The sequence below is a fragment of the Pteronotus mesoamericanus genome, unplaced genomic scaffold (genome assembly GCF_021234165.1).
Source record: "Pteronotus mesoamericanus isolate MK-2021 breed Mesoamerican mustached bat unplaced genomic scaffold, CSHL_Meso_final contig_2, whole genome shotgun sequence".
NCBI classification, from domain to species: Eukaryota; Metazoa; Chordata; class Mammalia; order Chiroptera; family Mormoopidae; genus Pteronotus; species Pteronotus mesoamericanus.
The window spans coordinates 12,136,044-12,280,222 of NW_026555084.1; the positions used below are offsets into that span (position 1 = coordinate 12,136,044).

At 48.2% G+C, this 144,179-nt stretch overlaps 1 protein-coding gene across 5 annotated transcripts; it reads right to left on the minus strand.

The window, feature by feature from the left end:
* Positions 1-1,198: 1,198 nt before the first annotated feature.
* LARP1 (La ribonucleoprotein 1, translational regulator) lies at positions 1,199-96,652 on the minus strand. 5 transcript variants are annotated; one of them, XM_054568132.1, is made up of 19 exons: positions 96,606-96,652; positions 22,303-22,364; positions 21,970-22,035; positions 20,853-21,027; positions 19,600-19,728; positions 19,319-19,525; positions 19,057-19,219; positions 18,065-18,209; positions 15,132-15,306; positions 14,863-15,032; positions 13,024-13,416; positions 12,278-12,401; positions 11,949-12,154; positions 11,422-11,528; positions 10,462-10,613; positions 7,524-7,668; positions 5,743-5,852; positions 5,451-5,578; positions 1,199-3,889 (listed from the first exon to the last, which is right to left on the minus strand). In XM_054568132.1, the coding sequence occupies exons 4-19, from the start codon at positions 20,974-20,976 to the stop codon at positions 3,680-3,682; spliced, it is 2,688 nt and encodes an 895-aa protein (XP_054424107.1). In that variant the 5' UTR covers positions 20,977-21,027; positions 21,970-22,035; positions 22,303-22,364; positions 96,606-96,652; the 3' UTR covers positions 1,199-3,679. The 5 variants fall into 5 exon arrangements, with proteins under 5 accessions (XP_054424107.1, XP_054424108.1, XP_054424105.1 ...); XM_054568133.1 differs by lacking the exon at positions 96,606-96,652 and adding an exon at positions 75,764-75,891; XM_054568130.1 differs by lacking the exon at positions 96,606-96,652 and adding an exon at positions 50,159-50,939.
* Between the last annotated feature and the right edge of the window lie 47,527 nt (positions 96,653-144,179).

Consider the following 144,179-nt stretch of genomic DNA (forward strand, 5'->3'; position numbering starts at 1 on the left):
TGTGAACACCAGACTGGCAGCTCTCACGACCGCTGAGAAATCCACTTGAATGCAGCAGCAGCCTTCGAGGCTGGGGGGCCTTGCCTTGGGCATAGCTCTGTAAAGGGTCCATGTGCAAGCCAGGGTTCTTCCCTGACGCCCAACAGCTGCACCCCAGATAGGAGACCAGCCAGAATTGTGCCTTTTCAAGTTTTTATTTTTATACATTTTTTGTATTAAAAAGAAAAGCATAATTACCACAAATTACAAAGGACTAAAGCAGACTAGAATAATGAATGAATCACTTCAGCCTGGAACGCAGATACTCTCAATAATATTAATGTTATAATACAAGCTCATTCAAGTATTTTACATTTTTTGTCCTTTTCAATGTGACATCCAAGTACATGGTAAAGATAACATACTATGAGCGTAAGGTGGAACCTTCTCCGCAAAGCCAGATGACAAGTTTTCCTCTCCAGTGAGAAATGGGCTATTAAGTTCCAATCTTCTCTGCCACCAACATGGCTAAAGGAGAGGGTGGGGTTGGGGCAAATCGAGGGACCCTCCACACAGGAGATACTTGGGGATTCCACTCAGGAGGGCACCAGATGGTCCAGACCACTCTACTCAGGCTTTTGGCAAAAAATCCCACCCCAACCCTACTCAGCTAGTCTTCTTTCTTGCCCCTCCTCCCCACTTCGAGGGCCTTCTAAGCAGCTTCCTTTTTCTAAAATCAATGACCAGGAAAAGGTAGGGGGAAAAGAGCTACAATCAGTCAACAAAACAAAACATTAACAACTTTGACATGGGGGCTCAGCACCTTGATCTGAGCCCCAGGGGTCCAGGCTGGGGCAGACCTGGCAGCGCCTCTCTACCGGTAGTGCAGCCGCTCCCTGGTGCAGGAGAGGGCGAGAGACCTGCCCCTTTGCAGGGCTGACGCACACAGGCCTTCTGGTGCTGGACGCCCAAAGGCTGTGTTGGCATGGCCCAACCCCGGCAGGCAGCAGGATGAAGAGGATTTGGGCAAGCTGTTGCTTTGTGTCTCAGATCTTGGAACCCAAAGAGAGGATGGTGGGTATGAAGTGGCAAGCCCCAACGGCCCCTGCCACTTCTGGCATGCTTGTCACAGATACATCGGTCCTAAATTCAAGTGTCTTCAGAAAGTGAAGATGTAAACTACTCTTTGCAACATCAATTCCTAACATGTTAAAAAAAAAAAAAAAAAAAAAAAAAAAGTCTCCTTTCTCCCCATCCTCAGCCTATGTTGAGATGAAGTCCTCACCTCCTCACCTCGAAGGGGCTTCCTCTTTCTGGGATGTCTGTAGGGAAGGTCAGGGAGGAGATGGCAGCGCCCTGGCCTGGGAATAAACTCTAGATCGGAACCACTTCTTCCCATACTCCCAAGGCTTACTTGTGCCCCCAAGCCCAGCAGAGGACAAACACTGAGGTTTCTGTGGTGCCGGATACAGTACAGGGCTGAGCGACCTGAAGGAAAGGGGGAATAAAGCAGGAGGAGGCGGGGGTACAGGAGTCCAGTGTCTGGTACAATGTGGGGCAGGCACCAGACCAGGCAGGGGAAGGCCTCAGATCCCACTGTCAGAACGGAGATCAGACACTCATCCTTGGCTTTTGAGACAACGGGGTCTCAAGAACTGAGATGGGCTTCCCACATACTAACCACTTGGAGGGCAGAGGTGGGAAGGGGGCAGGCCAAAAGCAATGAGGTGCCCAAGACAAGGAAAGCCCTTGCCAGTCTGGGATACTGTCTCCCACTCCCACCCTCTGGGCCCAGCAGAGGGAGCAAATGAAAAGGGCCAGGGGGAGCAGGCAACTGAGCAACACTGCCAGGGGCTTCTCAGCACGGCCTGGTCCCCACTGGGGGTGAACGTGTGGCCCTGCACGCACCTAACCCACGGCCCAGTCTGTGCGGGTCAGTCCTCCACCACTCTCCCCAGCTTCAAATGCTGGCCGGCTCCAACCATCCCACGGTCATTCACAGCCCAGTCCAGGCAGTGGCCGGAGAAGTCAGGTATACTCTATGTCCACATATACCTTCCTGCCACGGGGCTTCTCCAGCTGGCAGGGTTCTCCCCAGCCCCCAGCTCCTCCTCAGTTCCTCATCGCCAGGCAGGGTCAATCGGAGGGCGGGCAGAGATGGCTTGCAGAAGGGGGTACAAGATGGGGAGACCACACCAGACCCACAGGAGAATAGCATTTTTCTCCACCTTGCATGAGACAGAGCCTCCGTGAGGTCTCAAAGATCTTTCAGGGCAACACAAAAACACTTCCAAGCCTCAGCCTACCACATGTTCATCTCTTCCCCCCTTGAGATGGGGGAAGACGGTCAAGTTGAGGACAAGTGTCCCCCCGATCCAGGCCAATGCTCTTCTCCAACAGTCTGAAGCAAACTTGGCCGTGGGCTTCCAAGGGTAGGATGAAGAGTGTCACAGCAGGACAGGGCCTGGCGTGAAGCAACAGCAAGCAGAGTGAGGACACGACAGTGGCAGCAGTGTAGACACAGGACGTCAGCTTCAAACGATGCAACAGCAGGGATACTTGGGGCACGGCTCTCACCCGAGCCACCCCCAACTCTCTTGCCTCCAAGGCGCGAGGCACTGTACATGCAAATCAGTCCAGAGAAAGATCCTAGCCAATCCAGCCCAGGCACATCCAGAGAAGGTGGGAGCTTGTGTTGACTCCACTGAGGAAAACAGGCATTTGGGTATTTCAGATTCCCGCTCCACAATAAGGCAACTTTTAAAAAAAAAAATTATTTCCAAGAACAAAACAAAACAAAAAGAATTCCAAGGGTAGGAGAAAAACATCACTTTCTGTGGATTAGGTGGGGGTTTTCTGAAAAAAAAATTTTTTTTTTTTTTTTGGTCTTTTATGATTAGTTTTGTCCTTTTTTTGTTTGTTTTTCCTTCTTCCCCAAGGATGGAAAGGTCAGAGCAAAATAAAATAAATCCTCTTTCAATAGTCTTTTCTGGTATGAGCAGCGTCGCTCCGGGCTGGGGAACAAGGGCACGGGGAGAGCGGAGGGGGAGAGGCCGAGGCCCTCCCCGCCCTCCAGTTTCAGATCCTTTGGTTTCCTTCTCCCGGAGACGGCAGAAGGGCACAGTGGGGACAGCAGGGAGAGGACACGGTGATGCGAAGCCCCAGATGATAAAGGGGCCAGTGCTCGCGGGGCCCGAGGCGCTGCCAGAGCCTTCCATGGGACAGTGCCGGGCAACGGCGCCCACAGCGCCTTCTGCTGGGCTGCATAGTTGGCTTGAGAGGGAGCAGGAGGCTGTGGGGTGGGGACCAGGGTTGCGGCCTATCAGCCGTGGGCAGGGCTAGAGTGATTTTGGTAATCCAAATGAACTATCAATAATTTAAAACTTGATATATATATGTATATATATATGTATATATATATATATAAAATCTCCCCCCTTTCCCTCCCCCCTTAGAAGAAGCTAGGATGTGAAGAAGAGGCATAAAGAGAGGAGGGGGAAGGGGATATGCGGAGGCTCCTGCCCAGGGGTACCTCTGATAGCCCAAATGGTGTACACATCGCTACTCAGCACGAAGGCCCATCCTAATGAATCTAGGCCTGCTCCTTCTCTGTCCCTCTCCTGGGACTGGGAACCCCCATGGACACTTGCCCACCCCCACCCCCCCCCCACAAAAAAACCCCCACGGCTAAAGGTTTTTTTCACTTTCCCAAAGTCTGTGTGTCTGAGTGCTGGCTTGTCCATTTGGCATCTTCCCGGAGGGGCTGGCCGGCGGGTGGTGTCGGGGGTTGGCTGATCACGGTGGCGGGCCTGCTGGAAGACTGGGAGGGGCACCGCTTCCTGCCCTCACCGCTGCCACCTCCTGCTGCCACTGGGTGTCGCTTGTGATTGCCCTCTTCACCCATGGGGGGCTGTAACAGAGGAGGAAGTCAGGTGATTAGGGGGTACTACCCACACCTGCCCCCCCCCACTCTTTGCCAGGGCTGTCTAGGGAAACTCTTATTTCCTGCCTCAAAATGTTATGCAGATAAAGAACAGGCTTAACCCTAAAAACAAGTTACTAGTTTTACTAAGCATGTCCTCATGTGAGGACCAAGCACTTCGCTATTTTATGCACTTACTCATGGGGTCTACAACATCCTTGGTTGCAGACATATCATCGATATTGCAGATGAGGACACTGAAGCACAGAAAAGTAATTTGCCCAGGGTCCCACAGCTGGGAATTGGTGAAGACACAATAAGGACTGGGCCCATGTATTGCTGGAGCCCAGGCTTTTATCCACAGGAGTTTCTGTTCCCGTTATGGGAAGAGATCACTGCTCAGGAGGTAACACGTTGAATGTGGCATACAACAGGTTGAGACATCTCAGCTTACAAGGCCCAAAGGCTCCTGGGGCCTGCCTCATCCCCTCAAGGCCCTAAAAAGGACACTGATCTAAAAGTCAGACCACGGTTGATCCAATAGGCTGCACCACTACCAAAGGTCTTGAGACCTTAAGGAGATTTCCCTGCCTTTCTAGGAGCCAAAGCTGAGCCCATCTTCTCCCACTCTAACTGGCTTTCCTATTACAAAGTTCTCTGCACAGGTCCCCTCTCCAGCGCCCAAAGGACAGAGTGCTTAAGGAAGGAAAAAAACCTGCTCATCTTTATATTGGGAGACGTAGGCAGTGCGGCCATGGGCTTCGGTTTGCCTGTCGGTCCAGGCAGGATAACAGCAAACCTTGCCTACTTCACCGCTTTATAAAGATTGAGTGAGGACAATGTAAAGTGTCCAGTATGTAGTGAACATGCAGTCAATGGCAATTTTTGAAATAAAATGTAAACTACTATTGTTATTTACTTATAGTTGCCTTTTTTCTAAAAGGTTTCGAGGGAATAGTAGTACATCCCTACTACACCATAAACTCTTTGAAGGAAAAAGAATCTTTCACTCATCACTGGAGTACCTGAAGCATCTCCCAGACATTCCAATTAACTCCAACTACCCTCTTCCTTGAAAAACCCAGTAGCAATAACCCTGATCCACCGCTGGATGTCACTGTTGAGTTTCTACTCCAAAGAGTAGAGCAGGGGCGGGGGTGGAGAAAAAAATTGAACGTAACTTAAAAGTTTCTGGGGTTAGAACTGGCCTCTTCCAGTAAGACCAAAAACATTTCGCCTTGGGTATCCCTCCTTGCCACTAGGGCACATAGCAAGGAGGGCTGTGAGATAAAAAAGGGAAAGAGCACTGTGACAGCTTAGCCATTTCCACTAGGCGCAGGGAGGGAGAAGCAACCACTTAACCCTTACGATTAACTTTCACTGTCCACGTCTCACTCTGTATTTTACAAAGGAAAAAACCTGGCCCAAATTGGGGCGGGCAGTGTTCCCAGGCTAGTGGTGCAGCAGGGTCCAGAACCCAGGTTTCTTGATCCCTGGTCCAGCTTTCTTTCCAGGACAGCCAGGGTGAGAAAGAGAGACTTTTACTCACATCCACTCGGAAGTCTTCAAGACGTCGGAATTTGCCGAGGTATTCTTGAAGTTTGGGGTCAATGTCCAAATTTTTGGCTTTGGAATATTTCAAGAAGGCCCAGAATTTCTCTAGCCCATAGAGTTGCCCTGTAGGGAAAGAGGAGAGAGAGGTAGGGAGAAGCTGGACTGGTGAGGAGCAGCTGAGACTACAGTAGCTCAGAGGAGTAAGGTGCGACGTGACCCAGCAAGGTGTGGGGCGAGGGGGAGACCCAGATGACCAGGGCTCACAGGGTGCCAACTGGAGCTCTCACCTGCTTCATAGTCCTTCACTGTTTCCTCCTGAAAATCCTTGAATATGTCCAGCCGGAACTTCTTTTCCAGGCCATAACTGTAGTATCTAAAAAGGCACTCCAAACCGTATCTGCGGAACACAAGTCAGGGAAACCAGGACTCAGTTTCTCCATCTTAAAATGGGGAAACGAACCCACATATTAGATGAACTGCAAAAGAGCCTAACCACAATGGATTATCAAGGATATGACAAATTCTTCAAGAAGGCTAACGTAACAGTTAATGCTAGTGTAAGCTGCTCCAACATTAGATGTGTATCGTCTGCCAGGGGTCAGCAAACACTGGCCAAATGAAGGAGCAGCCCCTGACCACGCCATTTGCTTATTCCAGCGCATCTGTGAAAGGTCATTGGCTGCTTTCTGCTACAAGAGCAGAACTGAGTAGTTGCAGCTGAACTCACAAAGCATAAAATATTTATTGTCTGTCCCTTTACAGAAGAAGCTTGCCAATCTCTGGGATGAGCTCTCTGCAAAGTCATTTGACCATGCCAATTAGTAGGTCTGTTCATTTATAGGACTCAGAAATTTCACTTTGAGGAACACATTAGGGCAATAGCTAAAAATGCAGATTTAGATTTTACACATGTACTAAAACTGTTCACAGCAAAATTATTAAACAAAACCTAAATATTTGAGAATAGATAAGTGGTGAAGAAAAACATGGTAAGTCTGTTTAAGGGAATAATATAAGCTATTAAAAATTACAATGTAAATATTCACTGATGATACTGACAAATGCTTTGAAATATTATCAAGTGGAAAAGGCATGTATCAGTGTCATATGTAGTATTAGCCCATTTTTGTAAACATGTATAAATTTTACATCTACGTTTACACACAGTCTAGAAAGACATATATTCAAATATTAACACTGGCTATCTTTGGGAGTTGGAACTTTTCAAGTGATCTTATCTACATTTTCTAAATTTTCAGCCAAAAACACCTAACTTCTGTAAAAAAGGCAAAAAACTCAATTATTTTAACATCATGGAGAAATGCATCATTATCATGCTTTTAAATGATAAATAAGACACAAAAGGCATTCATAGGATGAGGTAAAAAAAAAAAAAACCCATGAAATATCACAGAGCTTTAATACGGGTTGTCTTTGGACTGAATGCTTAAGTTTCTGCACTTTTCAAATTGCTTAGAGAACACATTTTATTCTGGCAAAAAAGAGAAGAACATTTAAAAGGTTTTTTAATTAGTAAAATATTGATAACAACTTAGAAACATCAATCGGTTGCCTCCCACATGCGCCCTGACCAGGGACGGAACCTGCAAACTTCTGGGTGCAAGGGACAATGTTCCAACCAACTGAGGCCCCCGGTCAGGGCGAGCAAGATCTTTAAAATACAGCAGTTAAGTAAAAAAATCAAGAAGCAAAAGAACGTATGATAGAGGTTATCTTTTGTGTAAATAAAAGGGGTAGGGAGACCACACAGGTGTATGTCCTTGCTTACATGGGCAAAATATTTTCAGAAAAGGACCCACAAGATTCCAACAATACTGGTTAGAATCTGGGGAAATGAAATAGATGGCGGGAGACAGGGATAAGGAGACATTTCACTATATGATCTTCAAACTCTTTGAATCTTGAACCATGTGATTATATTACTCATTCAAAAACAATAAATTTTAAATAAAGTACATACACAAGCGATTTCCAGTTCCAGTTCTGGGAGCAGACCCTAATCACCTGCCAAGCGCCAGCTGGAGCCCCCCACCCTAATCCCACTCACCTGTAGCCTTCTTTGGCATCCTCCAGAGCCAGCTGCTTGAACTCCTCATACATCTTTTTGTTGAAGTGATCTCGGAGGAAGAAGGACCAAAATCGAAAGAGAGTATTCATCTCCTGAGACTGGCCAATGCCCAAGCGTTTCCGCTCTGAAGGGGAAGAAAGAAGGAAAGACATGTCAGGATCCAGTTGTCGGAGCTTCACAGGATCAACAGATCCTAGAGCTCAAGGACCTTGGTCCTTTCCCCAGCACTTTCCGATGCCCTTATTCATCACCTGTCCCTTCAGTCTTCCAGAAGATTCACTGAGCACAAGCTACTCTGCGTCAGGCCCTGCTGCTGAGCTCTGGGCCTATGCCTCAACAGAAGCAGGTGGCATGGGCTTCTGAACCAGGTCACCCTAGCCTAGCTCTTCACCTCACACAGTGCTGTGCTCAAGTGTAGTTAGGACAAAGGAAAGTCTGTACATGCCAACAAATTATATTCTTCATTATTCATTACTAATAATTATTTTAGGAGTCAGTATTAACAAGTACAAAGAGGAAACATTAAAAAACAGTATAAGCATCAAAGCACAAGAAAGTAAAAAAAATTGATAAATTTGATAAAAAATTTAAAATCTGTGCTTCAAAGGAGACTACCAACAAAGAAAAGACAACCTACATACAGTATGAGAAAAAATATTTGCGAATCATGCATATGGTAAGAAGTTTGTGTCAAGACTACATAAAAAACTCTTATAAGTTAAAAATAAAGACAGATAATCCAGTTAAAAAATAAGCAAAAGATTTTAATACATGTTTTTCCAAAGAATATACACATATAGCCAACATGGGAAAACGTTCAACATTATTAGCTATCAGGGAAATACAAATCAAAGCAATAATCTATCACTTCATACCTACTAGGATGGCTACAATACAGAGAGACAATAACAAGTTTTGGGAGGATGTGGAGAAATTGCTGCCACTTTAAAAAAATGTTTTATATATTGATTTTTTAGAGAGAGGGAGAGAAAAGAAACATAGATTTGCTGTTCTACTTATTTACATATTAATTGGTTGATTCTTGCATGTGCCCTGACCAGGGATTGAACCTGCAACCTTGGTGCATCAGGTCCATGCTCTAACCAGCTGAGCTACTCAGCCAGGACTGGTGCTGCTGCTTTTGAAAACAACCTCGCCATTCCCCAAAAGGTTAACATAGAGTGACCATACAACCCAACAACTCCATTCTTCCATCAAAGATAAATGAAAACCTATGTCCACTCAAAAACTTGCATAGGAATGTTCACAGCAACATTATTCATGATAAGACAAAAAGTGGAAACTCAAATGCCCATCAATTATGGATAAACAAAATGTAGTATATCCATAAAATGGAATGTTATTTGGCAATGAAAGGTAATGAAGTACTGATACATGCTACACCATAGATATGAACCTTGAAATGTGCTACTGGAGAAAAGCCAAGTCACAAAGAACCACGTATGATTCCATTAATTTGAAAAGTCCAGAAAAGGCAAATCGAGAGAGAGAGACAGAGACAGAGACAGAGACAGACTGAGACTGGTGTTTGTACAAGCCTGGGAGTTGGGGGCCAGGGAGAGTGCTAAGGAGTGACGGATAGGGGGCACTGGGTTTCTTTCTGTGGCAATGAAAATGTCCTAAATTGTTTCTGGTGACTGCATCGCACAGTTTAAATGGGCAAACTGTTTTGTACGGTATGGAAATTATATCTCAGTAAAGCTGTTATTGCACACACTCCTCCATGCAGAGGAAGAGGAAGTAAGATGAAGAACCAAGCACTAGCAGCCATGCTTTGCTGGATGAAAGGGGGTCGGGCGAGGTAGTGACTGGAAGTGAGTATAAGATCAGTTTTGAGCACCTTACAGCCAACCTGACAGAAACCTACAGTTAAAAGGCATTTCACTTTGTGATAAAAGGGAACACGTGAGAGCACCTAGAGAGGTTCTTCCTTAGACTACCGTCTAGAGCACGGGCCAGCAAACTTTCTCCTGTGAAGGGCCAAAGAGTAAATATTTTAGGCAATGCAAACCACGTATGGGTTCCCTCCACAACCCCTTAGAAATGTAAAGACTGTTCTTAGCTCAAGGTCTATAGACAAACAGGCTGCTGGCTGGATTGGCCCACACTATAGTTAACCTGTTGTAGAGAACACAGGCTGTCTCATGCATACATTTTGTGATGGACAGTGGACAGCAAAGGACAATGGCTGAGTTGGTAGTCTGGCCAGAAATAGGAACTCTTGATTTTTAAAATATCCTCACTCAAAGACATTTTTTCACTACTTTTAGAGAGAGGAGGGGCGAGAGAGAAGCATCGATTGGCCACCTCCTGTATGTGCCCATACTGGGGATCACATGTGCTTATACCAGTAATCGACGTCACCATTTCTCGGTTACGAGACAATGCTCCAAGCAACTGAGGCACACCAACCAGGGCCAACTCTTGAGACCCATTTTTAAATTTTATTTTTAATTTCAGAGAGAGGGGAAGGGAGGGAGAAAGAGGAAGACAAACATCGATGTGAGAGAGAAACATCGATCAGTTGCCTCCCATGCACACCCTGGCCAGGACCAAACCTGCAACCCAGGCATGTGCTACAATTGGGAATCAAACCGGTGACTTTTCAGTTTGCAAGATGATGCCCTACCAACTGAGCCAGACTGACAGGGCTTGGTATTTTCTTTAAATATCAATAGAGGAAGATCAAAGAACAGGAATGTTCTGAGTACCAGAGCCTGTTAGCCTCCTGTATCCCAAAACTACCTGGCCTGAGTCTACCTTCATTTTTATTTGCTACAAGGTCACACCAGCTCTTCTGAGGTCAGAGAAAACAGTTGCCTACTCCACCAGCAATTACACTCTAGACCTACGCAGTGGCCCCAGAGGCTCAGCCCCTTCCCCCTGTGCTTCTTACCATTAAGGCAGCGCCTACGGTACTTGTGGTAGACGTGTTGTGTGAAGCCATTTTCCTTGAGCAGCTCATGGGAAGGATGCTGGAACTTGGGCAGCGACTGAGGGGTACAGCCATAGCTGCCAACCGTAGGCGTCCCTTCTGAGGGGCTGGAGCTACAGAGGCCACAAAAGAGATAGTGTCACCAGGTTCCCTGGAGCAACTGACCATGAAGTCAGCAGGGGCCCCTCTAGTCTCTTCCATCAGCCAAGATCCAGCCTCTTACAGGGCGACAAACAAGGAGGCCCAGGTACCATGCCGGGCCTTTGACTTATATCCATGGGTCTGACTTGCTCTTTGCATCAACCTTCAGAGAGTTTTATGCAAAGGTCACTAACGTTGATAGAGATTGGAAGACATCCCACCCAGGTCATGGAGCTATTTAAAGGACACCACCTGTACAATGCCCAAATCTGAGCCCTTAACTACCGATTTATCCTGAGTTAACATTTACCTTTCCTGAATGAGCTAATATGGGTTAATCCATCTTTATTTTCCTTAAAACCATGCCTATTTTCAGTACGTACCAACTTGACAGGAAATAAAGAGTACACAGGTCAGGAATTCCCACACCTTGCTTTGGAGCAGGGAATACTGGGGCTATCTTACTAAAAATAAATAAAAAGGAATCTGGGTCCTACCCCCAGGAGGGCCCAGGAATCTGTTTTTATTCAACTTCCTGGCTATCCTGAAGCAGGCAGCACATACCCTCATTTGAAATCAACTCACGAATACCCTCTGAGAATCTGGTCCCATGGGGCTGCGACCCCACTGCTGTGGAAAGAGGCTCCCTCCCTCCAGGCCTCGGACGAAGCTCTCTAGCCTAGCCCTGGCTTTTCTGGATTTACACGAAGGTCGCATCGACCTCACGCCTGTCCTACCCACCCCACAGTCAGCCTGGTCTCCCCGCCCACAGCCCCGCACCTGATGGAAGCAGTCCGGGGCCTGTGCTCTCGGGAGTCCATCACCCAGCCCACATGACTCTCCAAGGGTGGGTTGGAACTGTGTCTTGTCTTCCTTTTCCGAGGCATCTGCAAAGGTCAGTCCAGGACTCATAATTTATTACACTCATATAACTGCGAGGAGCATCGAGCATTTTGTAGGAGTAAGATCCCCTCATACATGTCATCTCACAAGCTACAAATCATTTTTATATCTATTCTCTCACAATGTCCACATCTAAGGAGCTGATATGCCTACTCCACAAAGAAGTCGAGGCTTAGGAGCAAAGTGATTTGCCCAAGCACCTAAACCTGGCCAGTCCTCCTTAGGTCTCCTCATGGCTCCGTGGAATTACCACTCCCACGCCCAGGTGGGCTCACCAGACGAAGAATACAGAGCAGGTGGGAGACCCGGCAGTCTCTTGGTTTAGACAAGGCAAGAGGGAAGCAAAGCACAGAGATGCAGTGAAGCGGGCCCAGGCTCCTAGCAGCCCCGCAGGAGTGCCTCACCTTGGCATCTAGTGTCCGCCCTTCCTTCACCACTGGGTAAAACCGTGACGTCTGGCTGGAGTCTTTGAGCTGCGGTGTCCGGGGAGTGCGGGGGGTCCTGGCGTTGCGGTAGTTTGGCGACTCAGGGACAGTGGTTGGTAGAGAGCGGGCGATGGTGGAGGGCTCAGGAGCACCAAACAGCTTGTTGGCCAGGGCATCGGTGGGAACTGCAGAGGCAGAGCGGGGTCAGCACGCAGGGGAGGCTGTGACTGGTCTATCCTTGGAAGGCCCCCCACCAGAGGGCCCCAGACCCTCCATCCCAGGCCGGGGTCCCTGGTGCCACCCTTCACCTTGCTGGAATCGGGGTGGCCCTGGAGGGACCTCCTGGTTGGGGTCCACAGGGGGCTCAGGGGTTAGTGTGTCAAACTGCTCCCGGCTGATCATGTTGACTTTCTTGAAGTTCTCGACTTCTTGCTACAGAGGATACGAGATGGGTGAGGAAAGATGTCAGCAAGAGGACTGCCCTAGCCTGTTTAGGAATCAAGACCTGCAGGAAGCTGGAGAGGGCAGCTCCCACGTCCACATGCGTGGAATTCTGGTCCCCAGGCTCTGAGCCACCCCCTCGTCATTCCTCAACCCCAGTTACCTGGGCACAAGTGTGCTAACCTGGAAGGGTTAGTACTAGCCCAGCCCTCTCCGCAACAAGACAGATCAGGACTCCAGCTTCCCAGGAACTCTGTGCAGACTCCTCTCAAATCTCTTCCTGCTACTCTCTCTTCACCTCCACCTAACACACTGCTGCTTACTACACAGGCTCACCAAAGGCCTACCCACCACCACTCCATAAAAACCTACAACAGAGGTTTTGACTGTTTCCAAACAGCAATGATAGTTAAAAGACCTATCTTTTCTCCACTTTCCAAACAGAAAGCAAGTTCCTGAAAAGGCTTTTGAACTTTTATATATGTCTAAATACCTAAGAACAGAAAAGACAACCTGATCCTTTCGGTGCCCAAGGTCATGCAGCTAATTAGCCTTCTTCCCCATTTGTACAGGCACCCCAGGCCTTACCCTCACGGCTGTGTCCGAACCTTACCTTGATCTGGGAATACTCAGGTTCAAACTTTGCAGTCCACAGGTCCTGCTCATAGTAGAAGAGTCCATCGTTAATGACCTTGGCCAGCTCAGCGCTCATCTTGGCACGGGAGGTGTGGTTGCCTGTGCGGTCCCCCCCCGGGTGCCGGCGCATGTACGGTGGAGTCTGAGTGACAATGAGGATCTTGTTGACATCCCGGTCGTCAATCTCATAGTCAGAGTCTTCGTCAGACCAGGCGGTGAAGGTGTTCTTCCGTCCATCCATCTGCTCCATCTCCTCGTCAAACAGGAAATCCAGTTCCTCTTGCTCATCCTGATCCTTGGACGTCAGCTGCTGAGAGGGCAGCTGCTGAGGCAGGGAGGTCTGGTGGAGGAACCGGGGCTCCTCCGACTTCTAACACGGGGACAAACCATGGGGAAAGAGAATCACCAGAGTGTCCTCAGACCAGGTTCTGTAGCGGTCCTATGACAGAGGTCCCAGCCCCTCAACACCAGACTGTCACAACTGTGTCCTGATAATGCCAGTAAGTCACATGTGCCCTGGAGGCAACTCCATGGGGGAAAAACTGTCCCACAGGATTCCAGGTTTCTCTATATACAGCTCACATCAGAGTCACTCACAAACAATGAGATGACAAGCTCCCTACAGGTAGAAACTGTGTTCTCATTTCCCCTTATATCCTACACAGCACCTAGCCTGGGAGAGGACATGTAGCAGACAGGTTGAATCATCCATTTATCATCTACCCAGCATCTCCCTATAAAACTTCATGAGGCAAGGACCGCATCTACCTTGCTTTTATTCATATTCCTAGTCCCTACACTGGGACCCAGTGACAGCAGATTGTTCAACTATCTAATGAATGAGCAAGTATCCACTGGTACCAGGCCCTGTATGAAGAACCCTAAAAGCAGAATAATAAACAGGACAAAGCCTTTGAACTTAAGGAGCTCACAGTTTAGTGGGAGAAGTCAACCACCAACCAGCCAAGTGCAAGGTGGTACTGTAAAGATCGTAAACAGGGTTTGTACAAGTACAGAAGGAGGGGGGCACGTAACCAACATGGGTGGCAATGAGGACAGTCAGGGAAGACTGCCTAGAAGAAGTGACTACAGCAGTACAGTGGAAAAGTGGAGTACAGAATCCAAAATACCCGAAGCCCAAGGTCTTCTCTGAGGCCTTCTCACAAGCCCCAGACCCAAGAGGGTATGGAGAGTGGGAAGTTGGATGGAGCAGGTCTGCTCCTGCACAGGGGGCAGCGACTTCAGCTTGCACGTGAAACACTTCTCCGACAGTGAACTAAATCTGTCCTCTTCATACACTGATTTGCTATTTCTACAGCAGTCCAACCCCTCCTTCATCTTGAAGACAGAGAAACTGAGGCCTTGAGATAGTAAACAAGCATCCCAAAGTAACTGGCCACCAAAGACTGGAGACCTGTGTTCTAGTCTACAGGCTCCAAATGTACATCCAGGTTGTGAATCTGCTTCCTCTGCTCCCCTCTTTTGAGGGCCTGAGGGGTGCAATGAAAACAAATGCAGGGAAAACGCACTTAAAATGAAGTCCCAGGGATTTAGATGAGGCAAAAAGAACAGTCAAGCATCAAGCAACTCGGAACACTGATGCCAGAAGCTGCACGATCTCCTGCGAAAATCACCACTGACAATGGAAACAGGCCATATCAACCTCCTGCAGTCACCGGTGACCTCTGCTCACATGACCACACTGAGCCACCAGCTTGCCCAACAGTCCTGTAGAGCCCAGGGCTCAGGGATACCCCCCGCCAGCACTCCAGCCCGGGGCCCCTACAACCTAGGGCAAAGGACAGGCTTCACCCACCTTGAGTCGTGCTGGGGAGGGCCGAGGCCTCTTCTTCACCTCGATCCAGTTCTCCGAATCCAGGTCAGGCAGGCTGGCAGACAGGCCCTTGGGCAGTGTCTTTAGGTTGCTGACCTCCTCTGTTTTGGTTGGCACTGGGGTGACTGCACGAGGAGAGCCAGGCGCCGACTCTGAAGGGTGGAAAGGCGAGGTCCGTATCCCTCCCGTTCCTCCTCCTGGCTGGAGGACAAAGGCAAGGGGAGGCACCCGTATGCCCGCAGGGCACCTACCTGTCTCCTTCTGGTAGTGCTGGCGGGGTACAAACTCAGGGCAGTTGAGAAGCTGGGAGAAATCAGTCTGGGAATAATCCACTATTGGGGGACCGGGAAGAGGCCACTTCTCCGGCTCCTCCCGCCTGCGAACTTTCTCATCAACAATCTCCACCACCTTGCTGTCTTTTAGGGCCTGCAGGGGAGAAGGAGGGAGAGGAGGTAGAGGGGAGACTAAAAAAACCCTAAGATTTAGAAGGTGGTAGACGACTGGGCCCCTACCGAGTATCAGAACCACTTCCACAACTTGTAGTCAAGGGAGACATGCAAACTTGTAGGAGGCACGCACTTGAAAACCAGATTTGCCCTCTGACCCTGCCATTCTACATCCAGTAATCTGACCAGAGAACACTTGCATGAACAGGCAACAGTATGTATAGGATACACATAAAAGGCCATTCACAGCCATATTGTCTGTAATAGGAAAAAATGTGAAAACTTCCTTACTTGCCACCACATAAGCAATTTAAATAAATTACAGCACATCCACTCAGTAGAACATCATTTGGACATTAAAAAATAGCTTCACATGAGCTGAGGTGAAAAGGGCCACAAAACACAAGTCTAGGTGAGTATAAAATCTCATTGGTGTTTAAGTAAAAACATACAAATACACATTTTTCTAGGAACCACAGGTAAATTATAACAAGTGTTTGTCTCTAGGAAAAAGGTGAAGAGTAGCAAGGGGAAGAAAGTTTTCTTTTAAATAAAATCTTTTAAATAGACAAGGAAAACATTTCAACGTGTCGCTACATTCTCTGTTGGTGAGGCTGGGGAGAGGCACTCTCATACACTGCTGGTAAGAATGCACAAGGTCCAAACCCTGGAAAGAGAATATGGCGATAGCTAGCAAAATTACACACGCATTTGTCCTTTAGTTCAGCCACTCTTCATCTGGAAATTTACACCAAAGACACACTGGCAAAACCAGTGTGAATTATGAAAAAACATAAACTTAACTGTAAAAAGGATAGAGAGGTATCTTCCTATTACATACTACTACACTCCCAGATATATTAAATGAAAACATAAAACAGGTGGAGAAATACATGTGCTATATGTTACCATTTATCTAAGAAAGGGGAAAGAGACAAATACGTATAGAAACATAGAGACAAGGGGGAGAAAAGGTAGAAATGCGAGAATTTTAAGTCAGACTTCTATGAATATACTTTGCTGACTTGGAATCATGTAAATGTTTTATATAAATGTAAAATAACTTGAGAGCAAAATGAAACTAACATATCAAGTTAAAGATTTAACCATCCAAAAATTATTTTAAGTTGAAAATACAGTTTGACTCTACAAGTAGAAGGAAAAAAAAGTTTTAGTAGTTGTAGAACTATTAAGGCACAGTTATGACTCTGTAGTCCTGAATAGTAATAGGAAAATAACAGTATAACCTCATGATATACTAAAAACAAAACAAAACAAGAAACAAAACTACAAAAAACTTCCAGAAATAATTACCAATCAAGGAACAACCCTTTTACTCAAATATGTGTTAACTAGCTATAATATACCATTTCCCCAAAATAGAACAATTAGAGTGCCCCCCCCAAAATGGCCAATTCTAGATCTCGAGCAGGAAATGTACAAGATATATATGGGACAATCTGATTGAGCTTATTGACTGTAATGGACTGAAATAAACAAAATGTTTGAATTTGTAAGTTGATAATGATAAAAATTAAAAAAAAACCAAAAAACCAAAACTAAAAAAACAAGCCCAAACCTCACTGGCTACCTTTGAAAGTTATTAGGGATCAACTCCTAATTCTGAAAACTGGTTAATAAAGGTAAAGATCAAGCATTTATCGATCCTTCCTGTACAAACTATAGTTTATAGTTGATGAAGCAAAGATCGTCCTTAACGAGGGATTTCAACTAACAAATGAACATGGATTGACAGAATTAAGAGTATAACTATTTTGCAATCCCCAATGAAACAACAGGCAATGGTCATCAACAGAAGCTTTATCACAAGGGGAAGAATCAAATGATCTATCAAGTACTCTTGACAAGGAGGGGGGATAAAAACCCAGACCTCAATCTGACCAGGCCTTTAGATCACTAATTTACAAAAAAATCTGGAATACAGAACATGTTAAATGACACCACTGTGTCCTACAAGACAGACAACCCAGTTTATTCAAATAATGAATTACAAGAAAAAGGCGGGGGGAGTGGGGAGACCTAAGACAACACATGGGTCTCATTACTAAAAGAAAAAAGCATTTTTTAAAATCTTCACCTGAGGACATTTTTTCACTACTTTTAGAGAGAGGAGAAGAGAGACAAGAAGGGACAGAGAGCAACATCAATGCAAGAGAGAAGCATGATTGGCTGCTTCCCATATATACCTGGACCAGGGATTGATCCCACAACCCAGGTATGTGCCATGATCAAAAATTGAACATGCGACCCTTTTTTTATGGGACAATGCTCCAACCAAGTGAGTCACACTGGCCAGGGCCTAAAAGAAATTTTTTTTGACAAGTGGAGTGAATTTGCAACTGACCAAATATTAGATGATCTTAAGGAATTATTAATACTTTTACATTGGATAATAACATTGTAGTTATTTTTTTAAACAAGTAGAGATAGGTACTGGTTACCCGATACTTTCTTCAATGTGATCTGGGAGAGGAAACAGATTAGGGTAAGATGGAATTAAGACTGGCCACGAGTTGTAGCTGCTGAGACTGCATGATGAGTTCACTACACCATTGCCTGCTTTTGTAAATATCGTAAAATTTCCGTAATAAAAGGGGGGGAGAGAGACAGAGAGACAGAGAGACAGACAGAGACAGAGACTGGCTAAGCCTCTGCCCAAACTTCAGCTTCCTAAGTCAGGACCATTCTTTCCCCTGAACCCAGGGAGGGAGACATACCGCAAAGATGAGTGAAATGTCAGTGGTAAGGGCCTGCACTCGGTGGAAGGAAGCAATAAGAGTGATGGGAAGGAAACCGTCAGCATCCATCTTCCGTCGCAGGAAGAAGTCTCGCTCTAAATTGTCCACGCTGAAGTAGTATTCACTAGGTGGGGGGGAGAACAGGTGTAACTGCTGCATCATTTACAAATATGCCTTCTCTGTTCTCCTGCATGCCCCAGCGACCTCAGGAGCCTCTCTGAATGAACCCGTGTCCCTAGTGCACATACACTGGTTTTAAGGACTTAAAAAATGTTATCCACTTGTGGCTCTCTAACCTTGGGTGAAACCACTCCCTGTGCCCCTCAGACCCTTTGTAGGCCTGGCAAACTCCCTTTTTCGTCTGCTTCTATAACACTATCACATTCTACATGCCATGATTTATGTCCTTGTATGGCTCCCTCACTGGACTGAGAGATAATATATTGGAGTAGTTAGGAGCTAAGGTTTTGCAATCACACAGAAATGGAGTCAACTATGTGCTTTGTCACCTACTAGCTGAGACAATGGGCAAGGAACTGGGCCTATTTGCTCATTTATAAAATGGGGTTAAGACCCAGCTCAGAGGAATTAAGTTGATAACTGCAGGACTGAATAAACTGGAGAATGCCTGCCAAGCACTTAAGACTCACCAATAGTAAGAACTCATTAAAGGTTTGCTAGCATCCTGGCAATGCAGCCATTACTAACATAAGCACAGAAGAGGGCAAAGTCTAGACATTTGCTTTCCATTTTGTTAATGGCAACTCATAATTTCTTAAGGTAAATATGGTATTATTAATGCAATAAACAATAATTTTGTGAAAAATTAGTTTAAAAGATAAAAATTATCTTTCTTAGCTCCAGCCAGGGCAGCAACAGAAGGGTCTCTACAGCCCTACTCTGCCCAGCCGCCAAACTCAGGCAGCTGCCAAACCCCTACCCATCTCTCCAGAAGGTTCCTTCCCACTCACATCTGGCGCTTGATGTAGTCTTTGAGCAGCTCCTGGTCCACGCCGTAAAGCTCAGTGCTGCTGACATTGTCAAAGTAGTAGGTGATATTGTTCATATACTTGGGGGTTCGAGGCCCCTCTGCACCATCAAATTTTCGGTAGCCGAACTGGTAGTCAAAATGGGCTACAGGGAAAATGAGTGCCATGAGGGAGAGGCAATTCCCTGCCCACCGCCCCGCCGCACTCCCTGTGACATCCCGGAGCCCAAAGGGGCCTCACGTACTTCGAGTGCCACCCCGGCCGCGTCCCCGGCCACGACCACGCCCCCGTCCACGGCCGCGGAAGGAAGCCCGTGCCCCACCAGCCCCATCACTCTTCACACTCGATGTCTCATCCTGGTCAGGCCAGGCAGGCTCCGGTTTGGTTTCTGGTTGCCAGGCTGGGGTAGGGGGGGCCACAGGCACAGGCGCGTAGGGGGCAGGTTCAGGCCCTGTAGGCAGAGAGGGCACTGGGTCAGGCCTGAGGGACCCCATGCCCAGGCCCTCCCTAGTAGGTGGCGCGTACCTTTGATCTCCCCGCGGTTGGCAGGCGTGTGTCGTGGCTCTGGTGGGCGAGCAGGGCGTGAGACCAGTTTCTCTCTGGACACCTCAGGCTTCATGTCTATTTGCAATGGGACCCACTTGTGTTTGTTCCCTGGAGGACAGCAGGGGCACACGAGAAGGGCTTGAAGGAGGTCCTTCCCAGCCATCTCTTCCCGCAACACCTTCTTCCCCAGTTTGGAGCTTCAGGCCTGAATCACAGTCTGGTGACCTGGGGCAAATTCCTTTCCCATGCTGGACACCATTTTCATCTCTAAAATAAGGAAGTCATAGCCCCAGGTGATGTGGCTCAGTTGGTTGGAGCATCGTCCCATAAACTGAAAGGTTGTGGATTCGATTCCCAGTCTAGTTACGTGCCTGGTTGGGGCATGTGCAAGAGGCAACTGATCGAAGCATGTCCTCAGGTGGCGATAAATAAGTAAGTAAAATAAACAAGGAGGTCATTGACCTCAGGGTGACAGACACTACTGGGTGACTCTCAACATCGATCTGTCCCTTCTGGTCAGAGAAGCCCCTTCTGGAGCTAGAAACATGGCCGCCCAGAATCAGGACCGCACTCTCCAGGCTCCCTTCAGACTCCTGCCACAGCTCAGGCTATGAGAGCCGATGAAGGCAGGCAGTTCCAGGGGGAGTCCCTCAAAGGGAGCCATCCTCCCCATTTCCCTTCCTGCCAGCTGGGGTGAGAAGGTAAGAGCAGGCTGTCTTACGTGAGACGCACCAACACACCAAAGCAGGACAAAAGGCATCAAAGAGTGGCCATCCTGGGCCTGGTCTACTTACACTGAGTTGTCAGGTAGAGAAATAAACTTCGTCTTGTTTAAAACATTGTTACTCTGCATCCCTATTAGAGCGGCCGAACTTGTGCCCTAATCTTAGTTCCAGCCAGAGCCATGAGAATTCTTTTCTCTCAATGAAATCTTTCACAGGACAGCAATACATCAAGAAACACAAACAACACTCTGAGGCGGGGACCTAACCTGTCCTGCGCACTGCTAGGGCCCCGCTGCTCAGAACATGGTTTACCAAATGCTTGTTCAGTAAGAGAAGAATGTGACAGACGGATGGCTGAGGCGGAGCCTGCTGGCCCAGGGGCCTGCACCGGCCAGCCTCCGAAGGACTTCTCAGGGACCCCCCAAAATTCCTCTGCAGCCCCCACGCTCTGCCGTTTCACAGTGCTGCCCTGCTGCCTTCTCCCAAGCCCTGCTCCAAGTCACTCACCTTTCTTCTTCTGACCCCCTCGCTGGCAGTCCTCATCCCCATTCTTCTCCTCCCCTGATTCATCCGATTTGGTTTTCGGGCTCTCCTTACTATCGCTCCCCTCTCCTTTCTCCTGCTCCTTCATGTCCTTTTTGGGTGGCAGCTTGCGGGCAGGCTGAGACTTGTGGGACTGTGGCTGCAGCAGGAAGTAAAGTAACAGGTGTGGTGAGTCTGAGTCTCTTGGGATGGGACGGAAGGGAGCCTGTCACTAGAAAGACAAGGCAGAAGTAGCTGGCGCATGTGATAGCAGGTTGGGCTGACTGTATTCTAAAGGTCCTGTTTTCACGCCTGAGGTGTCTTCATTGGGAAGTGTGGTTAAACAGGCAGGAGGTGGGAGACAATCTGTCTCTCTGGCTTCTTCAAGTCTAAGTGAAAGAGACAACCTCCAGGATAGAGGGACTAGGGCTTGCAAAAGGCAAACGTTTACTCCCTGCAACAGGACCACATCCAGGTGGTCTGTGGGGGGTGGAGGAGATGCTGGTCCTCGGCCCGTCCACACCCACCCTATCTGCAAATTGAAGGCCAGTGGCCACAACCAGGAAGAGAACTAGACCGTCAACCTACAACAAAAGCACAGGGAAGGACGGGCCTGACCAGGAGCTCCTCCTCTGCCGGGACTAGGGGCAGCTATAAAGCTTCCTCAAGACATGAGGTCCAGGGGTACCTGGCCAATGACCACTCTCCCGCTTTTCACTCACTGGCAATCCAGGTATAGTGATGGGGAGAACACAGGTTCTGGAATAATGCAACACACCTGACTTCCAATCCCCAGTTGGCCCTCAAGGGCTAGTAATTAACCTCTGCCAGCCTTAGTGGCCTTGTCCTGTAAAAGGGGAATTATTAAAGGGCCTACCCTGGAGTCACTGGGAGGGCCAGATGGAATGATGAACAGACAGGACCTGGCACCCCCTGGCACACAGCCAGGGCTCAAATGACGACTTTTAGCTATTTCAGTGCTGCCCAAATTGTACCATCTATTCCTCTTAAGGTAAGATCTGACGCTTTGAAAGCTTGAGAAGCCAAAAATGTGTACATGTAGACAGAATTCCATCCTCCCCATCCCGCCCCTCAGACTCACCTGCACACTCTTATGGGCTATCTCTCCAGGTGTGGGCCAGTTGATTGCATCTCCAAAGTCACCAACCTGCAAGGCACATTCTGTGAGGGCTCTGGGGTGACCCTGCCTCTGCCATTCATCCCCTCACCCAAAACACAGCTCCATCAAGAGATCAGAGGCCAAAATCAGTCTGCCTACAGGGACCATCAACACGGGTGGGCCCAGAAGCAGCTCCCCTGCTACTTAGAGAGAATCCAGAACTACCTGACAGCTCAGAAGCACTCAACTAGAACAGGAAAGAGTTTGCCACCTCCAGGAAGTCCTCCCCTTGGGCTGCCCACTCCCATTCCTTACCTTGCTGCCTTTGCGCTGTTTAGGAACTGCTGCCCTCACCACCCTGGCTGGAGCAGAAGGTTCTGTGGGAACAAGAAGGGAGAGACGGTTATTCAGACCCTGTGGGAGAGGGCCACCACCAGCTCCTCACTCATCACCACTCCCCTCCACCAGGCAACCTGTGGGTTTCCAAAGGAGGCAGACGTGGCAGAGAGTTAAAGAACATGTGCTCAAGCGCCAGTAACAATTTTACCAGCCTTTCTGAAGAAATCATGACAGTGAGCTCATGGAAATAATCGGCAACCCAAACCCCAGGTACCTGGTTCTGAGGCTAGAGGGCTCCCACAGCTTTATTCTCTCTTGTGAAAAGGACTGAGGCCTGCAGAGGGTAAGTCTGCAGCAGACTGGGTCCATGCCAGAGCTGGCTCTCAGATTCCATAAAGGAGGGACCCAGAAGACCTGCTACGGTTCTAACATTCTAGAAGTCTGTGTATGAGTGAGCAGACCTGGGTTAGTGGTCAGAGGGAAGGCAAGATAAAAACCCTAACTGGGCAATCAAGAAGTCCAGGAACCTCCCCTAAACCCTCACACACAGAGGGCCGGCTTGGTCCTCAATGACCTGTGGTCAACAGCGGAGTTTGCCACTCAGGACAAAAATCTGTCTGTCTTGCAAGTTTCCAAAGAGAAAGTGAGATCCCCACCCATTTGATTCAATGGTTCTACTTGTAGGAATGTATCCTAATGATACAAATGAGACAAGTGTTTAGAGTACAAAGATGCACATCAAAGTGCTGTTTATAACGTCAAAACATTGAAAACAACTTACTGTATTTTGCCAAGTATAACGTGTACCTGTTTTTATGCCCATTATACATGGGATTATTATGCCCATGGCATATAGTCATTACACCCATGTATAATATGCATCCATATTTTTCCCTCAAAAATTTAGGCAAAACCCATGTGCATTATACATGGCAAAATATGGTACATGTCCAACAGCAGGGAACTGGCTCAAAGTTTACCAATTTTTATAGTCATTAGAAAAGATGATGATCTCTACTGATATGAAGGGATAAATAATAAATGAGAAAAATTACACTCCTACTTTTGTAAAACAAAAACGTGTATACATTTGCATCTACACAGAAACTCTGGAAGGACATATAACTAAGTAGCTATAGAGTTAAGCAGTATGTTTATAGTGATTTAATTTCATTTGGAATTCTTTAGCAGTTTCAAAAAAGACAGACAAAAGCTTTCAAAAAGAAAACAAAAGTACGTGTGTGTTAGTTAAGGAAGTAACTCTAAACAGGTCTGGTCCCCTCTACATCTACACTTGTTTTCTCACCATGGTTCTGAAAACTCAGAGTTTCTGAACCGCCCCCCCCCCGAGACCCACGGGACTCTGCTCACCCACTTTTCTCCTATCGCTTTGCTTCCACTGTTGGTCAGCCATGCCAGGGCAAGAGCTGCCCCCAGTCTCTGAGCAGAGAAATTTTCAAGGCTGGTCTCAAAAGGAACATTCTACTCATCGATCAGACCCACGTTCCCTTAATGAGAGAGAGTCCTTGCCTGACTCTTGGTTGTAAAGGTGCTGCATTCTTGGTTTCCACTCCATAACGGAGCCACTGGCCCCCAAGACACCCCACTTGCCTCCGAGGCACGAAGCCATGGAACCCAGTTCCACAGCATCCCCTATCCCCAGTGCTGGGCAGCAGAGAACCAGAAATCTCAGTCGCTACAGCATGAAACCCCGAGGGCCAGAGAGCTGCTTACTCCACACTGATTTTCTTGCTAATCCTGGGTTGGCCCAGAGAAGCCTAATGCCACCCAGTGCCCTGACTAGGCTGCTTCAAAGAAGGCTGCTGGCAGAGGCAGCCATTTCGTTATAGGCCCAGCGTCCTCGGTTACACCGGGGCTACTGTGGTCACCACTCCTCCCGGACCCATGCTCCCTGCATGCCGCCAGGACAAGCACAGGCGAGGGGCTGCCACACGTTCATTAACAAGTCGGAAAAGGGAGTCAGGTAGGTGGATGAATTATTCCTGAAGACTTCCTTGGAAAAGGCAAGGCAAAGTTTTTCAGGTCACTGTCTGTTTCTTCCAACAAAAACTCTTTTCAAAATTGGAAGAGTCAGATCCTATGATCACCCTGCCTGATATTTTGTTCACCAAGATCATAAAAGGACACTTGATCAAGTACTGAAAGGTCAGTCTCCAGTTAGGGGGAGAGCACCCCTGCCACTAACACACCCCACTGATTCCCTACTCCTACTCCAAATCCCAAGCTGACAAGGGGAATGCAGCCAGTCTGGACACACACAGAATATTTTTCAACTAGTCTTGTGTGAAATTTACTGAAACAGCCTCACTCCTAGCAAATGACCCTCTGTCCCAAGGACCCATAGTGGCCTGCTCTTGTTCTGCACCCAACTAGGGCCTTAAGCTGCCCCTATCCCAAGGAAGAACCAAGTCCCCCAAGAGACAGAAAAGTCCACTAGGGAGACAGAACTACTTCTGCCTTTAAAAATTTTCCTAGATCTGTTCAAATCCTGTGGGGCCCAGGGAAACTCAGGAAGGCTCAGATGAGCTGCTGTCAGGCCTGGCGGGAGGACGGAAAAAACGACTAGGCTTACTGACTTCAATTTCACATCCCTTTCAGAGTCCCCTCCCAGCCACCCACCGCCCTTTACCAGGCAACCACACACACATACACGCACACGCAAGTCCCCAGTATACATACAGGGCCTGGCATCTGAAACAACTCCCAGTGAAAACCAATTCTCTGCACAGGCACCAGCCCCCTCCTCCCACCTCTGAACTCTGAAACTTGCACCAATGGTGCCTGGCCCAAGCTCAGCTTGGGAAACACTCAAGTCACCACCCTGCATCTGCCTAAGAAACGGTTGTGAAATCTTAGGGCTGCAAAAAGGACCATGGCTCTAATGCTCCGTGTTTGCAGATGGGGTGAGGCTCCCCCAGGAAGAGCCAGGATGGGAGCTGGAAGTCTCAACTCCCTTTGCCCAGTGTCCTGTCAGCTCACCAGAAATCCCATATGTCTGCTGGTGGGATAATGGGCCCAACACCTGCCTAGCGCCTCCTGAGGGCACTTTCTTGATGTCTCCTGGTAAGCAGGGCTACTGACGGTATGGAGGGGTTCTCAGGTAGAGGGGGAGGGAGACGGCAGACAGAGGTTATCTGAATGCCTTCCTCCTTGACTAAGGCAAGTCAGGAGCCAATGGTTATTTGGAAAAGGAGAACCGCTGCTTTCTGCCCCGCAGGCCCATAAGCAGGAGCCGGCACTGACCCTAGTTCCAGGGGGTAGCACGCCAGAAATCTCCATGTGCGGTAGGAGGGGCACCAGCAGACTTTTCAGGATACTGTATCTGCGCAGCCAACTCACTATTTTTACTTAATACTACTGAGTGGTGGGAAGAAGGGAGTGAAACTAATGCAGCTAATGCAGGATGACAGGAAACAAAGGGCTGGGTGGAGAGATGTGGGCCAGGCAGAGAAGGATTAGTGAGTGGCGTGGTGGGAGCAGAGAGGGCAGCTTCCCAGGAAAGTGGGGTGGCTGACCACTAACCTCTGAGATTCTGTCTCTTTCCACCTCAACTCTCAAATGTGTGACACCTTTATTCTAACACTGACCAGGATAGAAGGACAGCCTGTTCTTAAGCACACAGACTGCTACGTGATGCACTTGGGTTGGAGTCCTTGCATACTCTGACCCTTGCAACTTCAGCTTCCTCGTCGGTAAAAGTGAAGTCTTAAGAATCTCACCAGGCCACTGTGACCGTTAAATGAACAGAGCACAGTTAAGAGTGCCTAACACACAGCAAATGCTAAATACAGTTGACTTTTTTTTTCCCTCCTCACCCAAGGACATTTTTTTCATTGCTTTTTAGAGAGTGAGAAAGGAAGAAAGAAACACTGATGGAAGAGAGAAGCATTGACTGGTTGCCTCTTCTACGCATCAGGACTGGGAATCGAACCCTCAACGTTTCGGTTACAGGATGACGCTCCAACCAACTGAGCCACACTGGCCAGGGCAATGCAGTTGACTCTTATAACAATGCAGGGGTTTGAGGCACTAATCTCTTGCAGTAGAAAATCCACATACAGCTTCTGAGTCCAAAACTTAGTCATCCCTTGGTGTCCACGGGGGACTGATTCCAGGACCCCCCACCCAAAATAAAATCCATGACTGCTCAAGTTCTTTATGTAAAATAGCATAAATCAATATGGAGAGCTGACCTTCTACATCTGCAGATCTAAACAGTACTGGTATTTATTGGGGGGGAAAAACATGTATAAGTGGACTCATGCATGCAGTTCAAACCCATGTTGTTCAAGGGTTTGTGAAATACTACAATTTAAATGCCCAAAGGAAGTGTAATATTTCCAAGCAATCCCTATCCTCATCAGTAAAGAAACCATAAAGTAATCTCTCAACATGAAAAGAATCAGTATGTGGGGGGAAAAACTCCTGGGGATCAATTAGTTCAATTCACTGCTTCAGATTACAAACGAGCCCCTCCCAAATCTGGCGCTTCTTCTGGACACTGCCCTCCAGAGACAGGCTGGGCTCTAGGACAGATTTCCCCAGGAAAAAGGAAAGAAAGAAGGAGAGCTCACCACCGGTCCCCAGGGACGCTCTGGCAGCAACCTCTGCCATGCTAGAGAGGAAGGAAGAGCACAGGAGGGCCCAGAGTCCCCTTTCAAGTTACAATGCAGTCACTCAATTTTTTCCTCAGCACAGAAGTGGAAGAGAACCTGGCAGTATTCTCTTCCAGCCTACAAAGGGCTAAACCCGCAAACACCTATAACAAAGCCAGATAACAAGCAAAATATTTTCTATATTGTCTTGTTCCGGAAAGATCCCTAATGCTGCCAACCTTCTGAAATAAAAGCTACCCACATGGGCCAGATTCAGGAACTCTAAGGAGCAAGATCTTGACTGACCAAGGGGAAACTAGTGAAGGGTTTTAGGGTCAGAGGCACATGGGCGAATCAAATGCATCAATCAGGTCGTGGTAAGAGGAGCTGGCAAGGGAGAGAGAAGCTGCAACTGGATTTGAGGGACCGACGTGGGTGAAAGGTGAGACGGGGCCGGGCTAAGGAGAACGTCTGTAAGACTGAGAGGGTGGCTAAGGACTAGATTTCAGGCCTTACTGCCAGGAGAATGGGCAAGGCCAAATGGTTATTTTGGGGCTGGCATCATCTCCTGGAGACTGGCATCTGAAAGGGTGCGTTTACCCTGATTGCAAACAGGTAACTCGTTTGGCTTTGCTGGAGTTCACGCTCCCCCTCCTGCTGCCCCGTCCCTGGCCATTTGGCAGGCCTCCCTGGAGGGAGCCCTGGGAGCCCTTGCCGGCCCAGGCAAAGAGCTCCTGCGAGCTCCTGCGAGGTGCTCCCACAGTCTTCCTCTAAGAGTCAGCTGCCTGGTTCCAAATCTAACCCCCACCCAACCTCCGGTGTGTGCTCCTTGAGGGCAGAACAGGCCCCTTTCACAGCGGTCATCCCCGTGCCTAGCTCAGGGCCTGGCAACAGAGCTAATGGTGAAAATGAATGGCAAGTTCACACACCCATCTCCACTAAGATTTTATACCAGACAAGAAAAGGCTTCACTTCCTAAGTGCTAATTCCTGAGGCTATGGCCTCAACTCAGCAGGGAGCTCTCCCCAGGCGGAAGAAGTGTCCTAGGTTAATGCTAGCTCCTGGGGGAACGCCGGCCCCAGGCCTGCCTTAACTCGGAGGCAACCGATTTCCCACTGTCAATGCTGGGCCGCAGTCCAGGCCCCGCTCATCAGGTCTGTCACCTTGGGGACACTACCTCCCGCCATCCCTGGGCCTCACCTTCCCCAATTGAACAAAAGATGGTAATATAAAGTCTAAAGATGGTAATATAAAGTCTAGAGGTATGAGGACAGAAAAGGCAGGATTTCGAACACTGAGATTTCTCATCAAAGCAGGAGAGATGCTAGCAACAAGCTGTGGTTGAGATAATATTAACAAGTGCAGATCGTATGTAGTGAGCACTTACCAGATGCTACGCAGTGTTCTAACAATGGTCTCATTTTACAAACAAGGAAACCAAGGCACGTGGTAGAAGGGTTTTTTTTGCCAAAATCATAGCCTGCAAGCAGAACAGGATCTGAAGCCAGGCAGTCTGACTCTAAAACCTGAGTTCTTAACCAAAAGAAGGGTCCAAGTTACCCCCTCAGAGTGGCCAACGGGGCAGGCACTCAATGGCAGGATGGCAGGGCTATCTTATCATTCCACACATTGGGGAAAAACAAGGCCCAGCGCAAAGAAACCTACTGTCACAGAGCAGGGCAGGTGACACTCTTAGGAGTGCGTGCCGGCAACCTGACAACCCCCTTCTCCTGGACCCAGAGAGAGGGCAAGGGAAACTGCCACCAAGCATACCCAGCTCAAGTCCCTACCTGTGGCACCCCCGGCGCTCTGGGGAGACAGAGCCACTGCTTCCAGCCCACCTGACAAGGATTCTGCCCCCACCTTGGCCTGGGCTGCAGCCCAGACCCTGAGTGAGGAAGCCAGTGGAACCACCTAAGGGGAGGGTGAAGCAGGCAGGAAAGGGAGCCTGGGTTACATCGCCCACTGGTGCCCATCCGTTTCAGGACAGCCTGGGGAGGGGTGGAGTCACAGAGGAGCTTGGAGACCACAGGTCTTCCATCCCTTCCCCAAGGACCCGAACACCCCTACGCAGGAACACTATACTATAGAGTAAAAGAAACACTGGCTTAACCCTCCTCACCTTGCTCGTCACTTCTCCAGGTGCAGTTGCTGTTGCCACCAGTCCTCAGAGGCCTCTCTCTGCCCAGCCCTCCCACTCCAAATTTCCCCCGACCTGCACATGCAACACAGAAGGGGACTGAGGGGTGCCCTTGGGGGGATGGGTGGGGGGGGGGGAGAGAGAGAGAGAGAGAGAGAGAGAGAGAGAAACCTTCCGAAGGTCAGACCGTTTCGAGACTCTGCTCACAGGACCAGCAGCCAGCCCAGGAGAGCAGTCTGTGCCCCCAAGCTTGGGAGGAGCGGCAGGGGCAGGGCTCTGATCACATGACGCCACCCAGCCGGGCCCAGACCGGCCCCAGTCAACTATCTTTAGCCCTTGGTTACCCAAGCAGCCTGGTGTCCACACTCTCCCTGCAAGCATGGGCCCTGCTGCGCTCACAGGGCTGTGACCCCCTCCATTGCTGTCCTGGTCCCTAAAGCCCTGCCCCAAAGCTGAAACATATCAGCAGGCAGTGAAGTCCCTGGCCTCCAACTACCAGCTCCACTGTCTGAGCAGCACACCTATTTGGTTCTATTTACAAGAGTCGTAATAATAACCACTTTTTAGTGGGTGGTGAAAGTGCCAAAAACTGGTCTAAGTTGCTTCCTATGTGTAATTTTACTTAACTGCCTCAAAAACACTATTCCAGTTGTCCAAAAAATGAAACTGAGGGAAGGGGCTTGCCCGAGGTCACACGGCGTCCATTCCATGTTACGTCACTCACGGATCTCAGCATAGATCCCTCCAGGAAGGCTCTCCCAGACTGCCCAATGAAAGTGTGTCCCAAATAACAACTCCAGTTCAATCGAGTGCTAATTCAGCCTATAATTTGGGGTCTTCAGAGCACTGACCACCCCCTGAAAGAGCTGCATCTGTGTGTATCCCAACCCATCAGACCAATCAATTGCTGAGCACATACTGTGTCCTTGCAAGGTGCCAAAACTCTTTCATAACAGCTCTGTTCTTTTTCACCACCCCCCTAGGAGGTAGGTGTGATGATGACTCACTCCCTGATTACAGATGAGGAAACTGAGGCTCAGAAGATAGGCTAAATGCCTTGCCCAGGGTCACTAGGCCAGTAGGTAACAGAGCTGGGATCAGAAACCCAGGCATAGCCTGCCTCCACCTCTGGGCTTGACCAGCCTGTACCACGCACTAGGCAGAGAACGACTGGGAGCCCCAAAGGTAGGCATCTTTTCTATCCCACCCACGGGCTCCTGGAACCCACTACTGCAGCCTCTGCATGGCAGGTCCACAGTAAATGTTTACTGAGTGGAGGACTATACATAGGTATAGGTGCTTCTCGAAGCACTTCCAAGAAAATTCTCTCCTGGAAAGAAAGGTTAATTACCGCTTGGCATGGCTGCCTCAACCCTCTTTGGAGCCCAAACCTGGTCCCTAGCCTCCTGAGTTGGAACCAGTGTGCCTCAATCTAAACACCAGGGGGCAGCTCTGGGAAGCAGAGGTCAGAGAAGGTGTGCAGCAGGCCAAACAGCACGGGGACTCAGGCTTAGGCTGCCAAGCCCCAGGCCGTACTATAAACCATAAGGCTGGCTGGGAAGCACAGGAGCCAGCTGAGGGGGCAGTGCCCCCTCAAGAGCAGGGGAGGCTCCATCGTCAAACACAGGCTTAGTGTTGCCAGAGCTTCTGCGTTTTCACGAAAAACAGAAAAAGAAAGTACCGTATTTTACTTGTAAAATGCACACCACACCCATGTTTTTTGCCCAAACTTTCGCGGGGCGGGGGGGGGGGGAGAATCAATTTTAGCATTTATTTTTAACATATTATGGTACAAGAAATTTTATGTGACAAATAATTACAAAACACAAGAGCAGACATTAGGGATTTTGGGCACTACCCATGTATAATATGCATCCTTATTTTTCCCTCGAAAATTTGGGCAAAAAGGCAAGCATCACACTTGGCAAAATACAGCAGATATCAAAGAGAACATTCCTGCTTTCTAGGCGCTTTAAGTAACCCACATTTTAAAAACGCTCCACACACCACATTCAGCCTGTGGGCCGGCCCCCTGGGCCAGAGGGCGGGGCAGGCATCAGGAGCCAGGGACCTGGGTTCGGAGCCACTCCCCTCGGGATGGTTCCCAGGCACAGGCAAGCGCAGCTGCCTGCCTGACCCATTAGCCTGATGTGGGAGGCTGCTGCCCTTAAAACTGGTTTTCCCCTGTCCCTAGTGGTCACCCACCGCCTCAGGTAACGCAAGCTCATTTTTACTGTCCTCAATGTAGGGCATCCTCTGCTGGAGGAAGCTTCTGGATCCCTCGGAAATGACTTTGGATTATTACTTTTGGACAGGAAACTGAGGCCCAGGAGGCATCCGGGTATGCCCAAAGTGACCTGTGAACTGCCATGGAGCTGGTGCTGAACATCAAGTTCCTGCCTCGAGATCCAGAGCTTTCCTCACAGGTAGGAAAGCCGACCCCCCTCCACAAAAATATGCTCTGTGCACCACTAAACCCTCGCACAGGGCGGGGACAGCGCCTCAGGGACCCAAGCATTAGAGGAACTGTCCCTCTGTTTTTACAAAAACCGACTTCTCACATGGGACAGAAAAGGAGAGGCGCTCAGGGTGCAGTGGATCCAGGAAACGGGGACCACTTCCACCCCGACCATGACTTCATCACACTTCTCCCAGAAAGGCCGAACCTGACCTCTCTCTGGGAGACATGGGGTAGGCAGGCCTGATCAGCCAGCTATCCAATGTGAGGCAGGTGGGGAGCCGGTTTTTGCTCCCTGAAATATAGGGCCCCTAACAGCTGCAGCCCTGCAAGCCAGGGACACTTGGTAACCATAAGCTCCACAGACACGGAAGGGGCTTGCTGGTGCCCCAGAAACAGATGGGGAGCTGGAGTTCTTGGGTAGAGACTAACTAGTTCCCCCAACCCAGTTCCCTCAGGCTGTCCTTGCTCCCCAGTAGCAGCTGATTCCCCGCTTGGTGAGCTCAGGCCAGCCCTGGAGGCCCCTTCGGCGCCCCATGCTATGTCCCAACAGACAAAGAACAGGTCCCTGGGACACCACGGATGTGGAGACGGGGCCCTTGAAGCGCCCACAGGTAGTGTATTCCACCCTGCTCAAAACCCACCCAATTCACAAGGCTGCTGGGCTAAGAGGCAGGATGGGGCAGTTTAAAAGCAGGTACTTTGGAGTCCACTCGAGAAACTTCTAAATACCAGCTGCCATCAAATAAGTCTTATGAGGCCAGGAGAGGTGGTCAGAGAGGGCCAATCTCTCATGCAGCCTGTAACTTAATAGGCATTAACTGGGCCACCCAGGAAGAAGGGCCAAGCAAGAAGGTTCATGAAGCAGAAAGGCACCTTACATGGAAGCTCTTAGAAGAGCCAGACTTAACCTGTTTTTCTGAAACTGTGAATGGGGTTCACGATAGCTGCTACCTCACAGGATTTAAGCAGCTTAAACGAGGTCATAGTTAAACCAAGAACTGGCATAAAGGCATAACAGCGTTTTTTTGTTTCTTTGAGGCAATTCTTAAACCTGGTGCTAATATATATAGATATGTCTGTCTGTCTGTCTATCTACCTACCTACCTACCTACCTAGTGTGTGTGTGGAGAGGGAGAGAGGGAGGGAGGGAGGGAGGGAGGGAAAGGGGGAGGGGGGGAGAGAGACAGAGAGGGAGAGAATGGAAGGGTTATGGTTGTACTGGTAACACCTGAGGACACCTAATTAAATATGAATTTCAGATAAATAGCAAGTAATTTCTTAAAAATAAGTATGTACCATGAAATATTTGGTATACCATATATTAAAGTATTATTGTTTATCTGAAATTCGAAAGTCGCTGAGAGTCCTGAATTATCAGCTAAACAGGAGGACCACTGCCCCATGTTCCCTGACGGTGGGGTAGCGGGCAGAGGCCTGGACTAGGAGTCGCAAATGGGATGCCAGGCCTGGTGCAGAGCCTGGGTCCCTTGCTGCAGGAGCCGGGTGACATCCCCACCCCCACCCGAGTGTCTTCAGTTTCTCCTTTCAGAGGCCTGTCATCAGGGTGGGGAGGACCTGTCATCCGCAGTCCTTCCAGTCCTAACATCCTTTGATTTTAAACATTATGCTCATTGATCACTCACACCAAAACTTCAGATGAAGCCAGCTTTCTAGACTGCACTTCTTACACTGCCTAAGTGGGTAGGCAGGTTTCTCGGTTCTCGTTTTAATATTTTCCTTTTTATTTTATACTTATTTTCTTTTGTACTAAATATTCAGTAATTTCTTGGAAAAAAAAAACATGGCAGAGTTGTACCCATGGAAATGGAACCCAAACCCCTTCCCCACTTTATCTCCTGCTCAGCTGCAGTTCCCATGCAGAGGCTGATAGGAAAAACCCTCAGTTCAAGCTGTGAAAACTGGGACCAGTGAGCTAGCAGGCTAGCAATACCATTTCTGTAGTCTAAGGACACCTTGGTGGGGGGATGTCTTAGTTAAAATCCAGATTCCTGCCTCCCCCTCCAAGCCCCAGAAATCAAGCTGGGGATGGGGCAAGTCCTGGCGCTTGCAGCTTTAACAAGTTTCCTGTGCAATGCTGATGCCAACTGATGTTTGAGAGCTGAGCTGCCAATGAGTGAGACAACCAGGAGGGACCCTGGTGTCCAGCCGCCGGCAGTCCAGGTCCTATTCTTGTAGACGGGAATCAACAGGCTCTCCGGGGCAGGAGGCAGAATGCCTGAGTCACACTCACAAAGAGCAGCCAGGAGGGGGGCATGATGAGCACCCCCTTCAATTACCCACTAGTCTGATGTGCAGCATCAGGAACCAAGACTGAGCAGGTCAAGAAGCCACAAGCTGAGCGCCTTGACAGACGTGAGGTCACAAAGGATCAGTCTGGGCTGGGCTCAGGGTCTGGTCCCACAAGCTCCAGACTACAGCAGTGCCAGGGTGAGGGGAGTGAAGGCTCTCAAGAGAACTGCCTGTCTGCCTCCTTCCCACAGCCAAAGGGCCTCCACTCTCACCCTAGGCCCTTTTGCTCACCCAATGCTCTGAGGTCGGGTCTGTTAAAAAAGTTATACTTACTAAGCACATATGTCAGGTCTCCAGCTGTGGGCCTTCTGTGCATTAGGTTTTTTAATCCTCACAAAGGTGATCTCAATTGTAGAGGAGATTCAAAAAGTGACTGGCCAAAGGCCACACAGTGAGAAGGTATCTGACCCCAAGGATCTGAAATGCCAGCCTGCCCTGGGCCTGCCTCTCTTAGCTCTGAAGGGGACAAACACTAAGTTCTCTAGGTCTTCAAAGCGCTTCGGGGCAAACCTGCAGGCCCTGCAGAAGATCAAGGCCTCTGGCGCTAGAATCCGCTTCTCTGAGCCTATTAAGCTCACCTACCAACTGGGGATAACACCACTCAGCACAGGGGAAGGAGGGCAAAGCAGAGCCAGGAATCAACTCACTGTACATTGCAAAGACAATGCTCTATGGTCACTTACAACCCAAAGGCCTGGGCTCTGGCCAGCACCAGCTCAGGAGAACTGTGCTTCCTCCAGCACATCAGAAAGGAGAGGATGAAGGAAAGCGCAGGCCTATATGTAGGACAAAGGACAGGCAGGAGTGGGGACAGGAGGTGGGAAAGCCGTGTTTTCTATAGGCCCTGCTCCGGGGGCACAGGGGACAGCTGAACAGAGCATAAACCATCCATCCAGGTAAATTGCTTTTCCTTAGCTTGGTGACCAGGGCTAATCAGCTAAGGTACTTCCTCACACTCTACAGCACCTAAGTATCAAAATAAAGCTTGAGATAGGGAAAGGGTGGCTGTGGTATTCCCCACATTAGAATGTAGAACTAAGACAAAGCAAGCTTCCTGACTTGTCCCCAAAACACCAACTTGCTTTCTGGGATCCGAGCCCTGGGCTCCTGTCACCCTATCTTGAAACTTGACCACAGGTAAACTTGGCTTTTGAGGGGTCCGTGTGTGAGCCCACTGGGGAATGAATGGTGAAAAGGACAGTCCCTATTCTTCAAGGGTCCAGCTTATATAAGGGCTTTAATCTTTTTAAAAAAGATCTTATTTGCTTATTTTCAGAGAGAGGGGAAGGGAGGGAGAAAGAGAGGGAGAGAAACATCCATGTGTGAGAGAAACATAGATCAGTTGCCTCTCGAACTCCCCGCAACTGGGGACCTAGCCCACAACCCAGGCATGTGCCCTGACTGGGAACTGAACCGGTGACCTTTCAGGTCGCAGGCCGGCATTCAATCCACTGAGCCACACCAGTCAGGGCAGGGCTTTAATCTTAAACTCCACCTCTGACTGACTGATCTTTACTGCCCAGGATCAATCAACAATGTCAGCTATGGGCAGAAGAGACACAGCTATGAACATATTCCTATTTCCAGTTGGCAATGACTGAAAGTTTTCTTCATCTCAACAACTGTTAGCCCATACTGTGTACTGTGGACACGGAAAGTGGGTAAGATTGTCAAGGGCCCAGGCATGAAATTAATAGCTGCTGTGAGAGCGGACACGGGAGGTGGTAGGTTCAATGCTCTTTCCTTCCAGGGGCCACTCTGTCCTCACCTCAGTCAAGGTCTGCAATCCTTCCGTCCAAGCTCTTCTGGAGGGATTAAGGCAAGATCCAGGAAGAACAAAATGCAGAAGCACAAGGGACAGTTATGCAAAGGGTGCCTCTGTGGAAAGAGCACTGGGCTTGGAGTCAGGAAAACTTGTCAACTTCCTCAAGGTCAGCCTGGACCACCCAACTGCACTACCAGCAGTTGGGTGGTGCAATGGTGAAGGGCCGGGGTCCAGAGCCCAGCTCTGCTACTTCTACCTGGGTGATGTGGGTTTCTGTAAACAGGAATGTGTCTAACCTAATGGGACTGTGAGGATTAAATGAGACTGTATTTTGTAAAGTGCTTGGAAAGCACCTAGCACATAGTAAGCACTCACTATTGCACTGGCTGGTGTTGCGCAGCGGGATGAGTGCTGCTCCGTGACCCGAAAGGTCGCCAGTTCAATTACCAGCCAGGGCCTGGACCTGGCTTACAGGCCAGGACCAGGTCTCTGGTTGAGAGGCAACTGATCAATGTCTCCCTGGCACATCAATGTTTCTCTCCCTCTATCATCCCTCCCTTTGCCTCTAAGAAATAAGTGAAATCTTAAAAAAAAAAAAGGGGGGGGCAAAAAAAACTTGTTAGCTATTATTTTGGAAGCTTATATATGTCTCTGAATATCTTATTAAGGCCACCGACGTTTTTCCACCCCACCCGAAGCTCCCACCCCACCTGAAGCTCGGTGGTGAACCTCCCATTAGGTACCTAAGTCCTGGACATCTGCTTAGTGCCCCCTACCCCTCCCAGATTCATCCTGAGGAACTCATCAGGAAGGCAGAGTAGTGGAAGGGTGGGCCTGTTTCCTGGAAATTTAAGAGCATTTCTGGGCAACCTCCATTTGAGCAGGTCTTCCCTTGGCCTTCTCAGGGTGTGTCGATGGCTGGCCCAGTGCATGGGGGTGGGCAGAGATAAAGCTGAAGGCTTGGGGTCTGGAGGACCAGGAATGGCAGCACGGGCCCTGGGTCTGCCTTGGCACTTGTCCTGCCAGGCAGGCCAAGTCTTCTTCTAATCTGCACTCCTGCAGCACCGAGCAATCAAAGGAGCTCCTGTTTCTCCTTGAAGGAACAAGGCAGAATGATCTAAGACCTACCATGGCCATCACAGTCCCCTTGGTGCCACCTGGGAGACTTTGGCCAAGAGACAACCTTAGCTTCCTCTAAAACAAGAAGCAACCAGATGGCTTTCAAATCCCTTCTGGATTCTGACCTTCCTGAAGTCTGGGATCTCCAAAGAGCTGCCGCCTCTGAGGGGCAACGCCAATGATGATGCAAGTCAGGAAAAGGAACCAGGCAGGCCTGGAATGGCGGTCAATATCCTAGAGCAGCTACAAGCCAAGCAGCAGCCAATGGGGAACTTTAGCAAGCAGCCTCTCCACTCCCAGCCAGCAGCCTGGCATTCCCAGGCTGCCAATGTCCTCACGCCCCGTCCCCATGCTCAGGAAGAGGGCCTCCAGCTCAATGGACAAACTGGTGCCCACAGCTCCCGGATGGAAAGACCAGCAGAGTCAACATCTTTTTAAAAAGTTTATGGAGCTACTACTGGGCACTGAGTTTGATTTGTCACTGTGCTAAGTGCCTCCCTTGCAGTATCTTACCTAATGGAAAGACTGATGTTTATCTTCTTTTTACTTTCCCGATTTTTCCCTTATTAGTTGTGCTTTAAAGAGGGGAAGGGATAACTGGCTCTGCCAGTTTTTTAAAACTCTGGCCCTGGGCAGGTCCCCTAATCTCCATAAGCCTATGGAGAAAGAATTTCCCCATAAAAGGGAGCCCACCACTACCTACCTCAAGGGCATTAGTAAGATATGAATAAATAAGTGTTTTGGAGAAATCAAAGGATGATGGCTTAGAATCCTCAGGCCTGGCAGGCGCCGTCTGAGACAAGTGTCTCGCCTCAGGGCAAGCGTGCAAAAACCAAGTCACCTTCTGGTTCCCTGGAGCAGGGCCCCCCCTCGCCCCCTCGCCCCAGACTGCGGAGACTGGAGCCCGAGCCGCTGGGTGCTGCAGTGATTGGGAGGAGGACTACCTTCCCTGGACACACCCAGTCTTCAAAACCCCAATCATCAGTCATCCGGTCCCCTTTACCTGAAGGCCGACTCAAGGTCTCTGCCCATCCCCAAGGCACAGGGGCTGGCCAGCAGCAAGCTAGTGATACACCTAGAAGGCAATTCCATTTTACAGGCTGAAAACTAAGGCACAGATTTGAGTGTGGGGGACAAGAAAAAAAATAAAACCAGGCCTGGTGGGAAGTGCATGTACCCCTGCACCAGAGGAGGAGGACTGTTTGACAAATTATGTTATTTAGAGATTTCTAAGTCCCAGCCTCACCCAAACCAACCCATGTCCCTTTCTGCACCCATGCTGGCCCAGCTGGTGTTTTTCCTACTGCTGGCCGGCTTCCCTCAGGGATGTCTGGTGGACTTAGGGGCACCCCAGGACAGACCAATGGGGAGGCCTTTGCCCACCTCCACTGGTTTCCTCCTTGTACACCTTGGCAACTTGCAGACCCCAGAGTAAGCTCTTGGAAGGCAGCTGAGTATGGTGCAAACAGCAGCAAACGGGGCATCGGGAGTGCTTGTGTTTTAAACACTGCATCCCTGTATGGCAGCCCGGGTCAGCAGCTTTCCCTATGTGGGCCTGCTTCCCTCAGCAAAGTGGTGTGTGCGAGCACAGGCACACAGTCCATGTGAATTCTGGACTGGGCCCTGAGGCCTCAGATGCAGGGCAGGGGCCTGCAGGGGGCGAAGGAGCGGAGGCCTCCCAGGCCGCAGAGCTGGGGGCGTGCCCACCCGCGCAGTGAGGCAGCACGGGCCGGCTCCTTAACCTTCCTCCCCAGGGCTGCTCTGAGCCCTGCAGAAAGGCAAGTGCCCTTGAAAGCCTGTATTTCTAAGTAGGGGGAAAAAAAATACAGCTCACAAAATACAATCCCATGTTTTAAAAGATGTGCATGTATATATATTACATATGTGTGTGTACAAATATAAGTCTAGAAATGTGCTAATACAGTAGTCACTAACATGTGTGGATCTGTAATGTGGCTAGTCCAAACTGAGAAGTGCTTTAAGCGTATAAAACACACCAGATTTTAAAGACATATTACAAAGGATATAAAACATTTCACTAATAACTTTATATTGATTTTATGTTGAAACAGTATCTTGGGTTATATTATTTAAACTGATTTCACCTGTGTTTATCTTTTCAAATATGGCTACTAGAAAATTTAAAATTATGTATGCAGCTTGCACTGTATTTACATTAGGCAGCACTGGTCTAACAAACGACATGGTTGCTTCATAGTATTTATGGTGGTGGGACAGATTATAAAGGGATTTGTCTTCTCTCTGCTGAAACATATTTGGACATTTTTCTACAATAAATTGATGTTGTTTAAGTTGACAAGATTCCCCCCTTTGAACTAAATTAAAAGGCCCAACACACACTGTTGTTTCCCCTTCCCCTTTAGTAACTCAGAGCCGTGGGTGCCCCCTACCCCCTTGAACTGGCCTGGAGGCCATGCCTGGGAAACCACAAGGTCAGCACTGCTCTTTCCAGCAGGTGGCACGAGGCCCAACAGAGCTGAAGAGGAACACTTCTAGGGGAAGAGAGGCCAGGACTCCCCAGCAGGATCAGAAATTCCACGCCTGGCTCATACCCATTCAGGGTGGCCAAAGGGGCAGGGCTGGGCCTCCGGGGGCCCATGGAGATTCCCGCTAAGGATTTGTGTGGGTCCTCCCCTAGAAAGTCTTCCGGGTGGGGTATTTATACTTCCGTGGTCTAGGAGACTGCAAAGCCAGATGATAAACTAGGCAGAACAGGAATCCCAGCCTCTAACTACTGCACAGCTTTGAGCAAATTGCTGAACCCAAATGTTTTCTCATCTGTAAAGGGAAGATCCTAACTATAGCAAGACCCCAGGGGGGGTGTTGTGGAAATGAACCAAGACAGTGAAAAAGATGTATATAGTGGCTCAGAAGTTTGATAATCACATGAGAAGTGGAGGGTCTGATGCAGTCAGTCCTGGCTATCTTGGCACCTGTCCTCAACAAGGCAAGCTACCCATAAGGCAGATTCTGGGACACCTGACTAAGCCAGGGACATACTGATAATGGCACATTAGCAATGGATGAGCAACTGCACTCACGAACACAGGATTTGATCCCTTCATAAGTTGTGAAAAAAAAAGGAAGGTCCAGCCAGGAGAAACAAAGGGTGAGTGAGGGGCTGAAATCACAACCTGGATCCGGCCCTGGCTGGTGTGGCGCAGTGGATTGAGCACTGGCCTACAAACCAAAAGGTCCCTGGTTCGACTCCCGGTAAGGGCATGGGTTGCCGGCCAAGTCCTCAGCTGGAGGCATTTGAGAGGCAACCAACTGATGTTTCTGTTCTCTCCCTCTCTTTCCCTCCCTTTCCCACTTCTCTGAAAATAAATAAAACCTTTAAAATAAATAAAACCTTTAAAAAGGAAAAAAGAAAAAGAAAAAAGAACTTGGATCCCTAGACTTTCAGCTCAGAAAGCTTATTCTGATCCCTGCCCCCCCCCCCCCCCCGCCTCAAGATGTTACCTGAAATAAAAAAGCAGGGCAGTTGCAGACAAGTCAGGAATAGAAAACGACACAGAAAGGCCACGTCAGGCTCACCCCCCACCCCCAGCTCCTGCTGGTGCCCCCACGCTATTTACCTACACACCCTCACTCCTGGAACAGGCCAGGGAAAGCTGGTCTAGGAAAGAAAACTACCAATACTCCTTCTGGATCTGGGGCCTAGAGACCCAGAACCAGGGGGATAAACATCTGCCTGCCTCAGGCCACTCTTCCAATTAATGGGCATAGCAAACTCAGCTATGAGACAGTTTGAGAAGAGAGGAGGAAGAAATAGCAATCAGAAAACTTCCTCTTTAAGTGGCCTAGTCCCAGGGACACAACGCTTAAACAAACAAACAAACAAACAAATTCAGATGCAAGCCACCACACTACCATCCATTTCTTTTCGTCTCTTTCTTGGACTACTGCGTAAGTCGCCAAAAGGGTCTCCTTGCTTCCCGCCCTGACCCCGGTCCATTCGCAACACAACAGAGTAACCCTGAAGCAAAAATGAGATCTTGCCACCCCCTTCATTATTTTCAGAACAGGATCCAAACTTCCTAAGCTGGCTTCCAAACACCTCTTGCTTTTTGGATTTTTTGAGCCCCTGGCCCTTCTCTCACACAGGCTTCTCTATATTGTCCTTGGAGAACTCTAAACTCATTACCACCTAGTACTTGATGTTCCTCCAGGCCAGAATGCTCATCCCCAGGCTCCCTATCAATCCTATCTTGGCTCACCCTTAGAGGCATTCCCTGCACCTTGACTGAAGCTGCCCCCCTCCCCGCACTTTTCTATTCCATTGCCTTCCTTTGTTTCTCTCACAAAGCACTTAGCACCATCAGAAGCCGCCTGTGGCATTAAAGATGTCTTAAACTGGCATTTCTCCCACTGAAATGCAGGACCCATGTCCCCTTCCCTTCACTCTGCAGGATCTGTGACCTCTATCACCATAATACGTATTAGTGATGCTGTGGTATGCACAGGCCCAGGACCTTAGAATATGGACAGCACCTGTGTCTGGTACACTCTGGGAGCCCCAAGCCGCTACTTTTAGGTCCTACTACTCAGAAACCACCGTGCTGGAGAGGGACCTCCAGTTCTGGCTGAACGCAGCCTTTCAGCCATCCCTGCCAAGGTACCAAACATGTGGGCGAAGCTGTGGTGACCCTCCACACTACGACACCTGCCACCTTCCCTGCGGCCACGTAGAAATCACTTGGCCAAGCACTGTCCAAATGCTGACCCACAAATCAGTGAATAAGATGGTTGTACAAAGTTTTGGGGTGATTTGTTCAGCAGTGACAACCAGAACTACCTTGTTGGTTTACTGCATTTCCCAATCAGAATGTAAACTATGGGGACAGGCCCTTTTAGTCTCGTTCCCATCAGAATTCCATGGTCCATCACTTAGTAGGTTACTCAAATGTGTGAGATGAATGATTTTCACTTTGGTGGCAGCCAAGTTAGTTTCTTTCACATGACAAAGGTTAGACTCAAGCCCTGGTCCTTCTCTAGCTAAGCCTGAGGACTCTAAATACTCACTTCCTTTAGATGAGCTGGCTTCCCTTTACTGAGATGGCTGATACTTTGACCCTGGCCTCCTCCAGACGTACATTCTAAACCTCAGGGCCAGAAGTGGGGGCGGGGGGGTCGTCTCAGCAGCCGCCCAGTCTAACCAGGCACAGGGTATGTCAGAACCTTCTCAATTATATTTCAAGAGATGGACCACCACTGTGTCCAAACTGCTGAGGGCACCCACAGCTTTCTGGCGCAGCTCGCCTTACCCCAGCATTTTCCAGAAGCTGAGGTCCAGAATGCTCCATGCCTAGGCAGAAGAATCCCACAGCTTTGGCCAACCTCTCAGGGATAACTTTAAAGCTGGTCCAATCGGGTAGGGGAAAACAATCTCCATTAACGGAAATCTCTGTTACTAACTGCAGTCTTGATCTTCAATTTGATATAGCAAACTTAATCCTAGTGGGAAAGGACCTTAGAAGGTCTTCTGGCTCAACCACCTTCATTTTCAGTATAGGAACAGGAAGATCAAAAAGGTTAAGTTGCTAAGGTGTGTGTCTGGCAAGTGAGCCAAACAGCAAGGCTTGTCTCTGGTTTCCTGCCCAGATTCTCCACCCTGTCCCTACAGGGTCACACCAACAACTGTGAGGAGCAGCTCTGCCTTGGAGAGGCCTTTCTCCAGTGTCCATGGTCCCCAGAGAGAACTTAACGATCCAATGAGGCCTACTGCCCAAAAAGCAGGAGCTTGATGCCTCCTAGCCAGGATATTTCCCCTTTCCACCCTGAGACATAAATAATATCTGCCTTAGCTGGTCTCATATCTAACAGGGTGTCTGAGCTAGAAAGCACCTGAGAGATTGAGATCAAAGATGTTGTACCCAGTTCACAGATGGGTGAAGGGAACAGAGGCTCACTGGGGTCTAACGCAGCCCAATTTCCCTGGCGGCCCCTACCTTAAGCTCTCAGCTTTTTTTACTGCTGCTCTGGGGCCTTAAGCCACAATGCCCAGAGGTGTCCTGTCTCCCCACTACCCTCAGTTGTTAGTAAGTCCCCTCTAGGAACTGCAATTCCTGCCCTAGGTCTTAAAATCTTCCTACTCTCTCCTCTCAAACTCTTCTCCCAAGACTATGCTCCTTCAGATTATAGGCTGGGAAGACACTGTCCTCTCCTTTGTACAATAAACATACAAAGTCTTAGCCCACAGGCCTTATGCTGGCATCCTCGTCTACACGGAGGCTATGTCCTACCACTGGAAAGAGGCTCAGTGTGGTCCGGTTTTCTCATTTTTTTCCTTCCATAACAGCTTTATTAATATAGTTCACATACTATGCCTCTCACCCATATAAAGTATCCAATTTAATAGGATTTTTGGGGGGGGGGGTGTATATTCAGAGTCTGTCTTTTTAAAGAGAAGCTGCAAATCTCCAGGTTTCCAGATAAATTTTCTTGATTTTAAAATAGAGGTGATTTGTCCTAGCCGGTGTTGCTCAGTAAGTTGGGCATCATGATGTAAAGTGAAAAGGTTGCCAGTACAGTTCTTAGTTGAAAACTGGCCTAGGTTGTGGGTTTAGTTCCGTGCCGGGATGTGTTTGAGAGGCAACCCATCGATGTTCCTCTCATATCGATGTTTCTCTCCCTCTTCCTCCCTCTCTAAAAATAAATAAATAAGTCCATGAACGAATGCATGTGATTAATTTTTTTTTTTTTAATTCAAGGACAAAACCTGTCAGTAGGCTGGACTGGGCCTAAGGAGATAAGGTGGAAGATGCCCACTTGTTACTTCTAAGATATAAGCCCAATCTTGGCAATATGTCTTGTTCACCCCTGAATTCTGGGGCCTGACACCAAACTGAGTGTTTTCTGAAAAAACAAATCTAGGAAAGTACTTTGCAAATTTGCAGCTGCAAAGCCCTACAGCAAGTTGCCACCCAAACTGTTTAAATATTATCACCATGTCAAGGAATTCAGTACCTCCAGTGGCAGCCGAATACATCTGGGGGCACTTTCCTTATCTGTGAAGTGGGTATAAAAAGATCGCCTGCTCAGATTACACAGGATAGAACATGGAAAACACCTAGTAAATGGTAACTATGGTAACACTATTATTAATCTCAGGGTGATCAAAAGCTTCAATAAGCTAGTGTATGTGACAAGGAGAGCAAAAACCATACAGAGCCCAGGTGGATTATTCATCCAGGTGGCTCCCAGCCACTGTGGGACTGCAGTTCCTCTGAGAAGCTTGCAACTTAACGTTGAAGCAGTGAAGGAAAAAGGCTACCCTGAGATGCATTATGCCTGGAGGATAATTTTGTAAGGTTATTACAAAGCACCCTGTAAACAAGGCTTCTGATGGAGGGGTCACCTGGGTTGCTAATAGTACCCCAAACTGCAATGGGGAGGCCCCTCACCATACACGACCTTCACATGGCTGGCTTTACAAAATCAACTGGTCACGGCTCACACTCCTCACATGTTCTGAATTAAATCCTATCACCCATCTCCTCTGCTCCTTCACCTGTTTCCTATACTTACGTTAGGCATCAAAATTTATTTCCTATCATGAACTCCCAAGCAAGGTAAGGCTGTCCTCTCTCCTGGCCACTCCCTTGGATTATTCTGGACCAGCCAGGGAGGTTTGTGAGCCCAGATTGAGGCACCTGTGAGCCCTCTTGAGGCCCCAAAACTCTAATTACCCCCTTTCAGCTTGTCTTAGATTTTGCAAACAGGGGCACTCCCATCTGCCAAGCTCTCCATTTTATGGAGGTTTTTGTGGTTTCAGGCCTGCTCCTCCTTCTCTCCTTACCCACCTCCCAAAGGGAGAGAAACAGCGCTGAGTAACAGCTATAAAATGCTTATTCTTGCCTAGGTCCCACTGCAAATGGGGCGGGTCATTTAAGAGACTCTGCCTCTTGGGAGGGTCAGGGTTCCAGATGGCTTAAGACTACCCACCAGCTCCCAAGGGCCTGGAACCACCTCCTAACCACCCCCAACCTTTCCCTCCCAGCTAGTGTCAAACCCCAGACTCCCTGCCCCGAAGAAGGGGCATGGACGCTGCCGGTTCTGAATGAAGACCTCCCCCTACCTTTACTCTTCAGAGGATGTTCTAGTTATATGCATTCTTTTTTTTAAAAAATTGTATTTATTGGTTTTCAGAGAAAGAGGAAAGGCGGGGGGGGGGAGGGGGAGAAAAACACTGACTCATTCCACAGATCTAGACATTCATTGGTAGCTTCTTGTATGCACTGTGACTGGAGATCAAACCTGCAAACTTGGCATATCAGGACCCCGCTCGAACCAATTGAGCTACTAAGAGAAGAAACTGATTTGAGCTATAGGAAAAGAGCTTTAAGTCCTCATTTATCTAGGCTAACCCAGCAGTTCTTACCAGAACTGTACAATCTAACCAGTTATGGACTTTAAAAACAACAACAACAACAACATCACAATACCTCTAAAAAATTCATTCTTTAATAAAATTTAAAATGATCAGATTTCCTCAACTGTCACCGAAATGTCTTCGTATTAACTGGTTTCTATGAACAGGAGCCAAACAAGATCCACACTGTACATTCGATTAGTATCTGTGCTCTTTTAATCTGTAACAGTTCTGTTTCTAAAAATGCCATTTATTGACTGACAACATAATCTATGCTGTAGAATTTCTCACTCTCAGGAACAGGAATAACTGCTACCTCACAGTCAATCAATTTGTTCCTCTATCCCCACAGATCTACGGTTCTATTAGATTTGGGTTCAATTTTTACTTGGGGGGGGGGGATACTTTCAGACAATGCCGAGTACTTTCCACTACAGCTTTGTAAGCCACATAATGTCTGGCTGTTCCACAATGACTGATATGTATCCCCAAGTGAACGGCCTAGTCCCTGAAGCCAGCAGAGTTACTTCAGCCCTGACAGAGCTTGGATTCAAAACTGGAGTTTTACCCACTATAGCAGATATGAACACACACATGCCAAAAATAACTCCGTTTTAGTTTCTTTCTTTTGTGGGGAGAGGATTTTTTTTTAAAAGTGTTTTGATACTCAAACTCTGACGACATTTAAACACAATTCCATCATTTTACAAAAGAAGAAACAGAAAGCATGGGGGTTGCTGTTTTCCACAATGCTGGTCCTGAGCAGACTCAGATACGGAACAAACAGATCCTAATAATGGTGATCACTTATGATAAAAATTTTAAAACAGCAATTACAAGATAGGTAGCATTTAACAGATGCTCTGTGCTTGGCACTATGCAAAGGGCTTTATAAATATCACCTTTTCTAATTCTGATGACCTTCTGAAATAATAACTCTCACTCTCATTCTGAGAGTAACAGTGGCTCAGAGAGGCCAACTCACTCACCTAAGATTGCACAGCAAGTTAAACACAAAGCTGGATACATACAAATATACAAACATTATGTTGTACACATGAAACTAATATAGTATTACATGGCAATTTTAACTCAATAAAGAAAAAGCAGCAGCAGCAAAGCTGGGGCTCAAAAGTGCAGACTATGTGATTCCAGGGCAGAGCTCTTACTTGCATTCCAGTCTCTTTCTAGAGGTGGGAAGAAAGAACGCGGGGCTGAAGTAGGTCTGAGGCTATGAGGTCTTCACACAGTGAAGACTGATGTCCAGATCCACAGATGTCTCACCTAGTGCAATGGGGTAGGGGTACCTGAGGAAGGGCCCAAACCCAGGAAGGACAGTAGAGAAAGGAAGAAGTAAATTATCTGAGGCCAGTTCAGTGGGGCGGAGGATCCCTGGGGTTGTCATGGGCTGACTGAGATTATAACTCTGTTTTATTTAGTGCCATCAGCTATACTTCGAGGGACATGGAGAAAAGTGATGCCCAGAACAGAAACACTCAAATCTCAGAACCTGCCAACTTTCCTTTAAAGAGAAATCAAGAAAAAGACTGCACACTGGTTAGTTTTAAGTAAGAGGTGCTGCACAACCAACCCACTGACTCCCCACACTGGGGTGAAGGAAGCATGTAGTGATGACACAGTCTCAAAGTCTCAACCCACCGCACGTGCACTTAGCCACAGTAAACTTTTACTTCAGTCAAAATGGCCTTTCCCCAGGACCCCAAGAGAACATGTATACTCTCCCAACAGGTAATCTTAATGAAAGGTAAATAAGCAAGTTAAAACTTATTTCTAAAGCAGTCATCATACAACATTCAAAAGCAAAAATAGCCAATTCTTTGGGTAATCAACATTTAAGATTATCCATACCATGTTCTTTATGTCTGTGGATAAGCAAGATTCATTTTTTAGGAGATGATCCCATATATTTCATGGAGTACCAATACAATATCAGAAAAGGAAAGTAGTACTACATTCTCCAAACCCCTCCTTTTCAGGGAGAAAACAGAGACCCAGGAAGAGTCCTGGAAAGTCCCATAGTCTCAGTATCCCAAACATGGTATAACTGCTACCACATTATCAAGCACTGGGCTAAATGCGTTAAACATATCACAGGCCGAAGAGGCAGATAAACCATTATTGAATCCCTATACACAAACGGGGAAGCTGAGGCACAGAAGAGTTAAGGAACTTGCCTAAAAAGGCACAGCTAGCAAGTGGTAAGAGCTGGTGTTTGAACCCATGAGGTTCTGACCCCAGAGCCTTTGCTATATATCATTTCTTCTTCTAACTAAGATGTCTTGTGTTTCTTGTACTTACATTAAAACAGTTGTGGCTAGGATAAGAAGAAAAAAAATGTAAAGGTTTTCAAAATATTCTCAGGGAGGAAAATACAAAAAGCCAAAATGTAAATCCCAAGATTGAAACTACAAATTTAAGACGTGGAAGTTTAAACTGGAATAGAGAACCTCACAAGCAAAGGGGTAATATCAAAAAACATCTTTTATTACTAGTTACTGCATGTGTCCCTTAAAGAACTAAAACACTAGCATCTGAGCCAAAAGGAGGGCTAAAAATAGGCATTTGCAGCAAGCTTTGGAAAGCTTTTAGCTTGCTTATGAGGCACTCATTTCTGTAGACTCCCAAAAACATATGCATCACAGAACACAAAAATTCCCAAGACCACACTGCCACTCCACTGGTGTTACATTTAAACTTGTCCAAGCTGCAAATAAAATCAGGGCTTGAAAGGGGGCTTCGAGATCCACGTAGACCACAAAGAAAGGTCCATTTAACCTTACCGAACAGACAAGTCAATCACAAAATGTTCTCCCCAAAAGCACCCGAGCCCTAACTACAGGATTAAACAAAAGCCACTGAATTAATTCAGTTAGTCTGTCAAAGACTATTCCAAAGTTTCAAAATCAACGAGCAGACAAGACACTTTCTTGCCTTAAGATTCCAGAAGAAACAAGAACAGAGCCAATCTATCCGACTCAAAATTTTGCTTTGGGCAAGCACGTTGGTTGGCTTCTCCACTCAGAAAAAAGGTGAGATGTCAGCCAAGCTGTCTTCCTCCCACGATCAATAACCCCAGTGACGCACCCTATCAAGGGCCCCTAGACTTGCACAAAATACCAGCTCAGGCACCCAATACCACCTGATGTCATGGCTGATTTAAAACCCACAAGGCAGGTTCACCATTGGCTAAGCAGCAGCAGCAGCTGCCGAAATAGCCCCATTTAAACTTCTGAGGAGTGCTCTCTCCTGGGGATGATTATACCCCTTTGAGTTTAAAGAGGGGGAAGGACCAAAGAGTGTCTTAGTTGCTTTCCCTCCCTCTGTGGGTGGATCAGGAGGGATATGCAAGAAAATGGAGGTTTCAGCACTGCCCTTTGCATAAGAGGGCTCTGGCAGGGAAAAGGGGGAAGGGCAAAAGGAAGAGTACCCGGTTTGAGGTACTTTAGTAAACCCCCAGCGTCCCCTCCTCCAAATGAAGCAACCTTAAAAGAAATAAAAATTGCAACACGCCATGTTCAGAATTAGCTGTTCTGGTTTTCCTAGGACTAGGAGTGATCCTACTCCCTTGAAAGTGAAGGCATTAGGCTCCCCTTTGCAACTTTCCCCATTTTGATGGTTTAAACCAGTCAGCATCAACCAGCGATTGCAGAAGGGGAGGAGTTTTGAAAAAGCACTAGGGCTCTGGCCATGGCCACAGGCCATCCTTCTAACTACAATCGGGTTTTGATACTGGCCCACTTCAAAAGGACCCCAAACCAAAGAATCCAGACGCCTTATGCCCTACGCGCCGGCAAAGGGGGAGAGAGGGCGCGCTCCCACACCAAGCCGACGGTCTATTCTCGGCAGAGAGAGGCCGAGACGAGCCTCCATATTCTGCACGGCCTTGCTCCCCATGCTGACAAGACTCCTTTGGGATTTCCTGCACCCCCACCTCCCCCGGGACCCGGCCCCAAAGGACCAAAAAATCGAGGGAGAGCGCGGGGAGCGCCAGTCACATGCCGCTCCCCGCGCGGGGAGGCACCACGTTGTCCTGGCTGCGGAGGAATGCCGGGAAGGGGGGCCGCGCACTCACACTCGCGCACACGCACACTCTCGACCGCGCCGCCGGCCCGCAGCCGTGTTCCACCCTCAGCGCGGCGGCGGCGGGCACCGAACGCACAGGCTGAGAGGCCGCGAGCTGCCCACGGGGCCAGCGGCGCATGGCGCCCAACTGTCACCCGCCCGCCCAGCCCGGCCACTCCCTCCTCTGCCGCCGCACGCCCCTCGTGCCGCCGCAAGCCCCCTCACATTTTCCGCCAACCCCTTAACCGGATTCCCCGCACACTCCATCCCACCCTCTCAAAGCGGAAGGTCCCCGGGATTGAGGAGGGAAACCATCGAATTCAGTGACACGTTGGGTTTCCTCTTCTCTCCATTCTCTCCGTAACCGACCCCTCAATCCGTCGCCAATGGCGACTCTACCGCCTGGTATCATCTACTCGAGAACAAAAGTTGTTAACTTTTAAACCCCGAGCCCTTGTGGTCGGTATGAACTCATCTCCCGGCGCTTTACTGCCCATGACATATGCTCATTAAACATTTACAACATGGGGACGATCGCAATGCTACCAAAGCGAGGAACGTGGGGCGGAGTGGAAAGAGTGGGTTTCCCGAGGAAGGTTTAGGCTGGAAAGCGTCTCTCACATCAACACGCGGTGGGGGCGAGGGCCCTTTGCACCGAAACCAGAGCCCACCCGATCCCGGCGGGGTAGGCCCGGACCACGCCGTTGTCCACTAACCGCTGGGGCCTCCCGGAGGCCGGGTGCTCCGGCAGGGGCAGGTTCCCCAGTGTGTCTGGGGGGAGTGTTCATTGGCCCGAATTAGCCAGAAAGCAATTAAAAAAAAAAAATTCCCGAGTCACCACGACCAGCGGCAGACCCCCGGGCCCTGGAGGCCGCTGGGGGAGGGGACGCCTATGTCCCCGGAAGAGGCCCCGGTACCCAGAATAGCAAGCAGGGAGACCCACCTGGAGGGGACTGTCCGTTCACAGTGGCCAGGACCGGCGGCAGCGCGTTCTTAGTCCACGGGTTCACCTTGGGCGGAGGGGCCTCCACGAAGTCTCGGCGCCCGGCGCCCGCGGCTCCGGCCACTCCTCCGCCAGCGCCCGGCTCACCGCCGCCCTCCTCCCCGTCGCTGAAGGCCAGGCCCTCGGCGCTGGGCGGCTGAGGAGGCCGCGGGCTCTCGCGCTCCAGCTGCCCGGTGCCCTCCTTGTGTGGCTTGGCGCAGGGCGGCCGAAGTCTGCGGCCACTGCCGTCCGGCTCCCCCCCTCCGACGTCGTTCGCCCCGGGTTCGCCCTTGCCCTCAGGCGGCGGCGGCTTCTTCCTCATCAGACCCCCGTGCTCTTCGGCCTGCAAGAGCGGGGCGCCTCCCGGCAGCAGAGGCTCCACCTGAGTGGCCATCTGCGCGCCCGCCCCCCCGGAGAAGCCGGGCACGACAGAGGCGGCCTCCCCCGCCTCGAACTTGGCTCTCAGGGCGCCCGCGACGCCTTCCTCCCGGGCGCTGGGACCCAGTCCCTGCGAAGGGTCGGGGTTCACGCTAGGCGCGGCCTCCCTCCCAGTAGGATGCAGCCGCCGTAGATCCAAGGCCCGCTGGCGGGGCGGGGGGGGGAGGAAGGCCCCCCACTCTGCGGTCCAGGCCTCCTTGGCGCGCGTCCCCCCCCGCCCGTTCCTCGCAAGGCACCCCCACCCGGAGCCTAAGCAGGCTTCTCGTCCCGTCCCTCCCTCCCCCCCGCCGCCGGGACGGCCCGAGCTTCCCGGCTCGGGGGCTACTGCAATATGGACGGACGGGGGAGAGGCGCGGCGAGACGACCCGACCACGCGATCCGCGGCAGGCGGCGGGCGGGCGCGCGCCTCGCGACGCGGCGGGCGAGGGGAGGGACGGCGCGGCGGGGGCGCGCCCGCCGCGGCTGACCCAGGCCGCCAGGCGGGCGGGAGGAGCGGGAGCGCGCGCGCACAGCCTCGAGGGCCCGCCCCTAGCCCCGCCTCTCGCCTCCGATTCCTCGGAGCACCTCCCAGGCTACGGGGTGAGGGGTGCTCAGACCCGACGGGGGCGAGCACGTGCCTGATGCAATTCGGCAGTGGAGGGGGGCAAAGAGGGAGGCAGGAGATACGGGGGGGCGGGGTGAAAAGGGGGAGGTGTCTTAAAGGGCCAACACTTGAGAACAGCCGCAGGTGGAGCACATGGGAGGGAGCCACGCGGCTGGCCGGGCCTGCTCACGCTGCTTAGGTTGGGTGCGCCAGGTTCGGGGAAAGGAACCATTAATGTCACCTTCGACTTACGGGATGATCGAGGGGGGTGGCCGTCCACCCCGAAGACGCGCCGAGGCCGCCGGTCCCCTGGCACCCCACGGGTTTGGCCCCTCCAGGCCCCGTTCCGGTGACCTTGGGCGAGCCGCCCTCACCTCCACGAGCTGTGCTCAGCTCCTCCCCGCCAACCCCGGGGACACTGCCGAGAGGTGTGTTTGACGCCCGGTCTGAAAGGCGGGTCCTTAACCCTTGGAGGCAGGGGACACCTAGGGAGAGGGAACGGAATTACCAGCCCCCAGCCTGGCCAAATCCCTGAAGCTGGGTATTTATGGGCAGGAAATGTCTTTTCTTTCAAGTGGATTTCGTTTTTTCTAAAGAATTGTTTTGGGTGGAGTTGAACCAACCCCTGATTGAGACTCTGGAGGTCTGAGATTTTATCCCGGCCCTGGTACTGCCCGTTATCAATTCGGCAGCAGTCACTAACTCAGTGGGCCTCAGTTTCCCTATTGTAAAACGAAGGACTGGTGTATGACCACAGTGATTTCAAACTTTAGTGCACATTTAATTCGATAAATATTTACTGACCTCGTACTGTGGAAGCCTTTGGGTTCTAGGAAACCGGGGTGTGGCAATAAACAAGGCTAACAAATTCCCTATCCTCGTGGAATTTACATTCTAAGGTGGAGAAAGAGACAATTAAATTATGGGATAAACAAGTTCTTGTCTATTATGTACGAAGACACCAGTGACTACAGTATATTAGTCTAGATCACCTACTTTAGTTTGGATGATGAGGGAAAACTTTGAGCACAGATTACAAAGCATGTTTAACAAGACTCCTTGGGTGCTTACCCACCAGGTGGTCCCACACTTGGAGAAGTCTTTGCCTCTAACTGTCTGTGATCCCACCTGCTCAAGACAGAACAGCCTGGAAATGTTGGCCATCTCCAAGACAATTTACAAAAGGCTTATTGAAAACCCTCTTGGAACTGCCCACAGGGCAAGGTTGGTTGTAGGCTGTTGTAACCAGGGCTACTGGGGAGAGGTGCTCAGGCAATCTGATGTCTAATCCCATCTCTTCTGTAAGTTAAACTGCACCATGGCCAGATCTGTGCACTCCCTTGGGCCCCATTTGCTGGTGGGAAAATGGGGGTGAATAATACTTGTTTCTACCTTGTGAGTTTTCATGAGGAGTCAAGGAAGACAATGTAAGTCAAAGAGCTGTGCACATTATAGAGACAGGCCAATTTTTCAAAAGAGGTACTAAAGAAGGTAATGATTAAAAGGATTTCAGTGAATTTAAGCAGGATTTTTCATGATTGTGTTACATACACCTTTAATCAGAAGGTAAATTCTTGCACATTGCCACTGAAATGCATTATTTTCTTATTGCATTTATTAATAAATAGTTCCTGAAGAGGTCATTCACACTAGGTCCTCTCTGGACTTTGTTAATAGGGGACAGAATGCTCATTTCTGGTCATTCTTTTCAATATTCCAGTAACTGCAGGTAGAGGGGAAAGATGCCCCCAATACAACTCATTTTTGGTCATTCTTTTCAATATTCCAGTAACTGCAAGTAGAGGGGAAAGGTGCCCCCAATACAACTCATGAGGGGACCACAGCTCTGTGTGGACAAGTAACCCAGATCACACCATTCAGCATTCTGTCTGAGCTGAACAACTACAACCAGGACCTGCTGTGTGGAGGCTGGAGGGGCTTTGGGATCTGCATATCCTGGGCCTGCCCTGGCCCAGAAAGGGCTTCTTGATACTTGTGCGTCATTTCACAGATGGGCAAACTGGGGCCAGAGGAGATGAGACCTGCCTGAAATTACATGTTAGAGCTATAACAGAAAGAATCTTAATGATTACTCAATCTCCTTGTTTTGCTGATGAGGATGCTAAAGTTGAGAGAAGTAAAGTTACTTATCCCAGGTCACGCAGGTAGTTTATGGCAGAGCCCAGTCTCACACCTGAGTACACTGATCCTAAATCCAGTAGCTTTTTCTACATAATGGACTTGGGATTTGAAATCAGAGTTTTTTGGTTTTGTCTTGTCTTGTTTTTAATTCCTATCCCACACAACATTCTATGTGCATGTGTTTAATTTTAATACTAATAATGATCCAATAGTTAAGAGTAGCTTTTATTGAGTAGCTACTATATCCCAGGTTCTATGAGAAATACTTGACATTCATTATCTCATTTAATCCTCACAATAATCCAGTGAGGTAGGTATTAATTCTTTCCACAAATATTTATTGAGTACCTACCATGTGCCAGGCACTAGGGTGTAGACCCTGCAGGTGTTACTGTCTTCAGCTACAAACAATTAGAAAGTTCAAAAGGAAAGTAAGATGGTCAGCTGGGTCCCAGGCAGCAGCTAAATATCAGAGTGGGCTTTTTCAGGGCAGTCTAACTCTACAGGCCTAGTTCTTACCCATCATCCCACACTGTGAGGCCTTCCTTCCCTCCACTGCCACATCCACAAGCATTTATGAAGAACCTGTCAAATACATAGGCCTGAGGAAGATCCTGAAAATCTTGAATCCTGTCTCTCTAAAAGGTAGACTCAAATTGGGGGCCCAAGTACTTAAGCAAAAAAAAAAAAAAAGTAAGACAACATACGATGTAGACAGAAAGGGACAAGGATTAGAAGACTGACTTGTGCTGTACCCATGACTTCGGCACATCATGCGCTGAAAACACAGACACACCGAGAAAAATCAAACTTGCAAAATAAAAAGGATAAAGGGGGTCCAGATACCTATTTGTAATCAATTATGTGTTTGTTTGCTCCTGGTGCTGACAATGTCCTAAAGAGAGACAGAGGAAGCTGAATGAAGGACCAGAGAGCCAGGAGACCTGGTTTGTACCCTGGGTTTCATCTAAGGCTTTGCTGAAAGACTTTGGGCAGCCTCCTCCCTAGGTTTCCATTTCCCCATCCACAAAATGAAAAGCACAATACCTGCCCATCTGGCTTATAACTGTGAAGAAAGATATAGCTTCCATGAAACTTTATTCTGTTTTTTTGTGGGGGGAGCATAGGTAAAAGTGGGGTGGGGTGGTTCTTTGAGTTACCTGTGCTTATCAGGAAGGAAAATTTCACACACTTGGATGTGCAGTTTTATCTCACTTTGAGTTTGATTTTCCAAAAGACCTTGTATTTCTGGGAGAACCCAGGCTGTATCACTTATCTGCTTCTGATATCAGGGGCTCCTGGGCAGGAGGCGTCTTAACACTGCCGTGGAGGAGTGAGTGGTGTCAGCAAAAGCAGGGGCCTTGGCCAAAACAAACAGTGCCAGCTGGGGAGTGTTTTTCCAAACCCTGAACATTCTTGGGCCTTCTGGTACCTGCCAAGAAACTTCAGTTCCTAGGAGGAGGCTCAGCCCGTCTCTTCTTGGGAAGTAGATGCAGACAGCAAGAGTTAGCGTGCAGGTGAGGAGTGAGAGAGTGTGCTGACTGTTCCCACACTACCTGGTTAACCCCCAGGGCAAACCTTCCCTGTAAGTATTATTATCCCCATTTTAAAGATAAGGAGGTAGGCTCAGAGGCAGTCCATGCTGCTCAGGGAGTTGGTAAAGGTGCAGAATGGGTTTGTAGTGAAGAAGGTCTGATAGAGAATTAACTTTTAACACATTCATTTCTCTGAGTTAGAGAGAGGTACCATTCCAGCCTTTTTCTCCTCCATTCTACGTATGCAGCCTCTCTTCCCAGCCTTGCTACCTTCCCTGGCATTCCTGCTCTTCTTAGGTGGTTTCATGATAGGCTTCCCCACTAATTGTTCTCCCTGCCATATATATATAGAACCTGTCAAATACATAGGCCTGAGGAAGATCCTGAAAATCTTGAATCCTGTCTCTCTAAAAGGCAGACTCAAATTGGGGGGCTATAAATATATAAATAAATATATATATTTATATACACACACAGACATATACAGTAGTTCCCCCTTATCCAAGGAGGATGTGTTCCAAGACATACCCCCCTGCCCAGTGGCTGCCTGAAAATGTGGACAGTAGTGAACCCTATATGTACTGTTTTCTTTTATACATACATTCCTACAATAAAGTTTAATTTATGAATTCGGCATAGGAGATTAATAACAGTAATAACACAATAGAAAAGGTATAGCAATATGCTGTAATAAAAGCTATGAGACTGTGTGTCCTCTCCTTCCCCACCCCTCCCTCTCTCTCTCTCTCTCTCTCTCTCTCTGATAACCAATCTGATAACTGAGACAGCTACTAAGTGACTAACAGCTGAGTAGCATATACAGTGTGGATGGGCTGGCTAAGGGGATAATTCACATCCCTAGCAGGACAGTTCAAAGTTTCATCACGCTACTCAGAATGGTGTGTAATTGAAAACTTAGGAATTGTTTATTTCTGGAATTCTTCACTTAGTATACTTGGACTGTGGTTGGCTGCGGGTAACTGACACCACTGAAAGTGAAACCATGGATACGGGGGAACCACTGTCTATATATTATATGTTATATATAATGTACATAGTATACATTATATAGCTATACTTTTAAATGATAAAATATAACTGTGCATTAACTTTAGCAAACAAAAAAATGTTTTTTGTCTTGTGACGTGACACCCACATAAAAGCCCACAACCCACAGGCAATCACCAGCAACATGTTAGTATATTTTCTTCTAGCATTTTTTTCTATGTCTATTTTACATAATTGAGATCATATTGCACATTCAGCATTTTTATTTTTTGTTTCCCCCTCAACACTTTATCATGAGTGCTTTCTCCACATCACTGCAGACCCCTTCCATACAATCAGTTAAATGTCATCTATTAAGCACCTATGGAATCCCTTACCTCACAGCACACCTTCTATTTGTATCACAGTGCATTTCCCAAAGAGCTTTCACGGAGACAGGACAAATATGATCGTCCCAGCTGACATCTGAAGAACTGAGCCCCACAGAAGTTCAGTGACTTGCTCCTGGATGCCAGGGCAGCAGAATCAAGATCAGAACCCAGGCTTCACCCCTCCCATTCCAGGCCCTTACATCACACAACAGGAGGCACAGGTGGCACATATGGAAAATGCAAAACCCCACCAGCAGACTCAAGTAACCATGTTTAACCACTCCAAGGTAAGGAAACATCCAAGTTCATGGAGACAGGTGGAAATCAGCAGCCAAAATGAAGGCAGAAGGCAATTTTCCCAGCAACATGACCATAACTAGGCAAAGGCACTGAGCTCCCAGGACAGAAGGGCCCTGACCTAGGGACTAGGGTGGAAATAATAAAAGGGTAAGACATGCCCTCTGACCCGGGAGCAAACCTCTCTACACCAGCACATTGTTCTCTTCACAAACCACTAGCCTGTCCTTTACCTGTGACACAGAAAAAAACAAAACAAAAAACAAAGGTTTGGGATCAAGAGTTGGCTTCAGGCTGAGGTTTGCCTACTTCCTAGCTATGCGATATCAGGAAAGTTACTTCACTTCTCTGAGCTTCAATGTCTCCATTTACAAAATGATGAAAAGGAAAACACTTGTCTGATAAAATTCATTATGCCTTGGAAAACTTAAGTGAACCAATATTTGTGAAAGAGTTTTATAGTCCCAGCTCCACCATCCACCAGCTCTGTAGCCTTGGGCAAGTTCTTTCACCTCTCTTGGCCTCAGTTTTCTAATGTGTAAAATGGAGCTGACAACACCACCTACCTCTCAGGTTATTGTGAGGATTAAGTGAGTTAATACATGCAAAGTGTCTAGAACAGTGCCTGACATATAGCAAGTGCTCAATAAACATTCACTATTACTACAAAGGATTAGTGGTCAATGGCATAGAGGCAAGAGAAACGGTCTTCAAATCTTACAAAGAAAGCAGAGCAAGTGCAACCCTATTCTATACTTGAGGAAACTGAGGTTCAGAAACAGGAGGCGTTTATCTGGAGTCACACTGCTAGTCGGTGGCAGTTCTAGGACTTGTAAAGATTCCGAATACAATGCTTTCCCCCTCCAGATAATATCCTAGGTGTTGCAAGGTGTCAGCCCTCTGGCAAGTTACAGTTACAGCCCCCATGCATTTTTTCTTTGGCCCACATGGTATTTTTTTTAAATTGAATTTAACTGTGATTAGATGGGTCTAACACACACTAGTACATTTGTTGTTCCCAGCCAACTACCCTCATTTAAATCCCTGCACAGGCTGATACCATGCCATTCACTATACACAAGGTACTGTCAAGTTCAGGAGACTAAAAGGGAAGCAGAGAGGACCATGGGCCAGAGGGATGGGAAACAGGTAGTCAGGGAAGCCTTTCTGGAGGTGGCTGTATTTCAATTAAGACTTAAAATTGGGGAGTGGGATGTGTCCAGATTAAAAGGGAGAGTAAGGGACAGGGCAGATTGCTTTAACCTTCAGGGATGTTTTTGACTTTCCCTGCCAAAGCTTTTCCAGGCTTTTTCCTTGGTAAAAGAAAAGAAAGAAATGAGCTGCCCTTTATTTCAGAAGAGGACACATGACTCCAGAGGCACAGAGTCAACACACAGTGCCAGTGTTTGTTGATTGAGCAATTGATCTGTGACATTATCTCTGAGGACTGGGCCCTGCACAAGGCAGCTGGAGAGAGGAGCGATCTGGGAGCCCAAGTAAGGTAATAACAGCGAGAACGACAATGACGGTGGCAGGGGCTGGAGGCGGGGGGACTTTTACTTAGGGTGGCGCTTCCCAAGGAATATTCCCCAAAACGTGAAGAGATCGTCCACCAAGATGACATCACTTTTGGGAAATGAAACAATTTGGGTTAAGCAAAGTTAAATGAGTGTTTTTGCTATACGATGTCTTGGGGCCCTTAATGTTCCTGGTGAATCTTTAAAAAGGAGGCAGCGATTGCAGCGTTCCTCAGACTCTTGTGCTGCAGAACAAATCTGGGCCTGGTGTTCTGTGGAACCCAAACACTGACTCAGGTTTGTCAAGGTACCTCCCTTTCGGACAGTGGGATTTAGGAAGAGGTTTGCCTTCCAATTCCAGCCCTGCTGCTACTTCGCATGGGACCTAGAAAAGTCCCTTTTCTTCTCTGGACTTCAGTTTTCCAAATTAAAAAAATGAAAGTCTGGATATGCTGGAAGTTTCCTTTCATCCTAGCAGTCTCAGTAGCAGCTGCTCTTGTTTCATACCTCCACGGCAAAGCAGATGAGCGCTGCTCACAGGAAGGAGGCGGGCAAGGGTCTGGCAAGTGGACGAGGCTGCCCGCCTGCCTTTCCCAGCAACAGTCACCGGATCAGAAAGGTTTGACAATTCTCATGGGGTCCCACAGCACTTGACTGTCGAGATCTGTGGCATATGAGTGGCCTAATTACCTCATATGGGCAAAGGGCACAGAGATCACCAGATAAAAACAAGGAATAAATAGCCTAGCTCATTTTGTGTGTGTAGCATTGCCTGGTGCGTCTTCCCCAAGGCTCCAAGGTGACTGAGCTCCCAGGCAGCCCCTCAGCTGGAAAAGCTAGAAATGTTACAGCATGCCTGCCACTCTCCCGCCAAAACCCTTCCAATAACTTCATACTGCAACAAGAATAAACTCCAGACCTCTTACCTTGGCCCATAAAACCCTGTGTGCTCCAGACTCCAACCACCTCTGACTTCCCCTCTCTTTTCATCTCCCCAGCCCTTGCCATGTGCCAGCTCCTCAGACACATGGGGCTCATCCTAGCCCGGGGGCTCTGGGCATAGAGTTCCCACTGCCTGGAACATGTTCCCCCCAACACACGCACACACACAAACACCACACACTTCTCATGCTTCAAGCCTCAGCTTGAATGGCCCCTTCTCAGAGAGACTTCCCTTCACCAACTTGGCTGGCATACTCCGTGTTCCTCATAACACAGATCACGATCTCTGATTTTATGTGTTTACCTACTTTCTGCCCATTTCCTCCACTTATGTGTAAACTCCACAAGACTGGAACGTATGGCCACTTTGTTCATTTTTTAGTATCCTCAGTCCTAAGCACAGTGCTTAGCATAGTAGGGAGTAAATATTTTGTTGAATGAGTGTTGTGTGGCCTCTGGCACGTTGTGCTCCCTCTCTGGGCCTCTGTATCCCCATGTGTGAAAAGGAGTGGTTGGATGAGGTGCTGCTGAGGGCCCCTGGAGGTCTGACTGTGGTTCCACGACTAATACTGGGGCCTCAGGCCCAGGAGTGAGCCTGGCAGGTTGTGCCTCCATAGCACTGCACACAGTGCACTGATTTAATCAGGCAGCAGGCGCCCTGTAGTTTAGTGTTCTGTTCCTCCTCCCCAGTCCATGGGTTAGAGGCCATGCTGTCAGACTTCCAGGATGACCCTCTCTCAGCCACCTGTTCTCCCAGCTCACTGATCCCGGTGCCTGAGAGGAGGGGATGGTTGGCAGGCAGGCTGGGCTGGGAGAGGATGTGCAATCTGGGAACCCAAGGACAGGGAGGACTTATCACTGTCCTGAACTGAAAGACAGGAATTTTGGAGAGATTTCATCACATCCTCTAATCTCTGGTTAGAAGGAACCTTCCAGGATGCTCGGCTAGCCCTCTGCTTTAAGCCTAACTGCCCTTTAAACAGTGCTCAGCAGTGATCCACTTGAAGCGCTCGGAAAGGGCCACACCGCCTGTCCGGCCACTCATCTTGCCAATGAATAGCTTTGTTTAGAAAGTACTTTAATCAGCAGCATGGTTAAACATGAGGCAGTGCAGGACAGGGCAAAGGGCCTAGGCTCAGAGCCAGGTGGCTTGGGCGGAATCCCACCTCTGCAACCTACTTGCTTTGTTTGCTTGAGCAAGCCATGACCCCTGGCTGTGCCTCCACTTTGTCTTCTGTAAAAGAGGGGCAACCCTTATTGGGCTGTTGGGAGAGCCACAAGTGTTAACACCTAGTGGGACGGCAATAAACGTCTGTAACTTTACCACCTATGAGTGTTCGTATAGTTTTTATTTTCATATTTAGATCTTGGGCTCTGTTCTCTAGGTAGGTTTGTTTGGAAAAAAGACAGTGGTGGCTCCAGCCCAAAGACACAGGCCCAGGAGTTTGGAGGGGCAGGCTCGCTGGCAACCGTGAGAGTAGACTCATTTCTCTGGGCTGCAGCATCCTCACCAGGAAAAAGGAGTGTGCGTAACCCTGATCTTGCTTTTTGCCATAGAACCCTTGTGTTAGATCAAAGGAGAAATGGAACAAGAAGACTTTGAAAAGTGAAAAATGCTACAGAAATGTGAGGGATTCACCTTATTTTGTTGCAGAAGCCTTTTCCTCTTTTAGTAAGGCACATTAGCTTCCAAACAGCAAAACAGCTAAACTTAACCTACTTGGCAAGCGGCGTGGTTCTGGTACTTGTTGTGAATTTGAAGCTAATCCCTTCAGAAGCTTCTTTCATTAATGTACTGGAGCAAGCAAATTTGAGAAGGGTTTATTTATAAGCATTTGGTACATTCCTACAGGATGCAGGGCTTGGTTCTGCCATCTTTGTTTATTGTTACAACTATTGATTATTTCTTTAGTTTCTCTTCTTCAGGAATTTGATTGGAAGGATCCAGGTGGGGTGCATTCACTTCGCAAATGTCAGCAGCACACAGTAGCGCTGCATAATTTCAGGAAGTCTTGTGTGACCTTTGTTCAGTACCTGTCATGTCATGTCGGCCCCTAGAGTCAGCCTTCTCATTGTGCAGATCAGAAACCAAGATCTGGAGAAGGGAAAGTACTTGCCCAAAGTCACAGCTGGTTAATGGCAGAGGTTCGACTAGATAACAAACCAGGTCTCTTGACGCCACACGCCAGTCTCTTTCTAACAGGTGTATAGAATCTTGCAATTTTTCTAAATTAGCTGATTTTGTATCAAAATGTTGTAATTCGTAGGGGTTTACATTTGTCAAAACTCATTGAGCTGTATACTGAAAATCTGTACAGCATATTATTGTAAATTTAGCTCGATTTTTAAAGATTTTATTTATCTATTTTTAGAGAAAGGGAGAGGGAGGGAGAAAGAGAGGGGGAGAAACATCAATTGGTTGCCTCCCACAGGCATCCCGACTGGGAACGGAACCCACAACCCAGGCCTGTGCCCTGATCGGGAATCAAACCAGTGACTTGTGGGACAATGTCCAATCAACGGAACCATGCTGGTCAGGGCTTAGCTCAGTATTTTAAAAAATGATAAAATGTACAGCAGAGTCCTATTTCATGAGAAGGTCGGTGTCTGAGGTCAACATTTAGGGCAAAAATAATGTACAATCAACATGGTTTAAGGAGTGTGCAGGGGAAGGCAGCACATTGGAGCCAGCACAGTCTCTGAGACAGTGTTTCTGTGGGCATTGTAACAGCCTGCTGTTTCTTCAGAAAGTCCACATTAGATGCCAGTTGGCAATGTAGAGATTAGGTTGTGAGGAAAAAGAAAATTTCTCAATAGGGTGGGATGTGCACGTGGTAACCAAGGTTGCTGAGGGAATGGTGGTTATAGTGTCCCAACTCAGACAGATAGACAGACAGACATGCATATATGGAAGCATGCACACATACATGTGCTCCCTGACCTCCCTGAGCAGATTCCTGGGACAGGGTAACCGAGGGCCTGGAGCTGGAGACGAAGATCAGAGTGTCCCCGGGACCCAGCGTGCGAGTGGAGTCAGGGAAAGTTCAGGGTCCCCGAGTGGGAAGGCTGAGGTTAAGGGGTTGGAGCAGGGCTGGAAAGCTGGGACAATGGGAACACCTCATTCAAGACGATAAGGCAGCGGTGAGAAGCCAGGCAAGGAGCAGGTCAAAAAGAGAGCAGAACAACAACAAAACTGCTACCCCGTTGCAGCCTGTCTGGTATACACAAAATTTACATAAGTCGTATTTCTATTTTTGAGGTTTTATTTTATATATAATTAGAAATCACTGCTAACAATTTTAACATAATAATGACTGTAACATTAGGGCATGCTTAATCTGTGCCAGGCACTCGCGCTTTCCATGAATTCTCTCACACGATGACCCTTTGCAGTAGGTACTCTGGTTAAACCCATTCTGCAGATGAGGAACCCATTCTGCAAAGGTTAAGCTGCTGGTGCAAATTCATTTTTCAGTGTCAGAGCTACGTTCAAACCCACAGCTGTCTGATCCCAAAGCCTGCGTTACTGACCGCCTGGCTATGCTGCGAGGTACTTACTTGTCACCCTGTTCGTGGCTCCCTCCATTTACCACAAACATAGAGTTTATGTGTTACTTAAGTTGTTCAAACAGCACCCCTACCACTCTCTGATGGCCTTGGCATATTTGTTTCAAAGATAAGACAAAAGTCAACTTTCCTCTAGAAGTCCCAAGCCATGTAACATTCCAGGTGGGTCCAGGCAGCTCATGAATGAGACAAGCCTGGGGACTAGGAGTGGTTTGGGGTGGTGGGACTGTACCCCAAGCATTCACCTCCCTCATCTGCATACTGACTGCATCGCACACTACAGCAGGGCAGACACCCACCTCCCCGGACCAACTTCAACCTGAGGGGAGGGCAATGGGCAGACAGGAAAGGCTGTCAAATATGGTAATTGCAATAATATGATTTATCTTAAAAGAATGATTACAATTATGTAATTAACGCTTTGTATTCAGACATTTTCATCTCTAAGGATCTCTGAGTGTCTTACAGATTATTTAAATATAGATCACATACATTGCTGGAGACAAAGTCTATAGTTTCAGAAGATAATTAAAATTCCTTCCCCTTTGGAATTAAGAGAAGTGCCTATGGGATGAATATTATGCCCACCAGACAGATGAATAGATCTAAACCAGAGAACTCTAAACACAGGGCTGGAGAAGATCTTGAAGATCAATTTATCCAGGAAAAACAAACAAATAGCTAATAAACATAATACCCTTTGAAAAAAATCCCCCACTCATCCAGAGATTATTATTCAATTACAGCACTCCGCCCCACTAAGCCCAGACTAATTCTCAGAATCGTTCTCTCTATACCACCCAATCAGAGTTGAACCCTATTTGCCATCCTGAAAATTTGCCTGCTCTCATCCTTCCAATGCGACAGACAAGGGACTGAAGTTCAGAAAGGTAAATTAACTTGCTCAGAGTCACACAGTCGGCAATGCAAAGCTGAGGTGTTCAACTTGCTGCCTCTATCTTAATCTCTACCCTGACTCCTTGATCTGTTGAAAATATATACAATACTTGGCAGATTATATGTTTTGCACCAGATCCCTCTTTCTTGAATGAGCTGTTTAGAACGCCTCCACCGTGATTTCCTGGGTGACAATGGGCCTGTTTTAACCTCTCTCAGTGTCAGGTGTTTTCGTGTTGAAAATGGAGCTGGTAGTCTGGGTTCATATTCCTGCCTCTTTTCCTAGTAAATTAGAGTGCTCTTTTGAGAAATGTCTTCTGCTTAAATTTCTTTGACTATGGGGAAAGGACCAGATGTTTTGAGAGCACCTTGTCCAGATAAGGTACGGTGTTCCTGCCACAATGTGTTTTTGCCCTGCTAGAGAGCATAAAAATGAAGCAAGACATTGGCTGGCTGTGGTGATCTGACTATGGTAAGGCCATTTGGAAGGAAGTGGCATTTAAGCAAGACTTTGGAGATCAATAGGATTAAATGTTTCTTTTGATTATAAAAGTACTACATGGTCATTACATAATTATTGGGAAAGACAGAATGTCAAGGGGAAAAAGTCACTAATATCCTTTATCCATAAACGCTGTCAACATTTTGTTTTATTTTTTCTCTCCTAATATCTTTTTATTTCACGCATAAGTGTTTAGTTTTCATTCTCCTTTCACATGGTGTTTGTTAATCTATGCATGTCATTTTATATTTTGATTTTTTAAAAGTCTTAATATACTATGAAAGTACTCCTTAACCCAGTAATCTAACTTACCTAGAATAACCAACAGAAATGCATACATACCTATGTTCACCAAAAGGCATGTGCATACAGCACTTTCTGTAATAGCCCCAAACTAGACTGACTATCCATCAATAGAGTGGATAAATATTGACGTATATACACAAAATTGAAAACTATACCGTGGTGAAAATAAACTATCGCCACACATTATAATGTGGGTGAATCTCACAAATAGGGTGTTGAGCAAAAGAAACCAGACAGAAAAGAGAACAAATTATATGACCCACTGATGTAACCATGGTATAAGATGTCAGAACCCTTAGGGACAGGGCTAGTGACTGGAAGGGAGGTAGCTGACTGTAGGTCACATAATACAGTTGACCTCTGAACAACACAGATTTGAGCTGCACGGGTCCACTTATAGACGAATTTTTTTCATTAAATACAGTTGGCCCTTTGGATCTGCATGTTTTCCGTCATCTGCGGATTCAAATAACTGCGAATGGAAAATAGTATTTTCACATTCCCAACTGTAATTTCCCAACTGTGGATGGAAAATATTGTTTGGATCCATGGTTGGTTGAATCCACAGATGCAAAGGGCCAATTACAGTTAAGTCTTTGGGGAGTCAAAAATTATATGAGGTTCCTAACTGCAGGGGTCAGCTCTCCTAACCCATGCTGTTCAAGGGCCAAACCTTTAAGTAGTTGGTGAAAATGTATCAAGCTGTATATTTATGATGTGTACTTTTCCATGTAGTGCTATATGTAAGTCAATAAAACATTAATTAACTAAGTTGTTGTAGGAAAACAAATCCATCAGGCAGAGGGCGCCAAGAATGTCACTTTGGGCAGAAGGAACAGCACAAACAAATATCTCAGGGGTGGGAACTGGAAAACAATCCAGCCTGTAACATAGGTATTACAATATTTTGTATAAACAATCTACCCCAAAACTTAGGGCCTAAAAACAATTACATCTATTTCCGCATAACTCTGAGTTGGCAATTTGGGCGGAGCTCAGCTAGATAGTGCTGCGAGCCTCATCGAAGGTCACCCATGCGGTTGTAGTCATGGAGATTGATAGGCTGGGTCATCCAAGATGGTCTGTGCTGTTTACCCTTTTTGCCTGCTCTAGAAAAATGAATCTGGGCCCTTTAAATATCTTTTTTTTTCTTTTTGGCCAGTTGGCAGTATGCTCCATTTTGTCAGCAGGGGGGGCTGGAGAGGCATTACAGTAAGAAGGGGTCTTTGCTTCCTCCTTTCAGGGGGCTGGCTCCCCAGGCTCCTGCAGTGTGGGTGGCCCTCCATCCCCTCCTGTGGTGCACAGAGACCAGCGGCAGCTGGAAGCCGGCAGCTTCCCCAGGAAACTCTGTCTCAACTGATTTTGTCCCGAAGTGTCTCTAGTGAGACATTTCCCTATGAATGGCTTTTCTGGCACCTGACGGGGCACATTTTCAACAGTTTTCAGAGGATCCCTTCTACCAAGTTCGCTGGCCTGGCAGGGTACCACGGTGACTTCTCTGCCATCTAGCAGACATGGCCATGTTCTCTCCAATGAGCTCTGAGTCTCAGCCCTGGGGTGCTCCTCTGTGGGCGCTGTAAGGCAGCCCTAGGGGTTGTGGCTGCTCCTTAGTCCTGCTGTTTCTATTTCTGTAGAGTGCTCTGTACTCCCTATTAGTCATTTCCTTGTTACTTCAACCCCTGTTGTAAGTAGTACTTCTTTATGCTAAATTCTCCCTGTTTAAAGTACTGTGTGGTTTCTCTCCTGGCTGGACCCAGACAGACCCATGCCTCGCTCATCTGTCTGATGGCTGGTGCTAGCTGTGCCTTTCTCTCCATCTCTCTCCCGCAGGATTGGCTCAGGTTTTGTTTTGCATGGCAGCTGAGGTCCAAAAACGGTAAATGCGGAAAATGCAAGGCCCCTTGAAGCCAAGGCTTAGATGTCCCATAATATCACTTCAATTGATACCTATTAATCAAAGTAAGCCATAGGACAAGCCCAGAGTCAAAAGGAGGAAAAATAAACTTTATCTCTTGATTGGAAGAGTGGCAAAGTCATACTGCAAATGGGCCTGGGTACAGGAATGGGAGGAACTCTTATAGCTATCATTGCAAACAATCTACCGCAGACCCATTGCATCAAACTCCACAGGATATTGCAGTATCAGGTAAATTTTGATTTAATGCCAGATATTGTGAATGAAAAAATTATAGCAAAATTGTAGCTTCAGAGAAATCAGAGAGTTTTTTACTTTTGCTTCTGGCAGGCATTTAAACCCAAGTCCTAAAGAAACTGAACTGATTAGATGCTCGTCTTCAATTTTGTTGGGGCTAGTCTATGTCTAATTCACCTCTCTTCCTACAATGTAGCCGTTTGGGGGCTCCATTTGAAAGCTGGGATGTTTGTTAGGGACATTGCTCCTTCACAGACCCTGAAGTTTTGTAACACCTCCAGACGCTCAGCTCAGCATCCTGGCCATCTCTTGGAAAACAGCATATGCCTTGAAGGGCAGAGTGGCAGCTGAACGTAGGGCTTAGCTCTCGGCATTTCCCTTACCTCTGGCATCTCGACCTCCTCAGGTCCCTGTTGTTTCTCTAATGCCTTCAGGCGCGCGCGCGCACACACACACACACACACACACACACACAAATTTATTTTGTTTGGCATCCAGCTCTTCTTACAATTCTCAGTGGGACAATGGTTTTCAACAAGCTAGTCTATAATTATTCAAAATAATAATAAAAAACAACAACTCTCACTCACCTAGCATTTATATTACATTTTTCAGTGTGCAGGAACCATGCCTTATTCCTCTCTTTAGTGCCAGGGCTCCCTTGCTTTAAGTTCTTAATAAATACCATTTGAATAAATGAATAACAGTTTGTAAATTGCTTTCACTTTCACAACTTTTACACTGTAGGCAGAAAAGGAATTAACCTTCCTATAGTACTTGATGCTGGCTCCAGAGAAGACCTGCACAAAGGTTGACTAACCAGAACTCTGGAGTAATCCAGAACCAGCACAGTGTTCTTTCCCTCTGGGCCAGATTGCACCTTAATGGTCCAGAACATTGTGGGCTTGGGTGTCAAGTAGACCTGAGCTTAAACACTAGTTCTGCCACTTACCAACTGTGTGGCCTTGGACAAGTTTTAGATTCCTCGTCTGGTAAAGGGGAGATGATGATAATAGGAACTACTCCAGATACTGCTCTTGGGAAGATTAAAGTGAGTCAATGTGTATAAAGTACATGGCAGAGTCACTGGATCTGTAAATAGGAGTTATTATTTAAGGGAGGGTCAGTGTGGTGAACAAGGCGCCTTTCTCAGAGGGGCCTCTGCAACTCAGAGGCAGGTGCAGCAACCAGTGATACCTCACCGTGTTTTTCTCCCCAAGGGCTGGGGGCTCTACCCCTGGCGCATTATGGTTCTCTCTGTGCAAAAGACCCACCCTAAGTCCTGCTGATAATCTCACACCCATGAAGGCAAGGGTGGGGGTAGTCCTTACTTCTTAGGGGTCTTCAGGACCCCAAGGCCTGCTTCCCTCCTGCTGAAGGCTTTCCTGAAGCCTGGGGTAGGGGGCGGATGGGGGCAGCCCTGATGTCAGGGGAGCAGGGCTGAAAGAGCCCAAATCTTTCTCTCCCACGGGTTCCCAAAAAAGTCCATATAGGAGAACGGTTAAGAACACAAAATCCTGAGATCTATCTAGACGTGGGTTCAAATCCTAGCTCAACCATTCCCCAGGTGTGGGGTCTTGGCTAAGTCCCTTAATTTCCCTGACTCAGTTTCCTCATCTGTATAATGGAGTGGTAACAGTGCCTACTTACAGAACTACTGGAAAGATTAAATAAATCATAACAAATAGTACCTCTTATTTTTTCTCATGTCATTTCCCCCCACGAATGTACAAGTCAGAAGGAAGTAGCACAGCTAGAACGCGAACCTGCGTCTTCAGACTCTCCGTCTCTCCACCTTTGTCCATACCGCCCCTAACATCGTTCGTGCTTTGAGATGAAGGCAGCGCTTTCCCACCGTTCCCGTCGCAGTGCATAATGGCATCTGATACCACTTGGTTTCAACTAATGAGGCTGTTTGAAGTCTCGAGGTCACCATCCCCTCAGAGTTGGGGGCTCTGGTTACCCCAGGCTCCACCTGGCCATTTGAGACCTGAGGGCTCTAGATCTTGACACACTTGTAACTTGTCACTGTCCCCTAGCTGGGGACCTTTGGGTTAAGGTGTTGACAACCTCTGGGAAGAGCCAGCATTGCATTGCCCAAAGTGACACATTAACTCATTGCTGGTAAATCAGTCTTGGACCAGTTATTCGGTCTTCTAGTGGGAATCCAGAGGCCGGAGCCCGGAACATGAAAATCGAAAAGAAAATCAGAAGTTCATTCCAGTCCAGGTTGTGCCTCAAACTCATGTGATCTTAGGCAAATCACCCCCCTGTTCCGGGATCTACTTTTCTATCTGAAGCAGAAAGGAGTTAGGCTAGAGGAAAGATCCGCATGGTCCCTCCTGGCTCTGAAATTCTAAGAATCAGGGATTCTATGAATTCCCCATTGCTTGGCTGTGGTCTGTTCCTGGTGGCCTGCTTCCTGCCTCTGGTTCATAAAATGTAGCACATAGTTGACCTCCCCACTCCGTCCATGACCATGCAGGTCCTCCCAGTTCTATCCACTTGTTACTGGCTAGTTTCTGAAAATAACCCTATGTCTGGCCCAGACCAAAGGCAGAGCCAGACATGCGCCCTGCCTCCGTCAACATGGCCAGCTTCCCCTGGCTGCCCCATCAGCCTCTGGGAGAGAAGCATTCCTAGTTTCCCAAGTCATCTCTTCTTCCCGCAGTTGCCAGGGCTTGCACTATTGTCTGCGCTCGTGCAGAAGGCAGAGGGGCCTCTAGCAACAGGGGTGCAGCAGCCTCCTGGCCGGAGGAGGTAGGGAGGCTGGAGGCAGATCCCCAGGAGTCTGGGTTGCCGTGCTCTGGAGGCTGGACTTGGCCTTGTGGGCAGTGGGGAGACACCACGGACCTTGAAGCAGAAGGAGGACAGGGTCAGAATTTGCCAAAGGTGTTTGGACTCCACCGAATAAGACTGGAGCAGAGAGGGAGAGAGTGGGAGCTGTTAAGAGAAACGCAGGCCAGAGAGATGACATGGCAGTTGGACAGCAAAGAGGAGGACCTGAGGAGGTCAACTGGCAGACTGCGTGACTGACCAGGTGGCTGTTCAACCACAAAAGCGACGGTGTCACTGGGCTGGGTGACTGGGATTATACTGTCATGGTATAAAAGGACTATCTGGGGGTTTGTTGGGATGGGGAGGAAGACCCCCGCGGAGAGCTGAGAAAGGGTCCCAGGCTGAGAGACAAATACATGAAAATCCCTTCAGTGGTTCTTGATACTTCTTGTAACTGTCTCTTATTTGGTCCTCTCAACACCCATGTCCTGTTTAACAGCTGAGAAATGCAAGGCAGCGGCAGGCCTAGGACCTTGAATTCAGGTCTCGTGACTCTTGGCCCCAGAAGACTGCTTCCCTGAATGGCTGGCAGGCAGAGGCAGCAGGAAGAGCATTTCCCACTCCCTCCCCCACCTCCACAGCCCCGCGGCAGCCACCAAAGGGCAGTGCGCCTCTGGCACAGTGATTTTCAGCCGGTGTGCCTCCAGAATTTTTAAAACGTGCAATACTTGACTATTTAGTTGGGGCACTGACCTCTTTTCCCCTAGACTGTCAAATAAAAAATTGACAACAGCCAGCCCAACAATGACCATCCGGTGTGAATGAATCAAAATTATACCTATTTTTTTGGTCAGATCGGCAAAAAATATATTTTGAGGTGTGCCACAGAATTTTAGTATTTTGATGTGATTGGTTTCCTTTGCAGTTCTTTGCCATGAGGTGAAAAAGGTTGAAAATCGCTGCCCTAGCACCTTCATTGCCCTCGGCCTCAGCTTTGCTTTATGTCATATAAAGTGGTGAGTGGGGCCAAGCAAAGGTTTTTGACGTTCAGACACAAATGGGCAACCCTCTTTCTTTTTTTTTTTTTTTACCAAGGAACCTTATATACACCACTAAGATGAACTCAAACAGGAAAGAACCTGCTCAGGCCGAGGCAGGGGCGGTAGATGCAGAGGCATCTGTTTGGACGGTTGGCTCCCCTGCCCCCACCGCATCGCAGCCTTCATGAGACTTCCAGAATCCCCAGGGTTCCACGGCCCACAGTTCACAAACCCCTGGACTAGCTGACTCTTGTTTGAACACTTCTCAGCCTGCATCAGCCGATAGAATTCAGGAACTTGAATGGGAACAAGTTCTTTCTTTTCACTAACCTCTAACTCAAGTTAAATTCTGTGTTCAATTATTAATGTAGACAATGACCAGAGTAATAGTGACAGTTCCTGTGACTCTGTCACCAGGAGAAATCACAGATATTTTCACATAATACAGTCTTTGTAGATCTCTCAAAAGATCATTTATGCTCCTCATTACTTTAAAATTACAAGGTATTACATTTGCTGCCAGATCTCCTTAAAATGTACGAGTAAGGAAGTACATATTAATCTATCACAAACATTTAAAAACATCTTTATAACTGTATTTTGATGTGATTGGTTTCCTTTGCAGTCCTACGTATTTTATTTTATGCACTTAAAAACATTCTCAGAAGGGGTCCATAGGCTTCACCAGGTTGCCCAAGGAGCCCGCAGCATCCATAAGGCTAAGAACCCCTGTCCTAGGACTTCTCTTCCGGAACTGAGGGGGCTGGGGAGCTTGCCGAAGCCTCTGCCAAAGAGGGTATGTAGGGCCTTGGATCCCAGGGGGCCCCACGCTCCGATGTGCGCTCTCTGAGCCAGAGGCAAATGAGGCAGGAAACTGGGGCAGGAGCAAAGGGACTCTAAGAAGTGGAGCAGAAGCCAACAGGCCAGGCTGGCAGGGCTCAGTCTAGTGGGACAAAGCAGGATTCCCTAGCCCCAACCCCAGCCAAGCTTCTTAGGGGAGCCAGGACTCCTGGGTCCGAGCCTTGCCTCTGTCCGCTCTCCTTCCACCCGCAGTTTCCTTCTCTGAGCTCATGCAGTGGAAGCTACAGCAGCCTCAAGGTCAAGGGAGACCCTGTTCTGGATCTTACTCTGCCCTGCCTTGCTGAGTGACTATGGACAAGTCATCTTCCTTTCCCAGATCTGTTTTCATTTTTGCACAATTTTTGGCATAAGGACTGTAACAATACCTTGCCATGCCCTCAGTGGACAGTGGTGCTAGGTCTTAGCGCATGATCATTTCATGCCCTTAGGTAGCTTCAGAAGCCTTTTCAACACTCTACCCGTTACTTGGAATTAGCAAATGAAGTGAAATGTATTTTCTATTATTGCACTAAATGATCTACATCTAAGGCACCATCCACATTTCCATCTCTACAATTCCAGGGCTCTAAAGACCTGATCCCAGAAACCCAATTAAGACACTAGGTAGATGTGAAGGCCTATAACACATGGTTATTTCTGAGCTGTTTGTGTGTGTAACAGAGAAAGAATGTTCTCAGCTGGGCTATAGATTTTCTCTCGTGAACCCCACAGCAAAAATTGGGTCAGAATAGGACACTCGGATGCTGAAATCTCAATCAGCCTCTGAAGAGGTAAAGAGAGGCACGTGGAAGTCAGACTCTCTCATTTTTTTTAGATTTTATTTATTTATTTTGAGAGAGAGGGGATGGGAGGACGAAAGAAAGGGAGAGAAACATTGATGTGTGAGTTACCTCTCGCACACCCCCAGCTGGGAACCCACAACCCAGGCTTGTGTCCTGACTGGGAATTGAATGGGTGACCTTCCGGTTCACAGGCCGACACTCAACCCACTGAACCACACCAGCCAGAGCGGAAGTCAAGGCTCTGATCAAAGTGTTGGGAATGTACATCACGCCAGGATTTGTGCCACCAGGCCCAACATGTCCCCAAGCGTTTTGTTTCATAAGGAACATCAGACAGGCAGTGCAGTGGAATGATGGTGACAAAGTGTGAATAACACTGGCCAACTCCAGGTGTCGTTCACACAGACTCTGATCACACCAAGCTGGGTGGCCAAGACGCGGATGTGCTGGAGACTGGCGGCTTCTCCCCCAACCAGCACGCAAAGCCACTTAGGAAGTTATTTCAGAGTGCTGACTAGTTCAGGTTACAGCCAAAGCCCAGAAAAATGCCATAATTTACCTAAGTCACAGCCAGTTTCAGCCGGTATAGGACCAGAGCCCAGTTAGCCACAGGCCCTCAGGGCCAGCCTGGTATCACAAACACAAAGCGGTCTTGGTGGGAATAGTGAGGAGTAGTGGAGACTGTGGCAAACTAGAAGTCACATGTCCCATTTAAAGGCAGCAGCTTATAATCCGTTCAAGTTGATTGTTGACATATGGGAAGGTGGACCCACAGTGCCACTTCTTCCTTCTGATTTTTTAAAGAGAAATCAGAACCTGGCTGGTAGTTCAGTTGGTTAGAGCATCATCCTGATACGTGAAGGCTGATGGTTCAATCCCTGGTCAGGGCACATATAAGAATCAATCAATGAATGTATAAATAAGTGGAACAACGAATCGATGTTTCTTTCTTTCCTTTCCCCTATTGTACTAAACTTCATAAGTTAAAAAAAATGAATAAAGAGAAGCCAGAATCTAGATGTTAATATTAAAAAGTCTGTTTTTAAATGTCAACATCTACATTTTTTAAATGTTAAAACAAAACACGGTGTAGGCAAAAGAAAATATATCTGGGGACTTTAGCATTGGGCCTGATTTGGACCTTCTGGTGGGATGGGTAAGAGCCCAGCCTCCAGATTTAGACATACAAAGATCTGAATCCCAGTTTAGCTGCTTGTTAGCGGCACAGTCTTTCTTTCTTTTTTTATTTTTTTTTTAAGATTTTATTATTTTTTTAGAGAGAGGGGAGGGAGAAAGAGAGGGAAAGAAACATCAATGTGCCTCTTACACACTCTCTACTGAGGATCTTGGCCCACAACCCAGGCATGTACCCTGACTAGGAATCAAACCAGCAACCTTTTGGTTCACAGACCAACGCTCAACCCACTGAGCCACACCAGCCAGGGCTGAGCAATCTTATTCAAGATTTGTAGCCTCAGTGCACACATCTGTACAATGGGAATAATATAGGGCTACCGTGAGGATTCAATAAGGTAATGAATTTAAAATACCTAGCATAATCGCTAGCCCATAGTAAGTGCTCAGTAAATCTAGTTCCTCCACCAAAGAGCCTCTGAACTTCATGGTGGTTGTAGGACTCATCAGCCCCCAGCCTATCCATCCCAAACTTATTTTTCTCCAAGATGTGGGTGCTCCATGTCCATGGAACTCTAACTCAGACACCCAACGCCCTCAAACATGCTCACACACACCCTGCACACACCCTTGGGAGGCTTTTGAGATGCCAAGGCTGGTTACCAAGGAAAGATGTTTAGGAGGCTTCCCTGGGGCACAGCTGCAACCTTCTAGTGTTGGTTAGAAGAGAGACATCCCCCAGAGCAGGGGGCTGTCTAACATGGGCTCTCGGGCGTCTGTACAACATTAGAATTTTTTCAACTTTAATTTTGTTAGCTCCTGGGTACATGCACACACGCTTACATGCACCACCTGCCCAAAGGAGGCTGCCTCCTCCTGTTCCTGCGAAACTTCTGTTCTCTCACTTCATCTGTTTTCCTCACAGCCCCCCTGGATGGGGAGGGAGCTCATTTCACAATCCCCTAAAATTGATTTGCTCAGCAGGAAGCTGCAGGGGATGGAAGAACAGGGGAAGGAAGCTCAAATGAGTGAATGAAGGGTGCTTGGTACCTTGACAGCCCACCCCTTCCCCAAGTGAGGATCAGCAACAGCCTGGTGCACTTGGGGGACTGCGCTGGTTCCAAAGCACTTGCTCATCCAGCATCTCCCTGGAGCCCCTGCTGCCCCAGGTGGTGGCAGGTGTGAGAGGAAATGGACCCAAGTGTCTGCCTCCGAATCAGTTTATCCAGCCCACTCGAGTCTCCAAAGATAAAGAGCTCTCCAGATCTGGGACTCTCTAGTGGAACATGTGGTTTCTGAGTTCCTATCCTAAGCTGCGCCCCCAACTTAACAACATCGACAAGGGCCACCAGGTAGCCAGCACTTTTGACATTCCTCCCATTCCCCAGCCCACTGCAGAATGTGGGAGAGACTGAGGCATAGAAAAGTGACTCGCTCCAAAGTCACCGGGTCTTACTGTCTGTGTTCGAACCTATGACTGTCTGACTCCGAAGTCTGCCCTTTAAGCACACATCACTCTGCCTCCTGCATTAGTGTCACACTCCAGGCCTGGGTTCAGTTTCAGGGGTCATGAGTCAATGAGCTGGCCCCCCAGCTTTTGTTTAGATGAGTCCACATCTCAGAAAGTCCTAATAAATGGCATTTCAAAAAGTAAAAAAACTTAACAAGCAGCCACAATTCCATCAAAATCAAAGCTTCCATGAAATACACTATTTTATTTGGCCCTAAGAATAATGTTGGTAGGCAAGCATTGCCAAGATTGCGACCCCCCTGTTTAACAGCTGGGAAAATTGAGGCTCAAAGAGGTTAGGCAACTTGCCCGAGGTCGAGTCCTGTGTCCTGATTCCCAGTGTGAGCTGTGTCGACCGCATGCTCACGGCATCCAGGCCCAGCGCCCATACCTACCTGTTGCCATCGACCCTGGCCACCCCCCAGCAGAGGCCTGAGGGAGACCACAAACCCCCATCCAGGCTCCCCAGCCTCCGTCGGCTGGGTCAGAGGTGGGAGGAACGCAGCGAGGAGACTCCTGGGAGCAGCCCAGCCCCATGTAAGTTTTCACGCCGAAGGCTTCCACTTTCGAGAATGCATCTCATGTGTAAGAGAGCACTGTGGAGGCCAAATCTGGGTTTGAGGTGTGATAGAAGTATTTCTGCTTGGTGCCCCCATAAACCCTGCAAGCTAGATCTAGGGTTCCCCCACGCAGGGTCCCCCTTCTCTGGAAACTGGACCCACACGTGCCCCATTTCTCATATTTCAAAAGGCCAAATGAAAACCAAATATTGATTCCAGATAAGATCTCACAGACAGACTAAACCACCACATTTCTTTGCTTTTGGTCAAACTTACATCACCTCAGTAGTATCATTGTGTTCCTGCTGACCAGAAACCACTGACTGGCCACCACAGGGCCCCAATAAACATACAAGGGGGAAAAGCAATTAATGACATTACATAACAGGTACAGCCTGGCAGCCGAAAATCTTTCAAAACAAGGGGGCGTGACAGGAGACGAAAATAAAAGGGAAAGCTGACGTGGAAGCTTGAGCTCCTCGTTTTCCCAGATGGGGACCAGGAGGCTCAGAGAGCTGGAGGAACCTGCGAGGTCGCACAGCAGGGCTGGAACCAGCCCCCAAAGCCCCTGCCCATCGGGAGGGCCACCTGCCCACCACACCCTGCTATGCTGAGGTTCGAGAAGCCAGAGCTTCAAGACTCACCAGGGGCTGCCGAAGGGTCAGGACCAGGAAGCGTCCTCTCCCTGGCACCAGTGGGCTCTTTCCTGACGGGCAGCTGCCAAGGCCACGTTGTCTTTCCTCCCTGGGCGTCTGCCAGGGTGGCTGGGCCTGGAAACCTCCCGGGAAGCCAGCTGTGGATGAGGCGAAGGAGGCCTCTCCGAAGGAAGCACCCTCTAAGACCTAGAGTGACTGGGCCCCGGGGTCACAGTGTGGTCGCGGAGAGCTGAGTTACCCAAGCCTGCACAGCTGCCTCCTGGCGTCCAGGGAGCTCTCCAGGTTGCACGGCTAGTTTTCTTGCCAACTGCTTGGTGCCTTTAAGAGAATGATCGCCATTCATTGGCTGAGCCAGGCTCCCCCTACCTCTGTACCTGAGCAGGTGAGAGCAGCTAGGCTAGGGGCAGGCCAGGGACTCAGGTGAGTAAACAAACCCTGGCAACCAACTGGCTCCCTTTTCCACACCCTGGTCTTCAGTGCCCCTACCCTCAATCCCAGGGACAGCCTGGGGGTAAAGAAAAGGCAAAACACGCTGCAAAGTGCCTAGGGCAGTGCAGTGCACAAAGCTTCATTCTCTCTCGGTAAGCCTAGATCAGAGTTATCAATATGTCTTCTCTTTGGGGTGGAGAAACTGTCCTGGGAGGGGTGAAGTGACTTGTCCAGTTCACACAGTTCTAGGAAGGAAGGTGAACAGAGTCAAATAGCATGAGGATCCCAACCTGTGTCTCCTGGTGCTACGAGACCACATCACCTCCCTCTCCGGAAGCCTTTGGCCGTCAGTTTCCCCCTCTGCAAAGTTGTACAGTAATGCTTGTATGTGAGTCTATACTCACAGTATTAAGTGTGTCTTATTGGATCCAGAGCTAAAAAGCCTTTGGAGATCATCCAGTCCATCTAGGCATTCAGCATGCCTTCTTTCACTCAGCAGGCACTGTTCTGTGCAGGCCTATTCTGGGTCCCAGGGATACACCAGTGAACAAGAAAGCCAGAGACCCTACCCTTATTGAGTTTGCACTCTGGAGAGAGGGGAGATGGATATAAACAAGTAAACAGATTAGATAGGTAATAGCACCATGAAAAAATGAAACAGGCTGATATGATGTAATGGGGGTGGTGGTGACTCTTTTAGATTATGGGGTCTGGGAGGCTCTCTCTAAGGAGGTGATCCTGAAGCTGAGACTTGAATCATGATAAAGAACTAGTCATTGGAAGAACTGGAGCAAGAATGTTTCAGGTACTGGGAACCGCAAGTGCAAAGGACCTGAGGTAGGGGTATTTAGAGAACAGAAAACAAGCTCCTATGGCTACAGCATAGTCCAACTCCTGCACCTCTGTTTTAATAGATAAGGAAGTGATTCAAAGAGATGAGTTGACTTGCCCAAGATCCCCTCTCACAAATGTCCCCTTCCTTTCCTTTTTTTAGAATTGAATTTATTGGGGTGACATTGGTTAATAAAATTATATAGGTTTCAGGTATACAAATCTATGGAAATACATCATCTCCATATTGTATCATGTGTTCACTATCCCAAGTCTCTTTCCATTGCCATTTCTCCCATCTTTACTCTGTTCTACCTCCTCTATCCCCTTTCGTTCTTTATCTTCATGGGTTAGGAAGGGAGACAGATCTGGAGCTCACTGGTATACGTGGGTTACCAACCCAACAACCATTCCGTGAACCTACAGTGCCATAACCTCATGCTTCTCCACTCTGGAGACATGTGTAAACTCCCAGGGGGTAAAGGCTATGATTTTTAGAGTTTATCACACTGAAGAACAAAATCCTGACCATCAGAACATAGTGTTAAAAATCCCAGCAGCAATGAAAACTGCCGACATAGACCCCTACGGGGTCAGCATAGACCCTTCCTCCTGAGTTCCTTTCTATTTCCATTTTCAGAATTTTAGACTCTGATTTTTCAAAAGGGCTGCCTGTTTTCAGTCATCACATCGTTAGTGGCAGTATTGGGATGGTTATTCTGAAACCGCTGGGTAGATAGTGTGGGATAAAGCAATGGGTCAGTAGTGCTAAGAAGAGAGATACAGATAAAAGATGAAAAAGGTAAGGTAAAAACCTTTTAATTCTGAATTTGATTGGAAGCCTCAGTTTGAATTTTTTACTTAGCTGATCTGAAAATAAACAAACCAACCTTATAACCTAGCTCTGCCTACTGTTTTCAGGTCTAGAAACAGCGGCCAACACTTTAGTGAGCACCTTTAATGCCCATGCTGTGGTCTTGAAATATGACTTCCCATTTAGCGGAACGCGGGCTCCTCAAAAAAATAACAGCTCATTCAACTTTGGGGCAGAAAATGTACAAGCACTGAGACTATATCCTTTACTGCCACGGACGAAAGAGGCTCGAGTTGTGGCAAAGGGACTAAGAAGACTCTCCAAACAGACTCCCACTGGCCGACGTCAGGACCATTTGAACATCAATAAAGAAAATAACTGAAATGAGTTGAAAAACACCAAATATATTTAAATCCACAAGTTCAAAATGGTCTATTACAAATAAACAAAAACCTCAGTGATCATCTTGGAAGATTTTAGAAAATCAACTTCTTATTTTGTAAACGTGTAATAAAGGGAAACAATTGAGAATGTATTGTCTTTCCTGTAAAAACTGTGCTTCGGGCAACCAAACAGGAGAGGGGAGGAAGTTGCTCTTTACATAAGCATTCCAACAAATAAAACAAACAGGAATGAACAAGGATTGACTGATACATCACCACTTTGCAACTCCTTATGAATTGGCTGATCTAACAATACTACAAAAAGATAAAGAATTAGACGTAATGGGTCTCTTGATGAGTTTAACATCACCCTAGGAGGAAACCATGTCCCCGCAAGTCAAACAGGAATCTGATCAAGCCTGGAGAGCAGGGGCTGACACACTTTCTCTCTACTGGCCAGTAATAAACATTTTAAACTTCACAGGCTACACAGTCTCTGCTGCCACTACTCAACCTGATGCTGTAGCACAAAAAGCAGCCATAGACAACAGCCAAACAAATGGGCATGGCCGCGTGCCAATAACATCCTATTTACAAAAAGGGTGGGGCTGGATTTGGCCCATGGACCATAGTTCGATCTCACTACCAGTTTACAGGAAATACATGAAATGACACCACAGGGATGAAATAAGCATAAGCCAAACTGGGGGGAAAGCCCAACAGGAAAACCATCCCGATTTTTTTAACAAAGGAATGTCAAGATATTAAAAGGAGAGAGAGAAAGATGGGGGAGGCATATTAAAAGACACTTAAATACTGACCAATCGCAATGTACGGACCTTTTTGAGTCCTAACTCAAACAAGTATAAAAAGAAAAAAATTATAGGGTAATTGAAGAAATGTGACCACTGACTCAAATATTTGATACTGTTAAGGAATTACTGCTGACATTTGCAGGTGTCTGATTATGTACTGAGGGTATGTTTAAAAAGGGGAATCCTTATCTTTTAGAGATATATGCTAAAATACTTACAGATAAAATGGTGTGATCTCTGGAATTTGGCTAAAAATAATGAGTGGTGGAATACAAAGGCAACAAAATTGGAATGGAATTGGTAATTGTGAAGGTGGGTGATAGGTTTATAAAAGTTCATTACACTGTTTTCTATTGTGTAAATAATTAAAAATTTAACCATGAAAAGTTAAAATATCAGCCAATTAAAATTTTGAAGATATGACAAATTCAAATTTTGAAAAAGATATGGGAAAAGGGTAGCTCTCACAGCTGGTGGAAATGTTAATTTCTAAAACAACTTTTAAAAAAAATTTTATTTTTCTTTGGAGAGAGGGGAAGGGAGGGAGAAAGAGAGGGACAGAAACATCAATGTGAGAGAGACACACCAATCGGTTGCCTCGAGTATGCCCCACTTGGGGATCGGACCCGCAACCTAGGCATGTGCCCTGACTGGGAATTGAACCAGAAACCTTTAACTTTGCAGGACAACGCTCAACCAACTTGAGCCACACCAGTCAGGGCCTAAAACAACTTTTGAGAGCAAATTTTATACACTTCATATCCCCAAAATTCCACGTCTGGAGATATATTAAGAGAAACTTTATTAAGAGACATATTGAAGCCTTTTTTTTAAAAAAAAAAAAAAAAAAAAGGAAAACACCAAAATGGGTAAATTATAGTACATTTGAACTCTGAACCATAGGGGTGAGGGGAGGCTTTGAAATGCAGACATTTGCAAATGACAACTATATGTGGAGCTAGGAGCTGGGGCTCCATCAGAATAGATTTTGTTCCACAGATGTTGACTGGGTGCCCACGCAGGGTCAGGCCCTCTACTAAGTGCTGGGGATACAGAGATGATGTCTCTCAAGGGGTTCAGAGTCTAGATATCAGGGCTGGAGAGGGCCTAACACATCATCTAGCACAAGCTACCCATTTTACAGATGTGGAAAAGGAGGCCCAGAGAAGTTAAACACCTTGCCAAGGCACACATTTGGTTCATGGAAGAACTGAGCCAATTGAGCTAGATCTCTGATGCTCTGAGAATCAGGAGATCTTGAAGCTACATATTCTTAAGGTGAACCTTGGCTCTGTAACTCACTAGCTGTGACCTTGGCCAAGTTTTTAATTTACTTTTATTTAATTTTTAAAAATTTTAATTTATTTATTTTTAGAGAGAGGGGAAAGGAGAGAGAAAGAGAGGCAGGGAAATACCGATGTGAGAGAGAAACACCAAGCAGTTGCCTCCTGTATGCATCCCGACCTAATGGAGACTGAGCCTGCAATCCAGGCATGTGACCTCGCAGGGAATCAAACCAGTGACCTTTGACTTTGCAGGATGACGCCCAACCCACTGCACCATACCAGCCAGGGCTTGGTCAAGCTTTTTAAAGTCTCTTTCCTAAGAAGAATAACAATACCAACTTCACAGGTTGATGTAAGGATTACATGAAATTTAAGGATTAAAGCAAGCCCTTGACACGTGACAAAAAAAATAAGCCGCAATGGATAGGTGGCATTATTAATACAGAGTAAGGCTTTAGCAAAAGGACAAAATGCTACTTTCTATGTTGCTCTTAAAATAGTTAACCCCACACTCATTAGAGCCAGGATGGCCAAAGCTCTGTACCAGGTTGAAGGTTTGTTCCAGGTTAGTTAGGTGCTTTCTGTCCAGGCCCTTCCCCAAGCAGCTCCGTGTAAGGGACTCCTCACCACCTGCCCACTCTACCGTGACTACCCTCTGAGGCCCTTGCTGAGACATGACAGGGTAGTGCAGCTCTGCAATCTGTATGGATCCTGTTCTACTGCCCTGAGCCTCAGCTCCCTGTAAAATGAGCATAATAGAAGCAACCTCATAGGACTGTTGTGAGGTTTAAGTGAACTAATGCTTAGCATATAGTAAGCCCTCAATAGACTGGAGCTATGCCGCCGATGATGCAAGACACTGTCCTTGGGTGTCAGCCTCTACAGATACAGAAGAGGGTCAACGACACTCCCCACCCTCAAAGTGCTTCAGTTCAGGGGGGGATACAGCCAGAGGCCACTCCATCTTTCCCATTTCACCCCATGCTGCCACGTTGCAGGCCTGGATCAGGGCCCAGGGAGGTGGGCTCTAACAAGGACCGAGCCAAACGTCCTGTGCCTGAAACTACCACCATACTCATCCCCTTCCCAGCTCTGCAGACTTGCCAGACGTCTCTGGCTGCTGAAGCCAAAGCACCATATGCCCTGAATAATAAAGTCATCTAGAAAGTTCCCTGTGGTGAGCTGGGCACCACACTCTGGCCTGCACCCTGGGGGCCAGGCAGCCAGAAATATCACCAAAGGCCTGCCCTCAAAGCCAAGCTCCTGTCCCCAGCACAGTGGAGCCATGGCGCCCAGGGAGTGTCAAAGCCGGTTCCTTCCCTTTACTGATGACTTCGTCTTCCAGTGAGACCATTTTCACAGAGTCTAATAAAACATTCTCAGTAGGCTCGGTGACCATTTGTCCCAATTTTCCCAACCATAGAGAGCAAAAGCCATTGAGGATCAAATAAAAGACATGGTAAGACTAACACAGGCAATGAAACCAGTTAAATATAGGGCGGGGCAAAAGTAGGTATACAGTTGTTCCTATGGAAAGTAATGCAATCATCAGTAAAACATAACATAAGAATAAACTCCATGTTTCATGTACTCACAACTGAAAACCTACTTTTGCCCACCCTTGGGCATTCGGTTCCCCTGTGGAGGCAGGCGTATGTACAGTTGTTCTTTCAGGCAGATGTGGACGCTGTCAACGGGAAGCTGCTCACAGGCTGCAGGTGCCAAGGACAGCAGGCGCCAAGGACAGCTGGTCAGCTGGTCTATTTGTTATGCACAGTGAGCTCCCTGTGGGCAGCAGCTATGCCTTGTTCCCCACTGTGCCCAGCACTCAGCACCAAACACCGCACCTACTACTGAGTGGTCACTGGGAACATATTTTCAAATGAATAAAGTTGCTTAGTTAGACAGTCAGCCAATGGGTTTAGGTGCTTCTATTGCACATTCTCACAACAGCCTGAACTTTTCCTGCTCGGTGCTTATCATACTTGTAATTCAATAATTGCACATGTAATGATTTATTTCACGTGTGCTTCCCTGACAAGACAGTATCCCCCCAAGGGTAGGGACTATCCCCAGTATTTACTAGTTGTATGCCCAGTGCTTCAAGTGGGATTTTGCATATAACTGGCATTCAATAAACGTTTGTTAAATGAATAAATGAGCATGGATGGCAAAGAAGGATGTGGTCAGTCAGCCAACCCACCTGCCAATCTTGAAGGCCTGCACTGCCCTAGGTGCTGGGCCCCACCGCCAGGCCGAAGGAAGCTGGCCTAAGGTTTTCTATGTCAAGATGCTGACAGTGTTGTCAGAAAGTGGGGGAGTGGGAGGTTGCTAACGCTGAGGCTCAGCTGTTCTTAGGAAGAGTCTGCTTCCTAGAAAATCTGTCCCTTTATAAAAGAGACAACATCCACGTAGGAAGCAGGCTGATCTGCTAGTTAACCAGGGCCTTCCCTTTGCCTCTAGTTGGTGATCTGGGATATGTGGCCTGGAGGGAGATGTACTAAATTTCAGCCTGAAGTTAGTAACAGAATCTGCTCTGTGGAGTTGTTAGTTGATGTGTAAATATTTACCACAGGACCTGACAATGGCACAAATGCTCAGTAATGCCACCTAGAGTTGTTTTTGTTGTCAATACACTGCCTTCTAAGGCTGCCCTTGGATGGAGGGCACCCTGGATGCCACCACGTGGGTGAAGATCTTCAGGGTGGAAGTGCAGTGAAGGGTGCCGGGCTTCAGCAAGGCATCTCCTGAAGCCAAGCTGGCCAGACCCCTGGCAGGAGGGAGTGAACCACCTCAGGGTCAGAGTTACTACCAGTCTGACTTGGGAAAAGTTCGCCCACACATCCCTTCAATCCAGACAGTAGACTTCTTTTTTGCTCAGCTGGATCCAGAAGCTCAAGCAACATCATGGGGATGTCTCTCTTCTGTCTCCATCACCCCACACTGCTGTCTTCTGTGTTTCATGGAGGATCAGCCCCCTCAAGGTGGCTTACATACATCCTATCCTCTCAGCTACCACAGAAAAGAGGACGTTTCCTTTCCCCACAGTTCAGATCAAACCCCCAGAATCACATCTCATTGACTGTTATCGAGCCACATGATCACCCCGGAACAGTCATATGGCCAGGGGATACAAGACTCTGATTGGCAGAGCTGAGTCATATGCCCACCTCTAGCATATGGGCTAGAGTCAGCTTCACAGATGAGAAGGGAAGTTTTTCTAAGGAATGTAAGGTTGCCATTCCCAGAGGAGGGAGAATGTTGCTAGATCAGCAAAACAAATCTCCACTGCAGATTGCAAACCTCTCTGCAGGTCAGGTGACAAGGGCAATGTCACAGTAAGACCAAACAAACATCAATTCTGTCAGACAAATAAAGTGAGAGGATCTGGAGGGATTCCCAGAGGGCAGGGGGCATTACTCAGTTGTGTAGCAAAAGATCTGTTTTAGAGGCGCTGACCAGGTAGCTCAGTTGTTCGGAGCATTGTCCTGATACCCCAAGGTTGTGTGTTCAATCCTCCTTTGGGGCACATACAGGAATCAATGAATGAATACGTGGATGGGTGGAACAACAGATCAATGTTTCTCTCTCTCTCATTAAAAAAATAAAGAAAGAAAGAATCAATTAAAAGACTTGTTTTATAGGGCCCAGATCAGGGTGAGACACTTGCCTTGGTCACTAAATTAAGGGAGGCACAAAAAAGCTCAGTAACCTAGATAAATAATCCTTGAATGCAATATTTTATAAATCAAAATTAACACAAAAACTGTACGATAAACAAAATATCAAAATTTAAATAAAGGCAGGATGAGTAATAGTGCCATGGAGAGCCACATTGGTACTTGGAGCAAAATGAAAAATCAGAATTACTGATCCCACTGTTCTTTAAAATTTCGGTATTTTGTTCATTGTGAATGTTTTGGCATTAATTTTGATTTTTAAAATGTTGCCTTAAAATGCAATTTATCTCGATTACTGAATTTTTTGGCACCACCCTAACTGCTGTGCCCAAGGATGCCTCACTCCCCTCACCGTTGTCTGGGCCCTGCTGTCTTACAAGGGATTGGCTGGAGGCAGAGAGGAAAAACTGCCCCGAAATGAATCGATGTATCCAAAACTGACTTTCCCTTGTGGGAGGGGCTCTGGGCTGGAAGAGAGGCCCTGGGATCAGCCTGGTTCTGCCACCAGTGTGCTGTCACTCTGTTGCCCTGTAAAATGTTTTCCTTTCTATCCTCAGATCTTCCACTTGCATGTGAAGCACAGGGCATGCTTAGTGGTTTTCAACCACTAATAGAACTCAATCTCTCAATGAGAAAACCAATCTAAATGGAGGTGTAGCAGGCAGTGTGCGCTGAGACAGACCCATCCGCACCTGTGTCCCTCCACCAACTCAATGGCCCCCTCCAAGTGTCCCACGGAGCCCTAAGGAGTTCCAGGGAATACAGTATGAAAACCATTAAAGGCAATGATATCTAAGATCCCTAGGCAAACTCATTTTTCTGCCTGTCCACATTTCAGGTCCTCCTGTCTAGTCTTCATTTAGTCTGTTTCTCGGATAGCCAATAGTTCCCCGTGTCAAGGACACCACAGCTGCTATATTCGAAATGCTATCTCCATGGGTCTGCACTACTCCTCCTGAATCAGAGTCTGCAGGGCCCGGGCCAGGATGCATCGTTTTGAACAATCGCCTTCCTGCCAGTTGATGTGTTACCACAGGTAGTTAACTAGTTATTAATAAGAAAGAGGGCAAAGGGAATTAGACATTGAGTTTAATAATATGGGGAGCATAAGCCTGCTTGCCGAGCCAGGAAGCTATAGCATTTACAGAAGACATCCACTTAAGCGTTTGGGCCCTCCCCAATTATTTCCACAGAACCTCATGAGTTATTTCGTCTTGGAGCTATCGTTACAACTGTCCTTCTGAAAGACCAGGGTGAGGGAGAAAAGAACAGGAATGGTCGGATAAGCCCAGATAAATGAATCAAGGTTTGCCAAGTGGAAACAGATTACAGTGAGATCTTCAGTGGCCCTTTCCTAGACGGAACATCCTGGCAGCCCCCATAGTTTGTACTCAAAAGAAATCATCTGTGCATTTCTTTTCTTCTGAAGTGGAACTGGTAACCTCAGGGATTATTTATTGAATTATCAGGTTTCTTATTAGTACATTAATAGGTTCCTTGGAGCCAGGAGTGAGCATGCCCATAAAACTGTCAAGAGAATTAATTTTCGACTCTGGAAATATGGTAGATTCTTGTCAACCGCAAGGGAAACAGCCATTCATTCACTCATTGTTTCCCCCACTCAACTACCTTGGCAGATTCATGGGTACATAAGATGTTTCCTCTGCTTTTTCCCCCAGCTTTATTGAGATGTATTTCATACACTGTACAATTCACCCATTTAAAATGTAAATTCAATTGTTTTTAGTATATTAAGAACATGCAATCTTCACCATGATCACTTTTAGAATATTTTTATCACCTCAAAAAGAATGCTTGTACCGGTTAGCTGTCGCTCCCTGAAATCTTCCCTCTCCTCAGCCCTGAACAACCACTAATCAGCTTTCTGTCTCTATGGATTTGCCTATTCTGGAAATTTCATTTAAATCACTCAGCATAATGGTTTGGTGGTTCATCCATGCTATAGCATGTATCAGTATACCAGTCCACTCTTACCAGCACAGGATACATTCCAAGACTCCCAGTGGTTGCCTAAAACCATGATAGTACTAAACCCTATATACAGTTTACCCTTGAACAATGTTGGGGTTATGGGCGCCAATCTGCACAGTTGAAAATACGAATATAACTTAAATTGACCCTCTGCATAGTTGGATTTCTAACTGCACATTAAAAATACAGCTGACCTCAATGAAATTTCAGGAAAAAGAAATGAAAAAAAAATTCCTTTTGCAATTACAATAAAAGGAATAAAATATCTAGGAATAAACTTAACAAAGGATGTGAAACACCTATACACTGAAAACTATGAAGCATTGTTAAAAGAGGCTGAAAAAGACACAATGAAATGAAAAGATATTCTGTGTTCACGAATTTGAAGAATCAATATAGTTAAAATGTCCATATTACCCAAAGCAATGTACAGATTTAATGCAATCTCCATAAAAATCACAATAATATTTTATTATTGTAATTTAAAAAATTTTTTGTTTACTCTTAGAGAGAGAGGGAGGGACGGACGAAGAGAGGGAGAGAAACATCAATGTGCCAGAGACACCATGACTGGCTGCCTCTCACACGCCCCCAACTGGGGGCCTGGCCCACAACCCAGGCATATGCCCCAACTCAGGATCAAACCAGCGACCCTTAGGTTCACAGGCTGGCGCTCAATCGACTGAGCCATACTAGCCTGGGCTTATTTTATTTTTTATTTATTGATTTGAGAGAGAGAAACATCAATTTGTTGTTCCACTTATTTGTGCATTCATTGGTTGATTCTTGTATGTGCCAGCTGGGGATAAAACCTGCAACCTTGGTGCATTGGGACAATGCTCTAACCAACTGAGTTACTGGGCCAGCGCCCCAAAGACATGTTAAAAGAAATAGAACAAAAAAACATTAGATTTGTGTGGAATCACAAAAGACTCCCAACTGCTAAAGCAATCCTCAGAAAAAAAGAACAAAGCTGGAGGTATCATACCATCTGGCTTCAAATAATACTACAGAGCAACAATAATCAAAACAGCATGGTATTGACAGAAAAACAGACACACAGACCAATGTAACAGAATTGAGACCCCAGAAATAAAACCATGTGTATACGGGCAAATAATTTTTGACAAAAAAAGGAGCCAAAAACATACAATGGGGGGAAAGAAGCCATCTTCGATAAACGGTCCTGGGAAAACTGAAAAGCCACATGCAAAAGAATGAAATTACATTACAGTTTGTCCCCATGTACAAAAATTAATTCAAAATGGATCCAAGACCTATATATAAGACCTGAACATAATAAATTACATAGAAGAAAACATGGGTACTAAACTTACAGACTTTGGTGTTAGAGGGTATTTTATGAATTTGACCCTAAAGGGAAGGGAAGTAAAGGCAAAAATAAATGAGTGGGACTAAATCAAACTAAAAAGCTTCTGCATAGCAAAAGAAACCACCAAAGTAACAAAAGTGCGACCAACTGAATGGGAGAAGATACTTGCAAACAACAGCTCTGACAAGGAGTTAATATCAAAAATACATAAAGAACACATGCAACTCAACACCCAACAAACAAAAAACCCAATTAAAAAATGGGCAGAGGACGTGAATATTCTCCCAAGAAGACATACAAATGTCCAACAAATATGATGCAAAAAGATGCTCAACTTCACTAGCTATTAAGGAAATGCAAATCAAAACTACAATGAGATACCACCTCACACCTGTTAGAATGGCTATTATCAATAAGACAAGTAATAACAAGTGTTAGAGAGGTTGTGGAGAAAATGGAACCCACATTCGCTGCTGCTGGGAATGTAAATTAGTACAGCCACTGTGGAAAACAGTAAGGAGGGTCCTCAAAAAAAGAAGAATAGAGTTACCTTATGACCCAGCAATCTCTCTTCTGGGTACCGAAAAATTTGAAAACATTTATTCACGAACATATATGTACCCCCAATGTTCATTGCAGCATTATTGACTGTGGCCAAGACATGGAGACAACTAAAGTGTCCTTCGATAAATGATTGGATAAAGAAGACATGGTACATATATACTATGGAATGTTACTCAGCCATAAGAAAAGATAAAATACTGCCATTTGCAACAACATGGATTAACCTTGAGAATATTATACCAAGCAAAATAAATCAGCCAGAAAAAGCTAAGAACCATGTGATTTCACTCATATGAGGGATATAAAACTGAAACTCATAGACACAGACAACAGTGTGGTGGTTACCAGAGGGAAGGGGGGCAGAGGGTAGTGAAGGGTAAAAGGAGTCAAGCATATGGGGACGGAAGATGAATTGACTGGGGTGGTGGGCGCACAATACAATATACGGATCATGTACCATAGAAATGTACACTTGAAAGCTACCTAATCTTAGTAACCAATGTTACCCCAATAAATTTAATTAAAATAAATACAATTTTTCAAAAAGAAAATACATACAGTTGACAGGAAAAATGTGGGTTTGACCTGCGCAGGTCCGCTTACACACAGAGTGAACCTGTGCAGCTCTAACCTGTGTTGTTCAAGGGTCAATGGTATACTATGTTTTTCCCTATATATACATACCTATGATAAAGTTTAATTTCTAAATTAGACTATCTATAAATCTTATAGATAAATCTTGAGAGATTAACAATACCTAAGAGTGAAATGGAACTATTATCACAAGACACTATACTGAAAGTCATGTGAATGTGCTCTCTCTCTCAAAATATCTTATTGTACTGGATCTACCCTTCTTACGATGTGAGATGACACAATGCCTATGTGACGAGACTGGGCGCGATGAAGGCACAGGCAATGTGATGCGGCATTAGGCTCCTGAACGGTGACACAAGCACTGCAATACCGTGACAGTAGATCCAATAACCCAGATGGCTACTAAGTGATTAACAGGGGGGGCGCGTCTGCAAGGTGGAGATACCGGGCGAAGGGGTGATCCATGTCTTTGATGGGATGTCCGCAGGTTTGAGCACACTACTCAGAAGGGCATGCAACTGAAAACTTATGAATTGTTTATTTCTGGACTTTTTAATTTAATATTTTTGGACTACAGTTGACCACAGGTAACTTCAGCCATGAAAAGTGAAACCGCAGATCAGGGGAACTATGTACTTCCTTTCCATGGCTAAATAATATTGTTGTGTGGATAGACCGCATTTTTGTTTACCCATTTATCAAGTGATAGACATTTGGGCTGTTTCCACTTTTTGGCTATCCTGAAGAACGTTGCTAGTAACATTCGTGTGCAAATTTTTGTGTGGACATGTTTTCCTTCCTCTGCTTTTGAAGGGCTGCTGGTCTAGCAGATGTAGGTGCTAAAACTGAACCTACATATCACCAATGTTATTAGGACGTTGTAAGAGAAAAACAGGCAGCATGTGCAATGGTTCCAAGCACTGATTCTGCCTTTACTAATTGAGTGATCCTGGGGGTGAGTTTCCTCACCTTCTGTGTGTCAGTTTTCTTATAGATAAAATGGGATCGATATTTTCCTTATCTTGTAGGACTGCCGTGAGGATTACACGAGACAATGCATGTTTGAGGCTTAGCACGTACCCTGGCACACAGTAAGCGCTTAATAAAAGTTTGCCATTATCATTTTCATGCTGGAGATTTCTAACAGTAATTTTACTAACTATGCACTATAGCAACAGTAAAGTCATCATTCATTCAGCAAATGTTTATTATTTATTAAACTTGGTACAGACCTGAATCCTGCTTTCAGGAGTGTGTAATCTGTAATCTTAATGGCAAGACCCACCGGCATGCATTTCCAAAAATGAAGATTCTCCTTTATAATCACAATACACTTACCACACCTCACAAAATTAATAATTTCCTTATACCCCAGTTTGAGTCCCTCATTGTCTAGAAACATAGTCTTCATAGTCTTTTTTTAATGAACCAAGAAACAATTATGAATCACATCTTACATTTAGTAGTAGACTCTCTTTAAATCTAGAACCTCCTCATTGCTTTTGCTTTTGTTTTGACATTGACTTTAAAGAGCTTATATCACTTACCTTATAAACTGTCCTACATCCTGGATTTGCCTGACTGCTTCTGTTATTTAACATGTTCCTCTATCCTCTGAAATTCCGCTAACAGCCTGAAGAGATTCCGACCCAACAACTTTGGCAGAAGCCAAAGCAGGGGAAGCCGTGTAGCCTACTGCATCCTATCGGGAGGCATGTAATGCGTGGTTGTCTGTCCCACCATTGGTAGCGGGGTAAGGTCACGACCGGCAGAGAGAGGAGGAAGGAACTGGGAAGAAAGGAAAACCCTCCACAGGCCACGGTGTTTGAATAGGGCTTTCAAGGGTGTATAGGAGCCTGGAGGGTGGAGAAAAGGGAAGGAGAAGGGTTTTCTAGGTACACATGGAGACACAGTGTTGAGAAAGACAGTAACGAGCTTCTGGAAGTAGGAGGTGGTAGCCAAATGTAGTTGAGAATTGTTGTAACAGACACTTGGGGTGAATTTACTATGTTCCAGGAACTCTGCTAGGTGACTCACTTAATTCCTCACCCGGTCCTGTGGAGTGGGCGCTACCACCCCCATGTTAAGGGTGTGGAAATCAAGATTTAGTGATATGTGGTAACTTGCCTAAGATCATATAGCTAGAAACAGGAAGACCCAGGATTCGAATCTTAGAGTCTGACTCCTGACTAAGCCCCTGCGGGGAAGGTCGCAAAAGCTGAGGTTACCAGAACAGGGCAAAGGCAGGTTGGGCGGAGGTGGAGGCAAGCCTTCTCAGCGCTTCTAAGGAGCTGGGGTGTTATTCCAGGGGCAGCCGGGGCGGGCACAGAGTGCCTGAGAAGGAAGCTGCTGCGGTCAGCAACTCTCACTGCTCACCCCAAAAGGCGGAAGGCCGCGCGTCCATTCTGGCGAGCTGAGCCCCGGGGAACAGAGATCAGGCAGGAATTCAAGCGCCTCTTCCACCCCCTGCGCAGAGCCCATTCTGTGGGCACGGTGGGGAATGAGTCGGAACGCACGAGGTTTCCCCCTTCCGCACCCCCCCAAGCCTTCCAGTGCTCAAAGAGGCTGGGGTCCCAGGCGGGAGCCCGGTGGCCGTGGGACCCACCGACCCCAGCCGCTGTGAACAGCTGCGGTTTCCACCACACCCTCCCAAAGGCCAGGCGCCCTGTGGGCCACATCGCGGCGGGTTGCCAGCTGCGAAGAGCCCGCGAGAGCACCGGCTTTAACCTTCCGAGACCCAGAGAGGGGAAGCGACTGGCCCAAGATCGCACAGGGAAACAGCGGCCGAGGCAGGACTAGAATCTGGTCGTGCCTCTGATTCCAAGTCCGCTATTCTTTCAGGATGGTGTTTATTTCTGAATTAAAAGGAACCAAGACACAATCGCTGAGGACTGGCTACTAGGATGTGGAATACTCCGAGAATCCTTCCTGTTTTATTGACATTTGCACACTTCTGGAATCCTCTGTGACAGAGAGGACCCAGCCGATGAGGCAGAGGCGGCTCCGGGCGCCCTCCTGGACTGGCTGTTGTCCCAGCCCCGCACCCCGACAGGGCCTGCGCATCCGCCGCATCCCCGTCTTCAGCCAGTCCGGGATTCCCTTCGGGCCGGGATTCCCGGCGGCGCTGGAGGTGGGGTGCAAAAGCCTGGGCCCTGCGGCCCACCTTTCAGCCTAGGCAGGGAGAACGCAGAGGTGGCCGTGCACCTACTGCTCTGGGGCCAGGCTGCCTAGGCTCAGACTTCTGCCCTACTCACTAGCTGTGCGACCACAGCTGTTCACTTACCCTCTCTGTGCTTGCTTCTCTATTTTTAAACTGGTGAACATAAAATAAGTGTGAGGATTGGGTGGGAGGATTAAATAACATAATAGTATTCTAGGGCATAGTAAGGCGCTTGCCACATGATAAAGCCTGGTTATTATTACTATTTTTATTTTTTTCCATCACCATTTATTCGCCCTATACCCTCTTCCACCTCCATCCACGCCCTCCCACCCCCGCCAGCAATCACCACACTGTTGTCTGTGTCCATGAGTTCTTCCTCTCTTTTTTCCCTTTTTACTCAATCCCTCCACCTTCCCCCAACACACACACACACACACACCATGGTTATTATTATTAACCTGGGAGCCAATGGGCTTGGGTGCCTGCCATTAACTTACCTAGGAATTGGACAAACCTTCCAGATTCTGCATAAACTCACAAAGACCTCCCAGAGTAACTGCGCACAGTTTAAAGCCTATCTTGATTCCCAGCGTTCCAAGCACCACTGGCATTGCAGGGCGCGAGAGAGCAGCCTGCGAGCCTCCCCACAGCACCAACCCAGACTCAGAGGCCTGGGGGCTGTCGCCAAGCCCTAAGCTAGCTACTGCCTCCTCACTGGTTGGTAAATCCCTTCGTCCTCCTGACTCAGTTTCCTTGGTAAAACGGGGTGATAAGAGCATGAAAAAAGTCAGATCCCTGACTATGCTGAGAATGGAAGGAGACAGCAAGCAAAATGTTTTCCCAAAGCATATTTAATAGCCTGGACAAATGATGCCAATATACATACAGTGTTTTTGTATTCTTATTTAAAAACTTTATGAAAAGATGCATTAACACATTCTTGTGGTAAAGGATTCAGAGTGTAATGTTAATTTAAAAAGGGCAATCAACTGTATAAGAAATGGGACCCCAAATTTGTTTTTAAGAAGTATAAATAAACTGACAAAGAATAAAGATAAGGAAATCCATCAACATGTTAACAGTGTTACTATCTCTTGGTGGTAGGCTTCCTGATGATTATTATCTTTATCTTTATTTTTCTGTATTTTTCAATTTTTTTCTAATGAGGATGTATTATTTTTATAAACAAGAAAATTACAATTATTTTCAAAGAAAACTAATCACTTGAAAACACTCAAGGCTGAGATGTTGCCTATATGTGAGTAATCAGAAACCTTTAAGATTAAAATTCTGCCCTTTATTTTTTTTTCCCCCTCTCTTTCATTGATACTTTTTAAATGGAATTTATTCGGGTGACATTGGTTAATAAAATCATACAGGTTTCAGGTGTACAACTGTATGATACATCATCTGTATATTATATTGTGCATTGACCACCCTATTAAGTTCTGCTTTTTAGAAGCATCCTGTCCCCCAGCCATGGGTCAGCCCAAGATTTTTTTCTCTTTGAAAGCCTCCCACAGAGCTCCCCATTCCGCTGGCTTCCAGAACATCACCAGCCTCCTTGGCCTGAAGTTTCTCGTTTGAAGTGAGGCCAAGCTGGGCCAGGGGAGCTGTGGGCAGCACCCTGGGGAGCCGCAGAAGACCCTTGAAGTCCCTGCCGTTACCAGCTTACTCAGTTAGCTGAGGGTACCTGTCATCTGCCAGTCTACAAACAAGCCGCACCATTCGTGCCCCTGGCTTTGGGTTACCTGCCTCTTCTGTATGTCCTCTATAATCCGTGAGGATGTCTGCATAGTCCTCCCATAGCCTTAGTGACTCTAGAAACTCAAAAACCTCAACAGCTCATTTCTTTCAGGGCAGGTGTTGGCCAGCTTCCTTAGTCTGGCATTTAAGGGCCTGTAGGATCTGAATCAACTTTCCTGACAACTCCCACGTGACAACCAAATGGTCTGCTAGCCGGTTGCACAGCTAGGACAGGAAGGGACAATAATGAGCCAGGCGAGCTGGGTGGAGGAATGCAATGGGGAAAGGTGGGAATGGTGGCAAAATGGAGCAAGCATGGACTTTCTAAAGGGACTGTCACTTCTCAGTGCTAGTCGATGGCTGCCTGGTAGGATCTTCCAATTTCTTTCAAGAGAATTCGGAAATCTGGGTCTTTATCTGAAATCTCCTAATTGTTAAGTACTTGCATCTAATTCACCAAACACATTTTGCCAGTCTGCTGATCCCAATTTGTGACTTCGCATGGGGACACATTGAGCTTTTCTCCCTCTGTACCTCTGCTTTTGCTGTTCCCACAGCCAAGAAACCCTCCCACTCATCTGGGTCTAATGAACTCCACCTAGTCTGCCAGGCCCAGTCCAAACACCACCTCTTCAGCGAGTACCCCTGGATGACCTCAGCTAGAGGTGACATTTCCTTCCTTGGGGCAGCCACCAATCTTTTAGCTCTGAGCCTGCCCATCTCATGCCACAGTCAGGAGCCCTGCATCCACAGACAGACAACAAGATCCTGAAACACACAACAAATATTCATGGAGCACCTGCTTTGTTGCAGGCACCAGGCTAGGGGAGAAAGTACCATGGCCGAAGGAGCTAATACGAGGTCAGTGTGGCTGAAGCATCAACAGAGAGGAGGAGAGCGGCAAGAGTAGGCTGGGAAGTGACTGTCCCATACATGACCCGGAAGACCATGAAAGACTTTGATTCTTACCCTGAAACGTCTTCTATTTCCTCCTCCCTAACCATGTTGCTTACGGGTGTCACTTCCCATGGACACTCCCACAGACAGTGAATGACAACAGAAACTACCTTTATAGAATACCTACTGTGAGTCACACATGTGCTGGGCCCACAGGTCCAGTTCTGTCTTCCTTCCTTATCCTAACAAGATAGTAAGTACAAGGGGGAAACCCCAAACTGGAATTATCTTCTGGAGGGTGGGCCCCTTGTAGTACAGGCTTCTCTCTCTAGGTGAGTGTTCTAGGAACCCATCTGTATCAGGGTACCAGCTGGTGTTGTTGAGAGAGGCTGCGTTCAGCTTCAGTGAATTTTTTTGAAGACTCTTTCAGCATGTCTGCCTATTTTATGATGGGTGATTTACAAACGCACCTACCCATACCGCACTGAGTGTTCACCTGTTTTTGACCAAAAAGGCATGACCCTCATGCCCTACTCTTCCTATTCACCTGATCTCTCCCTGAACGACTGTTTTTGTTTCCTGGGATGAAAAAAGTCCTCAAAGGGACTCAGTTTGCCCATGTGAAAGAGGTGAAATGAAAAATGGCAGAAGCACTAAAAGCCATCAAAATCACCAAGTTCAAAAACTGTTTTTAGCAGTGGAAAAAAATGTCTCGACATTTAATATTGGATTAAATGGAGAGTGCTTTGAGAGTGACTGAAGTTTAAACATGTAAGAATAAATACACAATTTTTTAATAGATAAATTCCAATTTTTGGGGTCCCCTGTCATACTCTTTGATTCCAACTGAACAGCTGAGAAAACTGAGGCAGAGGGGATGAACAGCCTGCCCACAGGTACCTGGCTATTAGGGGGCAGGATGGAACCATGCCCAGGCCTGTGGGATCCGGGCCCCTCCTCTTGGTTGCCAAGCAGCAATGGCCCCCCTGAATAAACAGAAGGCTCAGGAGTCCAGAGCCTCGCAAGTGGGGTCTGGGGGCTTCTGGCACTGGCATCACCTGGAAGCTTGTCAGCAACGTCAGATCTCAAGTTCTACCCCAGTTCTACCGAGTCAGAATCTGCATTTTACAAGAATTGTGTGCACATTACAGGCTGAGAAGCACTATGGTAGAGAATAATTCAAGCAATAACTGCCTTTGCAGCACTTACACAGCAGTCTAGTGTCTCCAAGGCCAGGTCCCCAGCAACTTGAAAACAACTTACAGCCATACTTGCCAGAGTTGCCAACGGCCCTATCTATCCACCAGCCCCAGCTTTGTCTTCTATTGCAACTCCAAGGGTAAGGCTGTAAAAAGCCACCATCAGCTCCAGAGGAGAGCCACTAGACACTCTTTCTGCTGCATTTCTTAGTATGAATCTGCCTTCACATGAGAGTCAAAGCTGTTTAACCCTTCTCCTGGTTAATCACTGCTACAAATCACCTTCAATTTGGGGCCCACTCTTAATCACCAGATCGTTTTCTGGGACTCACCTTCACAAGACAATTCCTTGTCTTAGTTGCAAACCAAGGGAGGCAGAATGGTTTGGTATTAAAGATTAGCAGATTAGAAGCTGGGTGCTTGTTCAGCATAAAGGCCACAGGTTGTGTGACTTTGGGAAGTGCCCACCTCTACTTCCCCATCCCCATCTGAGAAATGGGTGGGATGGGAAGGATGGATTAGATTAGGATCACTAGCTCATGGTTTGGTAGGTAACATAAAGGAAATTCAATGACATAAGTGAATAGGAGGGAGTAGCTGCAGGCTGTGGCAAACTAGAGGATGCAAAGCCCTGATTTAAAAGGGAGCCCCAGTCAGCATTGAGCTATTGTCTTTTTAAGTTTTATCAGATGCCAGTACTTAAACACCATGGTGGGGAGTGGGGGTGGTGGGGAGGGAGAAGTCAGATTTCCAACTCATTTAAAGTTAGAATATATGCCAACACTGGACCCACACTTCCCATGACAACAACACTCTGAGCCAGAAAACGATCAGGTGCAGGCCAGATGTGCCCGTGGGCCGCGCGCTTGCCATGCCTGGCCTGCGAGTCACCCTAATGCTATGTGTGTATGATTCCGCCCTAAGTGAAGCTCTTCTAAAATGCGGCAAAGCCGCTGCAGGAGGGGCGGCGGCATCCCTCCCCACCGCGGGGCCGGCCCCCAGACGCGCCCCTTCCAAACCTCCCCCGGAGAGGAGAGGCCGTGCCCGTTCGTGGTGGCGGTGACGGGTCACACCGTGTCGCTTCCTGCACACGCTGCCTACCTGCTGGTCTACTCCCCTGGCTGCTCCGCGGCGATGACTCAGCCTCCGGAGCTCATGGAGGGGAGGGGGGGTTGGAAGGCGGGTAGGGCTGGGAGGGGTCAACCGGAGGAGCGAGGGAGGGAGGAGGGGCGGGGCTTCTGGGGAGGCAGAAACTCCAGACCCCGCCTCCTCTCTCCAAGGGCAGCCCGGGGCTGGGCAGAGGTGGAGGAAGCAGAGAGAGTGGAAATGGGCAATGGGCGGGGGGAATGGCTAGAAAGGGAAGGGAAGATAGTCGAGAGAATAGAGGAGTGGGTGTGGCTGGGGCGGAGAAGGAAGGGTCCTGTTCTAAGACCCCATTCATCCTCCGTCCCCAAGTTCCTGGGTGAACACGTGGTTTCTTGCCGCGCCCACAGGCCCACCCTGCCCCTGTTGGATTAGTGCTGGGGAACGCACCTCTATCTATAGATTTACATTTATTTTTTTAGAGAGTTTTTATGCGTTTATTTGAGCCAAACTGGGAATGCACTTTTAGACACATCTTTAGTGAGCACCTCATGGGGAGGCCTTGGGGACTGGACAAGAGAAGAGTGATTGGGGGGCCTGCTTCCTCGGGGCTTTCCGGGGAGGGAGAAAACCCACAGCGCACAGCCACAGGTGGGAATTTAAAGGGAGATACACCTACTGGTACACTTTGCTGGTCTGTACAAGAAGCTGAAACACAAGGTTTAATTTGGAAGGCACCCCAAGGAAGTTTCCTTAGCGATGCTTTTATATTATAAATGAGTCAATGAATGAATGAAATGTGCTATGGGAGCACGTTCACATATCTGAGAGGACAGGCAGGGATTTTTTCGTGCATTGTTGAATGTCTGTTTGAGATGAGGTATTGGAGTGCTGTTTGTGTATCTTGCACATGTATGTATATTTATTGTTAAATAACAAACATTCTGTGAATACACTTGAAGATCTAACTGGCTTTATTGATAAGATTCATGAACTGGATGGCAGCTCACCTAAGCAAGTAGAGAGGAGCTGGGAGAAGCAGTACGAGATGGAAGGTTTTTGTAGGCAGAGACTTAGAAGAACAAGAAAGTTTTTAGCAAAAGAAAAGAGGATTGTTTCAGGCAAAGTTAAACTCCCTTAGGGTTTTAGTTGTGAATGTGTGTTTGTGTTGAGTATGTGTATGTGGATACATTTGTGAATCTGTGACCAAGGTTGGAGCGTGTCTTGAGGTTACGTGTGTGTGCGCGCGCATACATGAGAACTTATGTGTTTTCTGGAGTTGTGTGGAAATCACTGTATGTATCTAGATGTAGATCTGTAACCATCCTATTGATTCAGTCTGCCATAAGGACCATGTGATTCTTAAGGGTTGGGCTGGTCAAGGCATTTCTTAGAGGAGGAGGTCTTTGGCAGGTGGGGACTGTGAGGGCTGGCCCGGTGACCACCCAGAGCAGTGGGAGGTGGGGTGGGCCACGTAGGCTGAAGCAAGACCATGGCAAGCCCTAAAGGCCAGGACACCTTCACCTTGGCCTCCCCTGGCCTCCTCTGCCCTCTCAAGCTGGCCCAGCTCATGGTCTACCTTGCCAGCACTTCTCTGCAGAGCACATGTCCTTAGTAATCAACAATAGCAACCTTACGGAGCACTTACTGTATGCCGACTCCCGAAAAGCATGTAACCAGCTCTATGAGCCAGAAACTTAGTATCCCCAATTTTATGGACGGGAAAGAGAGGAGGTAAACTGCCTGTTCCTGGTTACGTGCTGGTAAGTGTGCCTCAGACTCCTCTCAACTGCTAGACGCGGGTCTCACAGCCTCAGCACTACTGACACTTGGGGCCAGAGAGTTCGGCGTTGCGGGGCCGGCCCTGTGCACTGCAGGGTGTTCAGCAGCAGCCCTGACCTCTACCTATTAGATGCGAGGAGCACCTCCCCCCAAGTTGTGACCACCAAAATGTCTCTAGACATTTCCAAATGTCTTCTGGAGATGAAATCTCACCAGACTGAGAACCACTGTGCTAGACTCTCCTGCCTCCCAGGATAAATGTTTTCTCAGGGGCTATGCCGTCACTGCTTTGTCCAAGGCTTTGGCCACGCCTTTGCTTTCACTGGGAGCCCCGTTTCCAAGCAGGTAGCTCCTTGCCTTTACCATAAACAAAGGAGTTACCAGCTGGGCCACTGTACCCAGAAACTCAACCTCTCTGAGTCTCAGCCAAAGAAAGCACAGGGCTCAGCATCACATAGATACCTTTACAGCCCTTATTATTATCCTTTGAGTCACAGGGGTTCCCTGAGGTTAGAGCCAGGAGGGAGAGGGCCCTGCGCCAGCTGACCTCCTCTGGCCAAGATCTGTGGATGCTGCTGGTTCTGCAAATCTGCTTTCCCAGTTCAGCAAGAAGAGTACAATGCTTCAGTGCTGGGCCAAAGCCGGTCCCATTTGACACTATACATCTTATGCTGTGTCATCTTTGCAAATGAAGTGGCCGGACTTTCCCCACCCGCAGAACCTGATTGTAGTAAGCAAGTGCTGCGTTGCAGCCAGAGCAGGTGCTCAGGAAGGGCAAGGCGGAGCCAGCTGCCTTTTCAGGGTTTTCAGCACATCTGGGGCCCAGCAGGGAGTCCACACTGCTGGCCGGCCACCGTGGCTGGGTGGGGCCAGGGCAGCAGGTGGAGAAGAGCGCAGTAGCTCTGCCACATGCACAGGAAGCCCAGGGCTCCTGCTACAGACAAGACACAGGTGACAGTGCCCACAGCGGACTCCCATGCCACCTCTGCCTCTGCCACTCTGGGGAACTCTGCTCTTGACTGTGCGTTCCTTTGCTGCGCCATCTTTCCCTCTGCCCCTTCTGCTTTCCTGCAGTCCCTGCAGTGTCCCCGATGTTTGCAGCGCCCTGCCCCCAGTCCTCCTGTGGGGCTGCAGAGCACAGCGGTTAAGGGGGAGAATTCTGGCACCTCATCATCTAAGTTCCTGTGATCTTGGGCAAGGCGCTAAACCTCTCTGTGCCTTGACTTCTTCATCTCTAAAATGGGCACACTGAGAGGCCCTATCCAGCAGGGTTAAGTGACACAGTACACGTGAAGGATACTAGACAGGTAGTGAGTCCTTAATAAATCATGGCTACCATTGTTGCTATTATTCTTGGTTAACCTTGAAATGCAAACGAGCACTACTAATTGCCAGGCACTGTGCTAAGCCCTGGACAGCTTTCTCATTCGATCCTATTAACAGCTGTACAAGGAAAATGCTATTATTTGGCCCACGGCAGCGAATAGGAAAGTCAGGTACACTGATGGTCAGGAACTTACCCAGGGTGATAGCACTAAAAAGAATCTGAGCCAGAGTGTTGTCACTGCAAAGCCTAAATATCCCGATCTCCAAGGCAAGCAGATTTCACCATAGGAAGGAGGGGCTCCTCTCGCACTAGTGCGTCCTGGAGAAACCCGAGAGGCCTGGAGAAAAAGGCAGCCAGGGGCCTGGGCTGGAGGAGGGGTTTGTGCTCAGGGAGGGTGAAGTTTCCCTTTCTCAGCTATTGACAAAATCACCGAGCACAGCAGGCTGTGGCCTCCTGACCTCCAAGAGGAGTTGCCAGGTTTTTACTAGTGCATAAAGTTTCTTTTACTACGAGGTGGGGTATATATGGTTCCAGCACTTTTTGTTGGAATTGGATTGTAGGAAAGCTGCCGAAAGGCGTTTTCACTTGCTGCAAGCCAGAGGAATCAGCATTTTAGAGCTGATGGAAGAGAACGATGCTGTTTTACCAGGAGCTGTGAGAACGTGGCCAGGTGCGTATATATGAGAGGATGGTCTCTGTGGGAAGGTTAGTTCTTCCAGTGCGCGTGCCAAAAAGGACAGAGAAAGCCATATAACTTTATCTTTAAAGAAATTCAAGATGTTTGTCCTTGTACTGTGATTGTATAGTCATATTAGTTAGTTATTGCTACGTAGCAAATTACCACAGTTTAGTGGCTTAAAATAGTATTTACTATCTCACAGTTCCTGTGGCTCAGGAATTCAGAAGTGATTTAGCTTCCTAGGGTCTGCCTTGGGGTCTCTCATGAGGCTGCAATCAAGACGTCAGCCAAGGCTGAAGTCATCTGAAGGCTTGACCAGAGCTGGGAGGTCCCCTTCCAGGATGGCGTACTCACACGGCTGTCCATGGAAGGCCGCGGTCCTTCACTTGGGGTCCTCTCTGCAGGGCTTCTTCAGTGTACTCACACGCTTCCGGTGTCACACACCATCATTTCCTGAATATCCTGTGGCTTACACATATCAGCCCTGCTCGGTGTGGGAGGAGCCCACCCAAGGACGTGAAGACCAGGACATGAGGTTCATGGGACCAGGGGTGAGGCTACCACAGTGGTTGTCATCGCTGACTTGTTTGTTATTCTATGGAAGACTCTGGATTTCCAATCAGACCCAGTATTCAAGAGTGTGCGCGAACACCAACAAGTGGATAGCTGCTCCCAGCAGAACTCCCTTATATCTGGGCCTGCCTGCGGGGTCCTCTGGGTGGTGTGGCTCCAACAGTGTCCCAGGATGACTCCATCAGAGATAAAGTCCCATAGTCCCATGACACTGAAAGTGCCTTGTCTGTGCCCAGTGCTAGCAGGGCACAGTTATTAGGGAGCTTGAAACTTACAGCCAAATAGAACTGAATTCAAGTCCTAAGTCCCTTATTAGTGACTTGGGGACTTTAGGCCATTGGCCTAACCTCTCTGAGTATAAAATGGATTAAGGTCAGCTTCACATCACACCTGTCGGAATGCCATCATCAATAAATCAACAAACAAATGCTGGCGAGGACATGGAGACAGGGGAGCCCTCACACACTGTTGGTGGGAATACAGATTGGTGCAGCCACTGTGGAGAGCAGGATGGAGCTACCTCAAAAAATTTTAAACATGCAACTGCCTTTTGACCCACCGATTCCACTTCTGGGAATTTATCCAAAGAAACCCGAAACACCAATTTGAAAGAATATCTGCATCCCTATGTTCATAGCAACATTATTTACAGTTGTCAAGATTTGGAAGCAGCCCAAGCGTCCATCAGCAGACGAATGAATAAAAGATCAACTTCACAGTCTCAACAGCGAGATGAAATATGTGCTGACAGGCAATGGCAATTGGAGTCTGATGCTCTGCCATTGACTCATAGGTTTATTATTAATAATGATGACAATAAAGTAATAATAATAGCTCATGTTTATTGAACAACTTTTATTGTCGGTCTCTGAAGCTTAGAGCAATTAAGCTTCTTACCCAAGGTACGCAGCTAAGAGGGCCGGGACTTGAACCCAGGGCTGCCTATCTCCAAAGCCAAAATGTTGGATAGCTTGCTTTTTTTACATCACAGTAGTCTGTAATGATCTACACATTACATGGTTCCATGTCCTTCTTTTTTTCCCCCCTTCTTTGGTTTCTTAGTAGTATATGGACATACTATCATTAGTTAACTACTCTTCCTACTGTTGGTACTAGTTTTTAATTCTTTGCCATTGACAATGAGGTTTCAGCGAGTGTCTTTGCTGGCCAGGCATTTGCCCAGAGCTTGCCAAGTGCTAAGGGCTGTGCTGGGTGCTTGATGTATGTACCGCATGTAATCTTCCTCCAGCCCAAGGACACTCAGCCAGGCAATGACTCTTTCAGGCTCTTGTCTAGCACTGAGCACATTTAAGGATGAAGAGTCCCTTGCTTTCTCAGTCCTGAAGTTCTTCATTCCAATAGAGCCCCCAAGGAGTGAATGCCTGTTATTCCTCTGCAGCAGGTTCACTGAGAGACCAGAGGGCTTGGAGTCTGCAAACTCGGACAGCTCTTGCTGGATTATCACTACCTCACGGCAGCCTGGGCTCACCAGAGGTGGCCCTGCATCCGTCAGTATAGGCCAGGTTATGCTCCCGTGACACACAACCCCAAGACAGGGGCTTACGACAGCCATTGTGGGCTCTGCTTTGTGTTGCCCTTACTCCAGGCCCCAAGTTGACGGAGGAGCCACCAATGGGAACACTACCAATGGCCACTCCAGGAGACAAGAGAGAATACAGTCAATTGCACACTGGCTCTTCTAGCTTCACCTGGAAGTGACTCATTACTTCCTTTCACTTTTTTTTTTTTTTTTTTGGACAAAGCAAGTCACACAGGCACACTTAACTCTCTAGGGGTAGGGATCTGCATCCATCCTATAATGTGCCAAAGTGGGAAGAACTAGAATTTTTTTAAAAACCCTCATCCGAGGACATTTTTCACTGCTTTTAGAGAGAGAGGGAGAGAGAAACATAAATGCAAGAGAAGCATTAATTGGCTGCCTCCATATACGCCCAGACCAGGGACAGAAACTGCAACCTAGGTATGTGCCCTGACTGGGAATCAAACCCACAACCTTTCCATTACAGGACGACGCTCCAACCAACCGAGCCACACTGGCCAGGGTGAGAACTGGAATATTGGGTGAACAGCACTGAGGACCACCACAAGTCTTGTCTTCTGTTGACCATTTAGAAAAAGTTTGACAATCCTAAGCACATTTTGGAACCATTAAGACCAGGCTGGAAGTGCCTGGGGACTCTGAGAATTCTGCCCTAGAGGAAAAACTGTGGCCTCTAAGCCCCCTCTTGTCCACCTCCCTGAATCCCTGAGGCTCCAGGAGGTAAGGAGAGCAGAGGATGTGCATCCAGGGAAGTGGTTGGATGACACCTTGATCACAGGTGACTGTGGGCGGAGCTCTGAATTCTGGACAGTTCTAGCCACAGAGTGACCACGCATCTGTGGCCTTGGGCAGGGGAAAGGGCATCCGACGCTAGTCAATGTCAAAACTTGGGAAAGTCATCTGGTAACAAGCTAAATGTACCTCAAAGGGGATTTAATGCACCAGCCGTAATAGCAAATACTAAAGAGAAATGATCCAGGGTTTGCACAGTTATACCTCAGGAACATAATGTTGGAAGGGGAAAAAACCAACGACGCATGCAGTTTGATACCGCTTATGTAATTTGGTAACACGCTGAACAATACTACACATATTGCTCTTGGTACATAGGCTACATGTGACAATGGCTGGGAGGATGGGGGGGAGGGCTGGGACAGAGAATGGGACTTCAGCTCTGTTTGTGACTAAAAAGTAAACATGAAAGAGTAAGCAAATGTACCAAACTTTTGACCGCTGCCTGGTACGAGTCTGGGCTCTGCCGCCTCCTGGCTGTGTGGCCTCAGTCAAGATGCTTAACCTCTCTGTGCCTCAGTGTTTTATGGATAAAACAGTCATAATAGTTTTATCTCCTTCACTGGGATATTGTGTGGATTAAAGTGAGTCAATCACTGCAAAGCACTTGGAACACTGCCTCGTATTCGAAATCTGTGCCAGTGGTTAACACTGTGACCACATCACCAACGTCCCCTTCCCTGTCTTTGTCGAGGTACTGGGCGCCAGTGGGGGTACACTGGGGTATTCTCACAGAGCACCCACCTTGCTTTGTGCAAGGCCCTGGGAGAGCTGGGTAAAGGCAGAGCTGTATTCTGGCCTCTGCAGGGAAACTGATTCACATGGTGCCTCGGAGGCATGACGCTTGCCCCGCCTGGATCTCTGGGTCCTCGGCTAGAAGGGGGTCCGTTTAGAAAAAAATTCTATTGTACTTCAAGTGTCCTGATAATGTTCTGGCAATAAGGACCGTAGGAAGGTGCACAGTGACTCATTGCAGTATCCTTTCTAAGGTAACAGCGAACATTTGAAAACAATCTCAATGTCCTTTCCCATGGGAGGTTTAAAAATAAGAGATGAACAGCCCCAAACTGGAAATAACTCAAAAGTCCTTCAACAGGTGAAGCAAGTTGAAAACTGGTCCCTTCCTGTGCAGGAACACGTGCTCCGTGCTCCGCAGCAAAGAAGGGAACCAGCAACGCAGGGAATCTCGAAAGTGCTGCGCCGGGCGCAGGAGCCTGACCCCAGAGAGGGCACTACCCGGCTCCACTTAAATGACGTTCTGGAAAAGGGAAATCCAAACTGTAGCGACAGGAAACAGTTCAGTGGTTGCCTGGGGCCGGATGTGGGGCGAGGGGTTGATTACCAGGAGGCATGAGGGAACTTTTCGAGTGACGGAAGTGTCTCAGATCTTGATTTGCGGGGGAGGTTACATCAATCACACTGTACGATTTTTTGAAAGTCATTGAGCTGTACTCTTAACAGGGGTGTGTTTTACCCCAATCAAATTCACTAAGAAATAAAAGACGATGAACCCGTACAAGCCAGGCTCTGATTCTGTCCAAAGGACAGGGCGACATCTTTGGCACCAGTATGAAAAGAAGCCTGTGCTACTATAAATGAAAAACAAAGGCAAGCTACAGGACAACACCGGTGACAATGCCGTGCACTGCCACGTGCCTCCCACGCGTTCTTTTGCTTTATTTTAGCAATATCCACGTGAGGTTTTACAGATCAGAAAACCGAGGGTTAGTGTTAGTTTATGTGCAGGAAAAAATCTGGAGAAACGAGCCCAAACTGGGCCCAGGGATTATGTCTGAGACGTGCATTTTTAGGCACTTTCACTTTCAATACCAACTGTTTCTGTTACGTTTAATGTATTGCAACGTGCCTGAATTAGCTTTCTAATCAGAGGAAGCAAAATAGATTTTTTAAGAAATTACTAAGGAAAGTCTCTGTTTTGTATCTCATGTGCCCAGGACCCAGGCGCCCGCTCTCTCGGCTCCCTCCCCCAGACGGGCTGTGTGCCTGCCCTGAGCCCCAAGCCCCACTGATAAAGGCCAGGCCCCCGTATCAGGTGCCAGCAGGCCCTGCAGTCCCTCCATCTGGTCCCCCCAGGGAGGGCGGCCCAGATCCTGCTGATCGGGGCCCTGGAGATAACGGGACGGTGGGAGCTGCTGGGGCCAGGGTCTGTGGCGAGGAGGTGGGGCGGGGAGCCAGGGACCTTGGCAGGCCTCTCCTTGCAGGACAGAGGAGGCTGCTGAGCCCCAGTGAAGAAGCGTGACCTGGTCAGCCTGCCTTTGTGGCCCTGGGCACCTGAAACTCCCTCTGCCATTTTTGGGTTCCCCTGGGATTCTTTAGCTCCAGCCTGGTCTCCTTTTTGGATGTCACCTGGGCCCTGAAACCGTCCTTGCGAGTCCCCAGCGCACTAGCAGACAGCACGATGTCCTCAGCCTCCAGGATCAACGGCCAAAGCATATGTGGAGGCCCAAAGCCACCCTCCTGACCCTGAGCACATGCACACATGCCCTCCTGGGCACGCTCCATGTGCAGGCCCAAGGACAAGCCAGGCCATCTTGGGCCAGGCCATGTTTACGTGGTCAAAGGTCAGATGCCGCCTGCCAGAGAGGGACTCAGCTGGTGAGAGTCTGCAGCTGTGTGCCCAGAAGGCAGATAACGCGTGTCCTGGGAAGGGACGGGCAGCCCCAGTAGAGGGAGGAGTGACAATGCCACGCACATTGCCCTCTCTGGTAGAGCCCCGGCCAGCTGCCTGCCCTGTAGTGGGCCCTGCCTGTGCAGTTTTCACCTCCCCTGAGGGTCTAGGAGCACCTCCAAGGCCACACAAAGCTTGGCTTCCCTGAGCCTCCGCCTGCTTTGTGCTGCCTGCCACTTCTTTTATGCCACTGGGTACTTTCTCCTCCCCCAGCCTCAGTTTCCTCACCTGTAAAATGATGAAAATCACAGCTCTTATCTGATAAGGTTCAGAGAAGAATGAGGACACTGAGGCAGGACAGGGTGTCAGGTGATTGGAAAGGGCTTCACATAGGAGTCTCTGATTTTAGGGAGTGCTCCACGTTCTGGAAGCCCCCAGTATGCTGTAAGGAGGCTCAGAGACCTCCTATCCAAGTCTCAAAGGCATGGGTGGGGCCTAGAGGTCCCACCTGTCCCCTTCGGCTCCCCCTGCCCCCCGTAGTATTTCCCAACTGCTTTCAAATTCCCTCTTCTGCCCACCACGGTTCACCCCCCTAATCCCTACTGTCCCAGATAATGAATCACTCATATTTCTTACGTCAACGGAAGCACAAATGTAACCTCGGGCTTCCAGTCTGGTTGTGCTGATGGGATCTGTACATCGAAACCTAAGAAAGTGGCACATTTCCAATGTGTACATGCCCCATGCGTGCTCACAGGCTGCGCACTCGCTGGAGTCTCTGCCTGGGGACCAGAGGCTTTTTTTTTTCTCTTTTCTCTCCTGCCAGGACCCTCTGGGCCATGCAAGCTCTGACTATCACCTATAAAGGAGGGGGCAGCTGAAGGTAGCTCCATCTATGACAAAAATAGCAAAAATGTGTTTGTATTAAACCGGCAGAAAGTGAATACTGATCACATCTGGGGTTGGCAATGCCACGGAAGATAGGCTCCTGCCCACACCGTACGTGAGGATGGAAATGGACACACCCACCTGTGGGCGATTAGCATGTCTGTCAACACAACCACATGCACAACCCACAACCCAGGGATCGCACTCCTGGGAACCTGCGGGGCAGAAATGCCAACGAACAGGCATCTGTGAACGGATGTTTGTGAAAGCATTTTTTTTTTTTTTTTTGGTAAAAGCATAACAATATTGGAAGAATGTCAGACGACCACCTACAGAGGGTTGGTTGCTGAGAGCTTTTGTGATCCAACCGCACCATGAAAGACTACACAGTGGCCAAAGGTACAGATTCCCACAGAAATGTGTCCGAGATTCACCGGCAGGTGAAAGCGGTAAGTGAAGAATAATATGTAACACATACATAAACAAAGCAATTCTTTTTTTCTTAACAAAGGCATATAGAAACTTGGGTAGATTGACATGGGAAAATTCTGGAGAGAAAACGCATGCCGAATAACTTAATTCATGCCATTTTCTGGCTGACTGGGAAGGACTTAACTCTTAGTCTCAGTTTCTTGTTTTGTAAGTTGGTAATAACAAACCTCATACGGTTGTGATGAGCATTAATATAATTATTGAAAGTCATCTGGCACATAACAACCATTCCACAAATGTTTAGGGAAATAAGGTAGGAATCAATTTTCAGTTACGCTGTGAGGTGGACGCTCGTGTGCCTGTCTTTGCTGCCACCTAGTGGTTCTGAGTGAGAAAGCCTACTTTGGACCACTAGCCGTCTTCCTCCTGTTTTGAGTTTTATCCATTTAAGTCACAGTTTACAGAGGGCCTCTAAAGCACCAAGCACACACAGGTCCTTTGCCTTCGAGTTGGAGTCTGGCAGGCTTCCCTATGATCCCAGGTCTCTATGAGTCTCAATTTTCTCATCTCAAGAAGGCGGATAATAACAGCTTATCTCATACGTTGGTGAGGATAAAATGCAATAATGCCTGTAAAGCATGTAACACTGGCCCTGACACAAAAGAACATTCTAGAAATAGTAATTATTGGTATTCATACACATTATCCCATTTAGGAGAGCAGTCTGACAGCCCTTTCATTGATGAGGAACTTGAGGCCCAGAAAAATTAGAGTAACTTGCCCAAAACTATCTACCTAAGAGAGGAAGGGCTGGGCTGAGAAATCAGCTGCCTCCCCGCCTTTACCATCTCACATGCTTATCTGAAAAGGAGGTGTAGGAGCTGTTTGGCTCTCACAGACCAGGAACATTTAAAAAATATACAAATGTATTGGTTATCTATTGCTGCACAACGAACTGCCCCAAAATCTATTTTGTGACCTAAATAAACCTATTTTGTGAGCCCGGTGGCGTCACCCTAGTCTGGACTCTGCCCCTGGGCGGTAGTAATCTCAAGCCTCCACTGAGGGACTCTCTTCTTTGAGGTCATGTGGCTCAATTCTTGAGGCCTGTTGGGAGTCCCGGCCTCCCAGCTGCTGGCCAGAGGCCGCCCTCCGTTCCCGGCCATGTGGTCAGTATCTCCCACGTGGCAGTTGCTTCATCAGAGCATGTGTGCAAGGCAAGGGCAGGCATTGCCAGCAGGATGGAAGCCGCAGTCTGGTGTAACCTAGTCAGGGAGGTGATTATTGCTGTGTTCCTTTCTAGAGTCCCAGGCCCCAGGCCCAGCCCAGTCTCCAAGCAGGGGATTGTACAAGGGCTCGAATGTCAGGGGGATGGTAACACAGGCCTGTTCCAGAGCCTTTCTGCCACACAGGAGCTGCTAACTTTTCGCTTTGTCCAAGAACAACGTTTAGAAAATCAACTCCTACCTCTGGTCACCATCACTCCAAAAAAAAAAAAAAAAAAAAAAAAAAAAGGACCTTTTTACAACTATGAAGAGATGATCTCAGAATAAAGGATAGACCCCTGAGGTTGAACAACTGTAGCTGTACAGGCGGGGGAGAGGGGGTGTGGGGTGGTGGGAGGCCCCACATTGTCCTGCACCTTCTCACATGGCTGTGTCTACCTCCTGGCCCAGGACTGGGAACCCCCTGCCTGAGGTGGGATGCACCCCAGCGGCGAGGGGAGCAGAGAGAGGGCCCTCACTGTGGCCAGCACCCCCAAATACACCTGCCGAATAAATGAATACATGAATAGAAAACCTCACACAGAAGGGTCACATGTACCTCCAGCTCTCAGACAAGGCACCCGGGCCCTGTAAGGCTGAGTGATGGGTGTAAGGTTTAAGGAGGTTAATGTTTGCAGGATGCTTTATTCGGGGCAAGTCCCTTCCACATTCATTAGCTAAACCCTTAGTCTCATCAGCCCAGGCGGCAGGTGGAAGGCTGCCATTTCCCGTTTTAGCCCTGAGCAAACAGCTGACTCAGTGTAGCTGTGGGGAAAGGGACCCAGGGGAGGCCTGGCAGCTTTGAAAGCAGTAAGGGATTCGGGTAGTAGCGCAGAGGGTGTGGCCCAGGTCACTGGGCCAGCCTCCCAGAGTCCATCCCAGGGGGTGACTCTGATGCTCGTGCTCCTGGCCACTGGGCCAAGGCTGCCAGCTGCCTCCATCCCTCCAAAGTGGCGGGAGGTAGCACAGCACCAGGGGACAGTCAGGGGACCCTTGAGCCAGATGGCCTCAGTGCGAAGCCAGGAGACTCAGAGCAAGTGGCCAACTCAGCGTCGGAAATTGGAAATTCAGCTCCTTCCGTGCCCCCCACTTCCCCTTTTCATGGGCCAAACATGCCCATTCCCAGCCCCTCCCCCAGGTCTGCCCGCAGCCGGAGGGGGCGCTGCGTTCCCATTTTTAACCACATGCTCCCTTGACTAACTACGCCTTCCCTTCCTGAGGAGCTCGCCGCTGGGGCTTCTCTGCCTCCCTCAACTCCCAGCAGGGTGCTGGGAAGAAGTGGCCACCTCCAGTGAGTATTTGCCTACCCAGGAGTATCCGCTCTCAATTAACCAGCTTACAAAATCCCCAGGTAGATGCTACTGTCACCTCTGTTACCAAAGAAACCCAGGACCGAAGGGTTGAAATCACGCTAGTATTCGATGACACCGCTGGAAGGTGGAAAGGCCACGTTTTAAAACCCTCATTCCTGCATGCAAGGCGTTGCGCTTTTTAGGCACGATTTCACTTCATGACCCGCACACCATGACTGCTGTCATTAACTGTTTTACCCACAGGGAAACAAAAGCTTAGGGGGGTGGGCCCAGCGACCTGCCCAAGCGTGTCAGGGTAGAGAGTGGAGCGACCCAGCGGCCACCCCCACTGCCTGGGACACTGTGGCTTTTCATTGGACATACTTGATCAGTGTTTAAACTATAAAATGTACAGTTGACAAACAGATTCATAAAATGATATTCCAGACATACTTAGTTTTTCAACCACTGAATCAGGTACCAGATTTTAAATTTAATTTAATAAAAAGGAAAATTCAGCTCCCCGGCTGCACTAGCCACGTTTTAGCTGTTCGAGAGCCACATGTGGCCAGTGGCTCCTCTCATACTGGACAGTCCCGCAGAGAGAACGTTTCTGTTACTGCACAAATGCCTACCAGATAGCACAGCTGTAGAGTGTTGCCTTGTTTCCATCATAAGTAAGTTGATATCAAGACAATGATTGGACAAAAGATGAAAGGCAGTTTTCAAAATACTGAAAATTGATCTTGAAAGGATAAAACTAGGAATAGTGTAATAACAAACATATGTCAAGGGGAAACATTAGAAGTCTACCCACTCATGTCAGGAAACAACAAGAATGCCCACTATTAGCATTTCTATCGAACATTGTACTAGTGGTCCTAGTTAATGCAATTAAGAGAAGCAAAAGGAAAAAGCAGTATAACTCTTTTTAAAGAAAAACTCTATTTGTCAATGATCAGGTACCTTAAAAACCCAAGAGAATCAATAGTCGAACCTTTAAATCCAATTATAGTTTCTCAAAAAATTACACATGGAATTGCCTTATGACCCAGCAATTCTACTTCTGTGTATGTGTGTGTGTGTCTATCTCTATATCTGAAGAAACCCAAAACACTAAGTTCAAAAAATAAATGCACCCCTATGTTCACTGCAGCATTAATTACAATCCTCAAGATATGGGAGCCATCCAAGTGCCCATCAATAAATGAGTGGATAAAGAACATGTGGTACATATATATACAATGGAATATTACTTGGCCATAAAAAAGAATTAAATCTTACCATTTGTAACAGTATGAATGGACCGAGAGAGAATCATGCTACGTCATTCAGTCAGAGAAAGACAAATATCATATGATTTCACTTATGTGTGGAATCTAAAGAACAGCATAATCGAACAAGCAAAATTGAAACCGACTCATGGATACGGAGAACAGAATGATGGGTGCCCGAGGGGAGGAGGGTTGGGGGACCGGGTGGAAAAGGTGAAGGGACTGAGAAGCGCAGATCGGCAGTTACAGAACAGCCACAGGGATGTACCGGGCAGCCCGGGGAAGCGCGTCCGTAGTGTCGTGATAACTGCGTGGTGCCCGGTGGGCCCTGGAAATACCGAGGGGACCACGGTGTGAAGTATGTGATTGTCTGAAACTGATAGAAAATAATACTGAATGTAAACTGTAATTGGGGGAAAAAAAAGTTTGGCCCAAAATAAACAAATAAATAAATAAATAAAGCCAGCGACAGATTTCAGTAAGTGGTATTAAAAATACGTAATGGAATTGAGGGAGGAAGCGGGGAGGGGAAAGTGGTGGGGGGAAGGCGGAGACAAATGTATTTGAAAAAATAAATAAATTAATTAAAAAAATAGGTAATGGAAAAGAAACTACGTTCCCGAAAGCAAACAAAACCAAATAACAACAAAAACCCAAAACAAAATTCTACATCCAGAAGCAACCTACCTAAAAAACATCCTTATGGGAGCAATTATAAAATTTTACGGAAGAATATTAAAAAAATCCAAATTATGGTAATATATATTCTAATTACTGGTAAAAAATGTTAGTTTTTCCCAGTTTAATCTATAAGGGCAAAGTAATACAATCAAAACACCACCAAAGGCCTTTTGCAGAGTTTAATATACTCATTCTAGAATTGCATGGAAGAGTAAACAGTTAAGAAATCTGTGAAATGGGAAGACCTAAAACCCTTCTCCTATCAAATAACAATACCTAAGATAAAGATTCATTATATGTAATTAAGAGAGTACCATCCCAGGAATACATCTTAAGAAAAAGCAAAGCATAAGAAAAACTTGTCTCCCTATTTTACTACTTAGGTCATGAAAAAAAATTAAACTGAGGAAGCCTTTTATATCTATCAGATTTATAAAACTTAAACAAGACAGTTTCCAGTATTGGGGGTTAGGTGGGAAAACAGACTCTCTTGACACTGCTTGTGGGGGGTGGGAGGGTGGAGGCGGAGAGGGTGGGGGTGGGCTGGTGCGGGAAGACGGATGGAGTCAAACTTTCCTGGGCAGCAGTTTGAGAATAGTGTACATCAACATGTCCTATGCCACAGTTTGGACTCAGAGGTTGCTCCTGTAGATGTTTATCACAGCATTGTTTATAACAGGAAAATACTGGAAGCTGCTTGAATGGCCATCGATGGGGGAACGGTTAAATAAATTATGGTTAAGTCCATTCAACAAAACATCCTAGACTATTAAAATGATAATATAGACCTAGAGCATTGACATAGATTACTGAGTACCTATACTCAATGTAGATTCAATAAAGACTGCCTTAACCCCACTGCTCAGAAACAACTACTGGCAAACATTTTGTTTGTATTTTTGCAGCCTTTCTCCTGTGCATGCACACACATTATTTTAATAAATGAAATCATATGTATTACTTCATAACTAGCATATACTTAACTATATATTGAATGTATACTGTAATTTTTTCAAGAAATATAGTTTTATACTAAAAAAGGTGCTATTACTAATTATCAATTTTACCTAGTGCATTCTCATCTAACAATGCAAACATGACAGGTAAAACTAAGATCTCTTTGCCTCTCCTTCCCCAGAAGTCACTGTGTTCATGGGTGTCCATCTTTTCAGTTCTTTCCCCAAACTTTTCAAGCCATTGACATTCATATGTATGTACATGCACACATGGAGTTATGTATTTAGGTGATTCCATAGCTTGGTTTTATGAATTAACAGTATGACTTGGAACTCGGCCAGGAACCAGATGAGTTTTAGTATTTTATTTGTTGTTTCATTTCCTTATTGATGGCCATTTAATAGTAAAAAAGAAAAAAAAACAGACAACAAATGGAAGAAAGCATAAAGCAATGGTAAAGAAGGGAGTTTCAGAGGGACAGAAAAGGGAAACAAAAAGGGAAATCACCTTCTTTGTTAAAAAGGTTCTAAGGCTTCTTTGAGCTCCACTAGAGGGAGACAAAGAAGCGCGAACGGGAAGTGTCAAAACTCAAATTACTTGATGGGAGGTTCATCAGCTAGTAGCCTTGCCGGCTATTTTATCACTTTCTACCCTCCTCCTCCTAGTAGGCCAGCTTTTCAAAAGCGATACCTCTTTCTAGGGATTCGGGGCTACGAGTGTTCGCAGGACATTCACCCCGTTCATCCACATCCACTCAAACTCTGGGAGCGCTCCCGGAAGAGCCTTGAGATGGTGAGCAGATGCGCGATCCAAGGTCCACCGGCGGCGAATTAAGGATCCAGATCTCCGCTGCCCCAGCATCAGGTCTTGGTATTTATCGACCTCTTCAGGCGGGATTTATTAACTCATCCGGGTCATAGCCTCACGCCTTGGACCTGGTGCCACAGGCGCCACCATCCCGAGAGCAAATGAGATCACGGTGATGGAGGCGCCCCAAACACACCGGCTCAGGGAAATACCCCCACTTTCCAGGTTGGATGTGCGGGAAGGGGAGATACTGAACTCCACCCACCAAGCACAGTGGAGCCAGAGACCGCAAGTTCGACAGCATTCATTTCATGTCCAGGATTCTCAAGTGCTCACTCTGTGTCCACAGGGGAGGGGGACACGCACACAAAATAAGATCAAACTCCACCTCAGTCCTCCAGTAGCTTCCGGTCCTCAACAGCTTTTTGTATTTTGACTGTCTGCCCGTTCCACTCCCCCCACGCCGCTCTGAGGAACACCTGTTCTCTGCCCTCTGGTCAGGTCTGGCTACTCCCAGCGTCCCCCATGTGGGCACAGAGCGCAGCCCCAAGGCTTCTGTGAGGTGCCCTGGGAAAGGGCACTCTGACCCCAGCTGGGCAGCTCCCTCCTGGGTGAGCTTGCTTTGGCCCGGCCCCACGTGGACCTGTGCCTCTGCCTCCCTTGGAGGTCCCCTCCAGCTTTCGTACCCTCCAGTCACCTCTCACCTGGGTGATCACTCTGGATGGAACGGCAGCCCCTCCTGAAACTTGGTGTTCCTCCCGGTGTGCTGTCAAAGCTGGGCCAGAACAGGCTCCTTGTCCCCGTGAGCCTGGTCAGGGAGGGGCGGAGACAGCCCGGGCCAGGCCACTCCTGCAGGGTGGGCTCTCCCTCTCCTCTCCGGCTTGATCCGCCGCCCCCTCAGACCCTGTATAATTCTTACTCAGCTCCTCAGTTCTCCGCTCAACCTCCTTTTCCGAACCTGAGGCCAACGTTTAAAAATACGGAAAGTTACAAATTTCCAGCTTCTTTTGTAAAATCAGAAGGCTCGCCCCTGTGTTCCTAGGGGTGGGGCTGAGGAGTGGCAGCCCTTTGTAGACCTCAGCTCGGGCTGCTAACTTGCTGCTCAGCCCCCTAGCCCTGGACACCCACCCACAAGAGCTGCCTGGCCCTGTGGGCACTGTGCCCCGCCCCCGCCTCGGCCTGGGAAGGAGACTTCTTGAAGGCGGGGCAGCGTCTGTATTCCTTGTGCCTAGCACTGCGCCTGGAACATGGTAGGAGCTCAGTAAGCATTCGTGGAATAAATGAATGAATACAAATGTGTTTTTGGCATTGAATCTAAATTTACATCCTTCACCCTGGTGTTCAAACCCTCCTTCATTCTGTCCAAAACTACCAGTGGCAACGATAGCGGTGAGCACAGCAGTAACTCACTGTGTGACTACTGTGATTCTTTAGAAAATCCCGTCTACTGTAAGTGGCCCTTTGGGATCTGCTTTCTTTCCTCTCCTTCCACAAACGAGGAAACCAAAGCTTAGCGAGGCGAGGTGGTTTGCCAGGGATTATGCAGCGCCTCACGGGGCAGAACTGGAGTTGGCCTTCTCACCCGCGTGACTTCTGGCCCCATTACTTCCACTCATCTCCCTGGCTGTGGTCAGCCCAGAAGTCTCCATTCACTTCCAGCCCATTCCACACATATCTGCCCTGGGGTAGGCCCTGTGGCAGAGGGGGGAGGACGCACAAAAGGTTGGGGGCCTGCCCTCCAGGGGGCGCTATTCTCCTGGGAGGCTCACAGGGCCTGGCGGAAATGCAGCTTCCCAGCCCTCCTGCTTTAGGATTTCTGGCTGCAGGGCCTGGGAAACTGTATTTCCACAAGGAGCCCCAGGAGATTCTGATGTAGGTTAGAGATCCTTGCCTGTGAGAAGGGCTGCCCTAAAGGACCCAAACTGGGACCTCAGGAAATCCTCTGTCCCTCCCACTAGGCACCTGAGCACCTCCAGGCAGAGGTGGGACATTTGTTTGCATTAGTCCATCCATTCACAAGGCACTGTGCAGGCACTCAACAGTGAGCAGATCAGACCCTGCCCTGCCTCAGAAGCTTAGAGCCTAGTGAGGGAGACAAAATAACTAATATGCAATCCAAGATGTGTTATGAAAGAGAAATATGGAGAGGAATGGGAGGGAAGCAGAGAGGTCCAGATCTGGGGGGGGGGTAGGTCAGGGAAGCTGCGCTCAGAGGGGAGAGAAATTAGGAGCCAGGGAGCTCCTCTCCTCACGCTGCGGCATGTGGATGGGACATTTGGAGCAGAGGGAAGGGGAACAAAGGGGATGGTTTGTTCTGCCACTTCTACTGGCTTTCAGACATGGTGAGTGAGTCGTGTCCAGCCTCTGGGCCTCACTGTCCGCATCTGTGAAATGGGTGCATTGGGTAATGTGAGGAAAATGGCCAAGAACGAGGCTTCGTTATCGCTCCTTCACATAGGGAGGGAATCAAGCTGCGGAGGGGCAGATTTTGTGCCTTTCCCCCTCTCTCCTGGAAAGGCTTAACACACACCAGGCCGTGATTAGACAGGTTCTCCGGCTTTCCCCATAAATCTCCCCCTGACCCCGTGACGCTGATTAGCACTGCCAGGCAGGGCACTCACTCTGGCTTCCTTTCAGCCCCTGGAGGGCTGCACTCGCCCCTCTGCTCCCGGAGAAGCTGCTCGGGCAGACGCAGCTCAGGGTGCCAGCCTCAGCCAGGCTGCAGGGAAACCCTGGCCGCTCCCAATCCTCTCCTGACATTTATGAGGTGCCGCTGAAGGGGGGGGCGCCCCAAACCCCGAAGGAATGTTAATTGGCTAAAGCTGTTGCCCGTGTCCCCGCTCGGCCCGAGTTATTACTATTTTATTTTTATTTGTTTTCCCCCAGAGGCGCCTGGGTTGGGCTGAGCAGCTTGGCCGCCTCTCCACACTGGAGCCAGCGATGGAAAGGGGGACAGGGGTGGGGGGGCGTGACAGGGTACAGAGGGCCCTCAACTTGCCCCCAACTCCCACCCAACTTCGTCCTTTTGTTGAGGTCTCAACTCAGGGAGGGGGGGTGGAGAGAAAGATCTGGAAAGGGAATAAAATGCGGAGACTGACAGCATGAATTGGGTGTCAGAACCAGGAGAGCTGGCCCTGCCCTCCTTGGCCGTGTGGCCCCGGGAAGGCATGGCCAGTGTCTGAGCTTGGGTTACCATCTCTGTTATAATAGGTTAACCTTTCTGTGCTGCCAGGAGGAATAAAGGAGAAAATCTGCCTACTCAACTCATAGGAGCAACAACTGTCATAGGCAAGGCCGCCCCTGGGGCAAGCCTGAAAACGCCTTCCTGGGTGAGTCGCAGCTGCAGAGAGCCTTCCGAGCATCTGCTCCCCTACCCTGCGGGAGCAGCCAGCTCAGACAGGGAAGGTGACTCAGGCAGGGTCTCTCTGTGGCACAAGTCTGGGGGTCAGGCCTTCCGTCTGGGCTCTGTGCCTTGTTCACTGGAGTCTGAGGGAGTCTGCGCCCAGAACCTGGGGGGCACATTGACAAAATGCCCTCATTGGCTTCTCCCAAGACGCCTCCTAAGGGGGAGGCCCAGAGAGGGTCTGGGCTTAAATTTTCCAAAAAGATTCCTCATTTCAAACTCTAAACCTACTTCCAGATCAGAGAGATGCTCTTGTGCCATCAGAGACTCCCCGTCTTCCTTTCCTTCCTCCCTTCCTCCCCCCTTTTGCTTTTCTGCCTTCCTTCCTCCTCCCTCCCTCCACCCTTTCCTTCCCTAGCTTACCCAGTAATTGTTTCATCCGTACACTCACTACGTATTGGATGCTAAGCTAGGCCCTTTCCTTCATCATTTCTCTACCTGTAAAGAATTATGTTGCACTTCTTGTTACATAAATCTGACTGAAGTTTTCAGTTTCTCATATAATGAGATACCTAGGGTGAAGCAGTCTATGACGGGGATGGCTTTCTATATCATCAAGAACCTAGGCTCCTTCTGCTCTGCCCCTGTTAGTGTGTGGCCTCCTTCCCTGAGGTCACCCTGTGGTCTGAGATGGCTGCTGGAGCTCCACGCATCACATCTGTGTCCTAGGGTTCTATACGAAAAAAAGGCACAAGGTAAAAGGGACACTTCTCACCCCACTGAGTTGTTGTTGAAGAGATTCCTTGGAAGTCCCACCCAATGACTTCTGCTTAGATCCTAATGGTCTCCTCTATCAGCAAAGGAGGGTGAAAAATTGTTTTTCAATGGGGCACATTGAACATTGGGGTTCTGTTATTAAGGGAAAATGGAGGACAGATAACGGAGATAAGACTCACGCAGTTCATTCCACCACTCCCGGGGCCCTGCGCCTCCTACAACCTCGTCCCCGACCGCCTCCCTGCGAGTGGGCAGGTCTCCCCATAAGCAGAGCCCTTTGTTTCCAGCCTCTTCCCCGAGGGTCATGTCCTGTTCTTGGGGGAAGCCACAACTGTCAGACACACGCCGAAACAGTTAAAAGACGCTTGAAAACTGTGAAATAAAAATCACTTCTAGTTGCTCTGCAAAGTGTTAAAGTTGTAACACTTGTATCAAGAATGAAAAGCAAAGCAAAGAAAGACCATGCCCTCCATTCCACGGAGATGTCTACCCGGCTGCACCCAGTTGTCTGTGTCCCTGCCCCCATGCGGCCTTGCTCCCCGGAGGCGCAGCAGCTCCCTGGCATTGGCTGTGCATTCCAGATGATACTTGCTAGCAATGCTCTACATTACCGTTAGCTAATCAAAGTCCAATGCCAATCCTGCCAGCCCTCAGGACACTTCTGGGGGCCTAACAGGAGTATCTTCGTGTTAAAGAGAAGTAGCAGACACTCAGGAATGATAATAGTAATTATAGCAGCTATAACTTATTGAGCACTTACTAAGTATCAGACCCAGGGCCAAGCCCTTTTCATGAGCCATCAGTGTATTTATCAAGGGGCAAGGCGCTGGGGCTAGAACAACGGATTAAACAGAGCACAACCCCCAGGAGCTGAGAGTTGGGGGTGGGCTAGGGAGCGGCCCAGGGAGTAGGTAAGTAAACACTCACAACAATGCCTGATTGCAAACTGGGCAAGTGCTGGGGCAGAAACAGAGGTTGAGTGGGGCTCCCTTTGGGAGGTCAGGGAAGTAGCACTGGATCGGGCGCAGGAAGATCTGTCTCCCCATTTGACAGATGAGAAAACTGAGGCTCAGACAGGCAAAGCTGGTGGCTGAAGGTCACCCAGCTAGTGAGCGGAGAAGCCCGGACAGGACTTCTGTTCCCCAGCAGTTGGCACCTCTGCTCTGTGCCTGGTCTGGGGGACCCCGAGGCCCCCGCTATCTCTATGCTGAGTGCTTCATCTTGTCACTTACAAGGAGGCTGCAGAGTCAGAATGGGCTCAGGCTCCTGGTGCCCCACCCGGTGCGGTTTCCTCCTCAGGACGCAGCCAGGACCCCTCCGAGGGCAGCTCAGGGACCCCGTGCCGCTTGAGGAGCCCCTGGGAGTCTGCGGCCAACACCAAATATCCAGTGCTTCTCACAAGACCGCAAGCTCTAGGCAGTGGGTTTCCAGCCTAAATGATAATTTGCTTAGGAAGTTTAATTAAAATCAGGAGATCTCACCTAATTAGGGATCTCACCAGAAGCCGCCCTAATTTCCACTAGTCCTGGGGCCAGTTCTGTGCAAGTGTGAGTGAGCGGGGTAGGGGTCCTGTGGAGCCTTCTGTTGTCCTGTGTGACACTCAGATGGGAAGTGTCCCCACCAGGAACCCCGGCTCCCAGGAGGCTGAGTGCCCCTTGTCCCGGGGACCTGGCATTTCCTGGCTGTAAGCTTGTGGCATTGAACTGGACTCAAGCCTGTGTCTCAGCACTCATGCTGAACGAGACCTGGGTTCCCGGACAAGGAGTGGACGCCATCTTTCCCTTGAACAGTTCAAAGTCAATTTAACTTATTTCTTTGTTTTTGAGGTTTTTTTAAATTGTAAAAATTTGCAAACATACACAAAAGCAGAGAGCGCAACCAACACCCATGAACCCAGCTCCAACAACCATCTATACTTGCCACACTTATTTTATCTTTTTCCGCCTTTAATTTCTTTTTTGGAATCTCAGACATCATGTTTTTCATTATGCCTATTCATCATATTTCTTTCCTGTAAATATCTTTTAAAGTCTTTAAAAATATATCACAGTTGTCCCTCCACCCACTTTTCACATTGACTTGAATTTAACCCATTTCAATAAACATTTATTAAGTGCCTGACTGCTCTACGCCAGGCACTGTGCTCAATGTTTTGTTATTATTAACAACTACCCTTTCAAACATTTAGGAAGCACCTACTGTGTACCAGGGGCCTGTGCTAAGTGCTGTCTGTGGTCAGCCCCGGGAAGTCTCGACTATCATTGCCCCCACCTTACAGATGAGACAGAGAAGCAGGGAACTTGCCCCAGGTTGCACGGCTGGTGAAGGGCAGAAGTATGACTGGAGCCCAGGCCCCAGAGTCTGTGTGTTCTGTTCAAAGAGCTAATACCCTGGTGAGAAGGGAAACATTCATCTGCAGCGGGACGGGGAAGCCAGCTGGGGTACGGGCACAGTCGGGAACGCTGTGCAGGGACAGAGCATGGCGGGTTCTGACACGGATATACCTCCTAGACATGCTATCAGCGAAAAATCAAGTTACAGAGCAATATGCACAGGAGGACATCACTTATGTATAAGAGTTCAGTGTATGGGTATAAATGCACTGAAATATGTCTGGGGTGGGGCTGGGGGCACACCAAACGGTGGGACTGGTTGTCAAGAGGGCTGCAATGAAAACTGCAGTGTTTTCAATTTTCACAAGGAAAATATGTTCATAATTTTCAAAAGACAATTAGCATGATGTGTTACAGATGCTAAGAGAGAGGGACACCCAGAATGCCAAGGGTGTCCAATCCAGTTAGGAGGAAGCAGTAATCAGGGAAGACTTCCTGAAGGAGGGAACGCTGCTGGGTTTGGAAGAATGAGTAGACAGAAAGTGTTCCAAGCCGTGAAAACAGCCTGTGTGAAGGCCCAGAAAGGAGGCTGAACACGATGTCAGGGAGGACCAGGCTAGCCCTTTCCAAAGTGTGCCCCTGGGGAGGGGTGGGATGTGAGCGCTAAAATACAGATTTCCAGGCCTCATTACAGGGATCCTGGCGGCATGCATGACAATCAGCATTTTGACACACTCTATAGATGTACTGACTCCCCCACCCCCAAAAACAAAACTCAGTTCTATTTCTATACACTGGCAATGAGAAAAACAAAAAAGAAATTAAGAAAAACAATTCCACTTACAATAGCATCATAAAGAAAAAAATGCTCAGGAATGAATTTACAAAAGTGCAAAACCTCATAGCAAGAAATTAAAGACCCAAATGGAAAGGTACCTTATGTTTATGGTAATACTCCCCCAAACTGATCTACTAATTCAGCGTTGGCTTCTTTTCAGAAATTGACAAGCTGATCCTAAAATTCATATGGAAACTTGAGGAACCGAAAATAGCCAAAACAATCTTTGAAAGTACAGAGTCGAGGACTCACACTTGCTAATTTTAAAATTTACTACGAAGTTATAGTGTGGTTTGGGTATAAAGATCAACATTTCTCCAGAAAGGATATGCAAATACCCAATAAGCACATAAAAAGACACTCAGCATCATTTAGCCATCAGGAAATGCAAATCAAAACCACAATACCACTTCACACACACAGTAAGAAGCCTATAATAATTTAAAAAAACACAAATGTTGGGGAGGAAATAGATAAACTGGAGCTCTCTTACGCTGCTGGTGGGACTGTAGGTTGGCACAGTTCCTTGGGAAAACAGTTGGTCAGCTCCTCAGAAAATTAAACATAAAATTACCATATGACACAGCAATTCCAGTTCTGGGTAAATATCCAAAAAAACTGAAAGCAGGCACTCAGATAGATATTTGTACACCCATGTTCGCAGCAGCTTAATTTACAGTAGCCAAAGGTGGAAGCGATTCAAATGGCCATCAGCAGATAAATGGGTAAATAGCTATGCAATGGAATATTATTCAGCAATAAAAAGAAATTGAGTACTGATACATGCTAAAACATGGATGAAGCTTGAAAACATCATTTTCTTTTCTTTTTTTATTGTTTATGCTGGTAGAGTTGTCCCAATCCCTCCCCCCTTAAGCCCCTCCACCCAGCCTGCCCCCTATGAAATGAAAAAGCCAGACACAAAAGGTCTTAGATGTATTAGTTTAAAACTCCACCCTTGCTAGAGGCTGAAACTGTGAGTAGGTTAGGTATAAGCCGTGGTGGGGCTTAGCAAAAGGGACTCCATTTGGACCTGTTGTTTCCTTTTTAACAGGAGAAATGGGTATATGCCTGCTGAGATGATAAAAACGTGGGGGAATTAGATAGTGGTGCTGTACTAAAAATCACTAAATTGTACACTTTAAAAGAGTATGTGAATTATATCTCAATAAAGCTGTAGGTTTGTTGTTTGTTTGTTTTTAAAGTGACTGTGAGCCACTGGGGGGAGAAAAAGGTCTGAAATTTAAGGCTAAGATAGATATTTGTAGGGTTGTTAACGTGGGGGTCAGAGACCTCTGGGGATCTAGGAAGAGGTTCCCGGGAGCCCTGGTTCAGCTCTGCTATTTGAAGCCTCAGTAGCATCCTAAGAATAGTCATACTAAGGACTCCATAATAAGAATAACTATAACTCCTACTTTCTGAGCATTTCACAGGTGCCAGGCATGGTAGTACCAGGTTTAGTGTGTTCTCCCTTCGTTCTCACTTACTCCCTGCGGGAAGTAAGTACTATTATTAGTCATTTTGCAGAGGAAGTTACTGAGGCCAAGAGCAGTCAAGTCACGGTCCAAGTGGTAAGTCCTCTGGAAGCCACCTGGTCAGAGCAGAGCTAGGACTCGACCACTGGCGGGGCTACGTGGCAGTGACCGAGCAATGGTGAGGTGTGTGATCGCCAGGTAAATGGACCCACCTGAATTGCGCTGGTCAGTTCCAGAACAGTGGGGGTGAGTAGACGGTGGGGAGATATTCCCCAGAAGGAAGAAGGGAGCTGGGGCTGGGGTAGAGAGTGGTTTTCGCTGGGTGAAATTTACAACCAAATTGTCCCCCAAATACTTGCACTGGCCTGTGGGTCACTAGGCCATCATGTCCCGACTCCCCCCTGCATCGCAGGCTTCAAAAGGGCAGGCGGGGGTCCTTTAGTGCCAAATGCGGACAAGGGATGCTGAGATGGAAACCAGATGCGCTTGCCATGCGCCAAGGGCGCGCACACGCGTGCGCCGGCGTGCGTGCGTGTGTGTGTGTGCGCGCGCGCGCGCGCACTGGACAATTGGCAGCTTGTCTACTTCTGTGATTGCACACGTGGTGTGAGCAGTGTCTCGTAGCGTGTGGGAGGGGAGGGCAAATCCTTTACACAGTGCGTGCGCGCGTGGAGAAAGTGTGGTTGGGAATGGGCGTGCCTGTGTGTGTTGCGAGTGCAGTTGTGGAGAGAACGCTGTGTGCCAGCCCCATGCCCGGTGCCCAGGATACAGAGTAACAAAGCAGGGGAGGACCCTGTGGGTAGGAAAGTGTTGAGGGGAGAAACTGAAACAAATGGAAGCAGAAAAAGTGTGAGCATCCCGGGTGCATGTGTCTGGGTGATTGCTGCGTGCGTGCTCGCATGTGACGGGTGACCCTGCAATTCTGGAGCACCCGCTCTCCCCTGTTCTGTGGGCACCATGGAGCCAGGGCAAGCAGCCGAGGACCTTGACTTGGGGAGGTGACAGAGGCCGAGCCTCCAGCCGTCTGAAACCCCAGAGGACTGGGTCCTGGGTCTCGCAGCCACCGGCGGTCGGTGGAGTATGATCCGCCCTTCGCAGCGCCCCCACGTTCGTCAGGGGGACCTTCCGTCTGAGGCCAGGCGGAGCCAGTCCTTCGAGGAAAGTGTTCTTACCCCTACCCTGCCAAGGCTTTCTGACGGCCCAGAACCAACTTGCCGCGGGGGCGGAGGGCCACCACCATCCCTCTTCAACTGATGAGAAAGGGGGTGTCCACACAAGGGACACGCCTGTCCTTCACCAGAGAGAAGTCGGATCAGATCTGAGACTTGGACCCAGTCCCTCCCCCGGCACCGCCCCCCCCCCCCCCCCCCCCCGCCCCGCCGACTGCAGGGAGCGCCATTCTACGACTGAGCCAGTAGGTGGCGCTAAAAGCCAGGAATAGGCAGACGTCCCGCCCGCCTCGGTCTCTGGAAAAAGAGCTGGCAAAAAACTTCACACGTATACAAGGAGTCCTCCCTTAAGCTCCTCCATAGGTTCTGTGACTTTAAGGGAAACAACGTATAAGGAAACCAGTTTTACCGTAAGCTAACTGACATAAACAAAGTTAAGTTCCTGCAGCATCTCATCTACGCTATAACCGAAGGATCACGAGGAAATGTTATTCAGGACCTGGAGCATTTTCTGAGAGCCAGACACCGTGCTGGGGGCCCTTCACGCACTGCCTTATTTAACCCTCCCATTATCTTGTTTATTACCCCGTTTTACAGAAGAGGAAACAGGCTCAGAGTTGTTGGTTTTTTTGTTTTGTTTTTGTTTTTGTTTTTTAAGTAACTGTCCTATGGCCACGCAGCTTTGTGTGTGGCAGGGCCTTGGCCAAAGCACTGGGTGGTGCTCATACACCAAGCTGTGCACAGCGCAGGGGCAGGGGAGTGGGGCTGAGGGGTGCCCCAGAGCTTGCTGCGAGTGGGTAGGAAGCGGGCTCTGAGCGGGTCTCTGATGCCCCCTGATGTGAGCTGGGGGGATCCTGGGAGGAGGGTGGCTGGCTGGAGGGAGCAGCAGGGGACAGAAGCCAGGTTCAGCCTCCTCTCTCTGGCTCTTACCACATCTCATATGGGGGTCTTGGACTAGAGGGCAAGGAGGTGCCTAGCCTTCTTGTGTCCCTTCCACATCCCACCTGCCCCCAGGTGTACCTGTTCACCCCGTTCACAGCACAGTTTCTCTGGGGAGCCTTCCCCGACCACGGAGGCTCAAGAATCCCTCCAATCCCACCTGCTCCTGGAGGGGCGGTCTGGGCAGCTGTCTCTGTGACAAGCTTCCCTAACCCACAGGTATGAAGCCACCTCCTCCAAGCTGGCCTCAAGCTTGCACCTCACGCCAGCAGGTGGTAGCTGCCTTTGTAAATACACCCACCCAATGTCCTCTCCTGCAGTGGGGAGCCAGTACAGGGAGGCTCCTTGGAGCGGGGATCCCGGCTCAGCCTCGGTCCATCTCCCCACCTGCCCCCTGCACGGAGCCCAGGACGACCTGACAGGTCCATAGCCCTCATCCTTTCATCTTGCAAATTGCTACTGAGCCCCCACTAGGTGTCAGGCACTGTTCTGAATAAGCACTGGGGAGGGGGCCTGAGCTCACCTCAGGGGAGAGGCAGAGGATAAGCAGGAAACAGACGTGAATTTCAGTGCCTGGTTGAAAAATAGAGATGATAGCGTGACAGTGGGGTGAGAGGGGCACCATTGCAAAGGTGGCCGGGAAAGGCCTCTCTGGGATGTGACAGGTGAGAGGAGACCTGGGGTCCTGGAGGTGGAGCTTTTTAAAGATCTGGGAAGGAGGTTTGGAGGCCGGAAGAGCCAGCGCCGAAGTCCCAGGGTGAGAACAAGTCTGGGTGAGGTGGGGGGTGTCTGTCGGAAGGAGAAGAAGGCGGGGGTGGCTGGAGCATCCCTGAGCAAGCGCTGAGTTCAGAGAGGTGGGAAGGGCCTTTGGGGGGGGGGGGGGGGGGGGGCATGGGTTTGCAGTTTATTCTAGCTGTGGAGGAAGCCCCCTGGAGGGTCCTAAGCAGGAGTGAGGTGCTCCACTTAGTTTTAGTCTCTGGCTGCTGGCAGATCCATTGAAAGATTGTGGAGCAGGACCCCTCCCTGAGGGTCCCGTCCCCCACCGCCCCCCCTACATAAGCAATGTGAAGCTGAGAGCCCTGGGGCACCGCTGGTAGCTGGCGAGCCTGACCCTGGCCAGCCTGGGGTCTGCAGAGTTAATCCCCTGGGCCCGGAGGGGCCTCTGATTAGCAGGCCCTGCCACTCCCCACTGATAAACTCCCTGGCGGGTCTCTGGCTGGGAGGAACGTGGAGAAATCAAAGCAGGCAGAGGAGGGGGGCTGGGGGGGCACCCTGCGGCCCCTCTCTCCCCTTCCTAAGGTGGTGAGTTTCCAGGTGAGAGCACATGAGACTGCGTCCCTCATCTGGGACTCCCAGAGCCCTACTGGGTCAGGCCCTTGTGGAGTTTATGGGGCCTTATTTAAGGAAAACAAAATTAGGCGGAGGGCTTCAGAGGGGACCCTGTGTGGGGTGAGAGCAGCCTCCTTTGCTCCACGGTTGGTGCCGCCTCTGATCTCCTTCATTCAGGGCATGAGCCCCACAAGCACAGGAGGAAACGGAGGCTCTGAGGGCCTGAAAGCTGCAGAGCGAGCAGAGGGGCGCCCGCTGCAGGTTTGCTGCCTCTCAGTCAGTTCTAGTCCCACTGCCCCAACCCGCTAAAAATACAGCTGCCCCTTCCCCTCGCCTCAGGCCACAAGGGGGGCTCAGCACAGGGCATTGTGGAGATGGGGGGCAGGTGGCCTCCTGGGGAGGGAAGGGGCTCATCTTGGGGCAGAATCACTTTGGGGGCAGGGTCCTGGGTGGGCCTAGACTCCCACCTGCCTATCAGACATTCCTAAAAGGCACATTCTGAACCAACTGAAGTTTAGGGCTCCAGGACGCGGCTGAAGATCAGAATCCCTAGGAATGTATTAAAATGCGGACCCACAGAATCAGAACGGCTTGGAGGGGGCCAGGAACCTGGCTACTGAGCACAGCTGCCTGGCTCTTCAGTGCAGCCTGGGCTGGGGTCGCTCATTTGATCATTGGTCGCAAGTCCTGGGGGTCTGCCGCTGGGGGAGTCAGGTGGGGCTTCGATAGGGGTTATCAAGGACAGAGGGCGTGAGTGGAAGTGTGCCTATGTGCGTGCATGTGCGTGTGTCTAGGGCAGGAGGCCGACTGCACATTTTCAGAACATCCCTGGGGTCTGACCACATCGCTCGGGGACAGGGAGGTCCAGGCCCCAGGCCTTGAAGATGCTCAGCTTTGCCAGGGCTTGAATCTGCCTGGAGAACTAGAGTGAAACCATCTCAGCTTCTCTCTCTGCCAACCTCTGAGAGGGAGGTAACAAGACCGAGCATAGAAATTATTAAAAAAAATTATTATTGTTCAGAGAACCTGCGCCATGAGCTAACAGTCCCGTGAGGCTGGTGAGACTGTCGTTCCCAAGGACAGAGGAGGACATTGGGGTCTGAGAGGGCAGGAACTGTCTGAGATACCCCAGCTAGTGGCAGCAAGCCTGGAATTGGAGCCCGTGCAATCTGATTCCAGAGTGCGTATTTTTAGGCTATTCTGTCCTTTTTGCCTCACTTAATTGTTTTTTAATTTATTGAATCGGGGGGTGGGGAGAGAGAGAGAGAGGAAAGCAGAGAGAGAGAGAGAAAAAAAACATCAATTTGTTACATGCCCACTTCACAGATGAGAAAACCGAGGTTCAGAAAGTCAAGGATCTTCCCCAAGGACTCACTGCAAGAAGAGGCAAAGCCAGGGGACCAGCTGACTCCGAACGCCGGGACAGAAGCCCCTCCATGACAGAGCTCCCCTTTTGGAGGGTAAATGGGAAGCAGAGCAACAGAGGGGAGCCCGGTCCCCAGCCTTCCAGTCCAGGGCTCTTTCTCCTCTACCACCTTTTCTCCACTCACCTGAAAGGTGTGAAAAGCAGGGCCCCCAAACACACACACACACAGCCCAAAAAAGAGAACGCCAAGGCGACCCCCTAGTGGTGACAGGGCCGGCCCTCCCGCCCAGCGCCCTGCAGCCCTCCCCATGCCAGCGCAGACTCCTTGTCACCACCGTGATTGGTAGACTAAACAGCTGGAGAGGAGCCGGCCTCCTCGCTCCCTCTCGCCAGGGCGGCCGGGGGCTTTCAAAGACCGGCCTCGGCTGCTATCTCCCCCATCAGCCCCAGCAGCATTTAGCCACTTTCTTCAAACACCCAGCCAGGGCATGATGGTTAACGTCAAATCTGGCAGCAAGTCATAACCTATAGGGCTGGGACATTTATCATGGCCTGGGGCCCCTGGGGACTTCAAAGGGGCCTAAGGGGTGGGGGTGGGGAGGGGGCTTTTCCTCCACCCAGAGCCTCAGATCTCTCAGAGCTGGAGGGAACAGGGGCTACCCAGTTGGCCAGCCCGAATTATAATAATGATAATAAATATTGGTGACTAATAATAGCACTTCACGTGTTTTATCCCATTTAATGCCCATAACCACCTGTGGAGCATTTATTGTTGTTTTTATCTTTGTTTTTAAAGAGTAAGAAATGGGGTACAGAGAGGTTAAGCCACTTGCCTAAAGTCACACAGCTAATACTAAAAATAGCATCAGCAACAATAATAACATTTATCATTTATAGAGTGATCAGCATGTGCTAGGTGCTTTGTGTGTTACCTCACTTCATTCTCCAAGTACTCTCTGAGATAAGCATTATTATTGTCATTTTAGAGACAAGAAAGTAGTTAGACATGTCAGGTGGCTTTCCTGAGGTGACAAAGCAGCAGAGCTGGATTTAGAAGCAGACTTTCCGCTCCGAATGCTGCTGCTAAGCACGGCTCAGCGGCCTCCAGGCCAGGGAGTGGGGGCTGGGGCCCTGAGGGGCGGCCTGTCCTCCTCATCCTGGTCACAGCCCTGGTCAGGCATCAGGACGCCAGAGAGCAGTCCCTGGGGCCCCACTGTCAGACTGAAGGGCTGACGGGGGTCCTCGGAGCACCTGGGAGCTCCCCACACTGGACCGCCACACAGCCTGGCCATCCCAGAGAGCTGCGCTCAAGAGCAGAGACGCATGAATGTCGGAAGCAAGGGGCAAAAGTGGTCCCTGCTTGCAAGGATTCAGCTCTTTCCAGGAAGCCACATGTGGCAAGCATCCCATGAGAAAATGCTCCAGAAGGCTTCCTGGAGGAGGCGATGTCTGGGCTGGTGAGGAGATGGGAAGAAGGTCTATACAGAGGAGCAGGGCCAGCACTTTAGTCAGGAACCTCCAGAGAAACAGAGCCAATAGGAAATCTACATATATGCACAGGCACACACATGTATACATACCTATGTATATACATATATATGAAAAAGAGAGGGAGAGAGAAAGAGAATGGAACTGAGACTTTAAGAAATTGAAAAAAAATAAGAAAGAAAGAAATTGGCTCACGTGATTGTGGGTTGGCAAGTCTGAAACACGTAAGGTGGCCAGGAAGCTAGAGATGCAGGTAAGAGTTGCCATGACGGGCTTGAGCCCAAAGGCTGGAAACCCAAGCAGAAATTCTGTTGCGTTCAGGAGGCAGAATTCCCGCTTCTTCGGGAGACCTCAGTCTGTCCTCGTCAGGCCTGCAAATGACTGGATGAGACCCACCCACGTCTGCTTTACTCAAAGTCCGTCAATTTAAAAGTTAATCGCATCTAAAAAATGCTCTCATAGCATCATCCAGCCTGGTGTCTGACCAAACACCTGGGCACCATAGCATGGCCAAGTGGACGCATGAAGTTAACCATCACAAACAGCAGATACGGTACGATCCCACTGACATGAGGCACCTAGAAGAGTCGACATCACAGAGACAGAAGCAGAAGGGTGGTTGCCAGCCGCTGAGGGGAGGGAGGGGGGGGGGGGGGTTATTTAATAGGTATAGAGTTTCAATTTGGGAAGATGACAACGTTCTGGAGATAGCTGGTGGTATGGTTGCACAACGATGTGAATATACTTAATGCCACTGAAAGGTTAAAATGGCAATTTTTATGTTATGTATGTTTTACCAAAATAAACACAAAATTAATCATCACAGGCAGTGAGGGCCTGAGCAGGGAGGGCCGACGGGGAGGCAAGGCCCTTCGTGAATGGAATTCAGCCCTTCAGTTTCTCCCCCACCAGATATTTTCTGTTATGCCTGCACACGCTGGGACTGTGCGAGGACGGGGGGACAGCAGGCAACGACAAAGTAACCACTGCTGCGACGTGCTGGCAAGGGCACTAAGCCCTTTAAAGTCTTTATCTTACCTCATGACCACAAAGAGCCGATGAGGGACACGGATCGATACCCCCATTTTACAGATGAGGAAGCTGAGGCTCAGAGAGGCTGCTGTGATTTGCTCATGGTTACACTACAACTCCGTGGCAGAGTGAGGACGGAAATCCAGGTCTGCCCACAGACCAAATCGTGGGTGGGGCGCACTGGCCAGGGAGGAGGTATAGAATCCTTTTTGCCTCAAGAAGTGCGGCAGTGAAATAGAGGAGAAAGAAGCAGTGGTAGCCTGTAGGAGAAAAGGAACTGGGGAGGGCCTTCTTTTGACAATGGGGAAAACTTGGGGGTGTTTGTGGACCGAGGGGGAAGAAACAAGCGGAGGGAGAGGGAGAGGGAGATGGGCAGGGTGGGCGGCTGAGGGGGTGCAGTCCAAAGGAAGATGGAGGCACTCGGAGAAGCCCAATGAGCGGTGGAGGCAGCGCTGGGTTAAGGCCTCCCCTCGGTTAGGTGGAAGCCCAGGGCCCAGCGCCGAGTGTGGGGGCGGGGTGGGGGCAGGGTTGAGAAGCCGGGGCCCAGGGGTGGGGTGCAGGAGGCACAGGGTAGGAGCATGGGCTCCAGAGTCAGAGCAGTACAGGCTCAGAGTTCAAGTCACAGCTCTCACCGGTTACCTGTGTAGCCGTGGACAAGCCGTTTAAAGACTCGGCTTCAGTTTCATCTGCTGCTCGATGGGGATAATAAGGGGTCGCAGGTGATTCTGGGCATGAGGAAGGATGCTGCGTGGAAGGTGCCTTCCTGCCTGCTGCCTGGGTCAATGGGAGAGGAGGATCAGCGTGTTCAGGCTGCTGAGAGAGCCTTGCGGAAGTGCCGCCTTCCCCATCGTGGCTGCCCAGAGGCCCTCTGCGGCTGGGCAGGCTTAACCCAGACTGGGGGCTTCACAAAAAGGTGTTTCTGCTAGTTGTGCTTGGAGCCAATTCAGCCCCCTCAGACCTATAACACTTCACCCTTCCTGGGTGAAGGGAAACTAAGGCACCTAGAAAGCGTATCTCATGAGCCACATGGCTGGCCCTTACTAGACACCTGCGGTGGAATGGACAAGACCATTTGGCTCTGCCCTTTAGTAGCTGTGTGACCCTGGGCAGGTCTCTTAGCTTCTCTGAGTCTCAATTTCCCCATTGATTAAAGGGGGGATTACAACCCTAGCCCCAGACTCTCAACAGTGAATACCTCATAGGAGAGAAAGAGTGAGAGGCTCATGGGAAAAATTTCATTTGGTATTTTTTACCCTTCAGTGTTAAGTGGAAATTCTGCAACGCTTTGTGATGTATGGAGATATTTCTATTTGAAAACAGACATTACTCAGCTGTCTTTCCTGCCTACTTCAAATATGTGCAAATGGGATAATTGATGAGAAAGCCCTCTGTGACATGTAAATTGTGGAACAAATGAGAGAAAATATCAGCATTATCATCTGTCACGTACTTTTTCAAATTTGCAAAGAGGCCTCAGAGAGTTCTGAGATCGGACCTCACTCTTCCTCCATAGCTGCTTATTACATCATTCAACTCACTCAACAAATGCTTCCTGAAGGCCTACTGTGTGCCTGGCCCCATTCTAGGTGCTGGTGATAGAGGAGGGAGCAAAGCAGGGAAAGCATCTGCCACTATGGGCTTACATTTGATGTGAGAGAACAAACAAGCAAATATCTGCTGTGATAGGGAGTGATAAACACTATTAAAAATGTAGGAGGATGCAGAGTCAAAGAGCGTTCTATTTTAGATTGGGTGGTCAGGGAGGGTTTCCTGAGGAAGTGACATTTTACCAGGGCCTTAGATAAAACGAGAGAGCTAAACCAAGGGAATACCTTAGAGAATAATCAGATTGAGGGAACCCCAAAGGCGAAGGCCCTGAGGTGGGAACTTACTAGGCAGCCGCCATTCATGCACCTGGCCTTCTGCGGCATCCATCCATCCCTTTTCCTACTCATCTCTTCATCCATTCTATTTACCTGTCCATCCACCCATCCATCCACCTGTCCACCTGTCCATCCATTCTATTTACCTGTCCATCTGTCCATCATAACTCACCCATCCATCTGTCCATCCATCCATCGATCCATCCATCCATCCAACATGTAGTGGGGATCAGTTATCATTCAGTCATGGGGAGACATGGAGGAGACTTTGTGAGGAATTAGACGCCATCTCTACTGACAGGGACAGGCGCAGGTGGTTAGTGCACGGCATGGCGGTTGATCCTGGGTCCTGCATCACGCACCAGGGACTTTTACTAAGGAAGTCCTCTCACTGTTTCCCCGCTTTCATGGTTTTAGAAAATCTCACTCAGGTGTCACGGCCCAGGTCCCAGCCATCCTCCCTACGAGGAGCAGGTTGCTTGCCCTTCTCTGAGACCTTACTGCCCTTTCTAATTCCAACCTCCATCTGCCCTATGACGCTCCATCCTCTTTGGAGCTCCCTGTGTAAATTCGAGTCTCCACCATTGGCTCGTGAACTCCTAAGATCAGGGTGAAAATAAATAAGTAAACCAATCAATAACCACAGTAATAATCGAATGCTTCATTACACTCTTGGTATTGTTTTAAGCACATTTTAAATACATTCTCTTATCTTACTTATTACTCAAAATACACAGGAGGGAACTGCCTGCCTGTGAGGGCGGTTCATCACCCTCATTTTATAAATGATGAAACTGAGGCACAGAGAATCCAAGTGACATGTCCATGCCACCAGCTACTAAATGGCAGAGCTCAGACCTAAATTCTGGCCTTTCGCATCATAAAGCCCATCTCTTAAACGCCACACCACTGACTGCCTCAGCCATTCCCTACCCTGCTCCCTGTCCCACGAGGGCACCAACGAAGAGGAGGAGGAACAGTTATGTTCCGGCTCTGGCGGCAGACGCCTGGTTAGAATCACATCTTCACTGCCCGGATTTAAGTTTTGTGACCTTGGCCGTGGTCAAGTCAATAAACCACTCTGTGTGTCAGCGGGCTTGTCTGTAAAATGAGGTGATCATAGTATCTGTCTCATAGGTTTATTACAGAGGAAAATGACAATTTACGTAAAAGAAAAAGAAAGAGAAAAAGGTAGATTGGTTCCTGGCACCTGATAAGTAATCCATGAAAATTAACTATTATTTAAGAAAGACCGCAACCTCAGTTCGTTCACAGCTTGGCTTCTTTGTTCATCATACTGTCTCTTACTTTACATTATTTGATAGAGACTATCTCTAAAAGAGCCAGAGGCTTTGCCTTTGGAACTTTTAAACTATGCCAGGCGTCTGCAAGGAGAGGAGCAGGTTTAAGTATGGACGGAGAGCGCTCACCCCAGCGGTCCCGTCATCAGCCCTCGCCAGGAAGGGGGTGGGCGGAGCGCGCTCAGTCGCACTTACGGCCCCTGGGCCCCTGCCGAGCGGCCCGCGGCCTTCCAGGGCCTCCCTGTATAAATCACCCTGGGTGATTTATACAGAGACGCCCAGTCCGCTAATCCAGTAAACAGGATAAGCAGGGTCCAGTCGGATTTATGGGCTGCCAGAAGGGCCTTTCACCGCTGGAGAGGTGTGCGTAGTGACCCTTCTCCTGACCGCTGGCCGGGAGTGTCCTAATGGGCAGGGGTCACGCCGCCTGGGTTCCAGGCCCCCCTCTGCCCCTCCCGCTGCTGTTGGTGATGTCGGGCGTGTCCCTTTCCCTCTCTGGGCTCCAGGTTTCCACCGGCCCAGGTGTCCACTGGGCAGTTGGCATGAGTCGCACGCAGGGAAGCTGAGCCCTGCTGTCCTGCGGCGGGGACAGACCTTGCAGCGCAGCGACACGGCCCACGGGTGTCAGAGCCCGGCTGCCCCGCCTTCGAATTCTAGCTCCGATATTTCCTAACTGTGTGACTCTCTGAGCCTTAGAGCCCCCACAGGGAAAGCTGCAATGATGTTAGTACCTTTCTCACAAAGTTGTCATTATTATCATAGTATGAGAGAATGGGTATAAAGTGTTCGCACAGCGCCGGCCCCTAGTAAGAGTCCACTGAGTGTTAGATAATCACAAATACCACTGCATAGAGAACTGCATGGAGGTTATCCCAGAGATTCCCACACGGAGGCGGCCAGCCCGAGAAACTGTGTTACAGTTTTACTGTGGTCGTAGGGAACTGGAGGGAACCTTGTGTCCCTCGGTGGGCAGAGGATGATGGGTAACCATGAGGGCGCAGCAGAAGTTACATATGGCAGCCTCAACGTTCACATAACAGCATGGGCGGATCTTGAAAGCCGTGAAAAAAATTATAGTGATAACACAGTAAAAATCACATAACTTAATGCACACACATATAAAAATTCAATGCAATGCCTATATAAATCTCAATCGTTTTTTGTTTTTGTTTTTTCAGAGACAGAAAAGCTCATCTGCCCTAGCAGGTATGGCTCAGTGGATCGAGTGCCAGCCTGTGAACCAAAGGGTCGCCAGTTTGATTCCCAGTCAGGGCACATACCTGGGCTGCAGTCCAGGTCCTCGGTGGGAGGCGCATGAAAGGCAACCACTCATTTATATTTCTTTCCTTCTCTTTCTCCCACCTTTTCTCTCTCTCTAAAAATAAATTAATAAAATCTTTTAAAAAAGAAAAGCACATCTTAAAATCCAGATGAACCTTGAAAAAGAAGAACAGAGTTGGAAATCTCACACTTCCTGATTTCAAAAAAATACTACAAAGCCATAGTATCCAGAACAGCTGTGGTACTGACATAAAGATAGACATATAAACCAATGTAGCAGAATAGAGATCCCAGAAACAAACCCTCACATATATGGTTAACTGCTTTTCACCAAGGCTGCCATGACCATCCAAGGGAAAAAGAGAGTCTTATTTCAATAAATGGAATGGGGAAAACTAGATGTCCACATGCAAAAGAATGAAGTTAGATCTTTACCACCTTACACCATGTACAAAAGTTAACTCAAAATGGATCAAAGACCTAAACTGAAGAGCTAAAACTACAAAATTCTTAGAAGAATATATAAGGGAAGATCTTCATGGCAATGATTTCTTAATTACAACACCAAAACACAGGCTACCCCCAAACACAAATATATAAATCAGATTTCATAAAAATAAAAAATTGTTGTGCATCCAAGTAAACTATGGAGAGAGCAAAAAGAAAACCTATGGGATGGGAGAAAATATTTGCAAATCATGTATCTGGTAAGGGATTACTATCCAGAATACATACATAAAGGACTCCTACAACCAAACAACAACAACAAAATTAAAAAAACCCAATTAAGAAATGGGCAAAGGACTTGAACTGACATTTCTCCAAAGATGATATACAAATGGCTAATTGGCACATGAAAACATGCTCAAAGTCATTAGTCATTATGGAAAAGCAAATCAAAACCATAACAAGATACCACTTCACACCCGCTAGGATAGCATTCATTAAAAACCAACCAACCAACCAACCAACCAACCAAATAAGAAACAAAAATGAAACCAGGAAAATAACAAGTGTTGACAAGGATGAGATATTGGAATACTTGTGCATCGCTGGTGGAAATTTAAAATGGCGCTGCTGCTGTGGAAAACTGCTTGGCAGTTCCTCAAAAAATTAAACAAAGAACTACAACATTATCAGCAATTCCACTCCTGCATCCAGGCTCCAAACAACTGAAAACAGGGACTGAAACAGATAGTTGTACACCAATGTTTATAGCAGCATTATTCACAGTAGCCAAAAGGTGGAAACAACCCAAGTGTCCATCAACAGATGAATGGATAAACAAAATGTGGTATATACATATAATGGAATATTATTTAGACATAAAAAGCAATGAAGTTCTAACACATGCTACAATATGAGTGAACCTTGAAAACATTCTGCTAAGTGAAATAAACCAGACACACAAGGATAAATATTGCATGATTCTACTTATGTGAGCTATTTAGAGTAAGCAAATTAGTAGATAAAGTGGATAGTGGTTATCAGGGACTTGAGAAGGAAAAAAAGGGTAGTTATTGCACATGAGGACAGTATCTTTTGGGATGAGAAAAAGGTTTTGAAGATGGATAGTAGTGATGGTTATATAACATTATGGATGTACTTAATGTCACTGAATCATAATTTAAACTGGTTAAAATATGTTATATGTATTTATCACAATAAATGTGTGAAAAAATAACAATGCAGTTTTAATTGAAAAAAAGGGGGTACCTCAAACCAACAGAACACTCGCTTTGCATGCAGTGGGGTGGCGGTGTGTGTGTGTATGTAGGATGGGCATGGGCAATGAGGGTAAAAGGGAATAGAGGAAATAATATGTACAATCTGGGCAGCATGCACCCATGGGGGTACTATGTCACGAACAGAGAAGGATTGTTACTTTGGTGCTTTGAATTTGAGGTCTAAGAACTGAACACACAAACTCGCCCTGGAGGATGGAACAATGAATAATAAAGAGCTAAAATATCAGACCACTAAATGGGCATATAAACGCCCATTGTCCTCGTCTTCTTCATTTATGTTTGAAATTTTCATAACAAAGCTTGAAGCAGTCAACTGCCAGGGCTGGGGTTCATAAAGTGCAGGGAAGCCAGGTGGCCTGGGGTCAGAGGCTGATGGGCACCCACTCACTCGCCCAGTGTATGTAGAACACTGAATGCTTTGATCCCAAGTTACCGCGTCAGGGAAACGGGTCTAGTAACCCTGAACGCTGGGTTTTGTTTTTGGACGTGCCTCCTCCAGAGGCTGGTGCCAGGGAGCCCTTCAGGAAAGTCTGTGGTGAATGGCAGGGTCCCAGGTCAATAAAGACTTCAGGTGACTGAAAAGGCCGAGGGCCCTGGTGTGCTTCACGGAGGTGGTGGCAGGGCACACCGTGGCCTGGAGGGCATTTGTGAGATGGAGCGGTGGAGAGGAGGAAGAGGAAGAACAGGAGCAAAACACTTGACAGCTGGAATAAAAATGACAGATGTGGGCCGAGGAAGGGCAGGACCAAAGGGAAGGAAGGGGGGACAGAAAAGAAGGGAAGAGAGGGAAGTGGCTCCTAAGAGGGGTGTGGTCCACAGGGCACTGCCCAGCAGGCCTGTTCACGTGCTCATTGATTGAATCACTTGCTCATTTGTGCAACTTTTATTAAACCTGGACTACGTGCCAGACCCTGTGCGGGGGCTAGGAATGCAGCAGTAAACAAGACGGACATGGTTCCTGTCCTCAAGGAGCTGACCGACATCTGCTGGGAGACAGACGTTACAGACAATCAAATAAAACAATCTCTGATGGTGGCCACTACTGGTGTGGGGGAGACCAGCTGCTTGAAGTTGGCCAGGAGACGCCTTGGGGGAAGGTGACGTTAAGAAGGGGACTGAAGGATGAGAGGAGCCAGCCTGTGAAAAGCAGGGGTACGACCCCTCCAGGCAGAGGGCACGGCTCCAAGCCCCCTCTGATGTGGAACTTTGAGAGGGAGAAAATGGTTGCTTTGGAAACTCTGGGCCAGTGCATTGGGTGCCATCACCCAGATCTCACATCCATTTTCTTTGTCTGAACTTTAGTTCCAGAAAGGCCCTCAGGGATTACACAAAGGGGGAAACTGAGTCCCACAGAGGGGCTCTCCCAAGGTCTCTACCTTCCTACAGGGAAGCCCGGTTCTCCCAGACCCAAGTGTACTCTTTCTTTATTCCTTCTTTGAAATTGGGATTTTTTTTTCCCTCCATCTGGACATGGCCTTGAGAAAACTGGATGAGAGGCAGGTGGTACAACTGTGGTGACCCTGGCTTCCCTCAGGCCCTGGGGGATGTGCCACTGGGGCCCCGATGTGCCCCGGGAACCAGTAGCCTCCGGTTTGGGGGCAACTTGGGCTATTTTTGCCAGATAAAAACACAAGATGCACACACATCCCAGGAGCTCATGTGAACCACAATGGCATGGGAAAATTTTCTTGTCTTTTCTAGAAATTTCTACCTCAGGCCTGAAAAGACTTGGGATTTGGGAGTTGGGTGGAGACAGCCAGAAGGGTGGTTTTCCCATCATTCAAAGGTCTCCTGGGGAAGAGGAACAGCAGACTTGAGAAGTCCCAAGGGGCTGAAGTGGGTAGATATTTATTTCAGGAGGGCAGATTTCAACCCAATGCCAGAGTGCACCTTCTGACCCCTCACTGTGTCAGTGTATTCGAGAGCCTGAATGGCCATTCATCAGGGAGCTGCCTGGGTAAGACCGGAAGATGAGTTTCTGAGATATTTTCCAACGTGGAGTTAATGTGTCTACGGGTTTAGGATTCAGGATCAACAATATGATGAATAACATAACTACTGAATTTTAGCGGAATTCGTAACTGCACAAAAGATTCTTTAACTCCCACTTTTTGTGGTTCTGAGTTGCTTGGCTGGCCCCCCCCAAATCTATGTCACTGGGCACTCAGATACGGGGGCTCCCAAAATATTACAGTTTGAGATTTGCTACAGGGAAGGAGCATGGGCTGGAAGTGACAGCCTCGAGCACTTCCTCTCTGGCGTTGGGCGTTCCCCCAAGTATCCTTGAGCGCTCACTATGTTCTGGGCAAAGCTGCAGGCACTTAATTCTCACAACCGCCCTGTGAGGAGGTGCTAGGGGTGCCTCTGACTCTAAGAAGTTCGGTTCCAGGTTTCTTTCCTGTCAATGCGAGGGGGCCTTTGAATTCTCTCCTGACAAATGGAGGTGATTTTCATTGGCATCAGTACTTCTGATGTAAGGCTGAGCATAGAAAGTTCTAGAAGCTAGGAACCTGCCCTCTCTGCCAGTTCTGAGAGAACAGAAGGGGAGCCTGGGAGGAGACTGTGAGGAAGGTGGCATGTGAGGAGAGCTGAGTGTGTACGTGTGTGCATGCGTGCACACTCACACTCACACACGCACACCGGCCCTGCAAGGAGCATTGCGCATTGATATGCAAATGATACAGTTTCTGCTTCCAACAGTGGCTTCCAGGACGCTCTGAACACAATCAGAAATCATCCCTGTATTTCTCCTAGATTAAGTAGAACTAGCGAAGGGCAAGCAGAGGAATTGAATAAAGGTGGGGGTGGGATTCATTTCTTTCTCTTTCCAAACTTTGGCAACAGCTTGCAGTATGGCAGACAGCAAGGTTCTGCTCTCTGCACATCCCTGTCTGCGTCTGTTCCCCTCTGTCTACTCGGAGCTGAGACCAAACCCGGTCCCCAGGCTGCAGGGAGCATCGTCTGCCATATTTCCTGGTCCCTAGTTTTGGACAGAACCTCTCCTTGATTCTTTTGACCAAATTGTTGGAATTTTTTTTTTTTTTTAACCTGGAAGCAAATTGTAACTGAGAGGGGAAAAGGTGTTGCTTAATTTCAAGCTCAGTTCTGTTTTTCTAAAACTAAGTTCTCTAGAAAGTAGGATAAAACAAATATCTATTTACCACAACGAGGCTTTCTAATGAGCTCCCCTGTGCCTTCCCCTTAAATTCAAACCACTTGTCTCCACATAAAATCTCCCGTAGGTACCACCGTTAACACCCTTCTGAAGGAAGAGCCAGCCCACAGCCGGCAGCCCTTGCTTGTCGGCTGCCAGCCATGGACGGTGCGGGGCTCCAACAAAGGTGCGTGCACAGACCAGGGATCCCGGCTGCTCAGGAGCCTTCTCTGCTGAGGTCGCAGGGGTCATCTACACTGAGAAAACATCTGAGGGGTGCACAGATGGGGACCCAAGGGGCCTCCCTCAGGCCCAGATTTGAGAGGCGACTAATTTCAACACAGCCTGGAAGACTACATTCAGTGCTCGGAGGAAAACAGACTTCATTTCCACAGTCTCCTGTCCTGGAGGCCCCTGGGCGTGTACCCATCTCTGGGAGAGGTTATCTGCATCTGACCTGAGGCAGGTCCCCCACCAAAGCTTGATGTGTGACCCTGGGGGGCGTTGCAAAAGGCGGCAGGCATGGGCGGGAGTGAGGGTTCAGCAGAGGGTCTCCTCCGGATCCAGAGACCCACAGAACCAGCGTCATTGCTGGCCCTTACCTGGCCAACGAGCGAGGGGGTCTTCTCTTGGAGATGTCACGGTCTGGAGGGGCCTGCCTCTGCCCTTGACTCACTGTGTGACCATGGACAAATCATTCCTTCATCCTGGGTCTCCATTTCCCCAACCAGTGGTTCTTAACACTTTGGAGACACTGGCTTTTGGCAGTCTGATGAGAGAATGTCTCTCCAGCAAGAACCATTTACATGGACAGATTTCAAATTTTACTTACACACTGGGGGTTGTTAGGAAGTCCCGCGGAGGAAGGACCCTGTAAGAGCCTCAGGTGGCATTCGCCAAGGTCCCGTGCACAGTGCCTGCCCGTTGCCAGTGCTCCAGCAATGTTTGCGGAATAAAGAAACGATCTCTTCCAACTCTCACTTCCTATGAATGAGCCTACGATTCTAAGAGCCCTGGTTTGACTCTGCTTAGGCACATTCTGCAGACAGAAACAAAGGTTTGCAGGGAAGGCTCTTGCTTAAGTGTTAGAGGTGTGTACATGCAAACGCGCACGTGTGCACCGTCCAACTTCCATTCCTTTGCCATACATATGTTATCAAGCACCTACTATGTGCTAGGCACCGAGATATTGTGGTGGTGAGCAGGACTGGCCCCGTCCCTGCCCTCACGGTGCTCTCCGTCCCTCAGGTCCGGTAGAGATGGGCACCAGCCCCGGTGTGCAGCGAGGCGCAGGCGCAGCCCTGCCTCAAAGCCTCAGGCACTTTGCATTTATGTGCTCCTTCCTCCATCAAAAATATATTAAAACACCACTGTGTTGGTACAAAGAGGATTATAATCCAGGCTGGATTGATTGATACTATTTTCATTTTTAATTCTGATTTTAAAAGCCTTAAAAATAAAAACAGTTTTGTGGGCCCCTAATACATGGTGGGTGCTAGGAAGTGTGCCTAATAGCTAAGGTGGCTCTGCCTGTGGCTCATCCTTACCCACCAGAAAATGCAGACGATAAGGCTGTCAAGTATGGGTTTCAAAAAGGTAGCTGTGAGATGTGAGGAGACAGAGGTTAGGGCAGACTTCTGAAGGGAGGAGGCCCTTAGGCAGAGCCCTGGAGGGTGAGCAGGACTGAACTGGTGGGGCAGAAAAGGCACTGGACTGGCAGAGACCAGAGAGGGCAACGCCGGGAGGGAGGAACACGCAGGACGCGTGTCGGTAGCAGAGGTGACTGAAGTTCCAGTGTCCCATAGAACTGGACCTGGAGCTCATTCAGGGTCTTACCAATAGCACTACCCCACCCACTCCTACTTGTAGAGTCTCAGTCCCCCTCCACTGCTTTCTTAGAAATTTCTTTAATTTTATTTTTAATTTACTGATTTGAGAGAGAGGAAGGGAGAGAGAGAAGCATCAATTTGTTATTCCACTTACTGTATTTTGCCGTGTATAATGTACATCCACATTTTTGCATGCATTATACACTGGGTTATTATGTCCATTATTATACCTTTGGTATGCAATCATTTTACCCATGTAAAATGCATATCCTTACTTTTCCCTCAGAAATTTGAGCAAAAAAGTATACACACTATTAATACATTCATTGGTTGATTCTTGTATGTGTCCTGGCCAGGAATCAAACTCATAACCTTGGTGTATCAGGACGATGCCCCAACCAACTGAGCTACGCAGCTAGGTCAGAGTCTCAGCTCTTAGACAAGCACACAACAACCCCATTTATTGAGCGCTGAGTAGCACCAGGCACACAGAACACTTCAACATTATCCCATTTCATAGAGAAGAAAACCAAGGTTTGGGGGTTAAGTAACTTACCTGTGGTCAAGCAGCTAGGAAGAGGCAAAGCTCTGACCTTCTGCCTCTGTGCCACACTGTGTTGCTGAGAAGCTCAGGAAGCCCCACACAGTTATCCCACAAATGGGATAACGGAAGCTCAGAGAGGAGACAGGATCATTGCAGCGTCACAGGAGGTTTTTGACAGCGTCCCAGCCCGGAGGCCCTGCCCACCAGCCAGGTGGGTCAGCGCTCTCTGAGCGATCCCATTGGCATCATCAGGCCTTCCTCCTCCCAGCCTCAGAAAGCACAAAGCTTGTTTGCACTATGGCCTTGACCCCTTCCTGGCTGGTCCTTCCTACGCAACCTGTCCATACAGGTTCCTGAAGACCAGTTTCTGTAAAAAGGTTGTTCTCATAAAGGGAGGTCTTGCTACTCCCTGCCCCAGGGGGAGGCTCCACAAGGTCAGAAAGGCTCCTCTTCCACTCCCATTCCTCCAGTGCAAGAAACACCTGCCTCCCACCCTGGCTATGCAGCTGTTATCACGGCGCGAGCTGACTCACCTCTGCGACACGTCAGTGCTCTAGGCGGCAGCGCAGTTCTGGGCGCCACAGCTGGCCTGGGGGGTAGATACGTCGGAAGAGTCTGAGGGCGGGGCACCAGAAAGATCACAGGCCTCCAGATCCTGTACCCCGGGATGGGGTGCGATTGCTGGAACCAGACTGTATAAGCTGTCACCTGATTTTGGGGGAGCACCCTGCAGGAGAAGGGAGGAAAAAGTTGGTGGGTCCAGAAGGGAGCATTGGACTCTTGGGCAGAAGTGACAGGGGTGAGGTCCATTCAATTCAGGACCTTATCACAGTCAATGCTGAACAGGGCGAGATGGGTGTAGAGGCTGAGGCTGGGCAGGCATGTTGGGGAGCCGGGAGCTGCTGCGGGAGTGCCTAGCTGTATGCACTGGGGTGCTGTATGGACTCTATGCCTCTTCCCCTCTTCTCATTTTCTAGAGAGGCAGCAAGGTTGAGTGGAAAGAAACATTATGACCTCTGAGGTCAGATCACCCCTGTTTATCTGTTTTCTACCACTTACTACCTAAGTGACCTTTCATCTCTCTGGGACTCGATTTCCTTTTCTGTAAAATAGGGACAGTAACCATTACAAAGGGCTATTGCGAGAGTTATGTGAGACAATGGTAGAAAGGTCGCCTCACATTACAGTTCTGGGGCTGGGAGGTGACATGCTTGGCCAAGGTTAAGTGGCTGGCAGGGGTAGTCAACTTAGAGTAGGAACCCAGGTCTCTGCTCTGTCCTACTTGTTTAGGTCCCTCTTGCTGAGCACCTACAACATGTCTGAGCCAGTGGTGGGCCACTGAGTAAGATCAGGTGCAATTATTATCCTCACTATACACATGAGGCTCAAATAATTAGGCCCGTTGTTCATGGTCTCACAAGGAAGCAGCAGCAGAGTTGGGATTCCGATTCAAGTCTGACTCCCAAGTCCGTGCTCTTAACCAGGGGCTGGCAGGCTCTAGCCTGAGGCTCTCACCACTGTTTTGGAAATAAACCTCTATTGGACCGCCTTTGTGCTCCCCTGTTTGTTTATGTTCGTGTTGCTGGTGGCTCTTTTGAGGTACAATACAGAGTACCTAAGTCATTGGGTATCGGCTCTGTGACTTGCAAAAGTCACTGGCTGTTTACCAAAACAATTTGCCTACCCCTGCTATTAGCTACCATTTTATAGTCTTTTCCTGACAATTTTAAAAGAGAATCTGCTTAACACTAGGACACATTTTTAGGCAGGTAGATGAGCTCTTGACCTGAATTCGGTGGTAGATAGACTGAGTTACTGCCTGGTGCTCCTCCATCTTCCCCCCATCTCTCCCGAAGTGGATCTTTTTAGTCAACAGGGAAGTGCTGAGTAAAAGACAGAGACATTGTGCCAGGCGCATGAACAAGGCCCTTTGTTTTGCATTTCTATGCTGTGATATAATCAGGAGACTTCTATTTACGTTTTAAGACGTTATTTAACATGATTTAATTTTAATACCTACTGATTGATATTTTTATTAATTCTATTTATTCTAACTGTATCATAAGTGTATCTTCTTTCCTTTTAAATATATGCTCTACATGGTGAATGTGTAGTGCCTTAGGATCACCTACTTCCCCAAGTAAACAAGCAGGATTTTTGGCCACAGCCGGGAGACAATAAAATTCAACATATAGGACTCAAAGAACAGATCGAGTCCACAAAAAAAGATACGGCCACAATGACTCTGAGCAGAAAGGGCACTGGACTGGGAGTCAAGAGTATTGGCTCTGGACATAGCCCCATCTAATCAGGGGCTGTGGGTTTCTCATAAGCTCTCCTGTGTCTCAGTTTCCCCTAACATAAAATAAAGCCTTTGGGGCAGTTCCGCTGAAAGGCAGAGACTAACGGAGCCATGATCCCAAGAAGGGAAGTCTCTGTCCTGAGCCTAGCCAATTCCCCTGGGAGTTGGTGACCATGCACCAGGCACCTTCCCAATCACTTCTGGCTTTGTCCCCAGATCCAGGACTCTTTTATCAGACGGGGGATTTAGGTCTGATGAGGGTCGAGTGTCCTTGGCAGGGGACAGAGGGCCAGAGGACGCCACAGTTGTTTTCCATGACAGGGAGGAGGGGGAAGCTGAAGGAAGTGGGCAGCTCTGTCCTGTCCTCTCTCCTGGTCCTCAGGACGGCTCTGTCAGAGCCCACGGGAGCAGGACAGAGCTGACTTGTCATCACTGCGAGGGAGCGGGTGCCCCTGGCTGCCTGCTAATCCCAGTCAGGGTCCCTCAGGGCAAAAACGGAAACCTCGTGGTCTTTATTGCATA

Excerpts from the sequence above, each read along its gene's own strand:
- LARP1 (XM_054568130.1), bottom strand. The coding sequence starts at position 50,591 with ATGGCCACTCAGGTGGAGCCTCTGCTGCCGGGAGGCGCCCCGCTCTTG. Across the intron at positions 22,036-22,302 it reads AACAGCGCAAAGGCAGCAAG|GTTGGTGACTTTGGAGATGC; the intron begins GTAAGGAATGGG and ends TGTGCCTTGCAG. Across the intron at positions 11,529-11,948 it reads GGCGGACACTAGATGCCAAG|ATGCCTCGGAAAAGGAAGAC; the intron begins GTGAGGCACTCC and ends TGACCTTTGCAG.